The sequence below is a fragment of the Neopsephotus bourkii genome, unplaced genomic scaffold (genome assembly GCF_033783945.1).
Source record: "Neopsephotus bourkii isolate Nb327-2 ecotype Australia unplaced genomic scaffold, CSIRO-AGI_Nbou_v1 NB_74, whole genome shotgun sequence".
In the NCBI taxonomy this organism is placed as follows: Eukaryota; Metazoa; Chordata; class Aves; order Psittaciformes; family Psittacidae; genus Neopsephotus; species Neopsephotus bourkii.
Window position 1 is genome coordinate 23,566 of NW_026900591.1, and position 110,018 is coordinate 133,583.

General features: G+C 38.8%; 1 protein-coding gene across 1 annotated transcript; it reads left to right on the forward strand.

Moving 5' to 3' along the window:
- The first annotated feature begins 12,955 nt into the window (after positions 1 to 12,955).
- MBOAT2 (membrane bound O-acyltransferase domain containing 2) lies at positions 12,956 to 102,696 on the forward strand. Its single transcript, XM_061354659.1, has 13 exons — positions 12,956 to 13,200; positions 30,860 to 31,005; positions 35,694 to 35,771; positions 70,377 to 70,472; positions 74,183 to 74,238; positions 82,937 to 82,991; positions 83,808 to 83,991; positions 89,817 to 90,009; positions 92,348 to 92,451; positions 92,779 to 92,843; positions 96,967 to 97,099; positions 98,894 to 99,045; positions 99,615 to 102,696. Exons 1-13 carry the CDS (start codon positions 13,129 to 13,131, stop codon positions 99,835 to 99,837), a joined length of 1,557 nt encoding a protein of 518 aa, XP_061210643.1. The 5' UTR covers positions 12,956 to 13,128; the 3' UTR covers positions 99,838 to 102,696.
- Positions 102,697 to 110,018: the final 7,322 nt, after the last annotated feature.

Consider the following 110,018-nt stretch of genomic DNA (forward strand, 5'->3'; position numbering starts at 1 on the left):
CTCAAGTGCAGAAAAAATCACAACTCATGCTCCAATCCTAACATTTCAGAAGTTGAATTTTGGTTTGTCTGCATGCATTCCTACAGTTAGAAAGTACATTTACTTTTTCTTACAATCTGATGGGGCTTCTTAAATGGTTTCCTGTATACCTTGTGAATTTAGTAGGGTTTTCTGTTCAAACAGGTCATATTGCTCCCCACAGTAATTAAATGCTTCACTAATGAAGTCCGAAAATTAATCTGTGACAAAACACAGCAGGCAGAACAGTCACCAGACACTAGAAGCTTAAGCAAATATAGATCATACTGCCTGCAAGAAATGAGGATGTGTCGCAAGGTATTTTGCAACTTAACACTGTACATGGTTGCAGGCAATTACTTATGAAAGTACCTGTAACTGTCAGGGAAGTAAACATGTTCAACATTAATTTCACTAGCCTCTCTTGGCCTAGGTCAACATTGCCTGCACGACTGCGTTATGACTGTGGAACTCTGCTACCTTGAGCAACTAAGAACAAAATGTTCTGCATGTCCCATATTATGCGAGGTTGCTTTCAGGCCATGTCAGGAGATGACAGGCTCAGTTCCCCCGGAACTGTGACAGAGGGCTGTAAGTGTAGCAGAAAGTTTTGGCTGTTCAAGGAGCCAAGTGCTCACTTGTTTCAGAACATGTTGAAGTGGAGCCTCCGTCCATATGGGTGTTTATGAATGTTCCCCAACAAAACAATCCCCTAATCCTGCAGAACAAAGGAACACTACTTTCTGAGGTTAACTTGGATCTCTCAAATTGTGCAATCAAGTAGACATTGTATTCTGTAACATCCTAAAAACAGCTAGTATTTTGGGTGTGTTCCTAATAACATGGTTTATCTATTGAGCTTTTAGTAATCTATTGAGTCAGTTGACTTGCCAACACCAGCTCAGGGTAGACAATCTATACCATTTCTTGTCTAAGACACTAGAGATTTGAGTCAAGTTCCTCAGGCAGAGGTTGTGGGAACATTGATATTGTCCTGTATGTTGGGAGAAGTATGAACAGTGTAAGCAAGAAGAGTTATCCTGCTCTGAAAAGCCCTCTATGTAGCCATGGATTAAATCTTCCACATCTGTACTGCTTCCTTCCTTCCTGCCTTATCTCCTCCTTAGTGCTGTAATGACTCTCTACAATACATCTGTGCATTGTTCCCCAAAAAGAAAACATGACTTGCAGATGTAAAGTTACATGTTTTTGTTATTCTCCACAGCAGAAAGCATGAAAGTCTGAGTTGAGATCAGTAAAGTGCAGACTTTGGAGGATTAAAATAGTCCATACCTTTGGGATAATAGAGAAACACAGATCACTTTCCCAAAGGAAAAGGCTGTTTTATTGGGTGCTGTAGGAAACTGGCAATGCTTCTTGAGGATAACACAGCCAGACAGCCAAGCAGCGCAGCATGCACATGGGTATTATGACCTTGCATAAGTTTCAGAAAACAGCATGGGATTAAAAAAGCTTCTCAACTTGCAGGACAAACCCAAGTGTACATGAGCAAGAGGGAGAATGATGCAATTAAGCAGTTTAGACCTTGTGATCCCTCCAACACAAGCACATCTGTCAACAGGCTTTTTCATGTCGGGTATAGAATCCATAGCTATATGCTTTTATTTTACAGTGCTGCAGAATTTGATACATGACATTTTGGCTTTTTTTTTTTTTTTTATTTATGGGTGGAATTGTATACATGAGATAAATAATTATATATTGCAAAGATTGAGTTGATGAATATGTTCTGTCTTATGTGATGCAGCTTTATCCTTGTAAAATTTACATAACTGTGTCAAGCTTTGATGATTTAACTGATTTCATGGCGTTTTTCTCCTTTTACTGTAAAACTTTAGAATCATGGAACCATGCCTTTTTATTAGCTTATGTAGAAACATCATGCTGGAGACCCTGCTAGTCCTCTTCCACACAGTTTAGAGAGAGGTTGTCAAGGAAGCAGATGGCAAAGAAATACAGGTCCAGTCTTTATCTTCGTTCCCAAACACGCAAGCACCCATCTGTTACCGAAGAGAAAAGGGAAAGCCTTTGCAGTTGTTCTGGACAGGCTAATTGCGTGTGGGTCCAAAAGAGACTATTGGAGCCTATCATGAAAGAAAAGGGAAGTTGATGAATCTCTGCTAAGGCCTGCAGAGCTGTAGATCCAGGCGAAATGTCTGAATTGTTGAAGAATGGCTGTAGAATCTCTCATTCAAGGGAGAAACTGAAGCTTGAGTGTGGTGTGTCTCCCAACACATGCTGTGCCATGCCCAAGGAGATGGGAGGGGAAATAAAGGACACAAAACAAAGAAAAAAGGGAAGAGAACTTAATACAGAGTAGGTATAACTACAGTAAGGAATAAACTGCAGGAAAATGAGTGATTTACCTGAGTACCACACCTGGCACCATCCAAAACATGGCATCAGCCCTGGCAAATCCAAAAGCCAGAGAGTCAGAGAGTGCACATGAGCTACTAAACAAAGACTCAGTAAAGAATGGAGAGAAGCATCTTTATGCTGTTTCCCCTTTGTTTAGTGACACTGTTGCACATATACATAAAAGCTACAATTTTTTGCAATTTCTTAGACTTGGTAATTTGAGTTCTTCAAACACTCATTAAAAATACCAATCTGTGCATGGTTGAATCATAGGGCTTCCCAGCAGGTTCCATGAATTAACAGATTTCAACAGAACTTGAAAAGGATTTTAAACTACTTTTTCATTCAAAGATCTCTCTACAATTGGGAATTCCAATCTGGAGGACATCTATTAACAACTTAGCATAGAGTGCCAAAAGGAACTGTTGAAGTCTGCTTTGCAGGCATTTGTCCATTTACATATATTTCACTCCTAGTATGCACAAATCCTATTTTCTTGAATAGAAACTCCTAGCTAACAATGTACCTCGAGGCTTTAACTGGCTCCTTATGCTCTTAACCTCCATTTGCAAATGATAGCATTTATCTTAACCCTTTCTAATTTGGTAGACTCACAGAAAAGTAATAGTAGAGGCATGAAGGGACCTCCCCAGATTGTCTAGTTCAGGCCCCACCCTGCTCAAAGACAGGTCAACTACAGCAGGCTGCTCAGCTCCTCATCGAGTTGGGTTTCAAGGATCTCCAAGCCTGAAGACTCCACAACCCTTCTGGGAAATCTGTTTCAGTGTTTGGCCACTCTCACTGTAAAGAAATTACTTCTTTTATTTAAATGGAATTTCCTGTCTTTCAATTTGTGCCCTTTGCCACTTGTCCTTTCTGAGCAGCAGTGAAAAGGTACTGGTTCTGTTGTCTTTTACTATCTCCCTTTCAGTATTTACACACATCAATATGATCTCCCAAGCTGTCTTTCCTCTAGGCTAAACAACCCCAGCTCTCTCAGCCTCTACTTGTATGACACGTGCTCCATTCTCTTAATCTTTATGACCCTTCACTGAAACTCCTCTACTATGTGCACGTATCTCTTGTGCTGGGGAGCCCAGAACCAGACACAGTACTCAAGCTGTGCTTTCATCAGTGCCTCACTAGAGAGGAAGAAAATTCCTCTGACCTGCTGGCAATGCTCAGGATGCTGGCTTGTGGTCAACTTTTTGCCCACAAGGCACCATGGGCTCTTTTCTGCAAAGCTGCTTTCCAGGCTTCAACGTGTACTAGTGCACAGGGTCAATCCTCACCCGCTGCATTGGCATTTGGACTTGCCATTTCCCTCTGTTGAACTTTATGAGGGCCACAAACAAGAGCTGGCCCATTTCTCATTTTCATTTTCCCACTTAACATCATGTTGACAGCTCCTGATCATCTTGTCCATAACGTATCTGAAAGGATCTTCTGTGAGGTTAAAGTGAGGCTGACAGGCTTGCAGTTCCCTGGATTCTCCTTCTTGCCCTTCTGGAAGACAGGTAGGATATTTGCTTTCTCACAGATTCCAGGAACCTCTTCCAATTGCCATGACCTTCCAGATATAATTGAGAGCAGCCTGCATGCATGGATGAATCCCACCAAATCCTACAGGCTTATGTATGCTCTACTTGTTTAAGTGTTTCCTAACTCGATCCTTCTCTACTGAGGTTAAGTCTTCAGAGCTCCAGAGCATTTTCCACTGCTCTCTGTGGCCTGGGATCTATGAAATCTTACCAGTAAAACCCAAGGCAAATAATTTAGTTCTGCAGTATAAATCATTCAGTTTTATTTAGCTGTGCTATTTATTGTATCTTTATTAGAAGTAGCAAATGAATACAGTGACTGAGGGCTGCCTCTCGAGCAACCTACACCTGAACAAAGCGTAAACTTACCATTTTTCTTTGCAGGGAACCACATGTGGGTATTAGAAGATGAAAAACAGTGAGAAGCAGCTGAGGGCATGTTCCTGCAGAATCATATTGTGATATCTGCAACCTAAATGTAGCCTAGGGAAAGGAAGAAGAATGACAAATCTCTCACAAAACTGGAACAATATTTTAGCAATCATAGGAAAGGTAGATTCCTCCTTGTGAAAAGTATATGAAAAAAGCAGGTTTTTTCAAACAAAATCCGTAGCTTTTATAACTAAATGCTAGAGATAATGCAAGAAAGAAAGCAATCATCTCCATGCCTTCAAGAACTGAATTTTAAAGTTTCTGATCAAATTCCTGTTATTGTATTGTTAAGGAAGTGGCCTCGTTTGCTGAACTGAAGCGGTACTGGAAGAGCTTCCTGTTTAAAACAGCAGGAGTGCAGCCCCGAGAACATCAATCACACTATTCATGGTATTAACTCGACTGGAGCATTGCAGGAACATTGCTCTGTTCAGCTTCAAGGGTCCCCTGCAATGTTATATACTGCAGGATCCTGAAGTTAGTATTTCTTCACTGTGACACAGTAACTCTCTAATAGGAATAGGCATAGTTAAGAAGAGGTGGGATAACTTTACAGCACTAGGGAATCAGATCAGGGGTCTGGCATCCTTTTTCTCCCTAGCATCTTTCAAAAAGGTATAGAACATCTGAGAAGTCACTTACATAATATTCCACACCTAAGTTTCTTCCACAGAACAGGTAACAATTCCTTACCTAATTAACTCCAAGGCTCAAATGTTTATGTTCCTTGTGATCTTAAACTATGTCTACCATTGCTGGTATTTCTAAAAAGACCTTTCAAATGAATTTTATTTTCTGGTAGGGAATTCCACAGAATAACTACGTACTTTAAAATTTGTTGTCTGTTCTATGTTCTTTCATGGAGTTTCACTTTAATGTGATACTTCTAGAATTAAAACGGGAACAGTTAAGCTTCTTCATTGTACTTTTGATTTTGTAATAATTGTACTTCACATTTAAACAAGACAAGGTGATAGAGGCACTGCTCCTACAAAGTCTTTAACACTCACAATTCCTTATTAAAAGCAAATGTGATTATAATTTGTCAATAAAAATGTCAAAACTAGGAGCAGGATGAAACAAACCAAGCAGCAACGTCAAACATTTGCTCTACAACAGAGACATATGAACAAAATGTTATGAAATGAACTATTCTGACCTCCATAACAGAGTACAGCAAGGTGATGTTATGAACAGGCTTTGTTATATGCAGACATATACCCTAATCTTCATAGAAGTGCTGAAGGTGCTACTGATATAAAGCAAGAGATGAAATACTGCCTATTCATTCAGGCTGTTAAATCTTTCAAGGCCCTAAATATCCCCCCCATTAAACCCCCCCATTAAAGTATGTTTTAGAAACATGTTAAATTTACTATCATCATAAATATAAATTTAAAAAATTCTGCTCTTATATAGTTTAGGGAGTCAAAAGAATAAAGCATGGCATAAAATACAGTGGGATAAATGTATCTAATGTGATAAGCATTTAATTGAACCAGCAAGGAAAAAAGAGAGTTTACCAATTACTATACTTAATTTATTAAAATGTTTCTTCAGTTTCCTCAATACGTTTTCTGAAATGCATATCCTACAGCGTATCAGGTTCACAGAGTGCACATTTAGAGAGACTGCTGCTTGAACAGCTCCTGGCTTTATTTATGCAAATGACAATGCTTACATAAATGGAACACATATCTGAGCTTGTATATGACTTGAAACAACAATCAGAAACATGAATGCTAATATGCAACTTTGGCTACTGTTCCCGGAACATTACTCATTGAAGCTTTGGGTGTGTTGTGGCTACGTTACTATGAAATTATCTCACAGACCTGTGTTTGGACAATGCAGACATGCTCACAGAGGGACACTTGGCAGACAGAACATCAAGCTAAGATGCAACTAACTAAATTTAAATCTCAATGAGGTATTTTTACAGTCAGTAGCTGAGTGTTGTGAGGCTCTGGGTCCATTTCCTCTCAGGTCTGTAGATCTCCGAGCTGAGCAAAGCTTCCCCTATGCTGCTGCTCTGAAAAGCAAAGGGAAGGTTTACCCACCAGAATAGACACCAACAGTCTCTCACTTGTTGTGCAAAGCAAGAGAAAGGCATTGGGGAAGCAGGTGAGTCCTGGAAGAAATGCAGAAACACACAGGCTCTGCCCCAGTGACAAATTCAATTGCACTGGGCTGTTCCAGTGTGTGGCTGACAGGTCTAACGTCCCAAGTACCTGCATTTCCCCCCCCCCCCCCCCCAGATTCTGACACACACTGCCAGTTTTGGCTGCTGAACAGTCCAACATGACTTACTGGCTGGCAAAGAGGAGGTACCTCAAGCTGTGCTGACTAGCACGGCCAGAGTCAGAAGTAGCAAGGGAGGAATTTTAAGAGCAGGACCCTCAAAACTGTGCGTGGAGAAGGGGATAGTGGGAATGATGAGAGGGTGGGAATGAAGCGTTGCATAACCAACCCTATCCTTTCTAGTGTTGATGTGTGCAATTTTCATAAACAATTTAAAATGAATGGCAAACAATAAATCTAATAAGATGCATGGACACTGAAGACATCTTATAACAAAAACTTACAAAATGTTCCAAAAATACCAGGACAGTTTAAGCCTTAATGAATGCACAAGGGCTAAACCCAGAAACCCCTCAAGTTAAAAATCCTACTTCTTACTGAATGGAAACACAAACAGGACTGAACATGATACTTCGTAAGAACAGGGGGAACCACACCACACTAAGTAGTAATGACTGTAAGAACTGAAAAAGCTATTTAGGGTGAGCCAGTCCTGGGGGACAGAAAAATAAAGCTCCATTGTCCTCTCTTTCTCTCCCTGAAGTTAGCTGTGAACCTGAAGCAACTGAAAAGAAAACTTACTTGGTAAGCCTAATTTTAAATTGCATTTTCTTATTTACTTTGCCCGCCCCCACTTCAACCTTTGCTCTTAGAACAAACTCACTTCATGCTGGAAGCTTATGTTGGCATTAAAAGCAACTCTGGGATGAATAAGTCATATTATTATTTCAGAAACAATCCAAATAAAGAAGAGTATTAGTCCTATCTTGTTGCACCCACCTAGGGCAAGTGGGAGGAACCCTGGGAGCTGAGCTTCCTAATCAGCTCAGCTGCTTATGGAGCTCAAGCTTGATCCTTGATCAAGCAAAGATCTGTTTGAGAACCTGTAACATCAGATAGAAGGGAAAGTCAAGTCTCCCCTTTCAGCCAAGGAGACACAATACAAAGACAGCCCAGAAACTTGGGAAACTTGTTAAAAGAAGTTATTTCCTTGCCCTGCTATTACAGTATGACAGGAAATTAAACTAAATGATGTATTCACTGTACATTTATTCATGTGTTTAATATGAATTTTTTTTAATAGTTAAATCAATAATGCCCAGAAAGTATATATCAATAATGACAGTTCTTTACTACTGTTTTACAGTAGTAGGTTCCTTGCAAGGTTATCACCATTGTTTCCCCTTCACCACATTTCCCATAGTCTGGTAAATGCCTAATTAAGCTCAAAACAACTGAGCAACTCATAACTGAATTGTTATGAGTTCTTAAACTTAGCTTTGAAGTTCAGTGCTTTTATTTCAGCTCTTCAGAAAGGGCTTCTATGCCCCAAATTTTTCACTCATCAGAGTGACAATAATCCCCCAATTGCATGCGGCAGCAGTTATTACACTCTGAAACACTGTACGCTGTCAGTTTGTCCCTATAAAGAATTTGAGAGTAGAATTTGCTTTAAAAAGGCAGCTCATTTATCAAAGTAACTTCTTGTTGAAGTCACTTGGTTTGTTCTTGTCATGGAAGCAGGAAGTTCATTTAGCAAGGAAATTATAATCTCTAAGATCTATACCTGAGTGTTGAAATTTACAGCTGAACAGCAAAGATGAGCTTTCACTCATCCTCCTTTAGAAGCTCTGCCTGATTCTGTTACCAGGCTTCATGTTATAATTGAAAACCAAAATGCTCTGAGATGAACGTAAGTCTATGTTTTTGGGAGACACCGATGTATTTCCCCATCAGAGAATTTATACAACTTAAGCACTTAAAGGAAAGAAAATTGGTCCAAATCAGTTTTAAGACAGAAACTGATTGCTGAATTAAAACCAGAGAAGCTTGCTCACTCTCAAGAGCAGCTCTAAGATCAAATTAAAGGAACAAGTCAAAAATCTAAAAGAGCCACAGGGAGATTTTAGTTGTCTTGTAGCTAGACTGTAGAAAGGTATTTATATTTTCCTAATAAGTAAGAGCCTAACAAATGTTACTTGAGCCTGCAATCAATGGTATCATGAAGAATTCCTACTGGGCACTAAATTACTAATATAGCAGAACTGGTTCATTAATTGTTATATTAGTTCAGAAAACAACTGATGCAGACAGGTTTATTAGGCTGTACAGAATATTTGAAATGATGGCAAAAGGCTGCTCTGGAGGAAGGGTGGAACAAAGATACAAATGCCAAAATGTCAGTAATAGATCTTTTTTATAAACAGCGATTCGGTTTGACTGGCATAAGCTTTTGCAGAAATGTTCTTTTTTTGTAATGAAGTCTCAAATATTTTAGGCTAAACAAAGCCAGATAGGTAAGGCTAAAATAAGACTTTACTACAGAAGAGAGATCATCTCTCTATAGCTAATACTGAAACTCATTTTCCTTTTCGTCTGCTTTGTTAAAAGGAGTTTCAATTGTTCCTATTTTCCAACTGTGAATGTGTTCCCAGAGCAACCTTACCAAACAGAGAAACTAGAACTGTACACAGTGGTGCATCTAGTAGCTTTGTCCTGTCATCCTTTCCTGTCCGCTGCCACAGCTCTTCTCTCTTTGTTCTTTACTGTAGAATGTCATATGGGAAAAATAGTACTGTAAACACCTGAATATCTTAATTTGTTAAATAAACACAGCTCACAGGAAACCTCTGGTGAGATGAGATCATTCTGATTTAGTAACCAGAATTAAGTAATTCTTAATTGGTAATGAGATTAAGTAATATCTGCAGGGCTGAGAGATGTCTTTGTGATTATTTTTATACCTAAGAACTATGAGCACTTATGGGACCATAAAAACTTAATAGCAGAACATCAGAAGATCATCATATGCCAAGACGCTCTCCAAGGATTATCTGAATCAACATGCCCTGCTTTTGCCTGACAGCCTTTGGTGGAAAGAACTTTGCTGTGGAAGTACCACTTCTTGTTCACTTACAAGCAAATATTTAAAACAGTAGGAAAGTAGTAATGTTTATTGAAGACTGTCCCACTTAGGTGAAAGTTTCACTCTCTTCACATTACCTTCTTGTATCCCTCACCAGCCTTCCTTCTAACAGCATCATTTAACTTTCAGGACTAGCTCTACTGTTATTGTGTCAATCTGATGAAGAATGCTACCTTATTGCCAACCAGTGCTTCACCTTCCCACACACAAGGTAGTAGTCTCACACAGGCAGGAAGTGCTCTGAAAACATACCTAATGAACACTTCTTTCAATGAAAAAAAAGCAGAAGACCTAGTTTTACTGCAGTGCCCACAAAAGCCCTTACCATACATTTTACAGCAGACATCAAAGACAAGCTACTTTTTCTCTGGCAGAAATTGCTTATTTTCCTGTTACTTTCTTTTCAACCAGCATTTGTATGCTTTACTTTTAATTGCAAAGCCAGATTTTAAGCTCTGTAGGGCAGGACCCCTGTTGTTCCTTCATGTAACCAATCTCCCCCAGCAACACTTCCTGTAGTGACTATTTTCAAGGTATGTTTCTCTGACATTGCCTCTGACAGTGCACACCTTCCTAAGTAAGAGCACAAGAACATCTTCTCAACACAATGCATTTTCCCCCTGGAAACTTGTGAAAGATGTAATTATGTAACTTAGTGCCATAGGTGCAAACTAGTTATAGTGAAGTTGTGGCTGTCCCATCCCAGGCTGCATGAGGCTTTGAGCAACCTGGTCTAGTGGAAGGTGTCCCTGACCATGGCAGTGGGGCTGGAACTTTAAGGTTCCTTCCAACTCAAGCCCTTCTGTGAGTCTATGATACTGTGATTTGTAGTATAGGTAAATATATCTTTTAAGTATGAACTCCCATGATCCTAGGAGTCATGCAGGGAAGCATATTTTCGTATTTTCTGAGCATTCCAAGAACCATACATTTAAAAAAATAATACAAATGACTAGAAAATGAAGGGTTGTGTGATAAAACCAACTGACATTGATGCTGTGATATCATGAGCTTGTTCTTGGGCACTTTGTTAATTGGCAGTAAGGAGTTCACTCAAGTAGGTTGATTATTTGCTGTGAGTATTTTGTGAAAGTCTCAGTAACACCACCTCCATGGATTTATATAGATGCACCAGAATCATTTCTTGTGACTAGACTATGATTCAGAATTAGCTATCAGCCTTTTCTAAAGCAGCTTTTTTGTGGTTTCATTCGAGAATGTTTAGGTTAAGATTTCCAAAGATTTGTGCGTAGGTATACATCCCCTTACTACAAGAAAATCACATAAAATGAGCTTAGTCTTTTTATACATATATACATATGTATAACGTAAAGCAGACTGTACTGAACATAGTGGCACTGCACTCCTATGAAGTTACTCGTGTGTATAGATAATTTGCAGGTTTAGATTTAAGAGACTGATTCAGAATTAACTGGGGAAAGGTTGGGTTTTGGGTTTTGTCCCCCCTTCCTGAAAGCAGCTCTCTTTGCTTTACTACAAAAACATCATGCTATTGCTTCTGAAACTGCAGATGCTACCACAATTGTAATTGCCTGTTACGCTATGAAGAAATCTAATTAAACTCACTTATTTGTACCTATTAACCAGTCTCTTTAAATGCAGATAAAAGACCTTACCACAAGGTAAAACAGAAGTACAGAGTGTGGTCTGCAATTCAGTAAGAGAAACAACGGATATTTCAGGTAATTACACTTACCTCCATTTTCCTGCTACTGCCAATTAGCATTAATGGTGAATGTAAACGACTGTGTAAATCACTGTACCTAGCCACTACTCCAGACACAATTCAGACTGTTTGCATGATATTGGACATGGCATTTCATCATTCACATACTTAAAAACAGTGGAAATTTTGTATTGAGTGTACAGTACAGATCACAGCATGGTTTGGAGGTAGAGTATACAAGAATGATAAAACAACGCTTGCTAAAGTGCAAGGAATAACTTGCAGGTTTCTCTTGAGACCCAGGATTCTTGAGCAGTTTTATGGGTAAGAGGAGCATATTCCTACACCACAAAATTTAGAACGCTTAAGGCTACAGCTGCTTCCTAAGACAAAATTCTGTTGGAAGCTCTAAAGCAAAAGAGGCAGGCAGGATGCTAATCCAGGATGATTTAGTGAGGGGTCTACTGCACAAGTTCATCTGGTGGAATTTGCTGCACTACCTAACCTAAAGCCTTCACTCCATGCTTTGCTCTGTTTCACATTGGATAGTGTTGACTGAACTGGCAGAAGAGTTGTGCTGCCTTACTATTGACATCATCACATCACTTCTTGCTTTCTTTGAGGGACCTGCACTGCTAGGCTGAACCTGCTGACAAAGTATTCATGCTTAGAATCATAAAATGGTTTGGGTTTGAAAGGACCTTACTATGTCCCATGGGCACCACACACTAGACTATGTCTCCCAAGGCTCCGTCCAACCTGGCCTTGGACACTGCCAGGGATGGAGCATTTACCACTTCTTTCGGTATGGTTTATACTATTTCTGGCTTCTCTAAGAATCAGGCTGTTGATAAGCTAGAAACTTGTGGCTTATAGCCACGATAGACACACTTCTGTAAGTCAGTGGGTGGCTGTAGGAAAAAGGGGTTTCATTGTATTTTTGTGACTTCTTCAGGATGTCATGCCACCCTCACACCTTGTGTGTATCCACCACTGGGCATGCAGCTACTGAGTGCTGAGCTGCCTCTGTGCCCTTCATGGTGATGGAGAGATGGTTAGGAGCACAGTGGGGCCTGATCTCGTTACCTCAACATAAACCTGTGTCCGCATGGTTTTGTACTGCTCTCAGCGGCAGGTACCTCCACAGCTGCCACCCCGGCTGCCCGACCTCCGCCTGGCACAGACCCCACTGGTGAGGCCAGCACCCTGCTTCCTTGGGACGCTCCGCTGCCAGGCTACCCTGGAGGATGCCATTTCCCCCCAGGTGCCCCATTCCCCCCTCCTCGCCCTCGACGCGGTCGCTCACACCTCGGCGCAGCTCAGCGCTCCGCACGCTGCGGAGAGGCGCGGCCGAGCCCCTGCCCCGCGCAACCCCGCCTACCGCAGGGCGAGGCCACTCTGGGCCCTGCGCGGTACCTGCGCGCATCGCTCAGCTTCTGCCCGCCCTCAGCTCGGAGCGGCGGCCGCAGAGCCGCCCCTCTCCCCGTGATTTACCCCACCGACCCCCGCCTGCCCAGGCACCATCTTTCCTCTCCCGCCCCCCACGACGAGCCATGTCCGCGGCCGCCGGAGGGGAGCCGCCTGGTCCCGCCCCCCCCGCCGAGAGGCGGGCATTGGGCGAACCCGCCTGTCACTTCGCAGCGGCGCCGCGCGCGGGTTGGCCGCCGGCGCTGCCAGTCAGCGGCGGGACCGCGCCGGCCCCTTGTTGTCACGGCGCCGTGCGGGGCTGGGGCTCTTCGCGCCGCCGCTGCCGCCGTTGTTGCTGCCGCTGCGGGTACCCCGGCGGGGAGCGATTTCCCGGCCTCATCGCCCGTTCTCCCGGCGCGGGAGGAGGCGCCCTCGCCATGGCCACCAGCACCACCGGCTCCACGCTGCTGCAGCCCCTCAGCAATGCCGTGCGGCTGCCCGTGGACCAGGTGAGGATGGGGAGGCGCCTGCTCCGCTGCTGCCTCCCGGGGGCTCGCCGGGGAGGGGCGACGCTGCTCGCCGTACCGTGCGAGCGCCCCCCTCTTCGCGCTGTCCCGTCCCGCCCCATCTCCCCCGGGTGTCCCCCCCCCCCTCCGCCGGGCGCGGGGCCGTGCGGACGGTGGCGGTTATCTCACGCACCCGCGGAGAGGGGATCGGGGCGGCCGCGGCCCGCGGGGGGGCGCCGGGGCGGGGAGCCGCGCTCCGCGTGCAGGTGCGCTCGCTCCACACACCCGCCCCGCGCCCCCCGGTTCGGCAGCGCGGCCGCCTCCCGCTGTCGGAGCGCGCCCCCCCCGGGGCCGGGGTCAGGCCGCGGGGCTGCGCGGCGCCGCCCCGAGCCGCCTGGTTGGGATCCCACGGCGGCCAGATGTGGCTCCGCAGCTGGGCACGGGGCCGTCGGCAGGGAGAAGGGTGGGCAGTAATGGCCAGCGCAGTGTGCTGTGCCTAGGTGCGCCTGCCGGTGATGTTTTCGTGCTACCTTAAACGATACTGTGTGTTGCACGCAATGCTGTGGGGAATCTTGTATGTACTTCGTAGGCAGAACGCTTCGGTGGTGTCTTTTGTCCGAGTGACATAGAAATTCCTGAAGGTTGTTAATCCTGTCGTTTGCAGTGAACATCAGAAGATTACAAAGATGGGGAAACTCAGGTTTGCAGAGTTTAGTGGCTGAAGTTGTACAAGAATGCTTGCTTATGGAGAAAGTGGTCTAAATCTCCTAAATCTACAGACTGTTTACGTGTTTGTGAGCGCATGAGTAAAGTAACCTTAAAATATTCATAGAAATATTTTAGCATCATGAAATTACATGTGAGGAATTCCTACTAAAATTCACATTTCCATTAATGTATGAATAAATGAAACACATCAAGGGAAACAGCCTGTGCTTATGTAGAGAGAATTTGATGGTTTGGGCTTACAAAATATGCTTAATAAGTGAGAAGAAGTAACTGGAAGCTAAATACAGAGGAAGGAGCGTTCTAGTGAATGAATTTTGGAAGTGACTGAATTATTCTTTTTCCCCTTCCGTCTTCCTCAGCCATTTCTTTGAATGGAACCTTAGGTTAAACATGTCCATGAAAAAGGATCTGGAAAACTGACAAAAGTGGGGCAAGCTGAAACTGAGCTCACTGTGATGGAACAGATAGTGTGCACAATGTGCAGCGATACCTGCATCTGGGATCAGTGGCACCATGTGGCTTGGTGCCTCAGGCGTGCAGGCTGTGAGTTGGTCTTGGCAGGTGCCGAGCACTTCTTTCTATAGAGTGTGTAGTTTTTGCAGGGTCCTGTAGAAGGTAAACCAAGAAGATGACCATCTTTTTATGGTGTGATGCTGGTGTCTTATAATTATGGGTGTTCATTGTAGTAGTCATACATTTAATTGCTTCATGACATGCAGCTTCTACCAAATCTATTTTAAATGTTGTGGATGTGATGTTTTGATGATAATAAAGTTATTTTTTTTATCAAAGCCTGGAAAACTTCCCTGTATTGGACATTTCACAGCAGATACTCCTGTAAAACCAAGATGTTTTTCTGAAATACTAGCTGAGCTCTGTTGAAGCTTTTGGGGATAATCACAGTGGAGGGTGGCTGAACACATGGTCTAAAAGATTTGTTATAAGCAGTTAAAAATCATATGTACTTTGGTTTTAGACTTTAGTGGACTGTACATAATGTGGGTCCAGTTGTGTATGAAGAGCACCGATTATGACTGGAGTGTAAACTGGAGTTAGAAAATTATGCTGTATTGAGGAGAATGCATCTATAACTGATTAGAAAAAAAGAAGGCAAAGTTAGCTTTTTGTAACCTCAAAGAGTCTATCTTGATAGTAAGTCTGTAATACGAGAGAATGTGAAATGTGTTCAGTGGAATCAAATCAAAGGCAGTGAAGGAGAGAATGAGGGCAGAGAAGGAAAACACTGATACTCTTTGGTGTGTGTGCTCAGAGATTATGCATGGCATTTGGTGGTACTACATGCATACTCTGTATGAAAATGTAGCAGTGCTTTGAAAACAAACAAACAAAAAAAAGGTTTTCTGATTAGTAGTTTGTTTTTACTTGATCCTAATCTGTACAGTGACTACAGCCAGACCAGTACAGCAGGTACCTAAAACAGGCACTCCAGAATAACACCAGCACTCGACTAGATGGAGGTGAATGGGGTTTGTTTCTCCACTTCTATGTTCCAGTTTTGACCACAAGTAGATACTAATCTTTATATGCAAAATGTTGAGATTGTGATTTATGTTTAAGCTATTATGGTCTAATTATCCTCCTACAAAGTTTTAGTGAAGGGAAGGACACACAGCTCTAGGAGGACAAATCCAGATAGCATGTGTCAGTGTTACTCAACTGTTCAAACAAGTGGATGTCAGAACCTTGCCTATTTGGCAGTGAATGGAAATAGAAATTTCAGTTACAGGTGAAGCTGCTGTCTTTACCATTGAGCTAATTAGATCCACACATGTGGATCGAGTGTGAGAAATTTATTACTTTTTTGACTTGGCAGAACTGGAGGCACAGTTTTGTTTGAGAGCGGTGGTGGTGGTGAGCTAGTTGGAGGTTAGTGTGGAAGCTGAAGGATGACAGCTCCACCAGAGCCATTTGACACACCTGTAAGAGCAGCCTCCTCTATATGCCTGACTGCATTACAAGAGGAAAGCCTTGTTAGTTTAACAGATTGCCATTCCTAGACTTTTCTCTTTGGTACTAGGCTACTAGTTCACTAGAGTACTGAAGAAGACCTTGCTTTCTGGTCCTGCTGTCTGTGGCCCGCAACAAGGTGGTGTGTGATAATTTGTCACTATGTTAACCCTTCTTTTGGCTCTTATTTTGTCTGGCACCAAGTTAACTGAAATGGCTACTTGGAAAAGCTCCTTGGATAGGCTTCTTGTTCCAATTTTTCTGTTGCTATATTCAGTTGTTTTGTGCAAGGCAAATTGTTTGGTGTGAACAAGAACCTACAACAAACTTGCACATCTTTCTTTTGTGTTTTGTGATGGGAGTGGGGTGGGGAATGAGTCCATGGGGGTGAAAAGCCTCATAAGAACTATCTCTTTTCACTTCTTGGGGAGCCTAAGTTTGCTACTGTGCTGGTTTGAGCTGGGATTGAGTTAATTTTCTGCATAGTAGCTAGTATGGGGCTGTTTTGGATTTGTGCTGGAAAAACTGTTGATAACACAGGGATGTTTTCATTACTACTGAACAGTGCTTACATAGAGTCAAGGGCTTTTTTGCTCCCCACCCCCACCCCACCAGTGGGAAGCCTGTGGGTGCACAAGGAGTTGGGAGGGGACACAACCAGGATGGCTGACCCAAGGGATATTCCAGACCACACAATGTCATGCTCAGTATATAGAGCTGGGGAAAGGAGAAGGAAGAGGGGATGTTCAGAGTGATGGTGTTTTGTCTTCCCAAGTCACTGTTACGTGTGATGGAGCCCTGCTTTCCTGGAAATGGCTGAACAGCTGCCTCCAGTGGGAAGCAGTGGATGAAGTTCTTATTTTGCTTTGCTTTACCTGTTAAGCTGCCTTTATCTCAACCCCTGGGTTTTATCACTTTTCTGATTCTCTTCTGCATCCCACCAGGGCAGAGTGAGTGAGTGGTTGCGTGGGGCTGAGTTGCTACTGTTGCTACAACAACTTCTAGGCAAAGGGAGCATGCTTTAGAAAACTGTCGCCCTAGGTCCTTTAAGTCAATGAATGAGTGAATGAATGCTAATGTTCCATAGTATTTCTTCTGTCTTTTTAGGAGATGGAAGGAATAAAAGTAGCTATGTCCTTCCCATCCCTGACAGCTGAAGGGGAGTATGGGAAGAGTTATCATAGAAATATGTCTGTTAGAGAATCATGTGATGCATTCATTGAGGTTATAATTTGAATTATTCTATTATAGTTATATCTCTTGCCTAGCCTTCTGTTTCTTCCTATCTGTACTCATGTCATATTTGTGTGTCTGCTGCTTTCCTCTTTCTCTGAGGTGAAGCCTGACAAATGACATTGGTCTGTTTCTAGTTCTGGCACTATCTTGCTGATTGTTGACAAATAGTTTCTCTTGATGACATGTTGGCTTACCTGTCATTAAATTGTATCTACTTGAATTTGCTGCGAGATGCGAATGTTTCTAGGAGAGCAAAGCTTTCTTTTTGGCTTTAGGTCTCTGGGGGGTGAGTTCAGAGAATAATCTTTGCGTTCAGTGCTTCCACCAGAGGGAGCAAAACTTACAAAGCTGAAGATGGGCAAAAATTGTAAGGGTTATTACTACCCTTCATTTGCCATAGATAACTGTAGTAGAGGAACAGCTGAGCTGGGGAGATAGGAGACTGATTACGACTTATGAGCGTCGACTTTTTGCATGGGTTGTTGAAGAGATTGATCTTGAGATCCTGAAATATGGTCTGAGCAACTGGATCAACTAAGCTAACTTCAGTGTTTATCTTCCCGATAAGAAAAGGAGTATGGCTCCAACTCCTAGTATTATAGCTGTGTGAAGATGTGCAGACTGAGCAGAACATCATGCTTATGGTTATGCACTTCAATTAAAATTCAGGATGTAAAGATAAGCAGTGGAATTTGAACAAAAATAAATAAAAAGTCGGTGCTGTTTCTGCACTTTTCTCTTCCCTCAGTCTACTTTTAGCTTTTATTTGAATAATTTTGCTCATTTGTGTAGAATAAATATAATTTTCTACATGAGTGTCATCAACCTTCTTTAATCAGAATAGGCATAAAAATCCAAGCTGTCCTATACATGAACTGTATAAACCATGTGAACTTCCTTCAGTGAGTCATCACAGGTGTGTCTGCTGCATCTACATCTCTGCATTATTTTCTGTATATGCTTCCTTGTGCAGATGGTTATTTGGGTTTCTTTCAACATGCCCTAACACACTCAGTTCCACGTACAAGCATTTATCATTGATGTATTCTGAGCCTTTGTGGTTCATGTTGTGCATGTGATAAGCAAGACGTACCTGCAATGTTTTTCACTTTATTTTGATGCTTTTGAGATGAGCCACAGCTATAGTTTGGGTAAAAGGCCAGGCTTGGAGGTGCTGTAGGGAATCATGTTGCTGAGAAGCAGTATGTGCCTGATTTGCCTGCAGGGAACACTGGATGTGTCTCCTAGTTAGATCTCTTATTTCAAAGTTTTGGGCATTAATGATGCCTCCTCCTCACATGTTTTCTGCCAAGGCAACCTAATGTAGCCTCCTGAGGACTGAAATGTTTTAATCTGATAAAAACCTTTTTGTCTAAACATGGAGTGGAAATCAAAAAGCTTGTCCAGTATAGCTGTCCAGAATTCAGATGGCATAATATTTATCTTAAGCATTATGAAACTATAAGAAAGAATTAAGTTTTATTCTCTTTCGCTATTGATTCTTATACCCTTGTGTGTAGCTGTGAAATATGGAGCCACGTGTTACTGATTTTTCGGATGTGACCTGGAAAATTTAGGAGTAATGAAATGAGTAAAAGTAGCATTGATGGGTGTATAAAATCCAAACTTTGAAGATAAGGGAGTGGTAGGATAAAACACTTGTACCCCTTCTTTGCCCTGTATTCTCCTCATCTGCTGCTAGCAGCTGTCAGAAAAATGAAGGGTGGATAGCAAAGCATGATTTCCCATGACAACAGATGGAGACTCCAGTTGTGAAAAGAAGCTGGGAAGAGAGTCCTGTTTTCCATTCTGTATGTGCTGTTCTTAATGATAGAAGGTTTGAATTGTTTGGATTTACTAGTGAAGTTTTTATTGGTCTTTGAACTAGTGGAAGGGCAGAAATATATCATTAGAAGGGTCCTAGTCTTTTTGCAGTGACACCTTTCCCAGATTTTAGTATTAGTGTTTAGAAGTTGACTGAATTCTCCAAGTACTGTTTGTTGAAATTATTCTGCAATGAAAAATGTGTAGATAAGGGCAAAACTGTCGGAATAAGAAAAAAAAATGGCAAGAGAAAGTGACTATCTTGAAGGAAGGAGTGGAAACTAATGAACGGAGTTGGTAAAGAAAATAGATATTGATTGCAGAGTTGGAAAAGATGAGCTGTTTATTAAGTAGTAGAAAGATTTAATACAAGAAATAAATACCTCTAATTCATGTTCATTAATATTGTGTGGATGTAAAGTATAGAGCTACTTCTATTCTTTAATTTTTAGGGAAGCAGCAGTGAATTTTCGGTCTGGTGTGTTATCACACACTTTCATACTGGGTATGTTTTCTCCAGGCTTTTGTGAAGCAGTGGAAAAACTCAAAGATAATTACAGCCCAGTGTTTCTACAGTAAACATCTAAAATAAACAGTCTTTACCCAAACAGAGTATAGTCACCTACTTTGTTTTGTCAGATTGTTTTTCGCATCCTTAGGCAATTTATTTAGGTGGCGAACGTGTGAACACTTACTAACCTATGTTCTCTATAGTACAAACCATTTCTGAATTCAAAATGTGGTTTAGGAATTGCTACAGAAATACTGCAGTCTTGGGATGTTGAAAAGAAATGCTGGAGTGCCCAAAGAACAGGCTAATAAAAGAAAAAACAGTAAGGCATAAGGAGTCACTTCCTGGGTACATGGCTACCACTGTGTTGCTTTCTGTTTGAAGTTACTGTTGTAAATCTACTGTTGCTATGTAGGTCTTTTACTTCTGTAGTCTTTTTCTTGAGTATGTGCTGACTTAAACCAAGAGTTCTGAAAACTGATAAAACTGAAATGAATTAATTATCCTTATCGTTCATTAGCCCTGGTATTTGCTGACTTTAGCTCCTGGTTACCCATTCCTGTGTTGACCTAATGAAGCGCTTGTGATACCTCCTTTGCAGCTTGTTGTCTTCACATTTACTGTTTTGTTCCCATTTGAGTGTTTTGCTTTTCCCGAGTAACAGTTGTCCAGGCCTTTCTTCCTTGTTTTCCAAGCCTTTGAACAAGGAAGTCTAGACTGTGGGCTTTTACCTTCTCCTGGAAGGTGAGAAAACCAACACCTGCCCAGGTGAAAGCCTGTTTGCTTAATGTGTGCATCCTTACAGTGTTTATTTTACAATGAAAGTTGATGCGGTTCTTCAGTATAGGTATTTAATTTTCCTCCATTCTTTTGGAAAGTACTTTAAATTCAACAGTAGTTATCATTATTAGTCTTGTAGCACCTGCTCAAGTGAACAGAGCTGTTTGGCAGTTTCAATTTGTCTGCAAATTTAGATAAATGCTAGTTATGCCTGCACATCTTAAGTGATGCATTTGGCAGCTAAGCCACCTTTTGCAGAAGAAAGCATCCATAGCCCTACCTTTTATTCTGGAATAACATATCCAAAGATGAAGAGCTATTTTGGTTTAGCTGCAGTTGGGATTTTGGTGCTTCCTTTTATTCCTAGTTAAGGTGGCCTAAGAAGGTGATACTCTTATTCTGAAACCTGGCTTACAAGCACACTGGTTGTTTAGCTACAGTTGTATAGTCTATACTGGTAATGCTATCTGTATAGATCATTTAATCTTTCTGATTTTCCTTCTGGCTGGATAATGCTCGATTTTATTGCTTCCTAACAGTCGTATATACACATATATATATGTGTGTGTGTATATATATATATATACGTATATATATAAAAATAATTCAGTGAAGACTAAGCATATCAGTCAAAGTGAACTGTTAGTCCAGACTATAATGAATGGGTTTCTATTCTTCATGGTGGAAAAAACCTAGGAAGAAGTTAAGGCCACCATGAATCTACAGGAATTTATTAGAAGTGATGGCTAGCGATCTGTAGAAGCTCTAGCCTTAGAGCATGTTAACAAATGATTATCTGAATGTAAGAACTTAGATACAATCTTTTAATATGGAAGCATAATTCTAAATGTCAATAAGATATTATAAAATAGAATCAAATTAATATGAAAAGCTGTAGCAGCTCAAACTGGTGTCCGTTACTTCTGCAGGTTGCTCTGTATTGTCAATGTTTACAGGTGCTGCTTTTGTGGTGCTAGAAGACTTTGTAGGTGGCAGATTCCATGCTGATGATACCTGAATTGGGAAGAGCAGGAGAGCAATAGACACAGAGGAGTAGAGAGTGTCTGAGTAGTTCATTCAAGTCATAGCATGGTGAAGTCCTTTCTCTTCTTCCCCATTCCCTAGAACACTGAGAAGCTGACCATTTTAAAGATGGTGAATATTTGTTTTACTTGCTAATTAAAGTGACTACTGCTGTTACTCAATTTCTGCAAGCTATATGGACCTGAGAGTATGTTGTTTTCTGTTTTGTTGCATTTTTTTTCTTATTTTAAGATGGATTTCAGTTTCTCGCGTATTGGCAGAATATAATAGAAATGAGATATAACTTAACGGATACAGTGTCTGTTTCTGGTTGCATTTGAGAAGGATACCTCCTCTGATGATAGTTATTTTGCTTTATTTTTAAATGGCTGGGAAATTGTAATGTTTTTACTGAGTTTCAGGCATTGTAGGGGCTCTCTGAGCATTAAAATAAAAACTTGCCATTCAAATACATGTTTGAACATCCTGTATACCTCTGATAACTCATGTGGCAAGGAGTAGAGATTTTGAGGTTAATCACTATGTGAATGTGCGATAAAAGTCATGCTTCTGAGTTGGTCTGTGTTTTGCAACTGTGTTTTGCCAACATAATACCAGGCTGTTGTGTTCTGATATTGTAAACTCTTTTTTCCCTGGTAGTGTCAGATCTGCAACCCTTAACTGGCCAAACCAGTTTTTCCTCAACAGAGCAAGTGTTTCAGGTCCTTACTGTTTCTGAGAAGAAAACAAAACAAAAAAACACAAGGAAAAACCCCAAGCCAATATTCTTAATCCAGTTTCACTTCTGAACCAATCTTGCTTCCTAGATTTTGGCTATTCCTGTGGGTAATTATTATATGTGACAGCTCACTATCTAGAATGCTGAATCCTTAAGAGCCCATCCGAGAGAACATTCCTCAGTGATGTCTTCCTATCCTATCATACAGTTTTTCCTTAGAATAGTTGAGTAATGATTTAGAAAGCCCTGTTTGAAAAAGCTTATTGGATTTGATGCTCACTTATTGCACAAACCGGATTACTAGGATGTACATCATGTTCTTCTTGATGTCCTTCACTCTCTCCAGAGTACTTAACACTTACAAGCTAGAAACTGGAAGTTAATGCTGGAAATAGAAATACTGTTACTAATGTCATGACTGTTTTTGGTGTTATGGACTGAAATGAAATTGAATGCATTTCCAATAAATGCTTTCTTGGAAAGAAAGCATTCAGAATCTGATTAAAAAGTCCTTACAGCTGCCAGTAAATTAATGTGAAGATGAAGTATATTTGTGCAACATTAAAGAGCTTTTGCCAGTGTTGTAAAAGTTGACTAATGCAAATGGTTAGAGTATGCACTCGAAGGAAGTGACTGTTGTTAGAGGAGCTGTATTTGGAAATCTCATCTGAAAGTGAGTGTCCTTTCACATTGGGGGCTGTATAAACATGCAGTAACACAGTCTTTGCTACAAAGAACACACTGCCACATCTGGTTCTACCCCCAAAAAAGCACTGCTGCTTATCGTCCATTTCCTAGTATTTCATCCATGAAGTGAGGTTGAGACTTCAGGGCAGGAGTGTAAATTAGTTATATTTTCATCATGTATAACACTGGTTATTATTTGACCGAACAATGCATTTAAAGCATTGCCCCAAGATCTATGACCTTTGAGTGGATAGAAGGACACCTGTTTCTTCCTGTCAGTTAGAGAAGAAACAGTCTCTGAATTATGCTGAAGTATCCTTCAACTTTATCATATACTCTTGGGGTTCTTCACCAGGGACTGTAGCGATAGGACAAGGGGTAATGGGTTTAAACTTCCAACGGGGGAAGTTCAGGATAAATATAAGGAAGAAGTTCTTTACTGTGAGGGTGGTGAGGCACTGGAATGGGTTGCCCAAAGAAGTGGTGAATGCTCCATCCTTGGCAGTGTTCAAGGTCAGGCTGGACAGAGCCTTGGGCAACATGGTCTAGAGTGAGGTGTCCCTTCCCATGGCAGAGGGGCTTGGAACTAAGTGATCTTAAGACCCTTTCCAGCCCAAACCATTCTATGATTCTGTACCTGTGCCAGTGTCTCTGGACTTCTCTTTCTGCCATTTCCCAATAAATTGAAGGAAATTACTAAACACTTTGTTTCTTGGAATTGCCTTTTTTGGCTTTACTGTGGATTTTTTTTAAATATCTGTGCAGCAATTTTCAGGATGGAGTTGGCAAGTCGATAATTGGTTTCAAATAATGATTATTCTCACTCTTCAGTTCTTAGTGGTTTAGCAGTAGGCAATTATTGGATAATTGTGCAAGCTGTTCCATCCTTTTATACTGGATGAAGATTAGTAATTGGACAGAAGAAGATTCATCTTCACTGCTCTCTGGTTGCTGTGGAGAAAGATTAGCTGTCCTGGGTTATAAGTAGCTTTTTGTGAACATCTGTAGTTGTTTTGAATTCCTCAACTGACTGTTCTGTTGGAAAAGAGAAATGGCCTAACTGGCAGCAAGAATGAAGAATATCCTGACATTTGAGAAACAAGGTACAACTGAGGCTTCCTTAATTGTGAGTAGGTTTGGCAATTCTTACAAGTATGTGCCAACAAATACGATGCTGGGAGGGGTTTGTGTTTAAAATCTTACTGCTAAAATAGCCCTTTAACTCAGAAGAAAGACAAAGCCTCAGCTTGAAGGTCAGTGCTTCTTGTTAAAGAAAGTGTACATTATTCTGTCTTGATCTCCTAGCTCTTGCAAGAGCTCTTTCCGAAGTGGGGTGGGTTTGGTTTGTTCAGGTTTGGGTTTTTTTCAGTTCATGTTCTAAAATGGGGTTTTAAAAGGTGTTTTCTCTCATATAACTATAGTTGCTGAAAGGTAGGGGTAAAGGTGTATGAATAGGAATGCTACCCAATGCACCTTGCTTACTAACCTTGCCAGACAGAGCAGGAAACTTCCCTAATAACTTTGTTTCTGTAGTGGAGTGAGGGACCAAAGAAAGGCTGCAGAGTGGGGGACAAGTAATACAGGCATCTTCCAGCTTAGAACTGAATTCTGTGAAGGAAACATGCTATGGTGTGGCAAAATGGGCAGAAAACCCTAAATCTCTGGCTGCAGAATCATTGTCTGCACAGGTTCTTGAGTGTTACCTAAGAAGCATCTTGCATTTTAAAACTGGTGGTTTAGGCTCTGTGTATAATCAGGTAGGCTTCAGTGCTTCTGCTTATGTTTGGGTCGTCCTTTTCCAAAGCCTGTTTCAGCAGCAGTAAGAGCTAAACTGCTTTTATTAAAATAAAATAAAAATAAAAAAAAAGGCTTTAAAAAAGTCCCACAAAACAAACAAACCAAAAACCTCACAAACCCCAGCCAACCAACCAGCCAAAAACTCCACGTCACCTTTAATTCATCCAGTGTGTTTTACTGAGGCCACCGGCATTCACTGCAGTTTACAGGTTTGAATATTCTTTTTGTTATGATCAGAAGAGATTCTTCAAAAATGAGAAAATAAATGCAAAGCCAGGGTGACTTCTGAAGGGTTCGTATGGGCCACTGACATAAGAGACAGTAAAATGCCATATTCCTAAATAGCATTTTGTGCTCCACCTGCTAGACCACTGTTCTTCCTTTGAGGTACTTCATAGACTGTATTGTTGCTCTGAGTGCTTCTCCATGCCTTGCTAGGGCTAGTAAGCAAAACTTTACGCAGTTATGTTGCTGCTGCTCAGTGGATTGTTGGCTGTGTGGACCTGTATAATTAATTTGTGCCATCTAGTTAGGAATTATTTATATCAATAAAATTCCCTCACTGCTTTGGCTGCTTGTCTGAATGAGGCAAATGCCTTCTGTGCTGTGAAGCAAAAGGATTCTACTGCTTGGTTGCAGTGATTGGCTTTTGACATTAAAGTATAGCTGATATGAAGAGGAAGCTTTACCTAAAATCTGAATTACTGCATAAAAATTCTACATACTAAAAATTGGTTTCATTGGAGAAATAATATTTTCTATATTTCTTTTTAACATGGGCTATAATAAACCATTAAAGAATTTTTTTAAGATGCTGCCTGTGTTGGAAGATTTCTAGCTGTTCAAATAAAATGTTTTGCCAGAACTTCTTGATGTTGAAAATCCTTGTAGCAGTCAGTGACCTTTTTCGACTTTTCTTTTGCTTTACATAAAAAATTGATGTCTCAAACGCATTTTTTCCTAAGAAATAACTTTGTTTTTACAAATGCATGGTATAAATTACGTTTAAAATTTTTAAGAGACTAGAATAAATGTCTTTAAAAGTTTTATTATAAACTTTCTATTGACTTTTGCAAAGGTCATGGAAATGGAAAGCTTATGTAGATAGCTCAATGCAGTTAATGATATAACGGATTTGCATTTTATGTAGCTATTCCAAACACTGAAACTGTGAATTTGTGCTCATGTTTTAGTGTTACATTTGGCACAAAGTGTGCCTGTGAACTGCACTGGTTGTATGGCTGGTTTTGCACTAAAACAGTGGACTGAACTTTTAAATTGCTCGAATACATACAGCAGGTTTTGTAGTAGCTTAATGTGTTGAAGTGGTATTTAACCCACACCTACGTTAATCATCGCTGAATAACTAGTGATGATCATTTGCATTATCACTGTAAGATTTTTATTCGTATGTGCATGTAACTTTGCATTACACACCTTTCTCTATATGTAACTTTGAGGAGTTACTCTTATAAGCTGTTGTTATGACCTGTACCTGCAGACAGGTAAAAAACTCTGTGTTTGTTTTCTCATACATGTGCTAAATTATGACTACTCAGGATGAAACTGGTCATTCCATGCCTTTCAGGTTTTGTTTTCCACTAGAAAGTCTGAGCTCCAAGTGGATCGGTTTTTTTGGATCTTTCTTGTTGTTTGTTTTTATTTTTAATTTTGGCTATAAAACTGGAGCTGCTTATTGGAACAGGTTTTATGACTCTGGAGAGGCACATTACACTTGGTTTTGAGGAACGAATCATGCGTCTTTGGGGAATGTGTAGTCTTTGTTCTTCGTGGGTGTTCTGCTCGCATCTGACCAAGTTATGAGGTGTTAAAAAGTTGTAATTTGCCCATACTCACAATATTTTAAGAGCTTGACGTAAGTTTTCCAAGGGTATGCAAGTATACCACTCCCAGATGTTAAGGTTGCTGTATATAATGTTTGCCAACAAAATAACCACTTGCTTAAGCGCTTGGTTTTTGTGGAAGCTTTCAAGATGGCCATGTCTAGTTCTGGCCTTGCCCACTTGTTCTTTGAATGGCTCTTTGCTTTCTAGGAAGCTGGGTAATTTTTGTGCTCTATTTCAAGGCAAAGTGTGTATCTTCAGTTCTTCATGCGTCTCAGTGTGGAGCTGTGTCAGCTCTGTACTGATCTGTGTGGATAAAGATGGGAGATGTGATTAGGAAAAGGCTGAATCTTAAGTTCTGGCTTTGTTTACTTCAGCAAGTACTGCAGTACAGGACGAGTGTTTCTGTGGAATTAAGTGGTGGGCACTGAGGATCCAGTGTTGATGCTATAATAATTTGGGGAAATACTGCTTTTGCCTAGGTCAGTCCATAGGCTAAATGTCCTCTTACCTTTGGAGTGGATCTTCTAGTTCAGTTTAGCCTGAAACAAATCAGGTTTTTAAGAAGCCCTCTCCTAATCTGAACTAAACCACCATGTAGATGTATGCATTGTCTGGCTGCTGGAGTTGGAAGTGCCTGGGACAGAATTTGAGAGCCCACAGAGCCTGTTCCTCTTTCTACCGCTATAGTATTGGCATGGGATTAAACTTATTTCTGTGTGGAAGCGAGTATATTTTTCAAATAGCTGATTTGGTAGAAATCTGCGCTTTGGACTGCAAGTCACAGGTAACTGCAAACCGGTAAGTTTTGACTTCATGGTGGAAATGCTGTAGTTTTCATTTCTTTCTAAAATGTAAAAAATCAGGTATTCAAAATGTTTACCGAGTGAATATAGAGCCTGGGATAGCAGATGCTCAAAAGTCAAAGTGTCAGATAGAGATTACCTCTGTGGCTGTAACATGGCCCAGTAATAGTCACAAACTCTTCCACATGAGCTCCTTCCCTTATTCAGAATATAAATCACTAGTGAATCAGATCTGGAGTGACCTGGAGAAACCATATAATGAAAATACGCCCTAGTGATGATAAATTTGCTTTTATTTTGAGATACCTTGGGCCTGATTTATAGCTATGCTGGATATTTAGAATAGCAGCTGAAGTTGCATTTTCAAAGCACAGCCCAAGTTAAAGTTCTATTGAAAGTACTGACTGAAAAACTAGGCACTGAAGTGTCTGAGATTTGGCATCCAAAGTTAGTGGGCATTTATTTTACCCTTTGGACTTTCATCATTGCGTGCCGGCCACCCACCTTTAGAACAGGAATGGGAATACCCATCTTGCGAAGTTTACGCTTATTGTATGTAGTCTTCCCACGCTATGGGCAGATCTGCATAAACATGTCTATGGGGAAATGTAGGGGTTTTGTATTCAGTGTAGGATGCAGATGGTAAGTATTTAATGGGTCATAGGGTGAGAGTAAAAACTGGGCAATTGTCCATTTGCTGAATAAATCAGAAATCCTGCTGGGGAAAACGGAATAACGCGGCAGAAAGAATATTATCAGAAGTAGGTATGTATAAAGGCTAAAATAAAGTTGCATGTCTTTCAAATCTGAAGTGCTGCATAGCTTGTTTTTACATAGCTGTATTTAAAGCTTGGTGAGGATTTGATGTGATACAAGTCTGCAAAACCATTGGTGCTTTGCAAGCCACATTTCAGTGCACTGTGAGGCAAGTATAAGGATTGCATTGGTAAGAGTAGAGAAGGAATGCAGGGTGGTGTGTGAACATTGTGGTGATGTCTTTTATGTTTCCAATTACACATATGTTTGTGCAGTTTTTGGGAGGAGCAGTTTAAAAATACCCACTGGTGGTTTTGGAGTCACTTACAAGGAAGGCTTTCAGGACAAGATTGCGCTGCTTCAGTCATTTAGTTGTGTGTTCAAAACAGTGACATCATGAATTGATGCCTCTGGAACTTTTCCTTGTGGGGCTGGTCTAAAGCTGTTCTCTTTGTATGTTTTATATGAGCATTGGGAAACTTTTCTCTTGCCATGACTTTTACGGCAGTAGTGCCCCTGCAGCCCTAGTCATTTTAGATCTCTGAATGCTAACCCTAAGCCTAACCCTAATTTTAACCAGCTCCCTAGAGATGAAGAACACGTTCCTGTGTAACCTTATCTAGGTGTTCCTGGTCCGGCAGGGGGATTGGACTAGATGATCTTTTGAGGTCCCTTCCAATCTCTAACATACTGTGATACTGTGATACTGTGATTTTCCACGTTCCTAAGCCTGCAGGCTCATCCTGAATTTTGGAATTCAAGGTTTGTTGTTCTGCTTGTGTCTGTTGCTGTAGACATGATGATACAGATCAGAGATGCCAAGCGCTTCTACCCTTTGCCTTGGTAGGACGGAGGTGATGAGTTTTCTTCTTCCCTGGGTCTTGCTAGTTTTCTTTGAGGGCTCATGGAAAAGGGCATCATGAGACATCAATTGGTAAATAGTCTGTAATGCAGCCAAAGAAGTGATGTCTGGACATTGTTGGTTTTACTGAACGCTAACACGTCTGCTTATGAACAGGTCTTCATGTCCATTTCTGCCCTCTGTCTCTTAACCTCAGCTTTACTGCATAGCTGTCCCAGTTTTTAACCTTGGTTTCCCTCCCCCTTCTAGTCTGTCTAGGGTGTGAGTTCCTTGGGTCAGAAACATGCTCTGTGGTATACATAGCATAATTTCTGTAATAACTATCCAAAACAAATGTCGATATAAAATGCACAGTTAATTATTTTGGCTTTCACTTTTTCTTTTTTGACCTCTTTTTTTAAAAACATTATTAGTTATTTTCCGTTTCAGTGGTTCATTAAACTTGACTGTTTCATATGAGACTTTCCCACTAAATCTACTCAAGTTACAAACCTTGCTCTGTTTCATTTGCATCATTGCTCATAAAGGAGAGAAAACAGGTCAAGTTATGCCCTGAAAGAATATCGCATTTGTTTAGGATTCTTCAAACACAGTTAAAAGCATAATGGAAATGTGGGAGTAAGAGAATGGATAGCAAAGTGTATGGTTTAGTTTAGGGAACTGATCCTGTTAAAAAGCACAGCCCTGCCTTCTGAGCCTCCTCTTTCTTTGGCAGTGCTTAATGCTTTCGCGACTTGGCCTTATGGAAGGTTTTAGGGTGGTTCAGAACAAGGGAAACTATCCTTTGATTTGCAAATGGGGAACCTATGCTATGATTACAAATATGAGACTTCTGTAGGTGGTTGGTATTATTTAGCTTCTACTTTAAATATAAACATGTTTGTATACTCTCACCCTTAACTCTTGCCTGTTGTTGCCTGAAGCTTGGCTGAAAAGTGATGGAGGAATGGACTAACTGAATTATAGTACTGGAGGTGTGCACCATGTTGCCGCAACCATTCATATTGTCTGCTGTCATGAGCACGTCAGTATTGCCTTTGTACCCTGTGGTACTAAGATTAAGTATACGTTTCAGCAAAGTGACATCAAGCAGGCATAAACGCTGTTGTGCTAAGAGCTAGTCAAGCATGCACAAGCTTCTTATGCTGAAGTGCTTATGACCTGAAACAGTGGTCCCCAAGCTGTTACTTGTGATGACATGCAATGCCGCTATTAGACACAGAAATTTGTTAGACAGTTTTCTATGGAAGATAAAAATCCATGGAGGGGGGAGATTTTCTTTTCTAAATAAAGAAATTCATCTGGCTTTTTTGTAGCTTAAACCAGTTTAGATAGCGGTTGCTGTATTTGAGAAAATTATTTCTTTATCATGCCCTTCCTGTTAAATTTATTTTAGGCCACAGAGTGATTCTTTTTACTCACTGGTTGGGTTGGTTTTTAGTTTTAATTATACTTTTGCTTCCAGTGCCCTAATGTCTTTAAATATTTAGTATACAAGAGATTTTCTACCTTCTAGAATAAATGGCCTGAAGGGAGGAGGAATTTTTGAAACTGTCCGACTTGAATGTGCAAGCAAGCCGTTTATCTGATTATGTACTGCTGAAGTGCACCTCGTTGAGCCCTACTTCTGCACAGGCCACTGAAGTGGTGTACCAGTGATTTGTGTAGCTGATATGTATTTTAAAGTCATGCTCACTTTAAAAAACAACCAAACAAAGAATGGAAAACTACTAAAAAAAAACCCAACTCGGATCTTTACATTACTGGGAGAGTAGAAATGATTCCATAGATGGTACAGTGGTTTGGTATATAGAAAATTTATAGGAAAATACTTCTTTTGTTTGCTTCTGTTGATTCATGCACAGATTGCCTCTACAGGTTTGATTTATCATTTCTACTTAGCTGCTCAGGGGAGCACACGTCTGTGCTTTAAGGGGGAAGGGATCCCAGGAGAAGCTCTTTGAGGCTGACATGCTGTGCTGTGTGGTAAGAGCCATTGCATAGGCAAAGGTTCTGCAAATTGTTCATAGCGTGCAAATATGTTTATTCAATTTTATACACAAATGTGTGAGAAACATTTTTCTTTTCTCTCTTATACAGGTCAACTTTGTAGTGTGCCAACTGTTTGCCTTGCTTGCAGCTGTTTGGTTCCGAACATACCTTCATTCAAGCAAAACTAGCCCATTTATAAGGCATGTTGTTGCAACCCTCTTGGGCCTTTATCTTGCACTTTTTTGTTTTGGATGGTAAGTTGCAATTCAATTCAATTTTGAGAGACTTGTAAATTTTCATTTCGCATTTGCAGGGAATCAAAGTTTTGTTATGAAGAACATTATTTCCGAATTCTGTGGGGTTTAGCTGCTGCAAATGTACAGAAATTGGCTACAATTTTCTGATGTGGTGCACAAATATTGAAAGGTGTTCGATTTGCAAACCGGTAACTAACATACTGTCTGCCTGTGGTTTTGGGAGGATGGAGTGAGTGGAGTTTGTTTAATTTGTCCCCTTTTTTCTGTAAACTTGCTTGAGAAGTATTCTCTTGAGGCACAGGTGTGATGACTAAGATAATGTCTCTTAAATATTCACTGCCTGAGACACGCTCACTGTGTCTTTTTCTGAATACTGAATATAATCTGACTTGTGTAGGACAGGTTGCCAGAACTGCAGTACCTATGATGCTCCTAGGAGTATAAAACACCTGGAAAGGAGCTGGCTTAGATCTGAGAGTTGTTTCTGTGTGGGTTTTTTCTTCTATGTTTTAGAGGGAGGGTGTGGTGGTTTTGTTGTTTTGGGGTTTCTTTTAAACACAAGTTTTCTGTTTTCACATCTTGATCTTTTCATGGCGTAGCAAGCCAGAATATTGGTAGGGCTAGTAAAAGGTCTGCGAGGAAGAGGATGCATTTAGTTTGGTGAATTTATTTTTTCCTTAAAAATTACCTTACTAAATAGCTCTGATCTCCCCAAGATGGTTTAAGATTGCCAGTTTTGTAAACAAAGTGCTTGCTCAGCTTCAAGTGTACTGAAGACTTATTTATATTATTGCAGAGTATTACTGAGCTAGGGGGAATTAAGCTGTTGTGCAGGTGGATTTACATGTGCAATTTACTTGTTCATATAATTCTATTAACTCCCATGCGTTTCTTAAACTTTGGCTGTGGTACTCTGCTTTGAGAGAACAATTTGATGTCAAAGGCTGCCAGTTTTAGCACCAAATGAGGAGGATGATATGGGAGATAGGTGCTACTGTGTGTGGTTTTTGTGACAGCTGTGTAAACTGTAGAAGCACATTTTTTATCCATTGCTTTGGAAACAGAAATCATTAATTGTAACTTGTGATGAGAAAATGTTAACAATATATTCGTATCTGAAATTTGGGGATGGGAGACTTTGGAAAGAAAAAACCTCCACCCCCAACAGGTATAAATAAAGATTTGTAGAAGCCTCTCATTGGCAGAATGCCCTGGAAAAGAAATCAGAGAGATATCTTATGTCATAGTAGAAATCCAGATTATTCTGGTTTGATTTGGATCATACTTAAAGCAACTATTTTTGCAACAAATTTCTATTTTACTAAAAGTTTGTGTATTTTTCTTAGAATGATGCTTTTTAAAAATGTAGAGCAACATAATTTGAGATGTTAAAAGTACACATTCTTTAAAAAACCTGATACAAGTGATACTTGCACTTGTGCCAACTTTTTTTGTATTGCTTAAATATGTATTCTACAAGCATGTTTTTGAGGGTTTTCTTTTGTTTGGCTCCCCTTACCCCTCCCCAAGTAGTCAAGTACACATACAGGTTACAGTCCTGTGGTGCACATTCAGTGACCCTTCAGCTGCGTTATAATGTGTGACTACAAGAGGAAAACTATTACTGGTTTGTTTTATGTAGGAAGAGTTTGTAGTAAAAGTAGATTTGTAGATCATGTCATCCAAATGTAGGTAATAGTTTGGAATCTGCACCCTTTTATTTGTCATTATGTTGTCTTCAGTTTCAGTTGTGTTACTTTTCAGTCACCTTTGTAGTGCTTGTGATGGTGGAACCAAAAAAGAAGGGATAGTTCATTGGGATAATAGCAAGTAGTATAAAAGGCCTAGAATACCCTTTGTGTATAGCTAAAATTCACTATTTCATGTTGTTCCTATGCATCCCTTTTTTTGAATTGGAGATCAATCATATTGCTACCATTAACAGCTCTGAAAGACAAATATATTCAGAGACTGTAAACTTGATATGGTATTCCACATCAGCCCACACTTTTTCAGGCTTTGAAATATTGTGTTCCTCCCTGCATTTAAGAAGCAAACCTCTTAATTTTTTGCCATTTCACTAATGCCTGCCTTTGCCACATAATGTTGCTAATACATGGCTGATATGAAAAGATAAATATTTTTTTAATTGGCAGTTGCATATATTAAATGTGCATTTGAATTTTAGGTAGTCATATCTTAGATGACACTAGCTAGTAGTGAAGCATGGGAGCATGTGCAGATTGGATCTTCCATTAAAAAGTCAAGATTCTCCAGGTCAGTTAATGTCCAAGTGAACTGTTCTCCCTTAGTTCATTGTACAGAGGCTTTGTAGGAGTGTAGCTGGACAGAGCTGGGTTTCTTGTTGAAAGTCTTTGAAGACGTTTTCTTGTGAATAGGTGAGGATTAAAATCAGAAAATTGTTATAAGCTGAAAGAAAACATTATTAGTATAGCAAAATAGTAGTTGCTTTTTAGGCTGGTTATTATGGAAAAAGTACCAAAACTAGATCAGTGTGTTACTTGAGCGTATCTAAGTATGCTACTGAGACAGTTAAAGTACTAAAGTGAAAGAGAGTCATACTCAAGATCAGACGCTTCCTCTGTCGCTGGTAGTGGTTTGCCACCAGTGCTCTACTAGCTTACTGAATCATAGAATCATAGAATGTTTAAGGTTGGAAAGGACCTTAAGATCAAGTTCCACCTCCGTGCCAGTCAGGGATGCCACACTGTAGACCATGGTGCCCAAGGCTCTGTCCAACCTGGCCTTGAACACTGTCAAGGATGGAGCATTTACCATTTATTTGGGCAATCTGTTCCAATGCCTCACCACCCTCACAGTAAAGAACTTCTTCCTTATATCTAATCTAAACTTCCCCTATTTAAGCTTGAACCCATTACCTCTTGTCCTGTCACTATAGGCCCTAATGAAGAGTCCTTCTCTGGTACCCTTGTCAGCCCCCTTCAGATACTGGAAGGCTGCTATGAGGTCTCCACGCAGCCTTCTCTTCTCCAGACTAAGCAGCCCCAACTTTCTTAGCCTGTTGGTAGCTATGGTGTTAAGCTATGGAAAGCAAATAAGGAGATGAGGTTAGAGTACCTTTGTGCAATACATCTGTGGGTTGTTCTTGTTGTAGGGTTTTTTGTTTCATAGAATCATAGAATAGTTAGGGTTGGAAAGGACCTTAAGATCATCAAGTTCCAACCCCCCTGCCATGGGCAAGGACATCTCGCTCTAAACCGTCTCACCCAAGGCCTCATCCAGTCTGGCCTTGAACACTGCCAGGGATGGAGCATTCACAACGTCCCTGGGCAACCCATTCCAGTGCCTCACTACCCTAACAGAAAAGAATTTCCTCCTTATATCCAATCTAAACTTCCCCTGTTTGAGTTTGAACCTATTACCCCTTGTCCTATCACTACAGTCCCTAATGAAGAGTCCCTCCCCAGCATCCCTGTATGCCCCCTTCAGATACTGGAAGGCTGCTATGAGGTCTCCACGCAGCCTTCTCTTCTCCAGGCTGAACAGCCCCAACTTTCTCAGCCTGTCTTCATATGGGAGGTGCTCCAGTCCCCTGATCATCCTCGTGGCCCTCCTCTGGACTTGTTCCAACAGTTCCATGTCCTTTTTATGTTGAGGACACCAGAACTGCACACAATACTCCAAGTGAGGTCTCACAAGAGCAGAATAAAGGGGCAGGATCACCTCCTTTGACCTGCTGAGGGGGCCTACGTTCTCCCTAATCTGTTTTTTATTTGCTATGTACCTGTAGAATCCCTTCCTGTTATCCTTAATATCCCTAGCCAAGTTTAATTCTAACTGGGCCTTAGCTTTCCTAACCTGGTCCCTAGCTTCCCGGACAACATCCCTGTACTCTTCCCCAGGCTGCCTGTCCTTGCTTCCACTTTCTATAAAACTCTTTTTTCATTTGAATTTTCCTCAGGAGCTCCTTATCCATCCAAGGAGGTCTCCTGGCCATCCTGCTGCACTTCCTTCTAGTTGGGATGTGACACTCCTGAGCTTGTAGCAGGTGATCCTTGGAGACCAACCAAGAGTCTTGAGCCCCCCTGCCCTCTAGGGCTATATCCCATGGAACCTTACTAAGCAGGCTCCTGAAGACGCCAAAGTCTGTGTTTTTGAGAACATCATCACCACCATCCTTTTACTGATTATTGAGAACTTGGGGCAAAGAAGCTGGGTGGGCAGAGTTACCATTTCTGTTGGCTAGGAAATCTTCCCATATGCTTATATTGTGGATATGAAGATACTGTTTGCTTTATCCAAGATACCTGTTGTTGCGAACTGGAAAAAAGATGAGTATGGTAATTGAACCACAAAATGCATGAAATAATACCAAGTGGAAGTTTTATCAGACATGTACTTTGCAATTTAAGAATTAACTGCATTTACTATGTTCTTGTTTATGAGCTGGATAAATCTAGTTAAATCTGTAGTTTTTGTTCATTACTGCTGTTTGTGCTCTACTGAAGACGGAAGCCCTCAACAGAGGGAGGGCTGCAGGAAACTTAAGTAGATCAGAAGGGGTTTTTGGAAACAGTGATGGAGTTAAAATTTGAGCCTCTTTAATTTCACATTAAATAAATAAATGCATGCAGTTTATTTCATTAATGAAAGTGCTGTGAGGGTTTACTGTTTGGTTTGTTGGTGTGTTTTTTTTCTTCTAGGTATGCCTTACATTTTGTTATACAAAGTGGAATTTCCTACTATATCATGATCATAATAGGAGTGGAGAATATGCACAAGTAAGTTTCTATTCTTAAAGTTTTTAATATGATTTTACATGAATGCTACTGTTAAGGTTCTTTTTGTCACTGTGCACATATGCTGTATTTCTGGTTGTATCATAGTATTCTAGTATTTTAATTCTGCTAACCATGGTTTTATTTCCAGGACAGAAAATGACTTACTTGGGTATTTTTGTCAGCTTTTTGGAATATCCAAAGCTTGTTACAGTTGGTAATATCCCACGGAGACTTCTTTTGTGTTCTCAGCATTCTGATTTGTTTTTTCATTACTTTATCATACCTAACTGTATGTCTCACAGATGAGTTGACTGTACAAATATAATCTGATAACAGCCAGTGATGGTAGAAGAAAGATGTCTGAAGGAAAAAGAATTTGAGATTTTTTAATCTTTTTTTTTTAGGTACTGTTTATAAAATTACATATATAGACCATTATTTTACGTATGCTTGAATGTGTGATTAGATCAGCTGTATCTGAATCCATGTAGAATTGCACTTGTTTCTCTTCTTCAGTCATTCTTAAAAGCAGGAAAGATGTTTATCTTATTACTGAATGCATATGCTTTATTATTCCACTAGTCTAGAGCTCAGAACCAAATTAGATTCCCACTGTGTTAATTCCTGCATAAATGTTTAGTAAAATAGCAAATCCTTGCTTGAATGGGTTCCTGCAGTATGTGAGGCTGTCAGGAAAGATGCTGATAAAAGTACCAAAAAGGAAAATTGCTTTACACAGGAAGTGCAAAGCCAGGGTGTCCTTAGTTCATGATCCTGCCTATTGGAACGTTCTGCTTGTTTATACTGTTACTGAATATAATTTTAGTGTCTTTTGAAGTATCCCACATTGGACTCTTATTTTGGGGATTTTCTATGAAGCCTGAGGTATTCAAACTACTGCAGATGTAAGAACTTCATTGGGTTGTATGGCTGGTTTATATTCTGATTTCGTTAGTTTTTCATTGTTTTAAGGAACTTTTTCTTGTCAATTTCTCTTCACATATGTAGCAATTTAAGTTACAACTTATGTAGCTTAATGTTTTAAAAGAAATTACCAATGTGGTTAAGTGCTGAAAAGGGGGGTACCAGGCAGGAATACTTTGGTTTTTTATCATAACAAATTACATAGGTTTTTAAAAGGAAATCTAGCGGTGATTTACTTCCCTAATAGCGAGAGGCAAGTAGGCATGTGTCTTTAGCATTCCTGCGTTGGAACAGGGGAGCTCCGTAGTTCCTGATCCTCTCATTTCATGCCAGCTGGCTTAACTGACTGCATAAATGTTTGCTGTACTGTGCACAACTGTGTACGTATGTTCTCTGTTACTCTTAGTTACTGTGCAGTTGGGAGGGTAAAACCTGGATTTGGCTACTCGATTTATGTTGCTTTATCACGGGATAACAGTAGAAAGCTCTTTCAGTGGAGGAAAATAAATTATCTAACAAATGGAGTAATTTGTTACTTCAGTTTGTGGACAGTACTTGGATGCTGCGTGCGATGCTTCAGAAGCCATTTCTAATAGGTGATACAGGCAAGACTGTACAAGGTTTGCTCCTTCCATTGCCACAGTATCCCAAAAGGGGTGATGCCTCTTGGTATCCCTTTATGCCTGTACTTTTTACCGAAGGAACGCCTGGATATGGTCCTGGGCAGCTGGCTGTTAGTGGCCCTGCTTGAGCAGGGTATTGGACCATATGATCTCCAGAGGTCCCTCCCGAGCTCAGCTGTTCCCTGGTTCTGTGTTATTTTGTTTCAGTTACAGTTCTTTGTACTGTTACCTATGGTCATGTAAGTGAGCTGCTTGAACACGGTAATGTAAAGAGATTTGAATCTGAGTGAACAAACCTTGGTTGTAACTGGTCTGCCCCCTGTGGAGTGCTTCCTGGTCATTCTTTTCCTTGGGATTTGGGAATTTTAGTCCTCACTAAGTTCCCTTCCCCTCTTAGCCAAAGTCAGGAGAGCAATGCCTTGCTCCCCATGTCCTTTGTTTCTTGCTGTGGCTTTGATAAACAGTGGGATATTTGATAAAGGATGGGAAACTTGATGGTTTGAATTTTGAAATCTCGGATTAAGAGACAAGTTAGTCTTGTTCATCAGAGTGAACTAATTAATTCAGCATGTTAATTGAGGCTCTTAATTTGTCAGTCAAGTGTTTAATAATGCTGAATGTCCTGACAGTTTATAGACAGGTTTGACTGCTATTGAGCCTACAGCTTAGATTGTTGTAAAAATTAGGTTAGATATTGTTTAAAAGTTATGTTTTCAGTGAAATACAAAATGGTAAAGGCAAACCACTCTCATCCTAAGTTAATGGCAAGGTTTTGTAAGCGTCTTTGTTTCTTCAGAAATGATAACATTCATAAGCTGAAATGATTTTTGAAAATGGGAATTAGGCTGGTTTTTTAGCTTTTGGTTTTTCCAGAGGCCCTCCTCAAGGTAAATGTAAGTTTGTTGTTTTGTTTTGGTCTTTTTTTTATTTCTCTTTTTTTTTTATTCCTGTCTGCCTGTGAGTTGATCACAGATGTCTTGGTCTATGGAGAACATACTTGATGTGGATAAAGGTTGTTTTTTTTTTTTTTCTGTGCATAAGAGAATTTGAAGCAACAATCTAAAATTAGTCATCCTCAAATGACAAGGCTGAAATAACAATATCTAACAATCTTCTTAGGGTTTCACTAAGAAATGCTATCAATTTCTAATAATAATTTTTAGCAAATCTAGGATTGGGAAGCCTGCCACTAATTACAGTTCTTTGAAGGCGTGAGGGCATCTGGACAGCTGTAAGCTGTCTGATACAACTTCTCAGTTAGAAATTTGTAGTTTATTTATATCACTTGAATAAAAATGCCTGGTGCATAGCTAGCTGCCAAAGGACAGTGGGCACAGCACTAAGAATACCTGGATTCAGAACTTGAGGTATTAGTAGCTGCAGACTGCTCTGCATATGCAGACACAATTTTTCTGTGTTTTTGCTCTACAGTTAGTGTTAATAAGAAACTTATTTGAAATTAAAGCAATTGAGAGGTGAAGATTATTAAGGATGTTGTTATTCAGCCAAGGATAAATGCAAGATGGAGAAAGATGAGGTCTTTTGATTCTGTAGCCTTAACACAAAGACTGAAAAAAACAAGTAGTGTTCTAGTAGCAATTTTTGTCTTATCAGATCTATGTTACATGCAAAAAAAACCTCTCTCAGCCTTTTAAATTTTGCAAAGTTTTTGTATAGATGAAAATTGGATAGATTTTAAGCATAATTTCTACAATATGTATAGAAATCTTATCCTCCCCTTTTAAAAATAAGCACCAAGGCTAATGAGTGGCTGTATTTGAGAACATATTTCAGTAGTTATCAACTAACTGTTCCAGTAGCCAAGATTGGATTTAGGAATGATTTGGAAATACTCTGTCTTGTGTGAAGAGCTATAGAAATGATTTGGGGAACTGAAACCAAATATTGTTAAGAACCTTACTGGGTTCTTCTCAAGGAACTGCAAGACTGAACTGTTTATACTGGAGATAAAAATGTGGAGAACTTCTGTTTTAGCAGGCAAAGCATTACAAACAGTTAATAGTACTGAAAGCAAGAATGCTGTTTTCCTTTAGATGGAAACTCTTTTCTGCTATCAGGAATACTGTTGTGGCTCTGTGCAGAAGGGTGTTTCACCTCTTGTTGAATTGGTTATTAAGTTGTTGCTGTGATTTTTCTGTGGGTTTTTTTTTGGGGGGGAGGACTTGATTGGGTTTTTTAATAGCAAAGCATATGGTCTGGCTGCTAGATGGCCTTCCTAGTCAGTTAAAACCTTTGAGGTTTTGCTTGTGTAATAGACTTTTCTTGTCTGTTTGCAGAGGTGAACGCTTTTTCTTCAAGAATATAGCTTATATCGTATGTGTATGTTAAAAAGGTGAGCACAGAGTTAAAATAGAACTACCACACATAAATAAACAAAGCTCATGGTCTGAAACTGGCTCCATGTTTTCATTAAAATTTTTCATGGCTCTTAATTTTGTCCTTAACTGCCAAGTTTCTTTATATGGTTAAATTGGATTATCTACTTGAAAATACCTTCACTGAGTTAACTGAGCAGATGAGAGCTCTGTACAACTCAAATTCTTATAACCTGCTGCTGCTACCTTAGTATTGTGTGGGAATGGGACTTGCATGGGGCATATCCTATAGTTCTTTGAAATTTAATAGCTGCCACCCACATGCTCTTTGCATCACTTCTACATGGAATTGCTCATCAAAGCAACTCAGTTTAAAACTGACCTATCAAATTTAAAAACAAACCCACAACAATAAAACCCTTCATATCCCTGTTTATTTTTATGCAGCTTGGAAACTGTGTCTAATAGTGCTAGAGGTTCTGATTTTCTTTGGTTTTCTTTGGGTTTTCTTTTTCCTTGAGTATGCTTTATAGACTCATTTATCTTCTTTATTTGTTATATGTTTGATTCTTCTGATGCTTACCTAGAGATCACACTTTCATGTTCTGAAGAGTGTGGATGGCAACACTGACTGGCACCAGGCAGTGATTCACTGTATGTTGAAGATCTGACAAAAATAGCAATTGAAATAGATGGCTGTCTTCATTGGCTTGAAAAGTGAGCACTTGTTGAAGTGAACACCTGTGAAGGAATTTCCTAGTAATCCCTATGAATTTCTTTTGGAAGTATTTGCTTTAAATAGATATTTCAAGTTCATCCACTTTAACTTCCTGTAACTCTTATGGCTGTGCTTGGATAGAATTCAATGCATTAATTGAAACAATAAAAGTATAAGTTGAAAAATAATTTGATATATTAATCTTCCTTCAAACTGGAGTGTTTAAATGGAAAGGACTTTGTCAATCATATTTTTTGTAATTACAGGAATGAAGTGAACAGAGGACTAGGATTTTTTTTTTACCTTATTTTTAAATAATGATTAAATACATTTATTTAATCTTTGGTGTGTGTCCCCCATGTATATATAGGGAGAAAGAAGGAAGGATGGGAATCACATAGGGTCTGCAGCTTTGTGAAGCTTGATGCTTAAGTAGAAAGGCTGATAAAAGATAATTGACAACAATGCGAACTAAGGCATTTCTGAAGTATTGTAGCCACTTTGGTTACTTTGGTACAAAAGGGGCATATGCTACCTTAATTCAACTAGAAAAAATTCTGATTGTATATGCTGTATTTCCAGGGAAAAGAGTCCAAATTGGTCTGGGTTTAAATCTTCCCCCCCCCCCCCCCTTTCTTTTTCTTTTTCTTTTTTTTTTTTTTATTTTAGTTTTTACTTTGTTACTGGAGTTATTCAAAGAATGGAGTTCTCAGAAGAGAGGCGTTTTAACGGTGGTGTTGGCTTATGAAACCTCTATCATCACATTTCAGAGAACTCAGATAAAAATTGCTGAACTTCAGTTCTAAGAAGTAGCCATGCATTATTGAGTATTGATGTTTATCTGAAAGAGGGTTCTCTTATTTCCCTAACCCTTAAACTGATAAGTACTGTTTTTTTTCCCATACTGTGTACTTGGTTTCTGTAAGCATATAGAGGATAACCTTTTCTTGGAAGGAAGCAGTAGTGTAAAATGGCTGGGTGTGTTAGAAATCTGTCAGGACTGAGTTTGGTTTGCTTTTTTGGCTTGCACAGATCTCTCTTTTTTTTTTTTTATGATCTTTGTGCTCAAAGTGAAGCTGGGCACAATCTAGCAAAAGAAAAGTGATAGAGTAAATGTTTTCTGGGCTGTGTTTGTTTGGTAATCTCTGAAAGCTGGAGCATCTGTATAGATACATCTTCAAGGCACATTACTCTGCCTGTCATGCTGCCAAGCAACTTGACTGCTAGCAAATGAGCTCTGAGTCATGGTATCATTGCTGCATGGTTTATTACCTCAACAAACTATTGATGTCAAATAAATCAGTCTCCCTACAAAATGAAGTGGCAGAATAAACTGTACTTAGAATAGTTCAGTGAAAGCTGTGTTCTTCTTCAGCTCCTGGCAAAGACTGCCACTAATAAGAGTTGATTAAGAATTCTGGTTGCATGGTATTGCCTGAATTGAACCACTGGTGTTTGTGATAGACCAGATGCAAGGATTCTGTGTATTGTAGTCAACTTTCTTCCCTAAATGCATGTTCCTGCATAGCTTTTTTTATTCTTTGGTGAAATATCTTGTCTTTGAGACAAATTTCACTTGAGTAATTATGATAAGCTCAGCAAGTAATAATTTCATTGTCCTTAATGGAGCTGTTGGCTGTGAATTATGGAAGTCAGTTTTGCCTGCAGAACTGCAAGTGGTGGTGTACAAAGTGTCTGGCTTGGAGCTGAAAGATGTTTGAATAAATCAATGATGTGACCCTTGTTATGAATGCAGAACAAAACGCACACACATGCGCAGAATCTGTTTCCATTAAGGGAAGGTGGATGTAAATAAAAAGTATTAATATTTAAAAATTGCAAATTTCTTCACTTTAAAATCCAGTGTCTCAGTTCAGCATGTTAGTAAGTTTCACGTAACATTTAAAGCTGGTAAGTTTTGCAGATCACATGCCTTTACTGGGAGTCAAAGATGAGATCACAGAGTCATAGCATAGCTGAAGAGGGAAGCATTTCCGAGTCCAATCCCCCTGTTCAAAGCAGGACCAGCTAAAGCAGGTTGCTCTGTGAAACCCAAGTCTTCCTTACGAACATGATCCTGGATAGTTCCAGTTGTCATAAGCATGCTAGCCATTTCCTTATGGTGTCTTGCTTCAATGTCTGTTATAGGTGAAAATTTATTGGAGGTAACTTCATGCAGCTTAGTTTTCTGATATGATCTGAACTTGCTACAAAAGCTTTTTTTGTTCTTTAGTTTTCCCCCACCCAGTAGTTAAACATTCTTGTCAAATTTTAGGGTAACTGTACAGATTCATTTGTTAAATCTATTAGGCTCATTTCAGTTTAAAGGGAAATAAACCAATTGCAGTTGAGACAGTTATTTTGGTAGGAGGAGACAATGTTAGGCAACAAGTAGTACTAGTAGCAGGCTGTCTTCCTTTTGTACAAGAGAGGGTATCAATAATGAAAAGGGGAATAAGGCTGAAACGCACAAACCAAAGACTATGCCAAGAGAAAGTACGTAACTTGTGTCTTTAAGTCAGTACAAGCAGGTGGAAGTCAGCCTGAGTAATACAAAAATGTTGAAAGGAGCATTTGATACCTCAAGTTTGGTTTTATTTCCAATTCACTTTTCAGTTGCTTTTGAAAACAGACGTGTTTCCAGTACTCAAACAATGAATACGTTCTTCTGTGCTGTGAGAAGATATGCCAGGGATTCACTTAGAGTCTTTTCAGTATGGGTGAATTGCCTGGACACTTTAGGAGGGTTGTGTGTAAGAAGTCCCATTTCCTTACATATCAGTTGGCATAGTTTTTAGATGGGAAGCTTCTGTTTTATGACAGCAGATTTCAAACTTTGCTGTTTAAAAGTTGTGCTTGATTATGTTGAAAGGGAAGTGGGTAAATAGAAAAGATAGTGTGAATGGCTTCATCATTCCTATCTTAAATCTCACTTAAGTGCTAGAGTAGCTTCTGGTATTCTGTTTGCTTAGAAATATTAACAGTATGGTACTGAAGGAGGTTGCTGTGTGTCTGCATTTGGTAGGAAGGTGTAAGTACTTCGGACAACAGTCAAAACTGTGGATGAAATAAAAAATTCTTAGTATAGCCAAGTGCTAAGCAATGTGCACAGTCATGACTAATCACAGGCACAAGAACTGTGAAGTCAGTAGGCTTGCCAAAGGAAGCTCTGGGTATTTCAGTGTGTGATTTCTTAGAGTGGATAATCTGTTTTATTAATAGATCATGTCACATGGGAATGCACAACACATACAAGTAATGCACAATTTTGAACAACAGTCATATAGCTGGCTTTCTCTTTCTTGGTATTCTGCTCTTTCTAAGAATGTGATGTTTTAAATCCCAGTCTTAATCCTGGCTTTTCAGTTCATCGAGTGCTTCCTTTTCTGCTTACCTCCACCATGGTATCCATTTGCAATGCCACATCATACATTAAATGTGGTTATCATAGAATCATCCATGTGTCTGATCACTGACTTCTAGCTTTGATATCAAGTGCTATTTTTTTGTGGTTGGTATTACTGCTTCTGTAGAAAGATTTTCATCTTTAAAGCAGCCCACAGTCTACTGACAGCTTTAAGGACATCTTGTGAGGTATGAATGAGGTGGTGTGCATATACTGAGAATTAGTAAGATTTTGACAATTGCTCATGTAAGGTGTACAGATAGCAGCTAAAATTTGGTAAATATATTTTAATAAATCAAAAGAAAAAACCTGTAGAGACATTTCTTTGTTCTTTTTTTTTGGGGGGGGGGGTTTATTGGGGTTGTTTTGTTTTGTTTTGTTTTGTTTTTCTTCCTGCAAGATGGAGGTAGGGCCCATTGATCAGCGGTATTCACTTTTTGTTTCCAGTTGTAGTAAAACAAAGTCCAGGCTCCTCTGGCTCTCTTTCTCTGTGTGACCATGGTGCTCTGGAAGGCTGACCAGTAAGTGCTGTAGGCACATTCTTCTGCAGACAGAGGACAGTCATGTAAAATTACGGTCTTGAGGGCATTGTTTTTCAGCTGGGCAGGTGGTTTGCTTTAGAAATTAGCATAAACAGGGGGATTTTGATTTCTGAAGAATTGTCCTCACGGTAGCTTCTTACCACTTTATATGGTAACAAAATTAGAATCTGTCTGTGTGAATGTGATGCAGAATGTTATATTCCTGAGCCGGAGGGAACTTTCAGGAGAACGAGGGGGCCTTGCTACCAAGCTGCTGTGAGAGCTGCAGTCAGAAGCCAGTAGCTTCTTCATCATTCCTAGCTGCTGGAGAGCAGAATAACAGATTTTGCCGTGTAACAAGTAACAACATCCATATCCAGGTAGGGTATCTCCAAAGGCTTTCTAAATATTTCAGAAGGGTGTGAAAACAATACTTGGTTCATTAGTGGCTTCTGAAAAGTGGGTTGAAATAGGGATTTGTTCTGATGTTGGCTTGGTATAAAGTATGTGGCTTTGGAAGCTGTTGAGTTTCTCTGGCATTTTTCCACACTTCATGTTTGAGCAATTAGTGTATGTGACACAATCTGTATAAACACTAGAAGAGCCTAAATAAAGGAGCCTAAGGCACCTAGGAGCAGATTGAGTTTGGTTTGTTGTGCCAGCTATGCTTTGCTATTCATGTAACTACTAAGTGCCTTTTTCAAAGATTCTGCAAAGGTATTCCCTTTGCAGTGTAGAAGTGCACGTACCTCAAGCCTATTAAATTGTTTCTGCTCCTAAACACTGTCCTCTTATGAATGAAGTTTGAAATACAAAGTACATCATAAACCATCCAAAACACACAATAATTGGATGCAGTCCCTGTTAGTTCTTATTATACTGGAGATTATTCTGCTGAAAGTGGTAAACACCATGTATTTTAGCAGTTAATAATAATGCATTTGGTTCTGAGGAAACTGATGCTTCCTAACACTGGTAAAATGGGAAGTGGTGGAAGTAATGTCAGCGTTGGCTTGATACATCCATTCCTCACAGGCATGTGAGAAGCAGAATTGAGAAGTAAAATTATCCTTTGTCTTTTGAATCTTTTCATATAGGTGTTAACTGATATAGAAACATCTATTATCATAAGATATTTCTTGGAAAAATCTTCAGATCAGCACTGGGAGCAGCTGTTTGAAGTATCTTTAAGAGAATAGTAATGACCTGCTGTGTACTTGTGGTCTTCATGAAATTAAACTGTTACCTGATATTCCATAGTACATTTCTTCAGTGCTTCATAATCGCATATTGGATTTTCTTTCCTTACTTTCTCATAGTAAGAACGAAAATATGTGAACATTCCGCAGATAGTTTCTGTATCTTAATTGTTCTTTTTCTTCACCATCTGCAAACACACGAACATTGTGGCAGACGTCTGGTTTGTTCTGAATAGACTGCCTCAGTTCCCACGTCATGGGGTATTAACAGTGATGACATATGTTTGAAATGGCATTCAGTCAAGTCACTGACCAACCCATATAGGTCACTTTCCTTTGCTCTCCTTGGCAGTGAGAATTCTTACCATGTTTCTGTCCGTGTGTGCAGCTGTGATTAAGAATTGTAGGTAGTGATTAACAGGTAATTCCTGCAACTTCTGCTTCATTTGGCAGTTGAGTGAAGATGGGGAAAACAGAAACCAAACAACCCCAACAAAATAAAAAGTAGTTGAATTATGGACTTTGTGTATTTATTTTTGTCCTGATCTGTTGGTCTTTTTGTGTAATCAGGCTTTGTCATTGGGTAACTTCAGCAGACAATACTTGAACTATCAGTGTGGTCAGTTAAGAATTCTCTGTCAAAGGGAGTCTTTTGCAAATAGAAATATTGATTAGTTGCACCAGAGAGGCTCAAAGTACTTCATCTCTTAGAGAGAGTCTGAAGGATTCCAGAATGGGACTCCTGCCAGATGGATGCTGAATGCTTTAGATGCCAGGAGTTCTGAGGAGGCAGAGGGAGAAAATGGGTGGTAGCCTTAGCATAAACCAGACAGTTCTCATCAAAGGCTCAACAGTGAGCCTTCCCCTGCAGCAACTGGTTGCTTTGTCTGCTCTGCCAGCATCTTTTTTCTGGTGGCAAAGTTTTAGGCTTGGGGATCCAGGATTGACTCATACAGGACCAAGTCCTAGTTTTCTAATGCTTACCTGAAATAATCTGTTTTATTAGTTATATTAGCCTGAAAAGTCTTTGCAGGATCAGAGGATGGTTGAGGTTGGAAAGAACCTCTGGACTTCACCCTCCTGCTCAAGCAGGACCACCTAAAGCTAGTTGTCCAAGACCATGTCTAGTTGGCTTTTAACTATCTCTAAGGAGAGAGAGACTCCAGAATGTCCTCGGGGAATGTATGCCAATGCCTGGTCACCCTTACAGTAAAAATGTGTTCCCTGCTGTTGGGGCAGCACCTTCTGTGTTTTAGTTTGTGCCCACTGCCTCTGGTCCTGTCACTGGGCACCACTCCAGGAGCCTAGGTCCATTCCCTTAAGAAAACCTGTTAAGATATCCAAGTCTACCAGCTTCAAAACAATCCCAACGTGCTTTTGCACAACTTTTTAGCCACATTATTTGCCTGTTTGCTGTATCTGAGCCATAGGGGTTATTTTATTGTATGTTCAGTTTTGCTTTTTCACTTTTTCATTCTTTCACTTAGTACCTGAAGACACTTGCAGATTTCCAAAGATCAGGTCCTCCTTTTAATATTAATGGGGTTAATTGTTCCTTCACAGTTCAATTGCTTCCTGGTCCCCTTTCTGAAGAATGAAGTGTGAGACAGGCTTTGTGTGGGTTGTGTTGTTTTGTTTTTTCTTTTTTTCCTTCCCTGCAGTTTCTTGGTGAAAGGAAGCTAATGCTATGCTTGTGCACTTGAAATTGGCCAACTTAGCCATGCGTTTGTACATGTTTCCCTTCAGTAGCTGGACCATTCTGAGAACCTGTTAATGGTTGCATTCCTGTTTTACTTCCACCTACTGCCTGCCTCTCCTGTCTTTCTGTAGAGCACTGTGGCACCTGTGCCTTTCCATACTCTCCAGTTAGAGTGGCACATTAATTTTTCTTGAATTTGAACTGGTGATATTTATCTGACTGTTCGTATTTAGTGCTCTTGTGTTTACCTATATCCATGTTATATAGATATAACATGTTATAAATGCTTTCTGCAGGTCAAACTCTGACCTAAGTTTGGGCAGAGGAAGGCCCTTTTGGCTTCAGGCAGGAAAGAAGTTGTTGCATGACTTTTACAGGCTTTTGTAATAATAAGTATTGGACGGTATTAGAGAGCCAAGTACTTCAGAATTATTGTAACACTCTTGTTCTTTTTGAAGGGATTAACTACTCTCCCAGATACATGATGCTGTTACAGAATCTCATTTCCTCTAGGGTTCTTTTAAAAGACCATTTGGAGATAATCCCCCATGCTTGGGTACCTTAATTGTAAAAAAAACCCAGGCAAGCAAACAAACAAACAAACCTCAACCCCCTGAAAAACAAACTGGAAACTCCCAACCCCACTCCCACCCCCCCAACTCCAAAACCTAACCAAAAACCTCACAAAACAAACAATAACAAGATCCCAAACCCCACAGATCCTTGTGTCATTGCTTGCTGTCATTTTGTAGTCTGACATGTTCAGTATAGCGAAAGCTAAGAAGAGGGAAGTACAGTGGGAAAGGTGAGTATGAAGCAGGTCTTTTGGCTTTACCATTAATTGGTAGCTGTTATTTTAATTCTACAAATACAATTATTATTATTGAAAACCCCAAAATCTTTATATCATGCTTTCCATATGAACCTTGGGGAGTGAGAGACAATTTCTAAAAGGAGAATAGCAGCTTTACCCTTTAAATGTCATAGGCTATTTTGGAGATTGTTTGGCTGCAGTAATGAAAGATATTATCTTCCTGATACTTGAACTAGATAGATACAATGAAATCTGCTGCGTAAAGAGAGGTCCAAATCCATAGGATACATTCCTAAATAGTAAGTGAGCGTTTCTGGACTTCCTCAGCAACCTGGAAGTCATTTCAGACACCTGCCTGTCCTATTCCCACGTATTCCACTGTCACACAAAGCTGTCTAAAATACAGAGTGCAGAAAGTCTACTGACCAGCTACTAGCGTGGAGGTCACCATTTAAATGAAGCAAGTATAATTATTTCTTTTAGATGAGCTCAGACTTTTAGAAAGAGATTGATTCTTGATGATTTGTCACTATTAAAATGGTCATTGAAAACTGAAGGCTTATTCTGAGCTGAAGAGTATTACAAGTACTGTTGAACTGGGGTTTGTTCTGTTCTGCTTTTTCTTAAATATAGAAGCTTTCTTTGCTTTTAAGTGCATTACTTTGCTTTTGATGCTTATGCCCTTTGGCAGACTAGATAGACTATGAAGAGATAGTGGGAATAGACCGGAACCAGTATTCCGTTTCTGCCTATGCTGTCTTTTTCCAGTTGCAGAAACGGAAAAAAACAGTAAGACTTGTGTCAACAGATCAACACTCTTGGAAGTGCCTTTTTGAAGAAAGAAGCCTTCATCTTTCTTCATGCTTCTCTGCCTGCTTCTTTCTTATTCTGCTGATCAGGGCATGTCTTTTTGAGAATCAGTGTGTGGGTGCAGTTCTGCTGCAGAGTCCAAGATCACTGCTCGAGGAGGAGGAGCAAAGCTTTTGATGAAATATAACTTTCAGGTTTTTAATCCACATAGTCTTTACATCTGTTCCTCAGGTAAATATGCATATTTGGGGGTTTTATGAAAGTTTTGGGAATAACCTGCCTCCCTGAGGACTGTTGTCAAGGTTGCTTTGGCCACAAGCTTTACATTCTCATTTAGGATACATTTAGAACTCAGATGTCATAGTTCTATTACTAGATTTGCAACTGGCTCAATATTTTCTTTCCTTTTTATGGAAATCAAGGAATCCAGTATTCTAAGCATAGAATTTGGATTTCTGAATTTTGTAAGAGATTCTGTCCTCTTTCTTACAATCCCTGCTTTCCCAAAAGTATTAATAAGAGATTTTCCGTCTGACTTTTCCAGGAGAAAAGCATGTGGAGTAATTGAGATAACTTGTAGAAGGAAAAAAAGTGTGAGAACTTCAGCTCAGTTCAATTTTCTACACTGCTTGCATTTTATTTTTGCATTTAATGATGTGTTCAGTGGCTTATTGCAAAGAAACTTGATACACAAAGTATTTGAACAATTTGTGAATAAGAACATAGAGAAAAGATTGTGTGTTACCTCCCTCTTACAAACAAATGTTTCTGAAATGACTGGTGCTAAAGCCTCATTCTCACTCAAAAATGTTTGCACTGATCAAGGGACAGGAGAGGTATAGACTGCCCACCCACCCTCACAGCAAAGCTGAACTGAATTAAACAAAGTTTAGTGTTTGGAATATGTGTTCAAAACCAGCTACGTGATTATATAATGAAAATAAAAGGAAATCTCAGCAGCGAGCATAACCTTGGTCTGACAAGGTTGGAAGCATTTAAAAGAAAGCTGAGTAGTACAAAAATGTTACGACATACAAACAACTCCCACGGGTGTGTCTCTTTCATTCCTGTTCTTGAGTTTGTCTTGCCAGATCATCAGCATCTTGACTGGCTCCCACAGCTGTTTTATCTCACTGTTGCATCTGAGCTCTTAACAGGCTCTGGATTATGAATACTTTAAATACATACATGTCTCTTCATCTACACACAGGACAGCTTTTAAGGCAGATTCGTTTTCTCTCATTTCTAAAAATGTTTATTTGGGAAATAAAACCCAGTAGCAGAATTATGAAAAACGAGGCTGGAAGGGACTTAAGAGTCTGAGAGCTTTCAGACATGTGAATTAAATTATCAAAAATAATAATTAAAAAACCACAAAGAGCTTTCAGTCTTGTTAGGCACTCTGTATAGGCACTTAACTATGCTTGTGGTTAGATTGTGCTAGAAATTAGCTTAAGCTTAGCCTAAATCTTCTGTACTTGGAGCCCCTTCATCTGTATAGGAAAATGTATTCTCTTGCTGTTTGCAGCAATCTTCTATTTATATTGTCTCCTTTCAGTCCAGTAAAGCCTGGACAAGTCTATTTGAGTATCTCCTCAGTTTGTGTTTTCAAGGTCTCTCTCCATTTCTGTGTAGCTGCTTTTGGACTTCCTCCAGTTGTTCTGTGTGATTTGGAGATGTGCTTTTCAAAACACATTGAAGTGTTTGTAATGCTAAGCAGGGTAAAAAGCTTTTTCTGTCTTCTTTGCAATGCTGTGACTTTCCACAGTTTCTTTTCTGCTTTAATGCTACCTAATAGTTGGTTTCTGTTACACATTTGTATGGTTGATTATTTACAGTGAAAATTGTGCTTTCGCACACAATTTAATTCAACCCTATCTGATGCTTTTAAGCGTTTCTTAATTTTTTCTGAAGTAACTTGGGTTTGTGATTGACTAAGTATTTGCAGTTTTTATAATGTCCACCTGCAGATATAATTATTGTACTTACTGTTACCAAAATACTTGAATGTTTCTTCTTGTTTTGATATACTTGAATTAGCAGAACAATACCTGATACATCCTTATTGATGAAACACCATCAAATGCTGTATGCTTGCCTGTACCTCACACTGGCTATGCTAATAGGGTAGCTTTGGTCGTGACAGTTATGAGGGTTTGGGTGTGCATGGTATTTCTCATACGGCATTCTAAAGAACCTTAGCTCTTTTTTCCAAGATTTGAGAAAATGCTACCCCAGCTAAATTTTTCTCAGTGGGTAACTATTAGATATGACTAAGCTGCAATTAGCTCAATATCTTTTAAATTTAACTTTTATTTTGATTTGTCAAGTCTTATTTCTTCACATTGTTTGAGTCGTAGAATTTGTTTTCTGAAATTGGCAACATGGCCTTTATGATTTACAGGCTATTCAGTTTGCATGTTCTTGAACATACTATAACTGTTAGAAGAAAAGATGAATTGAAAGCAGCTTCTTGTGACTTACTCTTCACAGTATCACAGTATCACAGTATGTTAGAGATTGGAAGGGACCTCAAAAGATCATCTAGTCCAATCCCCCTGCCGGAGCAGGAACACCTAGATAAGGTTACACAGGAATGTGTCCAGGCGGGTTTTGAATGTCTCCAGAGAAGGAGACTCCACAACCTCCCTGGGCAGCCTGTTCCAGTGTTCTGTCATCCTCACTGAGAAGAATTTTCTTCTCAAGTTTAAGTGGAACCTCTTGTGTTCCAGTTTGTACCCATAACTCTTAAGCATTAAGTGCTTGTTAGAGGCAAAGGACTGCTGTCTATTCAGTATCATCAATAAGGGGAAGCTAGTAGAAGTAGACTTCTGGGTAAAAGTTTAGCAATCCTACAACTCAAATAGCTGTATTAATGATATGGGAAAAAAACACCCAACATTAAAAAATCACAGAATCAGAATAGTTGATGTTAGAAGGGGCCTCTGGAGGTAATCTGGTGTAACCCCCTGTGCTGAAGCAGCACCAAATCATGTCCAAAGCATGTTGCCCAAATCTACGTCCAAATGGCTTTTATGTATTTCCAAGGACAGAAACTCCACAACCTTTGTGGGCAACCTGTGCCAGTGCTCAGGCACTCTCAAAATAACAGAGTGCTTCCTGTTATTCAGACAGGACCTTCTGTGCCCTTTGCCTCTGCAAAGAGCCTTGCGCTATCTTGTTTGGACCTTCCTTTCACATATAGGTATGCATTGATGAGATCCCCCTGGGCTTTCTCTTCTCCAGGCTGAACATTCACAGAATCATAGAATGGTTAGGGTTGAAAAGGACCTTAAAATCATCTAGTTCCAACCCCCCTGTCATGGGCAGGGACACCATGCACTAAACCTCTCTCAGCATACTCTCATTTTCCTTGGGGTCCTTTCATTGGACTCTTTAAAGTATGTCCACATCTCCCTTGTGCTGAGGAGCCCAGGCTGGATGCACTATCCCATTGTGACTTCACCAGTAGAGGGGATGTATCACTTCTCTTGACCTGCTGGCAACACTTTGCCTAATTCACTGAACAGTTGCTGGTAATACTATTTTTTTCAGACAAAAAAAGACTTTGGGGAGCTTCAGAACTACTGGAAGACATTAAATGGACAAAAAATGACAGGCTTAGTTCACTGAAAACTTAATTCACTTAGTGCACTGAAAAAGCAAACAATACTTATTTCAGCTGAGGCTGTTCAACTGGGTGTACAACATAGCTTGAAATTAGGATTGGGATCTATATATAATGGAAGGATTTCCAAGAGACCTTCATGAAGCAAGCCTGTGTCAAGTGGCGAACAATAGAGAAGGCATAAGGGTCCTTACATTAATAGGGAATGTGGTGTCATAGCCCACTGTCAAGGACTTCATTTCACATGGAGTACTGCACAGTTACTGAGCATCTGGAGACCATTAGAAAAACCCAAGAGGCTTGGAAGACTCCAAGGAGAAATTGAAGACATTTGAGTTGGTAATCTTGAAAAAGAAGTTAATTAGAAGAGATGTAAGACCAGAACCTGCCTAAAGCTGTTTGTCTGCATAGGGGAAATTGCACTTCTGTTGTAGGGCAGTGGGGAGGAGACTTGAGAAGGGTTCTGAGATGGAAAGCTGGATTTGATGTTCTATTGTTGCTGAGAAAGTACAAGCAGCAGGAATCAGGTCGGACCTGTCCAATAGGGATAGCCATTCCTAAAAATAGTATTTTTGTTCCTGGCAATCTGTTGCCCTGAACAAGTATCTACTTTTAATGATATACCTAGTTTGGGTATGCACAGAGATTTATATGGACAGGGTACGAAAGGTGGCTTGTTAACATCTCTCATGAAGAATGTAAAACCAAGTCGCTTTTAAAATTCTGCTTCCAAAGGATGCAAGGGTTTGCTTCTATCTCAGTTCATAGTTGAAATCTAGATTTTCATTTTCTAGCATTTTCCTGGGGCCAAGAGCATAGGAAAATGCCAAGAAGGCCTTCAGTATCCTTACCAGAGAGAAAGGATTCTGGGAGCTTTATGAATGTCAGGCATCAAAATCTAAAATGGTTTCCAGCTGTAAGGAATTAAAGTAAAGCCTTCATAAGTTAATCTTTTAAAGGGAGACTTTTAATTTCATCTTACCTAGCTTCTGATACAGCACAGACATAGTATTCCCCACAGTTAATCCAATAACTTGTTTAATTAAATGTATTCCAAAATCAAGAGTGGGTGATTTTGTTGAAGACTGACAGTCATAAAATGTTTTCCGTTAACAGTTGACTCCTGTAATCACTTTTATAGATTCTCATCTGAATATTTTGAGCTATATTCCTGGTATTATTTCTTGTATGGCAGCCTGTTTTTTGCCTTCTTAATATTTCTCCTAATGGACCTCCCATACTTTCACTATGAAAATGATGTTTGTCTTCTAACCAGGGTTTTTCTAGTCTGAGCTATTGTGCTATGTGCTTCTCATATCCACTTCTGATTTATCTGCTTCTGACAAGGATACTGAGTTAAGTGCGCCATTGGGTTGATCTTTTATGTAGAACAAAAATGCCTAAGAAATACCAAAATAAATTGAAGTGTACAAAATACATCATGACTTGCTTCTTCCTTTTAAGACAAGGATAGGTGGATCTCTTGTGTGAAGGAGGAAATTGCCTTTTCCTGTGAGTAGATTGGGGACCAAGAGACAGAAATTGCTGGTGGCAAAAGGAGAGCTGCAGAGGGAGCTGCTGATGCTCATGGTTTATCTAGAGGCTGTAAGGCTTCAGTGAGGGGCCAGGAGAGGATGGCTGAGTCTTGGAGGGGAGAGGGAGAGCATCTGAGAGACTGGGGTAATTGAGCAGAACCTGTCACTGTTCAGAAAATAGTAGAATTGGCTGTAAGTGTGGGCCTGTCTGCCAAGGACACAATGAACAGAGGAAGGGATGTGCTTTTTGTTCTGCCTGCCCTACTTGCTCTCTGATTTTACTGTTTAAAATGCAAGCTTCTAGTTCTTGTTCTAGTAGTGCGTGTGTATGTGGTTTTGTTATGTGTCCACCTGTCTGTGTCCTGTCCCCTGTCCTTCCCTCCACCCCATAAAAATAAAGCCTTTATAACACTTCTGGAAAGCTTTCTGTAAGGGATAGGGGGAGGGTGCAGAATTCAGACACTTAGTTTTAAAACTGTGGCTAACTCAGTGCTTTGCATAACTGTTGTTCTTTGACTAAGTGTTTTGGGGTATGCACGTGTGGAGTCTTCTTTAGTGGTGTTTTCCCACAGCAAATTATAGTGTCTGGTGGGACATATGGTTATTAAATTAAGCAATCTTTTTGAGTCTTTTCTTCCCTGGTGCTCCCCTGTCATTTCCCAAATTCATTCTGTCAAAGTATCTTTTACAAGTATTTGTCATCTTTATTAAAACTGCATTTTTCTACAATCTGTCCCCTCTACTGAAGGTTGAGATGAAACATTTGCTTTCATAGTTACAGACTTCTGCAATTTAAAAATGGATATTTGAGAGTAAATAACTGGACCAGTAAGAGAAATGTGAGGTTTAACTGTCATGCTCACAGTGCAATAATCTGCTATTTAAATTCACATTTTAAGAGGTATATGTTTCTACTATCACGTTAAAATATTGAGGTTTTAAATCTCGGTGCTTCTGGCACAATTCCATAAATACTAGTTTATAATTTATATGGTGACATATATATATATATAGGTGAAACTATGTGCAAAACTATCGTTGTTGCATTTATCCCATGTGGCAATATCTCAGCTGTGCTCCAGTATTGATCACTGTGATGTAACTTCTTTCAGTAAGGTCCGTTTCACCCTGCACCCTATGGGACTCTTGCACAACTCTCCTCTCTCACAAGTGCGAGGAAGGATTTTGATTATTTGAGGAAAATTAACTTGTACGGGGGCAAAAAGCCGTTAGGCATTATTATTTTATGATTGGAATACAGCTATGTACTATTTGTTGTCAAACTTTAGTAGAAGCAACTTGCTTGTTTCCCTTACCACATTTTATCTTGGAAAATCAACAGTTACATACAGTGTTAAATTAACAGTTGCATAAACTGAACAAACTCACAGAAGAAGTTTTAGGTGTCAGGGACCTAAAGAAGTTTCTGATCCAGCCCCATGCTGAAAGCAGTGTCAGCAATGGGGTCAGGTGAGGTTACTCAGGACTTTAACCTGTTGGGTCTGGATAACTGTCGGCATCCAATGCTGTTTGTCTTTCAAGCTGATAATCAGACAGGAGTAATGTATAAAAGATGAAAGTGGACCTAGAGGAGTAGAACCTCCCCTACACCTCATTGTCCGCTTTGAATTAGAATTGACCGTGGTTAATGTGTTTTATTACCACTTCGTAAAACATACCTCGGGCTAACAAAGTGCAGAGCTGTGGGCTTCTAATAGCAGTTCTGATAATCAGAGTGAAACTCTTCCTTGCCAGTCTCGTTTCATGGTTTTTGCAGTGGTCCAGTATGGTTTGGGCAGTGATGAATAGCTACTTTCTTTGGATTACTGTCTTTGTCCCTGCAGTCATAGATTTCAGAAGAGACACATGGACATATATTTTTCAATACTGTTACATTCACAGGTTTTATTGCTTGCTTCACTGTTGAAATAATGTAAGCAATTTGAGAATTAAACTGAGTCATTGCAGAGGTGTAGCATGTCTGTATGTAGTGGCAATAATGAGTTTAGGCTAGAGATGTGTTAATATGTTTATGATGTACAAATGCCTTTTCTGGCAAAAACAGAAATAAGGGAATACTGTTGATTTTTTGGCAATGTGACTCATCTGAATTTATTAGTAGCTGAAGGCTGCTTTCAGCTGTAATAGAAATATCTGATCTGTGTGATAGATCCTTCGTGAAGGTATGATGGAGCCTTCATATAGACTGAAAATACTTCAGTAAACCAACCTGAGAAGTTCACTATTATTCTCTTTAGCTGTTAAGTAATTAATTTACTGTGAATTGTGACAAGACTGAAGCTCCCTCTGGTAGGTGTCATTTACAGTTGATGCTGCTCGAAGTAGATTGCTTTTTCTCATGATGACTTCTGTTGATGCTTTTTCCCCATCCTTTTTCAGTCTACGCTTTTCTTGTTATCTTTGCATCTCCGGAGATGAAGTATGACATGGTTCTGGCATTCAGCTAAACTCACCGAAGCAAAACATGAGTATTGCAATCTGCTTACTTGTATTTAATTATGTGCTTTTCTCACAAGACTGCCACCAACTTTTTTCTTCCCCTTGCTTCTTGTTTGAATGTGTGTGCTGACATACGACTCTGCGAAGTGGCATTACAGCAAACAGTAGTTGTCCCTAACACCTAGCAGAAGTTTGAAAAGCATTCCAGCTTGACATTTTTTTCAAACTAATATGATTTAAATTTTCCAAGTAACAAAAACACCTAAACAGAATTTGTTTTCAAGCTAATACTGTCTTTATACAGAATGCTTTCTCAACCATTCCAACATTGCAAGCTCCGAGACTGATTACTAGTAGAGCAAGAGCATTATAAATGGTTGCAGAGGTAGGAGTGAGTACTGAATAGTAATTCAAATTTAGCCCTGGCTGGTGGAATACCTGGTGATCTTAAGATCAAGCAGTGAGACTTATTCACATTTTAAAAACATAACTGTTAATCAAGTAACTAAGGCAAAAAATAGGCATATAAAGACAGTATGTTTTGTTCCATATGAACAGAATACAGCTGATTCAAACCTGTCATGGGGGAGTTCTCACTACATTGTGACTGTAGAGATACCTACGGGTTTCAGTGGCCAAACCAGTATGAAATTGTCTTTGCTTAAAAAGATACAGTCCACTTCCCTCACATTCTTGAGTCACTAATAAGTGTCATAAACCCCAAACAGGTTATACTGGTTTTTCCTATGCACATTTAGCTAAAACTTTTCTTCAGATTTGGTTTTAATGGAAACACAAAAGGTAGCTTAACTGCAGTGTCAGTGCCAGGCATCACAGTAATGAATAATCGGAGAGCATGCATTGTGTGCTTGTGTTACAGATGAGTTTGTCTTGACTGTTATAATGTATGTTATTTTTCAAAGTCTTCACATTCCTGGCAACTACAGCATAGGAGCTTCTGAATGCATGCTAGATTTCTGGCTGACTGGCAATCACACTATTTTTAGGCTTCAAGGATTGATATGGACATGCTTTGAGTGGAATTAAAAGTTCTCTTTTATCTGAAAAGTAGTGATTTTACTTAGCTTGAACAGAATTTATACATATGTTGGGTGTTTCATAACAAAACTTGATTTGGAGAGTAGACAAGTTTAGTATTGGGGTGTTCCTGTAGTCTTTAATGCACTTATTAAATGCTCTTGTGAACTAAGGTAAGGGTTTCTATTCATGTTTCATAGATGGGGCAGTTGGAGAGATTAAAACAGCTCTCTAAGTGTAGCTTCTAATTGTCAGGGTTCTGTGAATTCATATGATGGGAATTTGACTGCCTAAAGAACACCTATATGATAGGAATACTTGTATGTGTAGGTCTTGGTTTAAGTCACCCATTTGTAATTGTATGATGAGTCTATGATGGGTCTCCTAGGCTGCTGGTGTTCGGATCTCTTCCTTGATTATTTTGCCTGTTTGTGCTGTCTGCTTAGCAGTGTTATGGTGAGCTACCTAATATGCGGTGGGGCCTTTGTCACTGCAATAGTAGTCTGTTTCTGTATATGTGTGTAATGTATTTCTTGCTGTGAACAGATTAGGTATAAACTATTTTATGTAAATTACTTTCTTAAGTGTTGCTCTAAGTTTAACAAACTTCTAAGTGATAATATTTGGCTGTTAATAGTCTACATGCAGAGTTTTTCACTGCATAATGTCTAGAATTATGATTAAAAAGAAATCTGGTGTATTTCCTAATTCAGACTAGTACTAGTCATGAAAAATACGAATCTGAGACAATCTCAGCCTTTTTTTTTTGTAGCTCAGGTTTAAAATTCATAAATTCCTCTGCAGAATTCTCTTGTAATTTTCATATTACCTGTGGATGAAGGAATTTAAATAATGAAAATTTTCAGAAAGGAAGCTTTGAGCTAGCAAAATGATTGTGGATACCTTCCTTGTATGTAGCTTACAGCCTCCAGGCAGTCCTGCTAGCAGCAGCAGATGTTATTCATTGGTAAGTCAGTGTTACAAAAGATTCGGGAGCAAGAAGTTCATTTACTTGGATGCCCTGTTTGTGATGAGGAAAAAAAGCTGGTCTTAGCTAACATAAAGAATGGCTCCTTGTGTCTGGTCACATCCTACGTGTGAAAACCAGAAGAAACCGGTAGTATGAGGAAATATCCGGGCTTTCAGTGAGTATGAGAAATGTTTGAATGATGGGACAAAGAAATTGTTGAAGTAAGACTGATTATTTATTTCCCTGGGGGAGTTTTAAATGACTTTTCTGAGTGACTGGAAAGATGAGGTCTGTAGTGAGTTCTAGGAAATGAGAGAAAATAATTCAGGAAGGTAATGGAACACCTTGATGGGGTCTGATAGGCAAATAGCACTACTACGGAAGTACATATAGGTGAATAATTCATGATTTTGATTTTGTATCTCAAAGGGTAATTGAACAACCTGACGTTCATTATCTATCTTAGCATTGACAAGAAAACTGCATTTGTACAGAAATGTAGCCTCTTCCACTAGTATATATTGTGATTAAATCTACACCAAAGTTTCTGCTAGGTGATTTTATACAGTGTGTTGTTAGGGATGGGTCTCATGATTCTTCTGTCTAGAACAAACTGAGTGATTCTGATTTTCTTTAAATTTAGTTTTTTTTAGTTTTAGTTAATTGTGAGATAATTGGATTGCTTTAGGCATTAGAGAGAAGATCTTGAAGCCATTAAAAGATCACAGACACAAGTGGTTTTGTACACCTTAACTGAAGGACAGGGAGATTACAAAGCAGAGTTCAAGCATTTGAGAGGCTAGCATAGGCTGAAATTGCAGTGAACTTCAGACATGTATGGAGATAGGATCAAGACAGTATCCAAGTAAATAAAAACTAAAAAAAAAAAGGCATAGTTTATATAATTGTAAACTTGTGTAATATATAAATAAATATTCTGAGAATACGGTTGCTTAGAGATCATAAATGTAGCTGTGAATAATTATTGTTTGCCTGGGGTTGATGCATGACAGTCCCATGAGTGATGGTGCCATGACTTGGACTGTCATTGAGTAATTAAGTTTCATTTTTTGGCTTCCCATTGTTAACTGGAAGAAGGAAAAATGTTCCAAAGATAAATGCAAAGCTTTTCTCATACTGGGTTCCTTGTGTGCTTGCATGCAACATTCTACAGGTACTGATTCTTCCTAGCCATCAGTCTGAGGTATTTCTTTAGGCAGTACAGTAGGACTACAAATAACCATTATGCAGAGAGTTCACTTCTGCTTTGTATTGGTGTCTTTCCATGTCATTTCTATTGCTTATCACACTCTTTGTGGAGTGTCTCAAATTCATCCCTGGAATTAGTCAATAGTGTTTCTGTCATGTGGGAGAAGAGAAATCTGCATGAAAATAGAAGTTGCCATCCTGTAACTGGTGTCAGGCTTCACCACAGAGCAAAGAAAAGGGACCTACCCACAGGTTTTCTCCTGGCTGGGAGCAGGAGACAGCTGACTTTGATCTCTGCATGTGATTCTGCAGGAACACATGACAACTGCTGTGACAGTGATGAGGTTGATGCATCATGTGAATGTTACATGCATGGCCATGCATTGATTAAAGGATGTAGAAGACAGAAAAGCTGTTGTGGTGATTGTGGTACTTAACTTAGCTGAGAAGGGAGGGGGGGCAGAAAATTAGAAAGAAATGAACCAAGTCACCCAAAAGGATTGCTCTTTCCATCTTTTCAGGTTAAAGGAATGTTAAGTGTTGTAGCAAAGCAGACATTTCATTTGAGTTATGTTTTAAGACAATCAGATTTTTCAGAAAGCTTTTATTCCAGCTATTGTACTGCTTGAGGTGTATGTCTTGAGTGCAAGATGATGTAGATAGCTTGGGAAGGAATAGGGCTGCAGCTCTGATGCAGGTCAGGCTGGCTGTGGAGCTTGCAGTTGACTCAGTGGCCTGTTGAAATCAAAGAACTGTTTGATTCCTTCCTGAAGGCAAAGCAGGAAAATAGGGTGGGAAACAGAGTGCCATCACTCTCTCTGATATAGTTCCTCTGTAAAAGAGGGTGTTCTGTTTTCAGAATTGTTTTAAAAGGAAATGCAGCTGTGTTAGGTTGTTAACACAGACTCCTGGCTTTGCTTTTGTATTGGAATAATTCACATATTCTGTTCCTGTAACTAAGTTTGACTCCTGTAGCCTTTCACTTTGCGTACTCCACCTTGCAGGGATTTCAGTTGTTTATTAATCCGCTAGCAGCCCCACACACTGATACTGGCTGCACAGCTACCTTCTCAGCAAATCATATCCCGTATGCTTCCCAGCTGCTGCCATCCTTAACACATGCAGAAAATGTCTCCTGGCTGGCTGAACACAAAATTCCAGCTGGCATCACCTCATGACTGAGCAAAGCTTCCCCCTCTCTCCCGGTGCTGTTGCAGTTGTGCTGTTTCTTTGTCAGGTGGTGTCTCCAGGCAAGGATGTGGTGTTGCAGCAGAGCTTTGGGGGACTGAGGCAGCTCGGAATCAGCTTTGCAGCTGGGAAGGAGCAATAGCTGCAGCACATGGGGATGTGCATGGGGTACAAGGGGGGTATGTGGCTAGAGCAGGGTGGTGAGTGGGTGAATGGCAGTAACAGCTCCCTCTTATCTTTATCCAAGATGATGCTTGCCAAGTACCGAGCTGACGGCAGTAACGGGTTTAATGATTGACTTCCCTGAGGTTTTGCCAGCAGAGAGCTTGTTCTGTTTTACCGGCTGTGAGTTCTTGTATGAAGCTGTATGGTCCACTGAAATGAAATGATTTAGTGTTGAAAAAATTTTGTATTAGTTTATGTTTACACTTGCCTGGTGGGGCTGTACTTTAGAGCTTACAGTAGTCCTATTATTGTCAATGTTCTGTAATAACATCTTTATTTCCTTAAAAATGTTCTACAAGTTCAGTTGCTTCTGAGCTCCTAGACACACAACTCTGCCTATTTCTGCCTATGTGCTTTTAATTTCTGCTCGTTTACAGTAGTAAAGATACTGCGCATGGTTCTGATGTTTAAAAGAAGGTTACTTCAGTGTCACATGGAAGAAAGAGGAAGGATAAAATCACTTACATGCTGTGATGCTGAAACATCATGTAGTTAGGCAAATACTATATAGAAAAATGGGTGAACAGATGAAAATTCACAGCACTGGTGTAGAATGTTTGTGGAACTTAGAAATAAAATAGTTGCCGTGAGTACTCATCTTTGTCAAAAATGTGTCAGGAGTCTCTTTCTTTCATCTGGGGTTTGTAAGGCAAATTCCAGCATCAGGGGGTTCTGCCTTCATGTATTTTGTGCTGTGAAGCTGTTAGGCTTTCTTCTTTCTTTTGTATTTTTAAGTGCTATGTGCTATTGGCAACTTTTTAAACTATAAAAGGTCAGATCATCTGCATTGTTTCCTGTTACACTTTCAAGTGATTGCAGAAATAGGGGTCGATATGAAACACTGGTTTTTCAAGTGAGAGAACTTAAGTGACCTCTTGTGTCTCATCTCCATTTAACAGTAAGGTTTTGGACAGGGTCAGCTTCAGCTCTTAGCTTTGACTCTAATAAGGGATAATATCAGTTTTTCTGTTCTGACTCTTCCTGATCTATGTTCCTTTGGAGACTTACAGTAAAAATGAAGTGCACATGTTTATTCCATCCCAGGGAAGACATGGAAACACCCTGTTTCCTCCTCTCTCCCCCCCACCATTTAGTTATAGATGATGTTTCTTCCTTGTAAAAGAGCCTGAATCTGATCTCCTTGTCCTTGAGATGTTCCATACTTGGAGGGATTAGGGTGAGAGGCTGGAAAAGTGAGACAATGTTAACTTGGGGAGCATGTGGAAAATACAAAGTTCTAGTACTCATTTTTGACAAGAATATTTGTGTTGTATTTGTTATATTAATGTTGCATTTGGGATATGGCCTGTAGCTATAAATGGAATGATTGTGTAATTTAGCTTGATTCAAGATCTACTTTACTAAGCCATTCTGTTGCCATTATGTAGCAGAGCATCAAAATACATTAGGAGAGTGATAACCTCTACAGCAAATCTGTAGTAAACAAAACCAGCAAAAACATTGCAAATGCTTCAGCAGCAGTGGAGCTAATGAAACCTGACATCCCAGGGCTCTGTGTGTCTGATTCTGTGCAGGAAAATGATGGACCTGCATAGCTTTTTCTCTACTGGCTGAGCAATACCCAGTGTAGGCACACGTGATCCAGAGGTGTGGGCCTAATGCATGGCTGGTACGTGGTGTCCACCTAGGAAGCCACTGTGCCACACCAGTAGGCAGGCCACATGCAGCCCTTGTGCCATATGTCGTGTAGGACTGTTGGCCATAGAATAGTTTGGTATGGAAGGGACACTAAAGATTAGTTCCAACCCCCACCTCCCACTAGACCAGGTTGCTCAGAGCCTCATGCAGCCTGGCCTTGAACGCTTCCAGGGGCATCCACAGCTTCTCTGGGCAACCTGTGCCCAGTGCCTCACCACCCTCAGAGTAAAGAATTCTTTCTTCATATCTCATCTAAATCTACCCTCTTGGGTGTCAAGCCATTCCCTCTTGTTCTGTCACTACACACCCTTGTTGCATCAAAGTGTTGGAAAACTGTCCACTTGTTACATTTGCTTTAAAGTGGCTCTGAGACCTGAAAGTCATCCACTGAGGGTTGCAGAGGGGTGGGATAGCTGGTATTGCTTGTTACCAAAGCAGGATGATATGAATGCTTCCTTCTCTGGAAATGGGCTCACAGACAGTCTGCTTTTATATTTTGGTTTGTTTGCTTGTTCAGTGTGTTTTGGATCTCTGCTTGAAGTAATTAGAAAGGACAAACTAGACTGCGTGGATCAGAAGGCATCCAACTGGCTCTAAAGGATTAATACTGCTCACATTTTAGAGTGGTTTCTCGAGTTACAGGGAGGGCTGGAACTTGGTTAAGACCACACACTCCAAGTCTGTTACTGACTACTTCATAAAACTGGTCAATTTTCTGAGTAACAACAATGTATGTCAGTGATGCATCCATAGTTTGGACAGGAATTGTGTAAACGGGAGTCTCTTCTTGGTGTATCAGCAGCAGGTTGGGGCAGGTTAGCTTACCTTGTGATTCTTAGTCAAAACTTGGCTAATTCCAATCATATTTATATTGGCTTACAAGTGATAATTACAGAATTAGAGAGGTGTTTAGCTTTGGTATTTTGGACCTTCTTGCTTGATATGTGTTTTCCCCTCTGAACTTTTGCAAACAACTACTGTATGTTCTAACTGCTTCGAGTTGAGTTTCTCTGTGTGAACAGTGAAAACTAATTCTGCTCATTAGAATTAAAACAATGTCTCTGCTTTGTGGTAAAAATTCAGTTCTGACACTAGGGACAGTTTATTTTTTAATGTTTTTTTTATGTTGCCACAGCAGTAGGAAAACCAAACAAAGCAATATAGGCAGCAGATTGCAGCACAGGACATGGAAAAACTTAGAGGCTATTGTATCATCTTTCCTAAAAATCAAAGCAGTGTAATGTTACATGGTGGACAGGGCTGCCTTCTGAAACTGAATAATTACATATTTAAATAAAGTGTTATTTGCTAACATAATGGAGGAGTAGATCTTGACATGAAACCTTCATTTCAAGGCTAAATCCGTGTGTGCCAACTAACTGGTGAAAAGGTGCCCTGTGTTGATTGGTTTATTTAACTTTCTTCCAGCAAAATAGCATTCTCTGGTGGTGTCCTTCCACTGCATGGGAAGAGCCTAAAATAGCAGAGGCTGCTATGACATCTCCCAAAGCATGTCTTTGTCAAGGTCACAGTTCTATTTTTGATGCGTTTTGTGCAAATGGAGATAGGTGTGGTAGGTGCTTGACAAAATGTTTTTATGCTGAGTGCCCCCAAAGGGTAGAATTGAACAAAAATGCAACTCCCTCACGTGCTTATGTAAATACAATCAGCTAATGGCTGCGTGCAGCCTGGCTTGCCCATCAGCAGATACTAAGCTCTAAAAATAACCTGCTCTTTTTCTTTCTTAGCTTGCAACCAAAAGTTTCTGAGGAACATGGGTAAAAGCTGGAGGTTCTGCTGTTAAACCACAGAATATAAAGCTATGACACCTTTATATAAGCAGGTTCTGCTGGCTCATTCTGTGCTATCAAATTTGTACATAGCTATGCTGAAAATACAGAAATTAACAGATCTTTCCCGAGTGTGTTTGGAGCAGGAAAGGGTGACAGAGATGTGTGCTTTGGAGCAAACATTTGATAGAGGTGTAGTATGCTGAGGGTTATTACATGGATGGTTGCCATGTTTGAGTTCAGCTCTTCCAAGGTGCTGATGGTTTGAGCCTGGGAGAGTGTTGGGAAGTAGTTTCTGTGCTCATCTGCTTTCTCGGGCATCTGAGTTTTAGCTGATGCTTTGGGGAGGACACAGTCGTAGATCCTGGGCTAGATGGAGGCTTCCCTGACCTAGTACTGCCACTTGTGTAAGGCCTTGATGTCCTTCTCTGTCATAGACGACGTGGTGGGCAGGATGGTAGGTGTATCATGTGGAATAAATATATAATGCAACACTGGATAAAAAGGCTTTGCCTGTAGGGAAAAATAATCAGCTGTTCAAACAAAATCAGACTGTTTTGCACTGAAGTAGATGAGCAGTGCTTGGGTGGATGTTCTGTTGACTGCTAAGCTTGTAGGAGTGACAGAAGGATAGCACAAGGATGAGGATGAGGTTTTCTGAAGGGTACTTCAGAAATCTATTTAACGTAGCTACTCCTGTTTAGCAGTAGAAAGTATGACAGAAAATGTATGATAAGCTGGAAACTGAAAGAAGGTTCATGTAATGTGAAGAAACTGAAGCCTGTGTATCTGTATGTGTGTGTGTATGTATGTATACATACAGATATAAGGAATCTTTTTGGCTTTATATATGCAGGTAAGAAACTTATTTCTGTTGATTAATGTTATTTGACAAGATGACTGGACAAGAAATAATACAGAATAATTTCTTTGCTAGTAGAAGGTTCTTTTTTAAAATAGAATTCTCTTGATGTGCACTTTCTGTAGAGTACTACTTGGAAAGGCTGCTTACTTAGTGTTTGCTATGTATTGTGTCTATGTAGTATAAGTTATAATTGATATATAATATATTAGAATATACTTTTTAAACTAGTTTACTTGGTATGTTTCTTTTAAAGTAATGGTAGACTTTTATGGACAGAACATACTAAATACATTATTCACCAAGTAGCAGGTGTAGAGTAACTTTGACTTTTAAGACCAATTGCTTTTCTGGAGGAAAAACTTACCCTTGGGTAAAACCATCGCATTCATGTACAGCTTCTAATTAATTGTATTGTAGTTGGGTAAAACTTCAGGTTGATGAGCTCTGTAAAACCTTACTCAACTTTCTGATCTCAGGGGTAGTTTTGGAGAATGAGTCTTTGAAGAGGGTAAGAAGCAGTAACAATACTTAAAGTTTTCAAAGCACTTTTGGATCTGTTTTGAGTTTTTCCAAGTAAAGCTGGATTTGTATGAGAGTGAAGATGGTGAGCAAGTTACACCACAAACCTGCAGGAGAAACAACAGGATGACACAAGCTGTTGTAAACTTTGTCTCCTGCAGGGAGAGCCTGTTGCTGAACTTTCACTGGTCTACATCAACGAGGGATGTAATGTGTCATGGCTAATATGCAGAGATGCACTTGGGAGGTGAAAAGCGTTGTATGGGTTGCAAGATCCTGTCTTTTCCTCATCAGTTGCAAAATTGAAGTCTTCCAAGCTGTGTGTAACTTGGAGCGGGTGGCTCACATAGTTGGAAGATAGTTAAAATTCACAGTTGTTGCTATGTTTTATTCACCAAACACAAGTTTCACTGTTCTGTGGGAAGACAGATTTTGGTTTATATTGTCCAATGGAATCTGGAATCTCAATGAGGAGCTTAAGTTGTCTTTTATTTTTCCTCCATTTCTGTGCTGTAACTTCAGCATGGATATTAACTGAATTGTGAAAAATTAGCCCATGTCAGTCATGATGGCTAACGTTTATTTCCAGGGAATCTTGAAGTACCTATGTGGTTGACATTTTGGTCAGCATGCTCCAAAACCAGAGAAATGCTGTATAATCATGAAGGCAAGAAAGGATGTGTTAATTTTCTCACTGTTCTTACTACCTGGGCTTTTCATAGTAAAGGTAGGTTTTGGTTTGGAAGAGGGTATTGTGAAGGATAGTAGATGTTAGCTCTGACAAATGTTTCCGGCTTTCTCAAGGCAAGGTGCCGGCTGGGTTCCTGCTCAAGTGTTACAGCACATGATGTTGTGGTTTGGTTTTGGTCTTTTTTTTTTTTTTTTTGAAAGATTTTGGGAAAGCTCTGTCCCTCCCTCTTGCCTTCTTGACTGCTAGGATGTGTTGCTGCCCCATGTTCAACTTTGTGACCACAAGGACCTGCAGGTCCTTTTCTGCCAAGCTGCTTTCCAGCTGGGTGGCTATCAGCATACATTGGTGCCTAGTGTTGTTCTTCGCCAGGTGCAGGGCTTTGCACTTCCCCTTGTTGACTGTCATGAGGTTCCTGTCAGTTCATTTCTCCAACCTGCCAAGGTTCCTTTGGATGATTGCAAGGTCTTCTGGTGTATTGGCCACTCCTCACACTTCAGTGTCACTATCAAACTTGCTGATACTGCACTCTGCCCCATCATCCAAATCATAAATGAAGATGCTAGAGGCTCGGACCCAGTATTGACCTCTGGGGTACACAGGTAGTTACTGACCTCCAATTCAACTTTGTGCCACTGGTCACCACATTCTAAAATCAGCCGTTCAGCTTCTTTTCAATCAACTTGACTGTCTGCCCATCCAGCCCCATACATCATCAGCTTGTCCATGCGAATATCAAGCATCAGAAGCTTTTCTGAAGTCAATAGACAATATACACTGCTCTTCCCTCATGTTCCAAGCCAGTCATTTCATTGCAGAAAGTTAACGTGCTGTAGAAGCTGGAAGGCATTTAAGCCACAGGAACCTGCAGATGAAGAAGTAACCTTTAACTGCCCTGCACTTTTCACTGTTCCTTAATTGGGTAGAATCACTGCCTCAGTCTATTCCTAAGTGCAGGGCACTACAATGTGATTTAAACTACTACTATTAGCTACAAATATAATCAATCCTTCACCTTTCATGGAACGCCTGGGAATAGATTTGTGCATGTGTGACTGAAAAGTACTGGTGTTGTCCTTTCTGTCAACTTTATAACAGATAAGTTTGCCCAGTAATTGGCCTTGCATCTCCCCAGCTTGGTATTCAGACCCATGTAATCTCTCTGTTTCTCAGTTTCCTCATATATGTAGAGCTGGGGTAATATTGAGTATCACAAAATTCATTTTAAAGAGGAATGCAATTTTTATGAAACACTTGAATGCATGGAGAATAACTGAGGAAATGCTCATGGGGAAATCCCAAGCTTCTTGAGTGCAGCATGTGGAAGGTATGCAATAAGTAAAATGACCGGATGTATCTTGAACTTGAATGCCAAGCTTTTAAAAGATATCAAGGATAATGATGTGTTTCTTCAGCGAGACAGAAATTTGCAGTTGCATGTTCACATAGGATTGTATCATAATAACTATATAGAAAAGAACCTAAGGTTTCCTGACTTCTCAGTGCTTTACTAGTGAATAGGATATTCATTAGTTTGCTTTCAGTTGTACTTACCAGCATAGCCTTCCTGCTTGCAAAAGGAAGTCTTTGTGATACCTTGTTTAAATACAGCATAAATGTTTTAAAACATAAACTATATGAGGTAGAAACTGCTGTCTGTTTTCTTCCATCTGAGGGTCTGGACCTAATAACACAGGGTGTTTCTCATCCTAACAAAGTAGGTATTGCTGCTATTGATAGCACTTTATGAAAGCTGTATTTAGATACTTTTGCAATTCTGTTTATTTTATACTATTTTTTATATATATACACACTATATATACTATATATACTATTATATGTATCATATATAAGATATAAAAATATATATCTTATATACTGTGAATATATATACATTATATTTTATATATAAATATATATACACTATCATATATATTATATTTTATATAATATACTGTGAATAGGCTGTTGTTAATGAATACATGATCTCGTCAGTGGGGGTAAAGTCAGATGCTCTTCAAGAGAACTACAGTGCGTTTTTTTTCTTGGCTGCTTAGTATGGTATCTGTGGCTGAGCATGTAGTTATCTCTGCACATAACGAGTTACTTTTAATCTGGGATTGTTGACCATGTAAATCAAGAGGTTGGTAAAGCTGAAAGTCATACTGAATTTTTAGTGAATAGCAAATCGAGCCCCCATACTCCTCATCCGTGTGAAACCTGGGTTTTGTTTGTTGGGGTTTGGGGGGTGGTGGGGTGGGTAGTTTTTCTTAAAATATCTGAGAAAAATCTTAATTCCCAAAATTTTAGAGGTCTACATTGTGCCACGTTCCTGATACCTGCAGTCCTCTGCCTACCCATTTCGTTGTGTTAAGTTGTTTCTCTTGCTGAAATAATTTAGTATATAAGCCAATTATTTTGTAATTTCATTGGATTCTTATCATACTTTTGTACCAGCTAGCCATCCAATCTAATACTGTTTCTGGATTATTAATATTTATGAAAACAGAAAAGAATCTGTTGCTAAAACAGGCACCCTAAATATGTTTGATTTGTTTTATTTTGGGGCTTTTTTCCCCCAAAAGAAAGTGTGGTTTAATGTAGCTACTGATATATAAGGTAATCTGTAATTTGGAGGTTGGATGTTTTAACATGTGACATGATTTATATCTAGCACAACCGCTAATTAAAGGTTAAACTGCAAATGTTCTGTACAGCAACTTTCAGATTAAAGAATAATTGCCAAGACTTTAGGATTATTTACATTGACACTTTTTTTGGCAAAAATACTTACTAGGAAAAGGAAGGAAAAGCATGTTCCAAGGTCTTCCTGTAGTGTCCCTCACTGTTTCGCCCAAGTCCTAGTCATCATGATTTTCCATTTGGTGTATGAATTCTGAATGTGTAATATGGTCTGCTGTAGGGGTTGCACATTAGTCTTGTGAACATGACACAAGTGGTTGATTACGTTACCATTAATGTTTCCCAAGTTATCTGGAAATCTTCAAGACTGTGAAGTTCATACATAAAGTCATATGGGATTAGTTAAATTGCTGCTGGCATTCCCCATTATTTTTAACTGTGAAGAATATCTGGCAGGTTTTGTGAGGTGTACCGGCAAATCGGTTCTCACTAGTGTGCAGATGTACATGTTAAAAAGGCCGGGGAATCCCACCCCTGATCTAAAAAAATTACATGTGAAATTGAATTTATAATGCTTGTGTAAGGTGGTTCTTAATTTGCTGAGGATCAACTTTTACAGGAGGCATGAATGCATTCTCTTCCTTTTTCACGTGGATGTCTTTTAATAGTTGTACTTGAAAATTGCCTTTTCCAGTTCCTTTGGAAGGAGCAGCAGTGGGATTTGTGGTGCTGAATTTTGGATGTATAGAAATACATTTAATTGAAATTGTTTGATGTGTAATTTGCCACATTTTTATGCTCAAAGAAAAACTAACTTTGAACTAAAAAACTCCCAACTTTACAGATTAATTTTCTCTTTATAGGACTTCCAGTTTTTACAGTGATACTTGAAATTGTAAATCCCCTGTTTTATTACAGGAATAAATATTTTGGCTAACGACAATAGAATTTGTGAGTACTGTACACAGCATTATTAAAAATAAGTTGTTGTGCTTGCATAGAATAAATACTGCCAAAAAAGCCCAACCAGAATGAAGGTGTAATTACACACTCCAATTATGGAAACTGAAATGGTAGTTTGTTCAATGGAGAAATGTTAATGGTTTTTAACTGAAAAGCTTATTTTTCCATTTTCCAGGTATTGCTTTGTTTTTGCTTTGGGATACCTCACTGTGTGCCAAATTACTAGAGTCTATATCTTTGATTACGGACAGTACTCCGCTGATTTTTCTGGGTAAGGACAAAAATAATCTTTCCATCTTGTCCTCCTGATTGCTGCTGTACCTGGGTTTTTTCCAAGTTAAGTGTGTCAACCTTTTAACCTTTGTGAGAAAGCTGGGTGTGTGCTTATGTCTTTGTACATATGAAAATATATAAGTACCTGTGCTTTAATCATGCAAATTGAGAATCTGGGGAGCAGTTCTGTCTTGTCAGAACCATTGGTGCCTTGTCTGCTGCCTGCTGTTCCTGTCTGAAGGGCGTAAAGGATTTGGTGCACGATTTTTTTGCTTTTGCTTTTTTCCCCTAAAACTCTGTTACCACCCATGACATGATGAAACTTGAATTGTATCTGATGCACTTGTGTGCTTGGCACAGTCTGATGCCACTTTGTGAGGAAAATCGGAATGTTTTATTGAATTTAGCTGTTTAGCTTCTTTTTTGGTTTTGTTGTGTGTTGCAGAAGGGGAGAGCTAAGGGAAGAGGCACCTGTGTGGAACAGTCACACAGCCCTTGGAAACAAAGCTTTGTCGATATGTGCTCTGATTTTATATCATGAGCTTAAACCTTTGTATTTGACTTGAGCAGTAATTAGGGAGCAAAACAGAATTAAGTAGGGAAAGTAAAACAACAACATTGGTGATTCTTTCTTACTTCAGACACAAGGAACTGAAGCACAGCATTTCCTATAAATGTTTGCCACTGTGATTGTGCTTTTGGTGATTTAAAGGAGAGAGTGTTTTTTTGAGGAGGGAGTGTTTGCTAGTCTGCTTAAAACAGTGCAGTAAATACTTTTCAGGAATACTATGAATGTCAGTGGTCTTTGTAGTTTAGTATTACCTGTACTGTGTAGTGGAGCTGTGCTTGGTAGCCTTGTTGCTTTTCAGCCTTCATTGATAACAAGTATGTAGTCCAGAAACTTAACTTGTAGGCTAAATCCAAAAGCTTTATGGTTAAGTTTGTCTTTTCTGTCATGTTTAGCTGGACCTTACCTTCTGAAACATCTTTCTGCGTTTACTCCTACATCCAAGTGTCTACCTTCAAGCCACGTATCCAAGTTCCAATTGTAGCCACTGAACATCTGACGGATGTAGACAGTAGAGCCTGAAGGGCATTTCAGCTGCCCTACCACTAAGTTCTACCTTAGTGTGAATTGGGTCACTTGCCAAATGCCTCTGTCTATTGCTACATCTCCACTGGCTATAATGGGAGCTTGCAGCATAGACATATGCATAAAGGCACTTTAAAATTAGGTTCACTGATTAGGGTTGAATTAAACCTTCACCATTACAAGTGTAACTGTAATCCAAATGCTGCCCCTTCCAGTTCACTGTAGGGCCAAAATGTGTAACCTTGGCAGTGATCAAAGCTCTGAGCTGACTCCGAAAATGGTATAATTGCACTTGTTTGTTGCTGCTCTCAAAACTGTCAGTAGAGCTTGAGCACATCATTGCTCTAATTTGACTCTTGGTTTAGTGTTGGCTCAGATTTCTGCTAGGTCTGAACACATTCAAAGATTCAAGAGATCGGTGCTCTGGATAGAACTGTTCTGAAGCCTAGATCCAACTCTCTGATAGTATGTTTGAGCTGCCTAATTTAAACCATCATTTCATGCAGTAGTTTGGGAGCTTGATTTATGCATCTGCCATATACTGAACTGCTCCCTTGAGTCCTGAGACAGAGATTACTTCCAAAATAGGGGGAGAAAGAAGATGAACTGAAGGGGCTATTTTCTGCCAGTTTTCTCTAGTTCTAGGGGAATAGAAATTAGCTCAAGTAAATGACAAAAGTTGCCTAACCAGCAGTTGAACCCCAGCATCAGCAAGTTCTTATGAAGATGTTGGTTGGCATGGATTTGTCCCAGAAGAGTCTTCTCAGAAGTCCCAGAAGTCCCAGAAGAGCTTTGAATATCTGTTTACCTAGGTATTTCTCCTAGCATGCCATACCCACCTGAGGTGTCCCAGGGAATCTGCAAAAAGTTTGAGGGAAGGTATCAGTGCACTGACAGTGGAAACAGTGGAGGAGACCTTATGCTGGAGGTGCAATTGCTTGTGCAGGGCTGAGTGGTCCTGGCTGCAGTACTAACAGATCCCAGATGCCAGTGAGCCTTCCACTGCCTTCTTGCCTTCCTGCCAGCACCTAAGACAGATCATTAAAATTCTGGTTCCCAGCCTTCCGTTTCCCAGAAGGACTCTTCCTCTTTGAGTGTCTAGATTGCTGCTCCTCAGCCAAATCCTTGATGATACTGGAATAGCCACTTGAGAAGCGAAAGAACACTGGGGTCTGCTATGATAACAATGACAGATGCATCAGTGAGACAGAATTAATGCGAGGTCTGACAGAACTCCTCCTGGGCTCCATCCTTCCACCAGGCAGGATCCATGCTGTCACATGTCTACTTACAGAAGGAAAACCCATTATGTTCAGAATCAGTTGGTTATTTCTGCCAGCACCAGGCAAGTCTACAGCTTAAATGGTGGAAAGAGATATGAGGGATTTCCAGACTGTCTGGTTTTGTTTAGTGTTTCTTTCCTTGCTGACCCATGCCTGTCACTGTAGTCTTAGTGTCAGGATTTTGGGGCACTGATAATACAGTAGGGAAAATCCTTTTTCCCTGATTGCATTTGGAGGACTGAAAGTATTGTGTGTTTTGAAAAAGCCATAACATTAAAAAAACTGCATTTGTCAGACTGAGCCATCTGGCAAAATACTGGCATTTCCCTGTCAGTGAAGGAAAACTTGATGGCTGCTGGATTTGTTTTTCTGTGCTAACTTTAATATGTTCTAAAAAAGGCCAACTGCAGTCAAAAGACTTGAACAAAACTATGTGCCCATCCTACACTATCATTGTTTTGTTGTGGTGGGGTTTTGTTTGGTCTCCAGTTCAGAAGCTATGAGGTAAATAAAGAGTCCTTGATGCATTTTTGAGATCTGATTCCAAAGTTAAATTTTTAAATTCTAATAATTTACTTCATGCTCTCCCCCATCCTCTCTTTGCCCCTGGTTGAGGGGTTCTCAGTGCTGGGATTTGCATCAGTCAAGAGCTCTTAAGTACTGTGAGATTATATAATTTCTCAATATAAAGCTGACTTGTTTAGCTAGGGAAGACTGTATCTTGGACAGTTTAAGATCTGCTCGAGTGTACCAAACTCAGAACAAACTGAACTCCTTTATGTTGGCTCCAACAGAAATTGTACTGGGGTTTTGTTTTGCCAGATGTGTTTACTTGAAGCAAATATAATTCTAGATGGAACAATTAAGCATAGGACCGAGTGTTAGTAAGAACAGTGGAAGTGGTCTGAATATCTAAATAATTTATAGTATTCTTCAAGTTTGGTATGTTTTTATTGTTCTTTCCTTAGTGCTGCTGTAATTTACAATGTACTTAATTGCTCTGATTGCCCTTTTTTCTTTGCTCTTCCCGTGGTAAAAAAAATAAACTGTTAGTGGAAAATAGATCTGAAACACTGACTGTGTTTGTGGAACCTAACACAGCAATAAAAGGCAGAGGTTATCAAATACTGCATCTAAGGATTAAATTATTTTCATTGCACTGAAAAGTCTGAAATGGTTTGAGCTCCAGAGACCTATCACTTTATCCTTGCATTGAAAATCTTCCAGCTGAGAGTAACTAACCTGGACTATTAACATGTGCATTCCCTGATGTTTACCTGTGAAAGAAAAGCTGAACTTTTTTCTAATTTATTCTTTCTTTTCTTAAAACAGTCCAATGATGATAATTACACAGAAGATCACTAGTTTGGCATTTGAGATTCATGATGGTAAGATTTCTTTGAACTGTGTTTAATTATCCATAGCAAATACATTTTAGCAAAGTTAGTCATGAGTCAGTGAGTTACTTTAGTCCAGTGTGTGTGTTAGGACAAAATATGTTTTTGTGTCTCAGTTGATTCTTTAGATGCTTGCTAATGAAGTACCAGGAGATGTTGCTCAGATGCTGCAAAAGCTCTGAAAATGCTTATGTTGTGCAGAAGATACTATTTATCAGAAGACAAATGACGCTTCTGGGACCAGTGATGGAAGACCACTGACGTTATTTTGGGCTGGTGTATTGATCCTGAGAATTGGCTGAATAAATTTGGAGGTCATTGTTGCCGACAGATTGCTGGGAGAAGTATATGTCACTTCAGTCATTGAGCACCTCTTAGAAGTCTGATATGTGCCATGTATGCTGATTTTCATCATGTGCTTCATTTTGTTTATTATCATAATTACACTTGCTAATAACGTGTCAGTTTGAACAGGGAGATTATCTATGTTTCTGGCTTTTCTCCTCTCGGCTTTATACATCAGATAAGTGGGCTCTAGTTATGACAAAAATGGTTTTCCTGGGTAGGGTATCTAAATGTTTAGTTACCTTTAAATTCAAAAGGGTAATTTTCATTTTAAAATTTGATAATACCATCCAATAAATCTTGCTAATTAGCTTGAATCACTTGGAGCTCCAGCTGCTGGTTGAAGATTTGGGAGGGGAGCCCCAGCCACCTGGATCAAGCCACCTATTCTTCTGAAATGTCTTTAGTAACATGTGTGGAGTTTAACATGTTTTTGTCTCATATATATCCTAGCTTCAGTGCTGTTGGTGTTCCATTTTTTTTTTTTCCCATTCTTGTCAACACTGTCTAGAGAAGCCTGTAGGAAACAGCACTGATGAATATGAACAGTGGGGAAAACTTGTAAGAATTCTTGTAGGAATCAAAATAAATAATGCTGGGCATATCTAGTTGATGTTTAACTTCCAGAGAAAATTGTTCAGAAGTATTTGTCTTGCAAACTATAATCAAATAGACTACAGAGTACACAAGCTAGATGGAACAGCTTATTATGAGGAAGTAATAATTCTAGTATCAAAGAGAAATGCTTTCTCTTAGTGTTACTTTGCTTGGGGAAAGAGCTGTTCTCAACTTGCTGACATCATACGCAGATAATGGAGTTGTGGTATGGGAAAGCATATGAGTATTCCTGGTAATCTTGAAATAAATTTTCATTTAATTAGATGTATTCTTAACTTCCTTCACAAACCAGTCTATTTTTTTCCCCTACTCATGTTAATTCAGATAATTTCCATTTTCCTCGTAAGCCCAATTTACTTCCTGTTTAAATTTCTTGTAGATGTAAGTGAATTCTGAGCATAAACCTTGACATTTTGTTCCTTGCTGACCTTGTATCAGAGATCCTTTTGAGTCTTTGTCAGCCCGTGGGGAGTAGCTGATACTATACTGGAAAACTCTCTCTGGTTGCAGCTGTCCTTGAGTTGGATGATGACCACTGCTGGGGGCACAGTGTGAACGTGACTTTCGAAAGTTGATGTGGCCAATGTGAATTCAGGAGCAACTCCTGGTTTGGTGTCAGGAGATGCAAAGAAAAGATGTACAGGGGAAATGGAGGTTATACTGAAGCGATGATTTTTAACCATAGACTACCTAAAAGGGGTCCATCATGAGAAATCATTGAAAACAAGTCTGCTGTCAGTGGAGTTTTGTTCACTGTGTGAAGGTCCATGCTTCCACAGGAAAATACTTTGACGTATACTGATGGGTGAGGAGAAAATGTTGAATAAAAGTGATTAATGGTACTCTGAGCCTGTAGTCATATCAGCTTGGCTATATTAATTACAAATTATTTTCCCCTCACCTTGTTTTTTATGCATGTCCAAGGAGAGGTAATGAAAGTAAAGAGCTGAAAGAAAGGTGTTTGTGTACGGGAAGATCTTGGTAAGCTTCAAAACTGTGGTTGTATTTAGGTTAGCTTTGTGGTAAAGAGACATCTGAACTTGATCTTTTTCTGGCAGCCTGTTTGTTGTGTTCAGCTGGTTTCAGTGTTAGATTTGAAAGTCGTGAAGAGAACTGGATGTAATAATGAAGACCGTTCACTCATGCTGCATATTAAAGAGTCTGTCTGGCTAATTCCAAGTTGAACACCAGTATGGAATCCCGTAAATAAATAACAACTATCGCTGTAACTGTTACATCCCTGGGGAGGGAGTTTAAGCAGGAAAATTCTATGCAAGTTGCATAGATTGTTCTAAGTTTGCTATGTAATGCTGACTTCAGAAGGTTGCATGGATCACAGGTTTACACATGAGTTAAGTCTGGAGTAAGTCTTTGGTGTACTCTGGCATTTGGGACTGAAGCCCTTGATCGTTCTTGCCTTCTTAGAGTTTCTTGTTACTTTAATGAATGCTGCCAAAAATGAGCAGTCAATATATTAAAATTTGCCTTGTATTTCTTGTTGGTTATCTTCAGCATTACACGTGTATATGTTCGAAAGGCAAAAAGCTTTTTGCATTATTTGGGGACTGCTTGTGGCAGTGCTCATACTTTATGGTAATACTTAGATTTATTTATGCAACACTTTTGGCTAATGGCAGAGTTAAGGGAGAAGAACTTTTTTGTGCTTTAGATCCTATATTCTGAATTGCCATAAAATTTAAGACTGGCATATTTTGGAAAAGCAAAGTTGCTGTGCAGTTACTCTAGAAGTAAGGGCCTTGTCTACAGTGCAGGTTAGAGGGGCTGTAAATTGGAGGACTATACTTGCACAAGAAAATTCTAGCTAGGAGATGGTGGCAAGTAGAGAAGCTTTTGCAGTTTTAAGGTACTAGAAGTTAAGCAGGCGAGAAGAGAGATACTGCCACTGCCTAACTCTGCATCTTGCAATGGGTTCATACAGTATTTTCTCTTTTTGCTTCTAACCTACTCATCCCCACGGAGCCTCACTCATTTTACTGCAATTCCACATGAGATGATGGATCTTTACAGGAAAAGGCCCATATCCAAATCTAACCTCTCTAATCTCTATGCGCTTTTGCAGCTTGTTTTTAATTCTAGTGCTTAATGAATCTTAAAGAGTCTCTTCAAATGTTTATATTCATAACCCATTGAAGTTCTGGAGTTTGCAATGTATTTATTTTTGAATCTCCAAGTAATTCAGCCCGCATAACTAGGGAATGTTAGACTTGATATTTGATATTTAAAAGGGAAAAATATCTTCTCACAGCTTCCTCCAAACTTTTTCTTATTTATTTAATTAAACTAAATAATACATAAAACTTTGAAGGTAAATTCAGTACTGCTCTACAAAACATGAAATCTAATTATTCAAAATCATTTTTTCATTGCATTTTTCCATAAATATTTGTGGCTAGATACAGGTAAGAAACCAGAACCATAACACTCTTCTGTTCTGTCAGCTGCTTCTTCGTTCCCAGCGGCTGCTCATATGCTTTCCAGCCACAAAAAGAAATAAACTCTTTGTTCCTGTGTGTCTCCTTCTCCCATCCCCTGCGCCCCGGCGTTTCAGCTCTGTAGTTGCTAATTTTTTATATGTTTTTTCCTGGAGTACTGCTTGCTGGGGTTTTCCCCCCAATTGTTATTTCCTCCTCTGTATCTGGTGCTCTCCATTTTTATAAGCATCAGAGTAGATACTGATTTAGTAAGGCACTGCATTTACTGTGAGAACTGAAAGGAGAGAAAGTACAGGGAATATGCAACTCAAATGACTTTTTTTTACCTCTGCAGTTTAGTTTGAATGATAATTGGTGAAATGTGGTTAAAAGCAAGTCTTACACCAGTATTTTAGGTCTCATTTACTTTGTTCCAACATCAAACTATTAGGCCAATGTATGGATTATTTTATGCTGTTTTTCCTCATATTGCTATTCTACTATTACAAAGCTGTAAGATTTCCAAATAGGCTATTAGGGCCTATTTCTCTTGCAAAATAATGAAAGCATAGCCTCTGTCTAGTATGGCCCTTGAGAGGAGAGATTTCAATGGACAGATAAAATAAATGGAAAGTGGGAAGGAGAAGAGGAAAAAGAAACAAAGGTGATGTTAGAAGAACTCACGTGCAAGCACTGTATTAGTTGGGATGCTACACCATGCACCTGAGAGGTTTTTCAGATCTTTTTTATTATTATGTAAATTAGAAAACAAATTTCTTGCTGGTTTGCAGCTAATGAGCAGTCCCAACCAATGTGCAGTACCTGCTATTACATTAATAGTAGTGGTACTGTTAGCTGTTCCTGAGCAATGTAATAGTGTCAGAAGTAGAGAAGAATGTTTCTTGATTGAGTTGATATAAGTATTTCTCCTTTATTTTCAATTAACTCAATTATTTCATTTTTATCAGAGGTAAATAGTTCCCATATTCAGCAGAAAGCCACTGTATCCCTCTAATGGCTTGCAGACAACTTGGTCTGCTCTGACTCAGAGGCTGGAAATGTGGATGTACTGAAGCACTGATCAGCTTATCTATTTTGGTACATGAGATGTGATATTTCAAATTCATTTTAAATAAATACCTACGAAACCAAAACAGGATTCCCAGGCTGAATTGCTGACTGTCACAACATGACCCTGGGGTAAAAAGGAACCTACTGTGTTTTGGCCAACTTCTGTGATTAAGCAGGGATTCTTTGTTGTAGTGAGAGATGGTCAGTTAAGAATATTGTTGTCTTTATGGAAATGTCTCATAAACTATTAATGCACTTTTCTGATTTCAAATAGGCTTTATTATTATTGTTATTATTATTATTATATCTTTTTAAAAGTGTATTTGGGAAGGTATGAGCAAGAGAAAAACTGAACAACTCTTGAAACAGAGGTGGGCAGTTATGTATGTAGAACTAGATACTCATATGGATTTTTGATGGGTGGCCATGACCCAGTTCCACTTTATGAATGGTAGTCTTACAGCAAGAAAGTTGCAGCTGTTTAACCAAGAATGCTTTTTTCTAATTAGCCTGTTAATTATGTCAGTGAAACTGCCATGATGTGTGGATCTGTGTTTTTGGGAGCTTGATGATTTCTTCTTATGTCCAGGAGTGCCTTCTAATGCTCTCTCCACTTGTCTCTTGATCTATTTTCTTTTTCTTAGGTGCTCCCTCTTGTGTTAGTGACAGCATAGTCATTATGTTTCAGTATCCATTACCAAGTAACTTTGATTGCAGTGCCATGTACATTAGTGTTTAAAAGAATTGTATTTCTCCCCTCCGGGCTCTTCAGGTGTTGTTCTGGACTGGTGTTTGCTTGCATAGCTCTCTGGATATCAAGACTTCTTATTTTTCATGCTTTTTGTAGTTTCTTTGCATTTTCATTCAACTGGCATCTTTATGTGTTTGCTTTTGTTTCTGCTGATGTATTAGTAACAGTTAAAACTGTTACTGTCTGCCTGTCTTCAGGTTTTAAACTATTTTAATAATGGCATGCATTTGTGCTCAGCTGGTGATCCATTTCACAACCTCAAAATTGACTGTAATTACAAAAGAGCCTCTGATATGATCTCCGTGTTTATCATTGTAATACAGGCTTATATCTAAACAATATTAATAACTGATTAGCCAGGTTGCATGCAAATACGAAGGTGGATATATTCAAGCAGATTTAGAGCAAAGCTGGAGTGGTGCTGTAATGCAATTGTAAACATTGTTTTATTGTAGTGAGAGCATGATAGTAGTCATAATATGCCTTAATAAAGTCTGTATGGCAGGATATTGGTGTGTACCTTTGGGATACGATCTCTTGAGGAGGAATGAAAAGATGCAGCTTCCTCATGATCTAGACAGCTGGGGATAAATTTTGCTACCGATGAGTTACAAAGTTCTTTTACCAAGGAAAGAGCTAAAGATGAGAAAACCAAGTTGTGGTTCCTGAGTGACCAAATGACTTCACCTCTCTAACAGATGTTCGATAAAAGCCATTTTCTGTAATCCCCACTGTGAGCTGGTAGCAACTAAAAGCTGCAGTTATTGTAGTAGTCCTATTTTAGGACAGGAGAAAACAATTGTCATAATCCCCAGAGAAAGGTTACAAAACTTCATGAGTTCCCTATCACTGGTGTACTGTTAAAGTGGGGTTTTTTCATCTCCAGTGTGAAGTAGGTAAGGAAGAGCTATGATTAATGAGGCCTCTGTTCCCATGGGCAGATACACTGCCTGGGAAATATTGAATGGATATATATTAATTCATCTCTCATTAGATAAGTGTCAGTGTAAGAGCATCTTTTCCATATGTATTTTCTATGTGTTAAAAAATCTGAACAGTAGATTCCTGAAAGCTTGCAAGAGTATGACAGAGGCAGAGATCGGTTGTGTTTCCTTGTTCTTGTGTGCAGCACAGGGGCGATGAATGGGCCTTCAAACCACTGAGAAGAGATTTAAATGAAAGAAGACTGCAACAGACTAATTCAGGGAGTCACTGAAGTGACCTCAAAGAAATTCCTGGCTAGAGGGAGATCTTACTGAGACAGGGAAATGAAAAATTAATGGAGGCTTACTTGTTTGTGGTATGTTTGAGACAACAATTGTGTTGCTCACCAGGTTATTTAGGCCTTAGTGACTTATTACACATGTATATAACTGGAACCCAGTTCAAATATGCCACTTCTTTCTTCCTCACCTCTCTTTTATTTGTGTAATTACCTTTATACAGTGGTTAGTCTGGCTTTATGCAATTTCACTTGAACACACTTGGTGACTGCATCCACTTTCTGACTAAAGGGTGTGAATACTCATGTGGAGTATAACCGTGAAAGATGCTCCTGCTTGGGTCAATTTACATTGTATGTATATGCTGTGAGAGACCGAAGGCTGAGTATCAGCTACTTCCCTAGAGTAGTCATGTCATGTGATCTACATTAATCTATAGGAGTTTTTGTGTTAAATTCAAAGATTCGCTACTGAGAACTGTAATCTTACAGCCTTGAAGGTGAAAGGTCCTTTCAAAATGCTTCTACAAGGAGATGATGTGAAATGTAATGATGAGGAAGAGAAGTTGCCTGCATGAAGTTTGGGGTGATGCTTTGCCCTTTAATTTCTTACCTTGAATGCAGGTGAATAGGGGTCACTTTGTGCTCTGAAGGATCAGGACTGAGGAAGGTATTTTTCCAGGTCATATTACAGGAGGGGAGGTGGCAAGTTGCTAACCTGTCCATATTCTCAGCTACTTTTAAGATTAGAAGTGCAGTTTTAAAGCTGTAAGTGTGTACAAGTCATGGTTCGTGGAGTCATATGAAGACAACAGTGTTATCTTTTTTTTTAGTTAACAAGTATTTCCATGAGTCATAAGAATATATGAGATTTGGCTTCCCCTCTACCCTTCCCCCCCCGTCTGTTTTTGTCTTAAGCTTGACTGATTTTGATATCTAAAAAATTAAAAAAAAATAAAAATAAATTAGCTCCAGTTAAAATTCTCCTAATGTCCTAAAATTGTCCTATTCTCTCAAATATAAGGGCTCCCCTCTGGATTTACTGGCATCAAGGGGTGGGTCTGAAGGCAAGTTTTCTGTGACTAGAGAAGGATCTTCTGTCAAATCACCTATTTTCATAAAACACATTGAGATTTCCTATCTATATTACCTCTGCTCTTTCATCAAACTTGGTTAGAAATTGTTGAGTTTAGGCGCTGCGAGGGAAGAAGATAATTCACATGGGATTCCATAACTTTAATTTGGGAAAACTGTGCTCATAAAAATAGATTTCTTATTGCTTGTGATGGCAAAGGAAACTTGCAAATGTGAATGGCAGGGAATGGACGTGTGTGCTGATGTCTGAACCAGTGGAGGGGCTGCAGAAGGAGCTGAAGCAGTCAGTCATTTTGGCAAGCAGTGCTGACAGCATGAACCAGGAGTTGTTTGAAGGCAAGAGCTCTGCTTAGTCTCTGCTCCTGAGTTAGTGGTTAATACCAATTTTAAGTGCTGAAGGTCATAATTTTTTCACTATTTTTATGGGAGTGCAGACTTTGAAGCCCATCTTTCAGGGGTAGCCACCAGCATTTCAGAAAGCGGTCCTTATGGCAAGAAGGTAAATTCAGTCTTGCCGCTGAGTTTAGACTTGGCCTGCCTGCTTCTGCTAGCAGGGGTGAGGGCTTCTCCTTGATGCTGGTGAAAGACTTGAGCACCTTTTAATGTTCTCACTGGACCTTGTTTGCAGTCTTTAGCTGCAACATGAAGATGCTCTTGAGGTCTGCCTTAACTTTTGAATTGTTTAAATCTGTCTTGGACTGTGTTCATACTATACATTGAGTCAGTCATTAGTGAGATGTCTCTGGGTTACTGCAATGTTGAAAGAGGCTTGGGGCTTGTCCAGTTTCCAGGACTGGGAATAAGGGGGTTTAAAACTTGCAGACTTTGAAATCTTAACCAATGTAGAGGAATTATTTGTCAACACCTACTACAAGCCATCTTAATGCTTTCCTGAAATCCACATGATTTCAGGTGTAGGTGCTGTTGGGTATAACTGAGGATACGAGAGTTTGTAGTTTTGTCAACAGTAAGAATTGTTTGATCCAATTCCAGCAAAAATTTTACATGATGTATACCTCTGAAATTGGTTGCGGACTTAAGAAATTAAATTGCAGCGTGTGGCTTACTCTTTTTTTTCTCTTTACTCTCGTGAGTAAAGAAACTGTTAATTCGTGTGTGGGGGTTTAGCTTTTCTTTATTTTTCCTTTTCCCTAGGAATGTTTCGGAAAAATGAAGATTTGACTCCATCTCAGAGGTGCTTGGCTGTAAGGTAGGCTTTCAGGCATCTCTGTGAGTCTAGTTCTGGGGTGGAAAGAAGCTGGTGTTTTGTGTGCTGCCTTAATGCTCTGTGGAATTGCTACAGTTTACATTCAAGATAGAGAGTTTACCCATGTAAAATGGATCCATGCTTTTTACATTTGTAGCTTAATTCATACATCTGTTCTGGAAAATATTGCTAAAAGTTTTTATTCTTAGTAAAGAAAAACATTCGAAATTCTATGCAGTCTATGCAAGTTAATGCCATAGCAGGCAGGAGACTAGTTAACATTCAGTACACTTAAAGTGGCTGGTGAAGGAACATGCATGTTTAATTCTGGTATTTAGTCTTTAACTTACATTTTTCCCTTTCTTTATTCAGGAGACTTGAGAGTAGCATATTGTCCTGGGCAAAACAGGCTTGACTTGAGACATTTTCCTTAATTGAAATTATTGCCAGTTAACACAAACCCTTGTTTACCAATTCAGTTACTGAAGGGAAAACAAGAAAGCCTAGAGTTTAACAAACATGCAGGGAAACACCCTTCCTACTCCTTCCCCAGGCTCAGCTTCAGACATCTCTGCTGTGTGAGGAGAGAGTCACCAGAGTTCAGGAGATCTGTCTGAAAATGCTCAGTATAGTTTGGAAAGAAATAGTATGTGTAGAATGTTTTGAGCTGTGATTACCAGAGACACAAAAACTGCTTTTCTACATGTGGGTTTTTCTGTAGTCAGAGTAAGCAATAACATGGAGTATGACTTTTCCTGCTGTGGAAATTCTGTAGAACTACACATTCCATCTCACGAGTTGCTTGTCTTTGAATTACAGACGCATGCCAAGTCTACTGGAGTATTTAAGTTACAACTGTAATTTCATGGGTATCCTGGCAGGCCCGTTATGCTCTTACAAAGACTATATTACTTTCATTGAAGGCAGATCATACCAACTGCAACAGTCTGAAGCAAATGGGAAGGAAGATACCAAATATGAACAAACGGATCCTTCCCCAAATGTAAGATGTATGACTCTTGCAGTGCTGATGCTTACGTAATCATTGCATGGAAAGCTTGGTTTGCACTGTTCGTTTACAGGCATAACTTCTGAGCTGTATCTGGAGTTCATTCATCAACACTATAGCTCCCTGCTCATAAAGTTAAATACTTATTCTTTTCTAAGGCAGGTTTTCTCCATGGTTTCCAGTCCGGATCTTGTGGTTAAAAGCAGATTAAACTGAAGCTTCCTAACAAGCTTATATGGTAAAAAGCTGTCTTTAAGTTAAAACAGTTCATGCATGTTTCTTCCAAAGCATACACTGTCCATAGCAAAAAGTCCTGGTAAGGATGAAATGCACATTTTGTCATTTGAAAGCTGCGCCTTAAAAGGTCCAGTAAATTTCCATGAGTGTTCACAAATTCTATTTCTTTTTCATGTCTTCTTGCAGCAAATAGAAGACACTCCATGTAACAAAGTGAAAAACAGTCACAGAAGAGTGTCATTTTTCTTGCTTTCATTCATGTAGAGAGAAGTGTTAAAGATGGATTTTGATCTGAAGATGTAGTAAAAGATGGAATATCCATAACACTGTGGCTAGTAATATGTACATTTCTTTTTCCTCTTTGTTCTGTTTTCAGAAAAGAGGCCAAATACATACAAAAGTCCAGGTGATCATACCTTACAGGGGAGATTGTATGGCTGTTAGCTTATTCTTAAATTTTAGGGTACCAAATATTACCTTGTCATTCTTTTCCTGTTCTCTTAAATAGGAGTATATCAGACTTTTAAATTTGTGTCTGCCTAAGATAATTATTACTTCACTTAAAAAGCAGAATTATCATGAAAATCTTCAGATAGATGAGTGGCTTTCATTATTCCAGCACCAGTTTCCTGCTCTCTGCTTATCTTACAGATGATCAGCTAGCATTCTGACCATCTAGAGGTTACAATCCTCACAGCTGGGCTAACACTGAGTGCCTCCCAATTGATTGTGTCATCTGCTTTGAATGTAGATGAGGACTCTTTGCACATTCCATTCTACCTGTCTTTTGTAGTTTGTAGTAATTTGGACCAAATGGATCTAAACTGGTGGCTAGAGGATGATAACCCTTTAAACTGCTCCACATGGTGGCAGAGCACCTAAACTCATAGAAATGCTGTGGAGCAAGTAGGTGGAAAGGGCAAAAGACACAGGAGAATTCCTTGCGTAGGTTGGCACCTCATAGTCCACAGTCTACCTTGATGTGTTGTCTTGGCAAAGCTGCAGACACATCTTTTTGTTTTTAACCATTGTTTGGCTCAGTTGAGGCATCACATCTAATGTACATAAAATGCTGTTTCTGCAGAAAAACATGTAGCAAAATTACTGCAAATAAATGGAACTAATTTGTCGGTATCAGTACTTCTGTACATGCATCTACTGGTTGCCTGATAGGACGACTTAGCTTTTTACCACATGATCTTGCTAGTAGTCTGAACAAAGTCAATAGAAATTAACATAAACCTGTGATGGATTCCTCTTTCAGGTAAGTGGTTTTCCTTAAAATAAATTGCCCTTGAGATGCTTGAAACTTTTTGCAATTTATGCTGCATTAGCTTCGACATAAAGAGAAGCTGTCTGTGCTGTTATTTCATCTCCCCACTGGTGTTAGAGAAATCTGTATGCGTTTTATAACACCAGTGAGTATTGTGTGCTTTTGGAGAAATATGGGTAATATTATTTTACTGCATTTGCTGCATCAATTAAAATATTAATTGTCTTGTTCTAGAAGGATATTTAAATACCATTAACTTATTAATACTTTAAATTTGTTCCTTGATTCTCATGTTATTTTAAGAAGAATAAATTGTTAGAAACTAAAAAAAAAACCCTGGAATGTAATGGGGATCAGCAAATGTTAAAGTAGTAAATGGAAAAAAATAAGCCCTTCGGCTGACTTACAGTAAGTTTTATTTCTTGTTAAATATAATTACATAACCAAAGTAGTTCATGGCAGCCTCCTCCTCTATACTGTGTGTTGACTGCATGATGTTAACTTGGTTTAGTATTATTGCTGTGTTCATTGCATGTTAAATTAATCAAGTCAGCATATTAAAACTTATTTCTCATATCCCTCCTATTGTGCCTTTTTGCAAGCTATCAATTGTTGGTGCTCAAAGTGGTGTCAACTCTCAGAAATTAATATCTGTCTTTGTAAGTTTCTTTTTATTATGGCTACCCTTAAAATACAAGATTCCTGTCAGCAGATATCTGCTTTCTTGCTTATTATGCAGGCTCTTCCTATAGGTTATAAAGCTCTTGCTTAGTTACCTATAATTTTTACCTGAGGTGCTAACCTCCCCAGAATAATATGCTTTAATATAGTTCTATATTATATTGAGCTTCTTATTGATTCTTTATCCATCAAGAACAAGTTCTTTCAAATAAAAGGTTCATTTATTGCTTCAGTTAGAAAGCTGTTCCTGAGCTCCTTTCTCTGACTAGAGATCTAGCCTTCAACCTAATTATATTCCCATCTAATTTGGTTTTGTCCTGGCACTGTCTTGTAGCTTAAGTTACCAATTTTCTTTCCCAGCCTTGATCATAATTCAGTATTTTTAATACAGATTATGCCCAGTTTTTTTTCATCAAAACCAAACAAGCCAGGCCTTTCTACTCTTCTTGTTGTAAAATAAGGTGTATGTACTACTTCATTTGAGGTCAAAGTTATCCTACAGCTTATAGTCTTTTAATGCCTTAATGGAACAGTTATTTTCGTATTTGAAAATTTGAAAGAAATTTAAAGTTTAAACTTTAAATTAGTTATTTCGTCCTTGTAAAAACCGACCAACCCTCTTGTGTGATCCAGTGATTACCCATTTACAGCAGAGAAGTTTAGATCACTTCCCTAGTTAATTAAGCAATAGGAAGTGAATTAATGTTTTACCTAATGCATTTATATTGGTGATTGAACTATAGATTATTTTGTCAGGTGGAAGCTTTTATTTGTATGTAAATGTGTTAAAAACTTGAGTGCTATAAACAAGCCTAAGGCTACAGTTTAATGAACTATTTAGGCCAACTGAAGTGTAAACTCTTGCTGAATATGCTATGTCCTTGGAGTAGGGTCCATGCAAGGTAAGGACCTTTGCTTATCCTAGCAGTGCTAACATGCTTTGCGCTGTGTTGTGGTCTGATTCAGATAATTTGATCCAGACTTAATCAAAGTTGTCATTTAAAAAAACCCAACAAAATAAAACAAAAAGCAAAGCCCCCACAACAACAAAACCAGACAGCAAAACACCACCCACCAAAAAAAAACCCAACTGTGAAATGAAGCAAAAACTAAAACCCAAGCTCAAACTCTGGTTTTCCACCTGACTTGTTTCTCTAATCTGACTCACTAGAAGGAAAAGGCAAAAATCTTGCACTGAAGGTGAGGAGACAGGGACTGCATCTCACAGTCTTTGTAGAGGCAGATCTCCATCACTGCTCGCTAAGGACACTGATACATCTGATACTGATCCCTGTAAGTGGTATCAGCTTGACTGAGGGGCTGAGATAATTATGATTAAAGTAGTGCTTGTCCCTGCACTGAAATGTTGCTGCTAAATTGCAGAAATACAGCATTTAAATACTAATGAAATAAAAAAAACTGGTTTCTCAGTATTTTGTCTTACAAGTACAAACTAAAAACTGCTGAGATAATTTTGTTAGATGTACAGTTTATGGCAGAACCCTGCATGAGTTCATTTTTTCTGAGTACGAGTTTTGTTGAAACCGATGCTTCCCTGTAAAAGAAGGGCTTTCACCTCCACAATTTAATTAAAAATCTTCTAACAGCTACTAAGCATATTTTAGGTTGAATATGCAGATCAATGATTTCTATTTACCAACAGAAAAACTGGGAAATAGTGGCAGTAGCAAAAGCAGGCCTTTAAACAGGGAAAATTTTACTTGTAATTTGACAAAACTTATTCTGAGACTTTGTAGAGATCTTCAGATGGAAAACATCTATTTTCTATGGTTATGTTTTAAGTTATGTACTAATGTTAGCAGCCTATAAATACTGTTTCTCATGCTAAATTAAACATGACTTTTAATTATGGCTTAGACTTTGAAGTTAAATTCTTACAACTGTCTTCATAGCTTTGGGGTGATGCCTTTCGGTATTTACAAATACCAAACTTTTGTATGTATCAGATATTGCATACCAAAGTTAAAGATTCACAACAACTAAAACATCACTGTCTTATCAGCATTATTCTCAGAATAAATCCAAAACACAGGCCTCTACCAGCTACTAGGAAGAAAATTAACTGTATCCCGACCAAACCCAGGGCAGAAAGTCAGTGCCCTTTACTTTGAGGTCTTGTAATAGAGTAAAATAGTGAAATCAAGTTTATTAGAAAGCAAGTAGAAAAAATAATCAAACACCAGTTTTAGCTGTTAGTAGGCACTTGCCCCTTGAATTAACCAGCTGGTTTGTTTAATTAGCTGGGTTTTCTGATCCTCTCTGAGATACCTTCTGAGATTGAGACATGTGTGATCTATGCAGTATCCACAGTTGTATCCCTCACTATTTTACAGCTTTTCCAAGTCTAATTTTTTTATCAGGTTGCACCACCGCTTACATCTCATGACTGGATCTTGCAGAAATCTGTGTTTTCAGTTGGGCACTTAATGCTCCATTCTGTATCACGGAACAGTATCACTCTTTATTGTGAAATTAGACATGTGAAGCTGAACTCTAATTGAAGCAGGATGTTACCTTTTAAAGTCTGGGCAAGTATACTCGAAGCAGGAGGGACAGAAAACGGATTCTTGTTATCTTTTTGTTCTGATGCTTCAAAGACAAACAGCTGGATTGCTTGTTTTCTTGACAAGTTCAGTACCTGTAAAATTGAAATGTAAATGAAAACTGTAATGTTTAAATGTTGATACCACTAACAATAAAAACTTGAAAATTACTTTTAAATGAACTGGCTTTCAAGATGCTCTTTTCTAGCTGCTCGGTTAGTGTGCTACTTTAAGGGCTTGCACGGAACATGGTATCTGCCCCTTGGGATGTTGATCAGACTAGTGATTGAAAGGAGCCAATGCCGTGCATTATTGCTCTCTGCGTTTTTATAATAGAACCTTACAAATGTTTTCCTAAGACTATATTCTTTAGTGTGGTGGTTTTAGTAAAATGGTATTTTGAGAAAAATTGAGTCCGGGTCCTACCTAAACAATGTATTTTTATATGTCTGTGAGCATATTATTTGACTCCTTACAGCTTGAACACTCTAGTTGGGAGAACAGGTCTGTACAGAACTGAGGTGTTTTGGCTGAAAATTCATAAGCTCTTTCAGCGTTTTAGTTGGTTTAGAATTCATATATTGTAATAATCAAATAGAGATGATTGATACATTGGGTTGGGCAGGAACTGAACACTGCATTATGCCAAAGACTACCAAAAATGAACTGAAGCTTTGCCATTGTTTGGGAATCTCTGCAATAATGGCACTCCTCTTGTCCTAGATTATATACTTTGTGTTGTGATGTCTTAAAAACTTACTTGATTTAGTAATTTGACAATGAGAAAACAAAAATTGGAGTTGCAAAGAGTGTTCCCAGTATTGACAGGGTTTATAGAGTCTCACTGCAGTGAGGTTGAATTTGCTGTGTTGTTTACCAGTAGTGCTCCTCACTCCAGATAACTACTCCTTGAGCCTCTTTAAAATATTATCAACTATTCTAAAGTCAGGAGTGTACATTGCTGTATATACATCTGTTTAGGGAAGGAGGATTATAATCTGCCTTTGTTTCCAGAAGATTAACAAAAAGGAAGCTTACAAACTCTCCCATCTTAAACTTTTCAGATAGCTGTGGCACAGAAGCTCTTAATCTGTGGACTGTCCTTACTCTTCCACATGACAATTACAGAAACTTTGCCTGTGGAATACAACATTGATGACAACTTCAGGGCTACAGCATCATGGCCTGTAAGGTTTTTCTACCTGTATGTGTCTCTTATGGCTGCCAGACCCAAGTATTATTTTGCATGGACTTTAGGTAAGTGCGTGTATATTAGAAAAATAAAGTGTATGTATTGAGTTTCATTTGAGATGCTGCACACTAGGCATGTATTAAAAAGTGACAGTGCCCTCTTGAGGCTTTAGGAGAACATGAGTACCTATAAATATTATGAAGTATTGTCAAAGTATATTGAATGGTGTCTCTTTGTGAGAAGCAAAACTTGCCATAAATCTAAGCACAGTGTTGTGACAGTGTTGCAAATGGGATCATGGTCTGCTGAAGAAATCTGAGTGAAACATAAGGGTGGTTGTTTGTGGTGTTTTTTTTTAAAGAATAATTATTTTATAATGAGCAATGATTTTTTTGTTTGATTTTTAAAAAGATTGTGAATCTGTTCTGAGGTACAAGCCCTGGTTTGGTTCATTTTGGTTTGGGTGAATACCTTCATTTTGGCTTATCTGAAAGGTTATTCTAAGCCTCTTTCTGTGGTTATCAGTAATTTGCTTGATGTTATTCAGGCATGAAGAAAAACCGAATATATTGAAATTCAGATGTATTACAGTGTTGTTAATAGTAGATGGCATTTCTGGTAGTATTTTCAGAATTTGATGGTTGATATTTCAGTTTTAGTCATTGTTCATTAAAAGTTCTAATGACCGACAGGATAACACCCATAGTCACTGATTTAAGACTGAATAGATGATACAGTTTAAAGAATGTTTTGATTTTCAGGTCATGTTACTTGAAAAATAAAAGCTCAACACATACAACAGCAAAATGCTGTATTTTTGTAAACTGACATCTTGAAAGTGGCTCACAAACCAGATTTCATCAGCTTCCTCCTCCTCTCCAGTTTTACATATTTGTTTCATAACTCTTTTGAGAGAGAATCTGTGGGAAACAATACAATAAAGAAAGCCTTAGTGTAGCAGAGCAGCATGACTCATTTACAGCTGCTGGTTTCATTCCTGGTCAATGAATGAAGTGCTTTCAGCTTGTCTAGATATAGTAGTTCTGGGGCTTGTTGTGGAATGAAATAATTTTGCATATTGGGCTCTTATGCACCAGTAGCATCATCTGTAAAGTGTAGGAGTCATCTGCAAAATGAATAATCTTTGGGTTTTTTCCTCTATAACACTTCAGATGGATTTCTCCTTGTGCACTTACTAGCAGTGCAGAGCTAGCATTCCTTTGGTAAAATACTAAAGAAAATAAACTACATTAACTCTGTACTGTTAGTTTGCTAGATAGTGCTTTTTTTTTTTTTTTTTCCTTCTTCCTTCCACTTCACCTCATCTAAACTTCTAGTGGTATGAGTAGAATGTGAGGGGCCATAACAGTTCTGCTGGATGTTATGCTTTGGAGTTGCACATTACTGTTCTTTACACTGAAGAAAAAAATCTGTTAATGAAACCAATTACTTAAAATGAATACTTATTAAAATGCTGGTTAATGAAATGAGTACTTTAGTTGTAGTCTTCGCTCTAGCTAGCAAGAGATTGTGAAGTTCATGTTTTCAGCTGTTTCTAATTGAGCATAAAACCATTGTCTAGTATTTGAGTCAACATCAGTGATGTCAGATGAATAGCAGCAAGTTTTGTTGCTTTCAAAGGTGGGTTTTAAAAGTGTTTTTGATGAGGAAATAACTGTTATAAATTACCCTCTAATAAATCAAATGTCACAAAGCCCTCCTCCAGACTAGTAGGTAACTGGCGAAACAACTTCAGGAAAGGAACTGTTTGAGACAATTGTTTCTTTTACTTTCCAAATACGCTGGATTAATACCTTGGGAAAGTTGTTGAGAAGAAAGGAAAATGGAAAATAAACCCCCAAATTTCTTACAAGTCACTATTGTATATAGTAAGTTCTTCTAATATGGTAATACAAACTGAGTGATTTCTCTTTCCTTGCTGGTTGTCATTTAAAAGGTGTGACAGTTGCATTGCAGTGCTTTTGATAATTTCTGAGCTAACAGAATGTGACTGTGTAGTGATGACCAAGGACGCACATCTGAGTGTTGATCTGCTGTCTCAAATCATTACAACCAGACAGTGTTTCATAGTCTTGATGCATGTCATTGAGTTTGTTTTTCTGTATAGCTGATCAAGTAAGTCTAAGTAGGTGGTATGAGAGAGAAGGGACATCTGCACTATGAAGTGCATAGAGCTACCTTCCATTCTTTAGTTTTTTAATTGAAAGCCAGTGTGTTCCTTGGATTATTTTCTGATAACAGTGATCTCAGTATTTAAAAAAAAAACAACAAACAAATAGCCTTTAAAATGTGATACATATTTTGAACAAACTACATGTACGATGCATGATTTGTAGCACAGGCAGGTCATAATTAATCTGTTTCTTTTTTGTTTCCTTGCAGCAGATGCAATTAATAATGCAGCAGGGTTTGGTTTTAGAGGCTATGATAAAAATGGAGTGACACGCTGGGATCTAATATCAAATCTGAGAATCCAGCAAATAGAGGTTTGTTTCTGGCTCTTTCACATGAAATACGTGCCTGTGTAGGTAGTTGCTTGTAATTTCAGTAACTTTTCCTACGCGTTTTGTTCCTCAGGATAAGTGAGTATGTTCTAAGTCAGAAATGATGTGTTCACACCCTTAGGAAAGGATCAAAAATAGTCTGTTTTGAATATATTCTGCTTGTCAGTTGACTTCCAAAATACTTTGTGGTTTTGAGTAGTTGAGTGAGTACTTTATGCAACTCATCAGAGTCAGGAGATTTTTTATAATTTATACATCAGAAGTTTTGTACCTTTACAATCACAGAAATAATTTGTTTTTATTTTACAGTTTTCCACAAGTTTCAAGATGTTTCTTGATAACTGGAATATCCAAACAGCTCTTTGGCTTAAAAGGTATTTGTTAAAAGAAAGCTTTTCCTCACTGCAGTTTCTTAAATAAATATTTCTTTGAAGATAATTTAACATTTAAAGCTAAACTTTACAAAACATCATTTGTTTAGCAACTGCATGGGACATTCTTCTTGTAATACTTGAATTAAAGCTTCTGAATTTCGGGCTTCTCTTTTAGAGTAACTTTCTATCAGGTTGTGATAGAAACTGTTTTTTCTTCGCTGGTCATAGGGAATCTAAAACTACTAATCTGTGGAGACATCTCTTGTTTTGCTGTCTCTTAGCATTGAAAGCAGCGCATGTCACTGCGAGTAGCAGGCAAAATGTACATTTTTAGCCTCTGGAAGCTCTGCAGTGTTTTAGCCACACAGTGATATAGGAATTTCCATACATTCTGTGAGACAACTTTCTGTGCTCCTTCCATAGTGAGTGCATGGCAAATACCAAACCCTACAATGTGCTGTCAATAAAATCTGCAAATTAATATCCCTCAGAGGCACTTCTTTCCTTGTCTGGGAAACAGGTATAGTGAGTACCCAGTGAACTATATCATTCTACTTTTACTACTACTTTGTGGTAAATAAAAAGCAAAAAAGTGTTCTTGAGTAGCACACAGGTGTGGTTTCCCTTCTCCCAGTCTCTGTTCAGTTGATCTGATAAGGTTACACGTTCCTGTGTAACCTTATCTAGGTGTTCCTGCTCCGGCAGGGGGATTGGACTAGATGATCTTTTGAGGTCCCTTCCAATCTCTAACCTACTGTGATACTGTGATACTGTGATCTTTTATCAATAGGGACAAGTTTGACCAAGACCCCTGCCTTGACATCACTCGGAGGACTTTATCTTTTCTCTAGGATGACTGGCAACAGAAAGAAATCTGGTGGAAGAAACATTCTAGTGTATCCGGTGTTCCTTTTTCTTCCGTAATTTCATTCCTAAATATTTTTCTGACCCAGTTAAAAACAGAAGCTGAATTTTATGTGATTATTCTATTTGGCTCAATAGGCAATAGAATCTATTGCTGGGACAGCCAGCAAGGAAGAGTTGCATGCTTTCAGGTATTGAAATGGATCATTTAATAAGGCAAGTAAGCTATTTAGATATTTTAAAATGCGTTTTATTTTAGTTAGAGAACGGAAGTTTTTCAGTATTAAAACTTAATAGGAAAAGGTTGCGTTTCAAAAAACATTCGACTTTCCTAAATGAAATGATTCTAAATGAGACTCCTTTTAGTGCTGAAGTTCATTCTTTTTTTTTCTAAAGAAAATGCCTAACTCCATTTGTCTTTGGTCATGTTTGCAAAACCTTTGTGGTTCTTGTTGCTCTCTTCTGGCATCTGTCCAAACTTCCTGTTTTCTTACAGTGGATGTAATACTTCTGCTACAACTTCTGAAGTCTCTCCCTGGCTTGTTACTGGCAGAGTTGAATGATCTAAGTGGATTCATTACCTCTATTGTCTTTAGATAATACTCTTAATACATCACAGTATTACATCTTTTTTGCAGTAGCAGCGTACTGTTGATTCATGCTCAGCTGATACTTAGTGTTGCATAGTGTTGATTCATATTTGGCTAAATTCTGTAGGAATGGGTACTTGTTTATATCTTCTGCTTTTCTTCTTAGATGGTCTATACTTTGGACTTTATTGAGATAATTTTGGATTCTAGTGCTCTGTCTGCTAAGAAAACAATGTCAGTCTTGTCCAAACTACCTTCCACCCCAAAAAAGGAAGGGAAGACAAACTGGAAACATATACTACTCAGTCTACCCAAGCTAGTAATGACAGTATAGAACCAGACCAAAAGCAGTACCTTCCTGAACAGTTGATAACTCTTTCCACTTCTGGAGCAAATTATGGATATGTTCACCTGAGTCACCTGTATTTGAATAGATTTTCTCAGCCTGTTGTGATGAAAATTGTTTCCTTGATTTTGTTTTAGGAATGTCAAGTGAAGCATTTCAACACTACTTGTTATTGACTAATTCATGGAGTTGTTTAGGCTTACTTTTTAGTCTTTGAAATTGAAGCCTAGAGTAAATCTTATCTAACTTTTGCTAGTTAAACTCTGGAATGCTTTGCAGGGGGCAATTTTCATAAAGTAGTTAAATGTTTTTAATGAGACAATTAACCACCAGTCAGTGAAATATACATTCAGTTAATACCAGCACTGGAACACATAACAATGTATATGTTCAGTGTTCTGGTTTAATCAACATTTCTTAACACTTCTCTGTAACTAATCCCAAGAAGTTTAAAATGTGCACTTGTACATACACAGTTATATGCAAACCGCACCTCCAATTCCAAGGACATATGAGATACAAAACCATCCCTCCTTCTGGAATTGTGGGCCCGTGCTTGTGTGCACTGCCTGTGCAAGATGCAAGTTCTCCAGCTCTATGAACGTTGGATTCATGTGCCTATTAGACAAGCATACCACAAATTCACATGTACACAGCTGATAGGGATGAGACATTGCTCCCTGTGTACTGCAAACTGCAGTGATGGGCCCCTGGCTGGATCTAGTCCACTTGGCATCTACCAGGGAGGATGCTCTGCATTGGCCAAGACAGAGGTCATGATGGTGGTGGGGCAGCTTCTATCAGCGTCAGACCAAGTTTTCATTATTAGTATTTTGCTCCAAGGTGTCTCCCTGACTTGTTACAAATTTTCCTAATGCTTTTGTACATTCTAGGCTGAGGGATTCTTTGTGTCGAAAGTCTCTTTCAAATTCCCTGGTTGCTGTTTAGTCTGGCCCATGTTACTTTCATGTCTGAGTTGGTCTGTTTTGGGCAAATGTCCTCAGATAGCTTTGTCTATTACACATGTATGCACCTGCACCCTGCTTAACCCCATGTTCTCATCTTAATGGCCATTGTTAGTGAAGCCCCTTGGCAGGGAGAGGAGGGTTGAGCTGGTACCCTGCACCGAAGACCTTATAGAATGAAATTTATCAGAGTACTTGACTGGAATATACTAAGTCAGCAAAATATACTTTTGATCTTCCCCTATTCAGATCCTGGCTTTTTACCTTCTCTTTAACTGTATCCAGTCTCTTGTGTATGTGGACGTCGTAGTAGTTACATTAGCAGTGAATGTTTCATCCCTATGTATGATCTTCTATTAGCTTGTCATCTTTGAATAATAGCCATACATTGTTTTCCTCTGTTACTTGCTGTGTGCTTATAAAATCTTTTTACATGCTTGTATCTATGACCATTTCAGTTAAAACTCATTTTTGTGCATTAGCTTTAGATTTGTGTTCATGCATGCTTGTGCTGTTTATTTTTGCTTCATGTTAGTGTGTATCTGTTTCCATATTTGCTATTGCTTTTTGGTTTTCAGATCATTAAAGACATTAAAGAAATCTTGATGAAGCCATCCATATCAGGACCTTACCATGTTTCCTATCATTCTTCCACATCATGATGGTTTGTCATTGTGTCATTTAATGTCTTCTAGGAACTACCTGTGTTGGATTCCTTTTTCTGCTTCTCCTTCTAGGATTCCGTACTGTAGGACCTGGTGTAATAACACAGAGTCTCAAATTTTAAGTAGCAGAGTTCAGCATTCTCCTTCTTTGATATTCTCACATCATTAGTTTCATCGTCATGCTCACATAATTGCCGTACACAGATACATTACCCACTGTAGTCTCTCTGTTACACAAAATTGAAGGTAGTTGTTATTTTCCCCTTCTCCTATAAAATGCTTTCATTTTATGAAAAATATACCTCTGACTTGTCACAGAAATTTGTGGGGTGCTCTCTGCCTTACAGTGCAGCTTTTCCAACATGTTCTTGGATGGCCCAAGATCCCTTATTAACACTGTCACCTGTCTTTGGATGCTTGTGTATCACTTTGTTATAAATAAGTACTGTATGTGATGGCACTGAGAGTAAGTTAGCACTGAGGGGTTAAATTGGGAGCTGCAAATAGCTTTAAGTATTTTCTGTAAGTCATAATATAGTGGCAACATTGGTATATAATTGTAAACTGCAGTCGCATTGTAAATGTTGTGTTGGAGAAGAAACTACCAAAAGTACAAATGTATAATTGATAACTGGGAAGACTGTTGGTGGTTTATCTTATGTTATTTGTCTTGACTTGTCTTTGACTTGCCAGAGTGTGCTATGAGCGCGCTGCCTTCAGCCCAACGATCCAGACCTTCATCCTTTCTGCCATTTGGCATGGGGTTTACCCAGGATATTACTTAACATTCTTAACAGGAGTACTAATGACACTAGCAGCACGAGCTGTAAGTACCAACCAAGTATCTACTTAAATAATAGTAAGTTTTGTAAAAGGAAATCGATCCTGTTCTGTAGTCCAATAACATGCTTTACAGTTGATATACACTCTGTTTGGTAGTGGTGTTTACTTTTCTTAGATATGAGAGCAGTGGCAATGATTAATTATGGGAAGGGGTTGATCAGTGGAAACAAGCAAGACTGTATACAGCCTATAAAGTCTTTGTATCATATCTTTTGTGGAAGCTCTTTCTCTGGATTAATTGACCATGTGTTGTTATGCCGCGATGAAAAGAATGATGTTATCCAAGATCATTTTGAAAAAAAGTTCTAATTATGGATAAAAAAAATCACTGATAAGTAACTTAAAATTTGTGAGCCAATGCTATATGTCGACAAAGTCCATTCCCTCCCTAATTTCCATCCAGTACCTTGTAAAGATGATAGCTAAAGAATGCTCCCCCTCAACCAGCAGATAAAAATCTCTCATGCAGTTACTATTCAAAACTGGCCAGCCAGCAGTGCAGTCATATTAACAAGCTTTTGAAGCCCTTATTCAGAACTGTATGGAACCAGCAAATCTTCCAAGAAATCTCTCACAGTTCTGCCTGAGAAAGCTGCTAAGAGCAGAGGCAGGTTTATCAGTTTCTCATTGGGAAAGAGGAACAAACAAATCACATCAGCTCAGAGCAGCACAACAGACCACTTTTCTGTTAAAAGAACTAGGAGAATAAGAAATGAAGCAGGCTGTTTTTTGTTGCTGTAATAGCTAGGGGAAGGTGGTACTTCACATTTCAATGTGTCATTGCATGTGACAGTAGGAGAAAACTGCAGGGAGATAGCAGGATGAAGGGAATGTGGCTAGAGTGACTTCTACAGGTGAATTTGGGTAAGAAGGACAAGAAGGATAAAAAAGGTTTTTAATGTAAAGAATGAAATCAGCAGGAGCTAGCCTTGGATATGTTCTTCTGAACAAGGAGTCTTAAAGAAACTGAAGATTGGAAAAGCTAAACTGTATACTTTGGTGTGCAACTCATCAGAATGCAGGTGACTGGAAGGTGGCAGTGGCACAGAAGCTCAAATAAGAGCGTCAGAAAATTAAGAGTGTGAGCAAGGATGACAGTTCTGTTGAAGGAAGGAGGGAAGAATATCTGCTAATGTCTTTTTAATTATAGACTTAAATAAAACTGAACCCAAACCTGTGTGGGTTTTGGATTTTTTTTTTTAATACTTTTGGTATTCCATTGTTTGCCCAGAATTATATGAACAAAAGACTCAGCATAGAAAACTGAGTAATTTTATAATAGTGCCCTTGATACTGGTTACCAAGACTCCTGAAATGTCACTAGACCTGATATTTTGTATATTGTGATTTATACCCTACTCATCCTAAAATACGTCTTACTTGCAAGTATGTGAAAAAGGCTTATCATATACAAGTTTTCAACAGAAGCACTCTGGCTTTAAATTTACTCCAACACTATTTACAGAATGGCTTTATGAGATACAATGTCTGCCTCATTCAGACAAGCACTGGATTTAGGGGGGATTAACTTAAATTCTGCTTAAATTCAGAAATACTTAAATTCCTGTGCTGGATGCAGCACGGTATCCTAAAAGACAGGGAATCTGAACTGGCTCCTATTAAAGTTGATGGACATTTTGGATAGTTCAGAGATGATTGACCACGCTGTAGCATTTAAATTCATTCTGTGAATTTTGTAGAAGTGCACCAAACTCTGTACAGTAAGATAGCTCTCCAAGTTATTCCTAAGCTAATTTACTATTATCTGCTTTTTCAGATAAGAAACAATATCAGACATTATTTTCTTGACTCTCCTGCTGTTAAACTATGTTACGATATTGTAACGTGGATGGCAACTCAAGTAGCAATAAGTTACACAGTCGTGCCATTTGTACTGCTCTCTGTAAAACCTTCTATCACCTTTTACAGGTAAGCACATTCTACCTGTTTCCGTTTTCTTTGTATTTTCTATGGCATCAGATTTTGGAAGCTTTTTTAGTGATAATTATGATTGATCTGTTAGCTGAGCAAACTATTTCTGTTCTAGTGGTCAAACATCGTTTGTGTTGTGGGAAACCAGAAAGTGCTCTCATTTTCCTGTTATAATGGACTTCCGTTTCCTGGGGCTGGGTGGGAGTGGGGAGGGGAAACAGCAGGCAAGAAGAAAACCAGAGAGTACCTTTGGGATTATTGTGTGCACTGGAATAGTTTTAGAGCAATACGAGATAATGACTTCCCAAAAGTAACTTGTAAAAAAAAAAAAAAAAAAGTTGAAAGCAGACTTGTATTCACTTTAAATCTCTGCTACAGCACCAAGTACTATGAGGGAAGACTTAATCTCTGATTTCCCCTTTATTACTTTTCTTAAAGGAAATATTAATGTCTTCCTGTTTTACATGCAAATAATGCAAGTAGGTTTTGACAGTGTATTCCTTAGACATCCTGTGTGTGAGAGCAGTTCAGGTTTTACTGAATTGTTATTTTTGTTTGTGTTTTAGCTCCTGCTATTTCTGTCTTCATATTGCCAGCATCCTGGTGTTGTTGGTATTTCCACTGAAAAGAACTCAAAAAGGAAGTAAAAGGCATGAAAGCGTCCAGCCCATATGGTCCAAAAAACTAGAAGAAGAAAATCTTTTGCAAAAGAACAGTTATTCCACAACAAATAATAGTTTCAGTCAAAAGCAAGAAATAACCTGCAGATATCAAGCATTGAAACAGTGATTGAGGAAATACTATGATGAATATATTTTATATGTTTTCAGAAACCCATTTTTAGCACCTTTTAAAGGGGTTTGTATTTGTTTGCAAAGATGTTTAGTAAGAAAAGAATGCATTACCTACCTAGGAAAATCACATACAATAGCAAGACTGGAAACAAAACAAATTAACCCCTCCCATGCCATGTCCCTGTGGGTCACGCCTTATATGAAGATATTACCATTATTTCAATGGGCACTCAGGACTTGCAACGTATGTCCATAGGGTCATATGTGTGCCCTTTGCTGAATGTACGTTGTATCCCAAGGCACTGATGGGGTGGAATAAAATTGTGTCAATCTAGTATTAACAAATGGAAATGGATTTTTTCCAAGTGAATGACTTGCCTTAAACCCTCTATTTACTGAAATATTGTTTCTAAGTGGGTATTTTCAAGTTTGATTTTATGTGAAAAGCATATTTCAAATATATAATACTATACGCTATAAAGAAGATAAAAATAGGAAATGCAAAGTCATTAGAAAGCTTTTGAATCTTTAAAAGGGAATTGCAATAAGCATCTCAGTATTTGGAGGGTTTTCTTAAAGTATCTCAAACTAGTATAGTACATTACAGAACTGTAAGCATTACTGATGCCAAATTATAGTTAGGTTTCTTTGATAAAGAGTATAATTACACATAGCCCTTCTGAATCGATCAACAAAATATAAAACACCTAAAGGTTCACCTTTTCTAGGTCTTGATGGCCCTAATTTAGGTTTCTTTTACTTTGAAGCACCTAAACCCAATAAAACACTGCCAGATGGGCTTTGCTGCTAGAGAAGGCAGATGTAGGACACAGAACCCAACGTGCAAGCACCAGGATTTCAATGAAAGTGCGTTTTTACTCTTAAATACCAGAAATACTTGTTCTAGCATAGAACTGTTTTACAAAACACGATTTTTAATACTTATTTTCAATTTTCAGGCATACAACAGTTATTTGATGCTTTCTGTATAATGCAGTGAAATTACCTTGAGCCCTAATGCAAACATGGTCAAACATGAAATTGCTATAATAACCAGTTTCTGTATGCTTGATAATTGATTTCCCTTTATCCAAAGAAGTACATGAATTTGAGGAAAAGCTTTTTCTTCAAATTAGAATTTTAGATGCAAAGTTCACATCTCATTTGTCAGTGACATTATAAAAGAAATAAATCCTTTAGAATAGCTGATTTACTGAATTATGACAGTGTGTCAAGGGAATAATTCAGTGGTTATATCTATTCCAGACCATTTATTGTGATGGTGGTCCCTGTTAGAGTTCTACTGTTAAAGGGCTACATTTTAATTCCTTATATTCTGTATTTTCATATAATTTTTTTAAGTAAACACAAACTGTTTATCTACATGGGTTTTTTCTTTTAGCTTTAAAACTGACACAAAATACTACCAGATAATTCAGCTTGTTGATTAATAACCTACAAATGAACGAGGAGAAAAAATTTGTCATAATATTTTGAACCTTAAAGTTTTCATCAAGTATCTGGCACTAGTGGGGTCAATATTCTTAGTACCAGAAGTGCAACGATGGTCCTCAAATTTGGGGATATTACCGTGCAGAAAGAGTTGCAGTACTTCTGGCTTATTCTCTCAAGAACCAGATCTGAAGTCAGGTCAGAGTTATTTCCTTGTTGTCCTAGTTCTTTGTCTGGCCTTTGGCATAAAACTTCAGAAGGATAACATGCTTTTTCCGTAAGTATAGGTTAGCTCTAATTAATGTACACAATTAGAAAGGGGGAACTAAATATGAGAGTGGATGAGTCTGTTCAGATGAGTAGGGATGTTTGTTGTTTCAGTGACAGACGTGTTATCTCTAAAATGAAGTAATCTGACGACTCAGTCCTTACTTCCCCTACCCAAGTAGACCTCCCCTTACATGGGGTTGTGGTTTTCACATGCCTCTTTGACATGGGGTTATGGCTTGGGTTTTTTTTTTTATGTTGGTTATCAGTAAGGGCACACTAATTTATGTTTTATTATCCTTAACTAGGTACAGAATCAGGAAAGAGATTTTCCCCCTTTCTGTTCCTGAAGGGACATTTACATAAAATGAGAAATCTGAATTGCATATTTCTGAGGGGGTGAATAAAATTGAGTTGATTCTTTCAGTATTTGTTGCTTTTGATCTTAAATTCATTTTCTGGTGCAGCCTACGTATCAAACAAGCACTTTCGAATACCAGTACATCATCTAATGTGCCATTAATTTCCCATTCATATTCTGGTACTCTTGTTTTGGCATGTGTGCCCATGTGTGTGGTGGAGGCTTACTAATTCTTCATTATGAAATACAAATGTAGTTGTAAGCACTCCCAGAAAATAGGCAGGTTTATGATAGCGAAGGTGTGTACTTCAGTGTGAGTGGATTCACAGGAACAGTTTTATTCAGAACTTTTGTATGTGCTTAAATTGCCAACTAAGAAAATAAGTACATTATTTAGTCGGGCACAAGTGGTAAGATATATGGGTTTCAAAATTGGCTGTGACTTTTTTCTTCATTATTTGAACCCCTTAAATAAGTGCAACACAAGAAATTATGGCAGTTAATTAGTTCTGCACGGAATTTATTTTCAAGTGTAGTGTCCTAGACTTTACCCTTTAAATGGCATCGCTGAATATAAAAGTACTTTGAACCAAAACCTACTCTTCATGCAAATCTTCATGCAAGTCTCTTGGAGACGATGGAAAGAGGCTTTTTTGTTCTAATGGCAGCACTCTGATTTCAGTCAAACTGGGATTTTCTTGTTGCTCTCCCTCTGCTTTACTAGTTTTCTGCCTTGCTATCACACTGGATTTTTTTATCCATTCAGTCAAAGTCTCAAAAGCAGCCAGCCCCAATGCTTTAGATAATTTTTACGTTTTACACACATCATTTTATAATACTGAATTTGAAAGGATGGTGGTGATTTATTATTACTCTTGCTGGGAAAAACAGGAAAAAGTAAATTTCCTAGAGAAGTTTTGGGCATGAAGGAAACCTGGTTTTAAGTGTTCTTCTGCTTATTAACTAATGTATATCCAGAAAGTAAAGGTGTTTTCTGTATTGCAGGTCAGCACACTAGGAGAAGTAAATACAACATATCATTCATAATTTTATGGTGCTTTGCAGATACTTGCCTATTGTGAACAATTCATTCAGGCACTTAATGAGTTAATGTTAGTAAATGTAGTCACCCTGATAATAACTATTTGCTTGCTTAACCTTTTTCAACCTTTATGATTCTGTATTAATGAAAGAGTTGTATATTTAAATAATACTGTCAGTGGTGCCTACTACTGTTGTTATTGGGAAGGCTTTGTTAGCTTTACATTTACACATATGCCCGTATTTGGAAAACTTATTCTTCCATGGCCATTCCTTAAGTTGACATGTAGACAAGGTTTCAGTAATAGGTGAAATTTTAAAATATATTACCATGTAAAAATATTGGTATGCATTTCAATATGCTCTTGATAAGAATTCATATTAGTAAGATGACTTTACAAAGGTATTTGTACATTCCCTGCTCTACGCTGACTTGTGGTATGAGGTTTACCAGTATAATATATTGTTTATTAGAAAAATCTTACACTGAAATAACCTGTTTTTTCCCCTGTGGGAATAAGTCATACGAATATAACTGCTACACTTGTATGACAGGGTGCACGGTAGGTAGTTGTGCCTCTTTTGATGGCATTGATTTGGTTAGTGTTAAAATGTTCTCTGATGCAGAGGACACCCTTATGAGCTCTTCACATCCTGTCAAATTCATATCAAAAGTAATTTTAACAGAGTCTGAATTTTTCTCTTGGAACCTTTGCAAGCAAATCGTTGACAATTTGTTTAAATACATGGTCAAATGTGTCCTCACGTTCACCTGCAAATATGTCACAGCTGCTTACATGTAAACTTTCACATGTTCAACTTTGCAAGTTGGCTTTAAATGAGAAAGTTAAAAGCACAAGTTCTTAATTTTGGCTTTCATTTCCCCTGTCCTTAAGTTTTTCGCTTTGTAAATCTCACTGAATTCTGAAATCAGGGTTGAGTTCTTTCATTTTCAATGACAAATTGGAAATACTGTCATTTGTGTGAAAGTGATCAGTGTTAGAAAAACGGATGGAAATAAATTTAAGGATTTTGATATGAAGCAGTCTCTGAAGTATAAAACATATATAATGGTTCCATGCTAATTCATCACAGTGTTTCATTACATGAGTAGCCTTTATGTGTGTATTTACCTCCAGTAATACTTTGAACAGCACTTGGAAGTATTTTTAAATTTCCTGGTAAAAAAATCAATTGGCTATGTGTATTTAAAGTTGAACAGGTATTTAAATGCTATGCCGAGTAAGTATCAAAGCAGATGCTCATGTGAATTGAGCCTACTCTTACTAGATTACCAAGTGAATTGAGCTGGCTTTCATTAGATTACCAAATCTAATATATATATATATATATATATATATATATCTAATATCTAAGCTAGTTTGCACTGTTGGTCTCGATCATGTTCATAGTCATGGTGGAAAAGCTGGCTGTAAAGAAGCCTCTGCTAGGAAACATCCATCAGTGGCTGGGAGGATTTGCCACAGCATTTCTTGGGGGGAGCTGACCATATCTGTTGAGCTTGACAGAGGATCTGCTTGCTTGTCACCCAGGCTGCAACAGCTCTATGCTACACCTCCCTAGATTTTTTTATGTGTTTGCTGTTTCAATCAAGACGTTTGGCAAACACCATGAAATCCAGGCATCCACAGTCACCCTGCCATGTTACAACTGCAAATACTGCAACAGTTGATTGTTATGGTCAAAACAAAATAAAAAAATCTTAACTTGTTTTGAGATCAGCTTTGTCTATATTTTTTTACAAAATCTAATTATCAGCTGTATCAATTTTCATGCCATTAAGTATTTAAAAGATATTTTTGCTCATTTTGGGTATCGAAATGTGCAAAAGCATCTGTGCATTAGCTGTGTGTGCAGTGACTTAGGCCTGGTTTTGGTTTTAGACATGTTTTTAATTTTTTAAATCCATGTATATGTCCATATAAACATTGGGTAAACTTTATGAATTAACAGACTGAAGTTGCATATAGTGTGCATAAATACACTTAAAGTAGTAGGCCATGTCGGTATCTACATGAGGCTAGTGTTGAGCCCTCTGGTTCTATAGCGTATCTGCTGAAGGCTACTGGGCTCTGCTCTCAAGAGTACTAACCTTCCTGCTTCCTAAAGTGAAGTTAGAATCTGTTGGTTACACTCGTAAGTGGAGAGTAAAGGGCTTCTTTTACTCTGTTGCAAAACCAACCCTTACAGGTTATTCTGCTGCAGGCTGTGAATACAAAGCTCGACTTCAGACACATGACTGAAATATGAGTTAGAGCCACTTTCAGAGGAAACTTTATATTCAAAGTGACTGAGTTCAGCACCTTATTCCAGGTGAATGTCTTGGCAGAAGAGACATCTGTACAATCTTCCTTCCTTTTGTTCTGTAAGGGAGATATGCCCCAAGCTATATTTTAATTTAGGTTTCACTACACTGTCATATGAACAAATAGCTGTGATCCATGCTCTAGTGGGATTAGGCTTCCAAACTGACAATGTCATCTGAAACAAAGAGAAACAGGGTGCCCAAAGACCAGTAATCAGCATAGTGCAACACTGCATATTAAAGGTGCAACAATCTTTTGTTACAATAAGTTAAGGAGTATTTGCCTATGCATATTTTGCCTTTCTATGTGTTTGAGCTCTCTTTACATCTTTTCTTTGTACCTTCTTTTGTCTGGTGGTGTTGACTATTCCAATGAAGAATCTTCTAACATGTCTTACTGTGACAAAAGGCGTCAAAATGGTACAATAGTAATTAGGTAGTGATTCTTAAGTCCCAGACCTCAGATGTGTTCTAGATCAGTTAGAGAACATTCAAAATGTGTTGAAAGAAAAATCGTGTAAGATGGGTAAATATAGCATTATTCAAAGACATTGTACTAAGTTATTCAATTTAATAGTATAAAATATGGAAATTGTTTCTCTCCTGCCTTGGTTACAGATTGAAGGGAATAGTTTTACCTCAATGCAGAAGTAGTTATGCCTCCAATCACCCATACGTTAAGGTGAGATAACACCCCTCAAAGTGGATAGCTACAGTACTCCCAAATTTGCCTTTCCTGGTTCAGATTATAATGCATTGTCAGTGAATTTCATTTTTATTATTCCAAAATATATATTTTTTAAAAAGTGTTATTTTTCAACAGATCCATAAACTAAGTGTTGGTGTATGGTAAAATTAAAATACCACTGTTAGTTACACTGTGATTGTGATATTTTAATAATTACTTATTTCTAATTTGTCTCAGCAGTGCTGCAGAAGCAGCATGCTGTTATGTTTTAAAGGTGTTTTTAACTTGCCTATAAATGTTTTTTTCTAATTTGTGTCTTTAAATCTGATTAAACTGTAGTTTAAAAAAAAGCAAACTTGTTTTTCTGATTTTTTTTTTTTTGGTGTGTCTTTAATGAGTGCTAAAGAACAGAAGTATTTTAATGTGGTTTCCCCTTTTAGGTTATTAAACATTATGATGCATGCATTTACATGCACATACACTGTTATTTTGAGTGTTCTATTTTAAAATTGCTTTTTTTTTCATTTGTTTTTTAGAGCTTATATATAAATATATGTATCTAATTATTTTCCAGTAGAGCTGGTAAATAGAATTTCACAGCTGGTCTCTTGTTACTTGGGAAAGTTACTTATTCAACTTTAAACCCTCCATCTCAAAGCATATTATCTCATGTGCACTACTTCTGAATATGACAACTTGGGTGTTTTTAGCTTGAGAGATGGAAACTGCATAACTAACGAGTCAAAATCAGCGTTTTGAACAAGCTGGTGACTTAATTGGTGATTCCAAAGACACAGGACTAAATGCATACCATGCACATGCATTTTCTTGCTTTTGGAAACTTCGCTAGGACTCCACTGTGATGGTTTCTGTTGGCTGGTGACAGTATGTTAAGGCAGATGGAGACTCCTTCACCTACAGGTTCTTTACAACGTGTGTTTAGATTGTTACAGAAAAGAAGGGATATTATATGTCACTACTAAACAAGGGTTGTTTCCATCACATCCTGTCTCATACTGAGTAATTTTCTCTCTTCTCTTGATCTGGTATTAATTCAGCTTCAGTACACACCTTTTAAAGCTAATGTAAGTTTGTGAAGGCATCCTTATAAAGATCTGTTTCTGCAAACACAGAGGAATGGATAAAAAGTATCTTTAAGAACTAAACATTTCTGCATTTAATGAAAAAAAATTTGAACAGATTAAGGTAAAACACAGCTTTCTGCTACTCCTTAAGGACTGTAAAATGTTGGTGAATGTGACTATTCTTATGATGGAAATTTTTATCTCTGCTCTTTAGGTATTGAACAGAAAGAGTCCTGATTATAAGAATATCCCAGAGCCAGCAGATATTTTCTTGTGCCTATAATTAACTAAATTTCATCTGAGTAACTTCCTGATAAACATGCAGGATGTTTCTGTTATGGAATACAAAAGTAGTTCTATGGGAATATGTCTTCAGCCTTCTTACTAAGTTAGAGTTAGAGATCTGTCCCCTCAGAAAGGTCTGCCAGTACCTCTTGAGATATTCCTGGGATGGTCATGTAGAGTAGCAAAAGAGTAAATACTTTACTAAATACTTTCCAAAGTAAATAAGCTGTGACAGCAGAAGGACTCTCCACATTTTCATTCTGGTTATTCTGCTGTCATAAAAATAACATTTAAATACAAATCAAGCACAAGATAAAACCCCCAAACAATATACTCCTGTACTACACATGCTTAAAGCAGTATTTTCCTAGGGATTTCCTGATGGGATACCTAAATTACTTGACTGGTGATTAATAAATCTTTTCACGAGGGAGAATTCCATGCCAGCTTGCCTTTTCTTTGAAATTGGTGGTCTTTGTGTCAAATTTTCCTGGTTTGCCCTCCATTGCCTGTTTTACCAGTTTGGTTTTTACACAGTAACATGGCTGCCCATGTACTCTACCCCATAACAGCCTCTTCCCATATTAATGCTTTTGTCTGATGGCAAAAATAGGAATGTTACATGGCCATGATTTTTGATCAATTTAAGCTGAGAAAATTGGAGGAAGGAAAGAAAATGCTTTAATTATTACAGTAATTATAATCAGAATAATAAGATTATTAATAATTCAAGCACAACAATATTTTTTAATTTCTATCGGGTAATGTTGAAGTCTGAAATAGCAGGGCAATTATGTGCCTGAGACAAGCTTGGTTACTGTGGCAGCTAAACTTTTTAGCTGTTTAAAAACTAAAACATTAAAAATTATACACCTATTATGAGGGAGGCCAAACAGTAAGGTTAAGAATTACTTGAAAAAATGTTCTTACTGGGGGCTTTTGTGGGGTGGGGTGTTTTGGTTGTTTTTTGTTTAGGGCATTTGGGTTGGGTTGGGTTTGGTTTGGTTTTGGGGTTCTTTTTTTTTTGAGTCTTGCTAAATTTTATCCAGGAGTTTTGGGCCTCCAGAGGTCCCTTCCAACCTCAACCATTCTGGGATTCTGTGAAATCCTGCAGGAGGTGGAAAAGCTGAGAAGAGGGGAAAAAAAAAAAAGGCTTGGAAGAAAATGTTTTATTTTGCCAGCTTATATACTCTACTGCAGCATTTTACAAGCATTAACAGTTACTACCTTTTAAAAAAGCATTATAAAAATAATGTAGTTCTATACAGACTCACATCTAAGTGTACCAAATTGTATTATATGACAGAAGTTTTTGCGGACAACTGATAAGTGATTATTTATATGCTTTATCATAAAACAAAAAAAGTATTTGATGAGAAGTGGGCTGCTTTGTGTGAAATCCTAACTCTTAGATTCATTTTGGCCCTTCAGTGGGACTGTGTTTCATTCTCTATGTGAAATAATCACTAGTGGGAAAGTGTTGTTCCTAACGTGGGTGTAGGGTATGAGTAGAAGAGCAAAAGGGTATCAGGAGTTGGAATGTTCCATAGCAAAAGAGGAACAAAGTGAAGACCTGTACAGAAAACGGTGCCTCCTCTGCCTCGTATTCCCGGTGTGTACACAGTTCCTTGGTACACTGGAGGGAAGGAGTAACTGTCTCTCTGCCTGGGTAAGTTTGTAGCTGTTGAATTAGAGCACAGCTAACACGTGGTGGGTGGCAATGCTATAGTACTGGCATATGGATTTGGGCATTGAGGAACTCCTGAAGTGAGAGGTTAACGTACATTTTAGTAGGAACTCTGGAGAAAAAAAAAGTAATATTTTGAAAATGATAAGCGGCTAGCATAAGCAGTCTTACCAAATTGTAGTTTCTGATGTACATGAGGTTACACAGATGCTTGAAATGTCAGGACCTCTCAGCACAGTGAGCACTTCAGTGCAGCAACTGCAAGGATTCATTCATCTTCCATTCGTTCAGGTTGCACTTCTGTTGTGTAAATAGAAATGTGCTTTTTGTCCTTAATTTCTCCCATTTTTTTGGCTTAATCTGTGTTTTGGTGCCAGATCAAAGTAGATCTAGAGTTTCATAGCTTGCTCTTTTGCCTTGTGTTAGCAACTTTTGTGCATGTAAGGAAGTCGTTTATCTGAGTGCAAGAATTTCTTAAAGCAATAGGAGAAATCATGGTTTAGAAAGTCAGCAAAGGGACAGCACACTTTCTGTTTGTATTAGGGCTATACAGCAAGCAAGCACTGTCAGATGTTTCTTTAAGAAGCTAACAGTTACGGCTTTTAGAGAGATGGAAGATTGCGGTATTGTAAACATTTTAAATCAATGCTTTGACCCTTGGAAATTGGTAACTTTAAAAATAAGCAGGAGTATGGGGGCTGTGCTTCCTTTCCTTTGATGGTTTGCTGCCATCCCAGGTTTAGGCTAGGTTCTGCGATCTCTACGGGAGATATCGTTGTAGTCGTTAGAGGTCATCTCTCTTCCAGTTGTCTAAATGAGTTAATGATGTATCCGTTATCATGGATTTTTGGACGTGACCTTTTGCAGTAACTGGGTGAATTTGTCGTCGCAGAACACGCTGGAGATGGCACCAGAAGGCTGCCGCCACACCCACCCCTGGGCTGTGAGGTGAATTGCAAAATGCCCGCGAAGCTGCTCAGGCAT

Bases quoted from the DNA above. Each gene is read 5' to 3' on its own strand.
- MBOAT2 (XM_061354659.1), top strand. From the start codon at position 13,129: ATGGCCACCAGCACCACCGGCTCCACGCTGCTGCAGCCCCTCAGCAAT. The intron at 70,473-74,182 runs GTAAGGACAAAA...TTCTTAAAACAG, and splicing joins TACTCCGCTGATTTTTCTGG to TCCAATGATGATAATTACAC. The intron at 82,992-83,807 runs GTAGGCTTTCAG...TTTGAATTACAG, and splicing joins CAGAGGTGCTTGGCTGTAAG to ACGCATGCCAAGTCTACTGG.